At 51.1% G+C, this 140863-nt stretch overlaps 4 protein-coding genes across 8 annotated transcripts in view; all 4 read right to left on the bottom strand.

Annotated features, from left to right (window-relative positions):
* The window catches only part of RAB35 (RAB35, member RAS oncogene family), a 16594-nt gene extending 2834 nt beyond the window's left edge, over positions 1-13760 (bottom strand). The window contains exons 1-5 of one of the 2 annotated variants that reach the window (XM_058691123.1): positions 13528-13738; positions 8079-8129; positions 5282-5405; positions 1026-1150; positions 812-936 (exon numbers count right to left, since the gene is read on the bottom strand). In XM_058691123.1, coding sequence (XP_058547106.1) covers positions 812-936; positions 1026-1150; positions 5282-5405; positions 8079-8129; positions 13528-13579 — 477 coding nt within the window. In that variant the 5' untranslated portion in view covers positions 13580-13738. Of the gene's footprint in view, positions 1-811; positions 937-1025; positions 1151-5281; positions 5406-8078; positions 8130-13527 lie in introns of both variants that reach the window. The other variant, XM_058691124.1, reaches the window with a different exon arrangement.
* A 9229-nt stretch (positions 13761-22989) lies between these two features.
* GCN1 (GCN1 activator of EIF2AK4) lies at positions 22990-80068 on the bottom strand. Its single transcript, XM_058691118.1, has 58 exons — positions 80031-80068; positions 75044-75146; positions 71128-71191; positions 70485-70616; positions 69862-69970; positions 66403-66501; positions 66182-66316; positions 65241-65309; positions 65010-65118; positions 64468-64542; positions 63749-63877; positions 63168-63218; positions 62784-62882; positions 62391-62564; positions 60707-60859; positions 59472-59564; positions 58345-58420; positions 58037-58196; positions 56817-57006; positions 56593-56717; positions 55613-55791; positions 55221-55314; positions 53986-54099; positions 53695-53893; positions 52652-52807; positions 51985-52166; positions 50454-50534; positions 49946-50089; positions 48792-48919; positions 48419-48608; positions 48139-48209; positions 47334-47499; positions 46789-46983; positions 45592-45838; positions 45018-45139; positions 44572-44686; positions 43555-43734; positions 40986-41206; positions 39501-39569; positions 39159-39297; positions 38873-39069; positions 38533-38675; positions 36404-36521; positions 36076-36291; positions 34374-34538; positions 33049-33210; positions 32670-32762; positions 32298-32441; positions 31933-32202; positions 31578-31691; positions 30907-31137; positions 29772-29965; positions 29515-29629; positions 27282-27378; positions 26791-26939; positions 26151-26258; positions 24210-24428; positions 22990-23690 (listed from the first exon to the last, which is right to left on the bottom strand). Exons 1-58 carry the CDS (start codon positions 80046-80048, stop codon positions 23565-23567), a joined length of 8016 nt encoding a protein of 2671 aa, XP_058547101.1. The 5' UTR covers positions 80049-80068; the 3' UTR covers positions 22990-23564.
* A 2461-nt stretch (positions 80069-82529) lies between these two features.
* Positions 82530-86742, bottom strand: RPLP0 (ribosomal protein lateral stalk subunit P0). Its single transcript, XM_058691117.1, has 8 exons — positions 86642-86742; positions 86251-86352; positions 85108-85283; positions 84908-84995; positions 84638-84784; positions 84318-84503; positions 83326-83466; positions 82530-82755 (listed from the first exon to the last, which is right to left on the bottom strand). Exons 2-8 carry the CDS (start codon positions 86302-86304, stop codon positions 82594-82596), a joined length of 954 nt encoding a protein of 317 aa, XP_058547100.1. The 5' UTR covers positions 86305-86352; positions 86642-86742; the 3' UTR covers positions 82530-82593.
* A 3310-nt stretch (positions 86743-90052) lies between these two features.
* On the bottom strand, positions 90053-137995 carry PXN (paxillin). Of its 4 annotated transcripts, XM_058691116.1 has the most exons (15): positions 137829-137995; positions 102012-102238; positions 101600-101715; positions 101111-101247; positions 100803-101004; positions 99810-99945; positions 97419-98330; positions 96016-96291; positions 95408-95719; positions 94673-94771; positions 94232-94402; positions 93940-94113; positions 93287-93368; positions 92977-93125; positions 90053-92209 (listed from the first exon to the last, which is right to left on the bottom strand). In XM_058691116.1, exons 1-15 carry the CDS (start codon positions 137839-137841, stop codon positions 91943-91945), a joined length of 3273 nt encoding a protein of 1090 aa, XP_058547099.1. In that variant the 5' UTR covers positions 137842-137995; the 3' UTR covers positions 90053-91942. The 4 variants fall into 4 exon arrangements, with proteins under 4 accessions (XP_058547099.1, XP_058547096.1, XP_058547097.1 ...); XM_058691113.1 differs by lacking the exons at positions 96016-96291; positions 97419-98330 and having other exon boundaries at positions 137829-137990; XM_058691114.1 differs by lacking the exons at positions 95408-95719; positions 96016-96291; positions 97419-98330.
* Positions 137996-140863: the final 2868 nt, after the last annotated feature.

Raw genomic sequence — 140863 nt, 5'->3', positions numbered from 1 at the left:
ACAGGTTACATCACCGCCCAAGGTCACGCAGAAAGGACCCCATACTATGATCCCAAACCCGACTTTGACGCGCCCAGGCTCCCTGCCACTGTGCGGTCAGTGTCTGGGAAGCAGTGGGGATCCTGGCGTCCCTGGGTCTCCAGACACACACTGTGGGGCGGGACTCACCCGAAGCTACGAGCATGCCTGGCCTGCGCTTGTGGCTAAAGGTCCCACTTTTCTAACACAGACTCCCAACCACTCTCCAGCAGGCCTAGCAGGAGCGAAGCTGCCTCTGGACGGAGGCTCAGCTGCTCTGCGGGGGATGTGCATCCCTGGGAGCCTCTGGGGGGGCTCGCAGCAGGCGCCAACCTGAACTCTGAAGGCCACAGGAAAGCAATTGGGTGTCTGCCGAGAGGCCGAGGCCCCAAGGAAAGCCTTGAGAATAGGAAGAGGTACCGATGGTGGGGCCGGGGAGGGCAGCGAGGCAGACGACTGAGTGGGAACCATGCATGGCTGGGGTGTGGGACTGGTCTTGGCCTCTTACAAGTTGGGGGATATTCCTCAATTTGGAACCTCAGCTTCCTATATAAAATGTGGAAGTAACTTACGTCTGAGGCCTGTTGAGATATGAGCTAACACCACCTGTAAAGGGCCTAGCATAACGCATGCAGCAGGCACACAGTAGGGTACCAACAAACGGCAGTTACTATGATGTTTTCTGTCAGCCACCTGGGACTCTGGGCAGGCTAGAAGCAGAGAGAGGAGGGCTGTGGCGGGACAGAGTTGGGCCCCACTCCCTCCCCCGTTGCCGCCCCGGCCCAGGCCTTACCTCTTCCACATTGACGTTCTCCTTAGCGCTGGTCTCAAACAACTGGATCCCCATCTGCCCCGCGAATTTGTAGGCATCTTCTGTTTCCACCACCTTCCGCTCAGGGTCGTCGTTCTTATTCCCCACTTCAAGGCAAAGCAAAGTCAGCCCGGCCCTGCAGGGCTCCCTGCCGCCCTCCATGCCTCCGTCCCCACCCCAGGGGGTCCAGCCTCACCTAATATCCGGCACACGTCATCACAGTTTTGGTTGATTTCATGAAGCCACCGCTTGACGTTGACAAAGGACTCAGCACTGGTGACATCATAAACCACGATGACCCCGTGGGTCCCCCGATAATACCTGTAGGGTCAGGATCTGTGTCAGAGCTTCAGCCTAGACCAGAACAGTCTCTTCACTAAGACCCGCCCGCCCACACCTGGACAGTGGCCAGGGAAATGGTGACGGAGAAATGCTTTCCTGTAAGACCCCCAGCATCTGCCTTCCATCTGACCTCAGCTGACATCCTGGAACCGTGCCCCAACCGGGACACTCCGCAACACCGGTCCTCCCGCTTGTCCCCAAGGCACCAGTGAGTAGGGAGTGGCCCCGAGGTGGCCAATCAAGTTGTTTGAGTCTGCCACCAGCCTGAAACTTCTTTGAAGTTCTTGTTTTATGTTTAAAATGCAAGTAATCTTTGTGTTTGAGGTCGTATCCTCACCATCCTTGTTTTAACATTCAAAGATTTTCTCTCCTCAAACCTTAGTAAGGTGCCATTCCAAGAAGACACAATTTGTGAAGCCAACATCTCATTCACTCCTCTGGGGGCAGGTGGACCCCTCCCTTCTGCCACTTTGGGCTCATCCCTGCCGGTGGCAGAGAGAGCATGGAAACAAGGCATCTGGGCACAGCTGGGAAGAGGGTGTCCCGGACGTGCCACCATCCAAATGTGCAGACCCCACGGCCTGAGGTCAGCCAGGTCTGAAAGGCAGGCGGACATAAACATTCCCCTCCAGACAGAGCGACCCCATTCATTTACACGGGTCAGATGGACGGAGGACGTTGACCCCATGCGACTCCAGGCCTTATCCGGGCTGAGCACTTGGCCAGGCTGCGGGAGAACAGCTCCTCCCGCGCCACAGCCTTAGGAGGGAGCTGGCCACAGTGCGGGTGCAGCCACGTTCTCGCTACCCGCTCGCCGGCACTCTGACCACCTCTTCACTTTCTAGGCCCTGTCACAGGACAGAGGCTACCCTCGCTCCATCTCTGAAAGGCCGCGGGACCCCGGGAAGGTTACTGCATGCACCTCAGTGTGCCTGTTTCCTCAACTATGAAATGGACGTATCAGTACTCCCTCTTGAGATGGTGTGAGGAATAAAGAAGATAGTTTGTGTTTTCACAAGGGCTGGTCGACAGTCAATGGCCAAGGGATGGTGCCTCTTTACCATCATTACTATTCCTTCGGTGACAAGCTGGGACACCTCAAACAGATGGAAGAAAACCACGGGAACAGCACACAAGGCAGCAGTGAAGGCAGCTTTCCCGAGCCGCGAGCAGAGGCAGGCCGTGTCGTGCTCTGGGGTCCAGACCAGCTCGTGTCCCCTGCCCCGTCTCTCCACCCCTGCCCTGGGAGCCCAGCCAGGCGGACAGGCAAGCCGTGCAGGTGCCACGCCCTCAGACCAGCTCTCAGCAGCCACTGCTGGGAGCATCACCCGACTGGGCAGGAGTGCACACCGGGACCAGGGCGACAGACGACTGTCCCCCGCCAGCAGAGGTAGTGCGAGCAGAGGAACACGTTTCTGAGCGCTCCGTGCTGGACTACTGAAGATGCCAAAAAATGCTGAAAGGGGCTTTATCGGAGAGCGAGAACTAGTCTGAGGATGAGCTCTGACAAGGCGGGCACCAGTGTTTCTGGGCCTCCTGTCATCACTGCCACTGATTAAAAAAAAAAAAAAAAAAAAAGCGCCCCCGCCCCCGCCCCCTCCATTCAGCTCTGTGGCCGGCACAGCACCCAGCACTCTGCATCCACTGCTCTATTCATCTTCGCAGCAACCTGGTAGGACAAACGGGAGGGTCGCCATTTTACCAATGAAGACGTGCGGCTGAGTGGAGTGACCTACTGAAGTCACAGTGTCTGGGTCTGACTCCCAGTCCAAGGCCACAGGTACCAGAGGGGCTTCCCTTCCTGGTCACCTCACCGTCCAACACCTCGCTCCTCACTCCTCCCCAACCTGCGCCCCAGTCGCGCCTCACAGGTTGGCAGACCCTCACTGCCAAGACAGAAGAAACGATGACAACAGGGCTCCTCGCCAGGCGGACAGGATGCAGTTTTAGTTTCTCTTTTCACTCCCTGACTCTGAGAAGGTCACGGCCCCAGTTCCTGAGAACAACTCCTGAACTCTTCCAAGACTCCTCCCTTCTTCACCTGCCACCCTCATCCTCACCAGGTCTTTCTGTGGCCCCTCGGCATGGCCTGCGCCACAGAGGAGGAGACCACAGGATGGAGCTTCCCCAGCTTCCCCAGACGGGCAAGGCGGCCAGCAGGGGCTGAGCCGGTGCCCACCGGCCACCACCATGCAGCGCCGCCCCCTTCTCGAGCACCCCGAAACACACACACACACTGCCCCCGGGCAGCTGGGCAGCTCCAGCGTCCCCAACAGCTCACCCGCTTCCCACCGCGCCCTGGAGGGAGCTGACCTCACGGAGGTCGGGGGCTCCTCTGCACCCCAGCCCACTGCCCTGCCCGAAGCCCTTCTCATGGCCACGGGCCCAGGATTATCAGCCACCCTCAGTTTCCTGAGTGGAGACACCAGATCATCTGCCTCAGCCCCAGTCCCTTGGGGTGGGAGCCGGCAGAGAAACAGGGCCGCGGACTGAACGAGAAGGCGAGAGCTTTGGCATCAAATGGACCTCAATTTAACTCCTGACTAACCAACCAAACTAAATTGCTTTACCTTCTCTGGGCCTCAGCTTTCTTGTCCATAAAATGGACATAATCACAGGACCCTTTATTCGAGATTAAGTGAAATGAACTAGGTAAAATCCCAGCTCAGAGTAAAGACATGTGGGGTCAGTGCGCAGGCCTCCTGACCCACAGAAGAAGTCTCGTGCAGGTCTGGACGGACGCTTGGGCTGCCCGTGACATCCATTCTATCCCAAGGAGCCTTGACCCTGGCTGCCCTCCTTAAGGTCTTGCTGGCAGTTGCTACAACACATGGGGACTCAGGCAGCTCACTAGCAAGTAGTCAGAGAGCTGTACTGGGCAGCCCCAGAACCGGGGACCCGTGGGGTCTGGGGAGTCACAGGCCATGGCACAAAGGTGCTCAACCACAGCTGGCCCAGGGACAGAAGCCCCTCCAGCTCAGGGTCTGCTCAGGCTCCAGCACCTCGAACCAGGGCCACCCACCCACTGGCATAGCCCCCTCTCCCTGCCTAGCCAGCACCCCTGAGAGTCCCCCAACACTCCCTCCCCACTGGAACCTCTGGGGGGAGACAAAGGAGAGGCCTACCAAAGAAGCGATACCACACGCCGGACACGCGCTCCTACTCTGCACAAACCACAGCATGGAGCTCAGGCTCTGTGCTCACTGAGGGCAGGACCCTCTCAGAAGTTCCCTCATCCGTAAAATGGGGAAGATAATGGCACCAACTACAGAAAGCTCAACGGGATCATCCATGTGAAGCCCAAGCACAGAGGACGTGGCACACAGGGATGCAGCATTAAAGCAAATTCTAAGGCGAGACCCTCTGGAAAACTGAAGCACAGAGAGTTTAGGCAACTTGCCCAAGGTCACACAGTAGAACAGAAATATAAATTCTGAACTGTCTTCAAAGCCCTGCTCCTTCCTGGAACCTTTTCTACTAACGGCCTGAGAACCAAGACCCCCTTTATAGGACCCCTGCTGTCTGGCGCTCCAGCTGGGTTCCCCTCGTGTTCACAGCTAAGGACTACAGCAGCAGCAAAGACAGGCAATCCACTGGGGGAGCCAGGTTCCCAGTAATGGCTTTGGGGAGGCAGAGGAGAGGCCTCACAACGGCCTCCTCTGTACCAGTGCCCTTCCAGACTTCTCAATGGAGAGAAGCCTCCTCTAAGAAGTCAAACAGGTGACAGGAGCCTGCACAGCGACCCAGCCTGTCACAGCTGGCACCTAACAAGAGTAACTCACTAAGCATCTGACCACCTAGGAAGCCAGCATCACTGTTATCCCATTTTCCATACAAAGGAACTGAAAGCCAGAGGGTAAGCTGACCAGCTGGTCTCTCCTGCCAGCTCCAGAGCCAGGGCCCAAAGCCACAGGCAGCAGCCGTACCTCATTCCCCACCCACCCACCCCCCACCCCACAACCCAACGCCAGCAACTGCAGCCAGTCCAGAACCCCCTCTGGACAGCTCAAGGGCCCATCTCAGGGACACCTCTATGATTTGGGACACCTGACACTGCATATGAGTGTAGGTGGCCAAGAGTCGGAAGGGGACTGGGCCGGCCTGACTCACGTGGAGGTGATGGTGCGGAAGCGTTCCTGCCCGGCCGTGTCCCAGATCTGCAGCTTCACTTTCTCCCCATTGATCTCCACAGTCCGAATCTTGAAATCCACTCCGATTGTGGTGATGTAGCTGCCTGCACACACATGCACATTAGCAAGGCCCACAGGGTGCCCGTCAGACATGTCTTCACCTGCACGGGTGACTCTGGCCTCCGCAATCCCTCCCTACTCACTCTTTGTGCCCAGCACTTTTGCGGCCCCAGGGACACAGCCCTGAACAAGAAGAAATTCAAGGTCTGGGGGTGCCTGGGTGGCTCAGTCAATTAAGCATCCGACTAGATTTCAGCTCAGGTCATGATCTTACGGTTGGTGAGATCAAGCCCTGTGTCGGGCTCTGGGCAGACAGCACAGAGTCAGCTTGGGATTCTCTCCCTGCCCCTTCCCTGCTTGCCCTCTCTCTCAAAATAAATTAATAAACTTAAAAAAAAACAACAACAAAAAAACACCAAGGTCCACATCCAGATGGAGCCCTCAGTGGAGGTGAGGGCAAGAGACAGGATACAATAAAACAAAGTGATAAGGAAGGCAATTTCAACAGTGATGAGCACCACAAAGGAAGTAAAACCGGGAGGAGACGGGAGGAGACAGGCTCCTTTCGTTAGAGGGGCTGGCGCGGACATGTTAGCAGTGGCCTGAGAGTGGAGGGGCACCCAGGACACACTCCGGGTTTTTTTTCTGTGCCGCTCCAAATGCTGTAAATGACCCACAACATTGACTTCCTAACACACAAGTCATGACCTGTGTTTTGGAAAACACTGCTCTAGGCAAAGGAGATAATCACAAAAATAGCAACAGCAAGGGGGGAGAGGGTGTCACATGAGGTCAAGCACGTGGTGGGAAGCAGGTAGGGGGACGCGAGGCCAGATCTCAGGGCTTTTGTGCCATTTTCGCAAGCTTGGACTTTCTCTTGTGTGTGGCAGGGAGGCACTGAAGGGTTTGAATCAGAGCATGAACCACATTGTAAATAGTTCTCTTTGGGCATCTGTGTGAAAGACTGAGTTGAAGAAAAAAATCTAGCCAACGTCACATTCCCATCCAGGATGATGAAGAGCACACATTCACACTCCGCTTGGGGCTTCCTGTGTAGCGCGGTGCTGCAGACAAGACGCACACACACACACACCTGACAATATGGGGTGTGACAAGTGTATAGGAGGGGTCAAAGTGCAGGGTGGGGTAGAAATCAAGGAAGGCTTTGGAGAGGTAGTCACACTTAGGCCTGGCTTGAAACAACAGGTACAATTTCCAAGGTTGAGAGAAGCTGCGGGGGGGTTATGGGGGGGAGGGGGGAAGGGGGCAGGCAGTGCTCCCAGCACCTAGTGGGCAGAGAGCCCAGGGATGCTGCTTGACATCCTTATGCACAGGACAGCACCTCCCACAAGGAACCACAGGGCCCCGAGATCAATGGTGCCAATGTGGGGAAACGCTGGTAGAAACTGCCCACATGAGAAGGCTGCTGAGGCTTTCAAACACGGGAAAGACCCTGCCAGAGCCACGACGGACTGAGCCATCGGGTATGGGGTGGGCAGAAGCTGCTGTAACACTTTAGACAGAACAACAACGGTCTCAGCTAGGACACTGGTGGTGGAAATAGGAGAGAGACTGCATAGGAGACGAGAGCTGAAAGGGCCTGGGGGGTGGAGCACGAGGCACACAGGAGCAAGAGAGGTGCTCCCAGACATGAGCGAGGGCCCAGCAGTTACTGCTCTGGAACAGAAAATACAGCGACAACCAACCACTGCTACTTCTTGAGTGTTACTTAGTCCAGGCACCAGGACTCGTGACGTCTCGCAATAACCCTCTGTGGGAGGAACGATGAGCAGTCCCATTTTACAGATGAGCAGAGACTCGGTCACACAGGAAGACGGCCCAAGCCATCATCACAGCACCAGGGCTGCTGTCTGGAGAAACCCACCTCTCCACCAGGAGGGAAGTGTCAGCCATGTAATCACTTCCTAATTGTAGCTCGCCACCCAGCCACAGCGTATGGATTCTCAACAACAGAGTCACGTTCAGTCCTTGATCAGAGAGACCAAGCTGAAGCCTCTGCAATGAACCTGACGTATTCAACAAACAAAAACATGTCCAACCTCACCAGTGATCAGGAAAATACAAATTTAAATGATAACACTTTTTGCCTCTTGGCAAAAAGTCAGAATTGACAAGGGGCACTTTTGACCCCTTCAGGGGTACCGTCACTTAGCACTCCTTTGAAAGACAAGTTGGCAGTTTTCAATGCATATACCCCCTGACCTAGTCATTCCACTTCTATACAAGGATAAACACACAGTGCATCCCAGCCAATGCATCACTTAAAATAGAAGCAGCCAGAAAGCATGCACACATCGAGAGCGCTGCTGATGAATGATGAACCAGAGGTCTGCTAGAGATGGGGAAGGATGGTCCTGGATATGCTGAAGGGAAGGCCGGTTGCTGACCCACCACATGTGGAGTTAAAAAAAAGAAAAAAGTCAAAAGACACACACCATGCTGGACAGAGGCTACCAGGGTACCAGAGCAGGGGCACGGGAAGGGATAGCTTTCATTCTTCACCTCACTATTTGAAATTTTACACAGGCACGTGCTAACTCATAGTATTTAACTTTTTTTTCTTTCTTAAATGTTGGGGCACAGAAAGTCTCTGGGTAGAAAAGGGATAGGCCTACAAAAGGATTTTTTGGACAAAACAGACTGGAAAAGGAATCTCAAACCCAATATACCCAGCAGCACCCCAGGGGCACACTCACCTGAGAAAGTGTTGTCTGCAAAACGTAACAGTAAACTGCTCTTGCCCACACCTGCAAGAGAGAACGCAGGAGATGAGAGGGGGCACGGGTCCCTCCCTCTAACCCAGTCAGTCCTTCAGGGAGATGGCACCCAAGTGCTAGGGGCGCCTGCTTGGGTGGCTCTGTCAGTTAAGTGTCCAACTCCGTGATCTCGGCTCAGGTCATGATCTCAGTTCGTGGGATCAAGCCCCAGGTCGGGCTCTGCGCTGACAGCGTGGAGCCTCCTTGGGATTCTCTCCCTCCCTCTCTGCCCCTCCTCCACTTGAGCCTGTGCGGGTTCTCTCAAATAAATAAACTTAAAAAAAAAAGAAAAAAAGGAGCAGTTCAACAGACCCATCTCCCACCACAATCCTGCTTTTATCTCCCAAACCGGCCACACACCAAGAACATCTCTCCCACCCAATCTCTGACCTTTTCCTCTGTGCTGGTGTGAGATAAGCTGTCCCAAATCCCCTGGGGAGAGATGAGAAAGGGGCTCATGCCCAGGCCCTGTGCTGATGAAACCCAGAGGAAGACACCAGAGAACAAAAATAAAGCAGGGGGAAGGTTAGCCAAATGACACTAGCCCCAAAGTATGTCTAAAACACGGTCCCTAGAAACGCGTACAGTGTGTGGGGCTTCAGTCTGTGGACAGCATGAGCCAAGGAATTGTGGTGCTAGAAGGGACCTTTGAGATCATCAGGGCCATTTTGCAGGTGAGAAAACGGAGGCCTAGACAACACAAACCAACTGCCAGCCATCTTCCCCCTGAGGTCACTGCCAGCTGGATGGATGGGGCAGGAGTATCTGCCTTACAGCTGTCAGCCCAACAGCCCACGTGTGCTCAGACCATTTTACTTATTGTGGCATCCCCCGGCATCCTTGTTCCGAGAACAAGCAGAATGCCATAAGCATGGCTTCCCTTTACTTCAGCACACAGCAGCTTTAGCCTGGGCATCTGCTTTGTCTCCCCGTGTCCCATCCCCTACCCCTGCCACCCCTAAGGCCAACGGGGTGAACCGACCACAGAAGGAAAGAATCCATACACACAGAGTTCCATGTCCAGTGGGCACTTTGATGCTGCTGTAATTCCCACTGTGTCTCTTCAGGTAAGGTACCTGAGGCTCTAGGCAGCTAAGCAGCTGGCCTTCAGGGCCTCTGCAGGGAAGGGGGGGGGGGGCTGAGCTGTGAATCCAGGAGGATCACCTCCAGGGCTCTACAGCTCCTTCCAATACATACTGCAAGGGGAGTCTTCCTGAGTCTCTTTCAGGAAGTGGAAATAAAAAGATCCCAAAGGGGTTCGTGCATCTCACTCTTAGATTTGTAGCAGCAGCACTCCCAATGCCAGACATGAGGAGATCTTAAACTAGGGTCTCAGGAGCCCCCAAACTAAGTGCAAATTTGTGGGGAGGAGCCCACAGCATTCATCAGAGGCTGCCTCCGCCCCCATCCCCTGCTGTTTCTCTAAAGCTAACCAACCCCAGACACCCTCTCTGGTATCTCTTCTGGGGACTTCTTCAATGAAGAAGGGAGTTGTCGAGGGATACCCAGAAGAACTTGTTTCATGGAGCAAACCTGGGCCTTGCCTTCCCAAAGACAGGCTGGGGGTGCGGCTCTGAGCAGGCGGGTGCTACACCCACCGTACCTGCTGCCCTGTGCCTGCAGCGCTCTCGCTCAGAGCCACTTCCTCATTGCTGCCTCTGCGAGGCTTCCTGCCGAACCCAAGGAGAGCCCGAGTCCTGGGCTGGGTCCCTCACGGCGCTCTGCCCAGCGCCAACACCCCATCAGCCCTGCTGGCTCCCTGGCTTCCTCCTGGAGCCCTCTGGTCCGCTTACTCAGCTAAAATCTGTGTCTGGGCCACTAGCCGTGAGTTCCTCTAGGAAGGAGATCTTGCCTCCCTCACCCTGGACATTTACAGAGCTGGAAGCTGGGCCCAGCACTTAGTAGACACCAACAAAGCACTGTTTAATGAATTTAGGACTAAACAAATGGCAATCGCACTGACAGCTACGCCATCTAATGCTGTGACTGCAGCATTCACAGATGCCGAAGCAATGTTTTTCAAACTTGGGGCGGGGGGGGGGGGGGGGGGGGCAGCAGAATCCTTTTTCAAACTTGAATTTTATGTGACTCCCGGATACCTACAACAGGGAAGGAGGAGGTTCTCTCTGTAAGAAGCAATGGAGCAGCAACATACCCTCCAGCTTGGCCTCTGTGAGTCCCCTTCACTCACCCCTATGCTCTGCAGAGCTGCTGAAAACCACCAGGCTGCAGAAAGACCACTACAGTCACCACAGTAACTGCTGCTTTGGGCCTGACACCAACCTCCGGCATTGCTCTTCCCTTTGAAAGGAAGAGAAATCCACCCTGAGAAATGACATCTCCTAAATACCCCCAGAAGAAGCCTCATTGGGAAAACACACTACTTCCATTCATCCCACAGCACTGGCTTGAGAGAGGTAGTGACCAGTCTACCTTCACAGGTGAAGTCAAGGGCTTCCCAAGGGCCATACCCAGCATGAAACCCAACCAGCCCAGCCCCATCACCTTCTACACTGCAAAGAGCACAGGCCCCCGCACTCAATGCCTCCTGGAAGCCAGGAGACAGATTTATTTGACAAACACCATAGAGGCCCCTCTCAGTCATCACTGCTCTCCCCTGCTCTCTGCCTCTTGGCCTCCGCAGATGCTCTGGTCCTCAAAAAGCCCCCATAAAAGTCCCGCCTTCAGCCCCACTCTGTCTCAGCTTTAGTTCTGGACTGTTGGAAACCCTTACACCTTCGAGTAACGCATTCACAACTTTAATCCTGGCTCAGCCACCGACTCACTGTACAACCTCAGACAAGTCACTTCCTCTCTCTGAGCCTCAGCTCAGAGCGCCTCTATGAAGTAAAAGGCTTTAACCAGTTCTCTGACAGCCACTCCAGTGTCCAGAGTCTAAGAATAAGGATGGCTGCCCCCAACGATCATGTGAAATGCTGTTACATATCAGACGTGATGTCAGAAGAGCCTAAGAGAAAGCGTAGACCCTTAGCCATAAAGAACTGCTAACTACGAGGAAATGTATTCCAGAAGTGTGTACGATGTAGCAGAGTGAGAAGAATTCTAGATTTATAAGGAAAGAAACGAACATTCATCGAGGGCCCTCATTTGCCAGGCCTGACACCAGCTGCTCACGTACAGCACCAACGTGCATCGACCCCAGCTTTGCCTGTGACGGGCTGTGCGACTTCAGGCAAGTCAGCTCCTCTGAGCCTTAGTTTCCTTATGTGACAGATCACACAGGCAGCGGGTGAGAACCAGATGAGCGTCTGTGACATCATTTGATAAACCTTCAGGAAGCCTCCACATAAGGAGCCAGTCCAGGGCAGTGCCCGACGTCCAGTTCCTCGCTCAGGTGCCAAGCTCAGTCCGAACTTCCATGGCTACCATCTCCCAGGCTCATAAGCGTCCGGCTTTGACTCCCGTACACGACGTAGTTCTACAAGCTCAGACTGAACTAGGAGCCAGCATGTAACTTAGGGAGTCTTCTCCCACACCTGACTTCTGAGTGAAAAATCAATACCCCAGCCAAAACGGACTGTGAGAAAGGGGGCCAGAACCATCCCCCGGCTTTTACAGAGAAAAGCCAACAAGCCGCATCTTCTTGCTGAGCTTATGCTTTTCATTTTTGGATGTCGACACACAAGCCCTAGATGTCTTGCAGAGGGATAGGGACCCCTGACCATGGTAGGCTTACTTTAATTCCAAAAGGGAGAGAAAATCACCCTAGTATCAGTCCCTGGGAACCAAGGCCGGGGCTGAAATCAAATCCTGCTAAGGCTTAGCCTTGGGACCCTGAGGAATGCCAGAGGCTATCTCCAAGAGTGAGTCTACGCAGCTTGTCTGGTTTTCTTTTATTCAAACCACAATGAATCCATCCTCCACCCATCTAACTCCTTCCTTGACCACAGCTACTCTGTGTCTCCCTTCTTGGCTCCTAACTTTTCCCCCTTACCTCTCCCTTCCACCAGTCACCACAGAAACCTCAACCGTCTTTCACCGGATCCAAACCACCAACCACATCCCAATCTAGCTTCACAGTGAGACCAAAACTCCCTCACTTCCATGGCCCAGTGTCACCCAACACTCCTCCCAGGGTCTTACAACTCCTTTGATCGGTCCCCTCTTTCCTGAAAAATCCATGGGCTCCACCACCAACCTGGCATCTGCCTATAACTCCCTTGCCCACACTCAACTCAGGTCTGATCTATAAACTTGGCCTGTTTCCAAGCCTCCTTCCCCATCATAAAATCCCAGCACCTCAGCTATGTTCCCATAAACCTCCCAAGGCCTGCCTCCCTGACCTCTTGGTCACCCCATAAACCTGCTTACCTGCCACACTCCAAACACCTCTAAAACCCTCCACCCTTTCCCAGAAACCAACCTATCTTTTACAAGGATACTTAACATTCATTCATTCATTCATTCATTCAACAAATGTGTATCAGGCGCCTACTGGGTGCAAAGCACTGCACCAGGCCCTGGAGAAGGGGCAGTGCACCGAGCTAGGAGCTCTCCAAGAGTGTATATATGGTCAAAGCCTTTTTGTAATATTGGCTGACCCACCTCCAATATCCATCTAGTAGACAAGTATGTAAAAGCAAACACGTACTGAGCACTCACTACCTACCAGGCACTGTTCCCAACACTATGTGTGCATTATCTCACTGAATACTCCAGTCAGCCCTGTGAGGCAGATCCTACTATTACTCCATTTTACAGATAGGGAAACAGAACCATACAGACAAAATAATTCAACAGGAATGTGCCAGGCCCAGTGCGAGGTAATCCCAAAAGGTAAGTCCTGGGGATATCCCCATTTTTCAGAGGAAGAAACTGAGGCTTACAAAGGGCACTAACAATCACATCAATAGCTACCATCTACCTAGAGCTGACTTTACACCGGGTTGGGCGCTAAGCTCTTTGCCAGCTTTATCTCATCAAATACTCATACCACCCCAGCGAGGCAAGTCCCCACTTCACGGATGAGGGAACTGAGGCTCTCAAAGGCGAAACAACTTGCCCAAGGTCACAGAGTGAGGAAGCTGGGAGTCCCAGAACTCGAACCCCGGTCTCTCCAAGTCCAGACATCGCGCGACTTGACCAAGGTCACACGTGAGACAGGGGAAGGCGCGGCAAGGGGATCCGGCGCCCCAGCCCCGACCCCAGCGCGCCCCGCGCGCCGGGCCCCTCCGGTCCGCAGCCCGGTGCCCCAACCTCACCTCCAGGCCGCCCGTAGCCCCTCGGCGCGCCCCTGGGGCCAGCGGCCGCCGGGCAGCCCCGCCCCGCGCGGGCCGGCACCTCCCCGCCCGCCTGCCCGCCCGCCCCGAGGCCCCCGTGGGCCGCGCCCGGCAGGGCCCACGCCACCTCCGGCCGCCGCGGCCCTCACCGCTGTCGCCGATGATGAGCAGCTTGAAGAGGTGGTCGTAGTCCCGGGCCATGGCGGGCGGGGGAGGAGCGCGCGGGCGGGCGGGGTCGGTGCTGGCCTCGCGATCCGCAGCTCCCTCCGGGCTGCTTCAGCAGCGGCGGATCCACTTCCCGAACAAACAGCCGGAACTGACAGAAACACCTCCCTCCGCTCTCCCCCTCCTCCTCCTCCTCCTCCTCTTCAGCAGCCGCCGCCGCTGCCGCCGCCTCCCTTCTTCCCGCCCCGCCCCGCCAGTGCGCAGGCGCAGCTCCTGGCACCGCCTTTGCGCAGCCGCAGCCGCGGCCAGCCGCGCCCTCTCCGCGCTCCCGCACCGCGCAGGCGCCTTAGTGAGGTCCCGCGGGCGCGGGCTTGCCTTCCTTACGTCTTGTCGGCTAATGTCGCTGCAGCCGCCCGCGGCCCCGGGTGCTTGGAAAGCGGAGGTGCCGTGGAGCCGTGAAGGACGCCGAGAGCGCCGGAGAAGCCCGGCCGTGGCCCGGGACGGACTGACTCCTTCATCTTCAAGAGCCGCAGGCGCTACGGAGACGGAAAGACCGGCACGCAGTGACCTTGGGGGCGGGGCTTACGCCGAGCTCCCGGTTTCTCGGGACCCAGGACCCGGACACTCCGCCCCCTTCCGCACGGACGCCGCCGTTGAGGTGCTGGTCTCTGGCCTGCGGACTGAATTCCCAGGCACCCGGTGGCTGCCCGGTTTTGCAGGACACGAGTCGCCCGCGGAGCGGAGCGTGAGAGGAGTGTGGCTTTTGAATCCCATCCTAGCCCCGTGATCCCTTGGAGCCTGCGTTGCTTCCTTGGTAAAATGGGGAGGGCAGTTCCAGAATCAGAGCCCCGTCCAACTTGACGCTGAGCCGTTGTGAGCTGCATCCGGAGCCCCAAGCGGCAGCTCCCTCGGCTTCGATTTCACACCGCCTACAGAGTCATATCTCAAAATCGTGTGGTTAGGAAGACCTGGGCTGCCAGGAATTAAGCGGGATTGGGTTTATCATCAGCTCCAGTTTTTTCCAGTTTTAGAGTAAGTTCCCACCTGCCCTAAAAGGGAGATGCTCCTACTACCATCCTGCTTAGAGAATTGCAGAGATCCCTAAGCTCCTTATAGCTCTCTGTCCCTTTCCCGTCAGGTATCTGTTGAATATTCCCACTTGTTTTATCACTTACATGTTGACTTTATAAAAAAGTAATGCTCATGGTTAAAAAACAAAATGTACAGAAGCTTACCCAAAAACACAAGTTAGTTTTTCGTTCAGACCCATTCCTCACAGTTAACTCTTGTTAATAAGTTCCTTGGACACCTTAAAGTGCTTAAGAACTATTTGTTGAACTAATAAATGTCTTTCAATGAATTTTCTGTGCCTGTGCAAACACATACATGTATGTACGTTGCCTTTTTAACAATATGCTTGGACGTTCTGTCATTTAATAACCGCGTGGTATGGTACGCTGTCATAGGGTTGTACTTTAACCACTCTGCTATTGATAGGCATTCATGTTGTTTGTAATGTTTTATGTAAACAAGGTTGCAGGGAAGATCCTTGAACAGCTCATGGAGCGTCATACTCGTTTTGAGGGTTCTTTCCAGGAGCTAAGAATCGAGTGTGGTGATGTCAGAAAAACATGGGCTTGGAATCTGAAGGTACTACCTGGGAGAGGAATTACTTCATATGACCATTTAAAAGGGGTCCTTGGGGGCACGTGGGTGGCTCAGTCAGTTGAGCCTCAGTCTCTTGATTTCAGCTCACGTCATGATCTTGGTTCATGGGTTCAAGCCCTGCTGTCAGCACAGAGCCTGCTTGAGATTCTCCCTCTCAAACTTTAAAAAATTATTTTTAAAAAGTGATCTTTCTTGGTCTAGGAGAGGTTAGTGGGATCCCCTTTGATTCAGCAGTTCTAAGAAGTACAAGGGAAGACGAAAGTGTCTGTGTAGCTACCAGGCAAGCACACTCAACCCTGACCAGCCACTGAGGCAGGAGGCCACTCCAGCTCATCTTCTCAACCTGCTCTGGAGTCAGAGGGACTTTGGTTCAAGTGCCACACCCAACATGGGGCTTGAACTCACAACCCTGAGATCAAGAGTCGCATGTTCTGCCAATTGAGCCAGCCAGGTGCCCCCAAATACTAACTTTGAAATCCTGGCTCTGTCCCTTAAAAGCTTTCAGATTTGGGATAAGTCACATCACATCTCGGAGCCCGTTTCCTCACAGAATAGTTGTGAGGATTAGAGAGGTTTGTAGATTACCTGGTACATACAGGCATTCGATAAACAGCAACTGATACCGTTAGCCACGGTCATTTTGCACTGGCTCGTTCATACTTTCAGCTGTTTCCTATTGTAGATACCTGTTGCACACATTTCCAAGGCAGCCTCTTGATACCAGGCTACAGGATACTTTTACTCAAAAGTAGAGCAGAGTTGGCCATTGTGAAGACCAGATTCCTGACTTGCCTGCACGTGTCTTCTGGAAAGGAACAGACATTAATTCATTTAATCAGTAACTAATGAATGCTTACTACTTACTATATGCTACAGGTTATAGAACAGAGCCTTTTTTCTCCAGGAGTTGTCTTATCAGAGGTAAGACATACTCATAAGGAATTAAAAATACAAGACAATGCAATAGATAAAACAGCTGTCAAATAAGCAGTCTAGATTTCAGAGGAACAGAGCTATCACTTTTAGCTAGAATGATGGAGAAGAGATTTCATTATAAAGGTTTCATGATGGAATTGGAACTTACAAGCCTTGAATGATAGGTGTATTTAGACAGCCGCTGTCACCGCCTGTGAGAATCATCAATTTTGGCTTTGAGAGAGAATTCCCTATAGGCCAGGATATGTGCCTGGTGTCCCCAAAATGAGACAGCATTATTTCCTCTACAAATAACGTTTTACATTTATTTAAACTACAGTTCAGCAGGGGCACCTCGGTGGCTCCGTCAGTTAAGCATCCTACATGGTTTTGGCTCAGGTCATGAGGTGGAGCCCCGTTTCGCACTCTGTGCTGGCAGCGCAGAGCCTGCTTGGGATTCTCTCTCCATCTCTGTCTGCCCCTCCTGCTGCTCTCTCTCTCTCCCTCAAAACAAAACGAAACGACACAAAATGCTCCACTACATACAACCCAGCTTTGTTCTGGTAGGGAGCTAGGTAGGTAGAGTTAGGTAGAAAGGGACAGAGAGAAAAAGAAACTATATATGAACACGGATATAAACTGTGGGGACCTGAGGTAGCATCAGTATGCACCGATGAGAAACTGGGTTCCGCTGTTCTGAATAGCCAGTTTACAGATGAGCTTTTGCGAGGCCACCTGTTTTGCACAGTAGTCTGGTGCAAGCATGCACGGTGGATTTCTGCTGCTGAGATTTCAGGGAGGTTACTGCTGAAGCCCAGGTGTGCAGCAACAGCAGGAAGGGACAGATGCAAAGGACAATATACAAACATCAACCAGACAAAGCAGCATTGCAACCAAAAAAAAAAAAAATCTCACAGAACTTACCTGGCAACTGGAGTCAGGTGCTAATTCAGAAAACACCTGCGTGCCTACTAGGTGCCAGGCACTGTGCTGGCACCGAGGACACAACATGAGCCAAACGAGGCCCATCCTCATGGAGCTTACGATACAATAGGGCAAGACAAGTTGTTCCCTCCTTCAGCACATGTCTGAGAGCTTCCCTGTACCAGGCACCGACATAGGGGAAGCAACAGCAATAAATTAAACTTTAAAACCCCTGCTTTCATGGAGGTGACATTTTGGTAGGGAATACAAATATGTATCTGGAGACAAAGGAAGAGTGGGGACAGCAGCAGACAGAGGCTCACGGGAACAGAGTGACACCATGGAGTGGGCAGGTGTGCTCCTTGGTCAAGAGGTTGGGCAGTGAATGAAAAGACGGTGGTGGTGGTGGCGGTGCTGGTGGCGGTGGGAACAGCAGCATTGAGTGAAGTTTTTCAGGGTCACAGAAGCAGAGGATAGGCAGACAGTGAGGCGTGAGGATTGAGTAGTATGGGGTAAACGTGGGCTAAAGGCACTACAGGAGAGGCAGGAAGTGTGTCACCAATGGGAAGGCTGGGAGGATAAGGAAGAGGGGACGTGGAGCCAGAGGCCTTGTGGCAGCCAGCGGTGACCCCAGGGAGCAGCGCGAGAGATGAAGGTCTGTGGGGCAGAGGTCTGGAGGGACCTGGCTGGTCAGCAACGGAATCTAAAGTTGCTGACACAGGTAGTGAGGGAGGCAGACATGTTCCATGGTGTAAATAGGTAGAAGCAGGTGGCAAGTGAGAATTCAGAGCAGGCAGGTGAACTGAACGCCAGGGGCTTTAAAGAAGCCAAGACGGGACACTTCCAACACACTGGTCCCAGGGGGAAGGAATAAAGAGAATTTTGATGGAACTGGAAATCAGCCTCGATTTCTTGCCTACATGCTCGATACCATACTGTGAGACTTCGCAGTGGCCAAGACCAAGTGAACGTTAATTAAGTTCCTTGGTTGCAGGGGTCATCCCGGTGTTCTCCGGGACCTAGCATATGGCAGGCACTGGTGTCTGTGGCATTAAAGTGAAGCCACACAGAGATCTGGCAAATTGGAAACATCAGAAACATCAGAAACAACGTAGCTAGGGGCGCCTGGGTGGCTCAGTTGGTTAGGCGTCCAACTTCGGCCTCGGTCATGATCTCACAGTTTGTGAGTTTGAGCCCTGTGTCGGGCTCTGTGCTGACAGCTCAGAGCCTGGGGCCTGCTTTGGATTCTGTGTCTCCTCTCCCCCCGCCCCCCACCGCCCCGCACTTGTGCTCTGTCTCTATCAAGAATAAATAAATGCAAAAATATATTAAAAAAAAAAAAAAGAAACAATGTAGCTAAACTCTCGTGTTTGCTTTCTGTGGGGTGGGGACCAATTTTGGGGGTCTGTCACCAGCACTACAGGGTCAACCCCCAACACACCCAACCAAACACCAGTAGGATTTCTCTCCCCTCATCGTTTATATTAGATTAGTGGTTTTCTTTCTTTTTTATTTAACGTTTATTTTTGAGAGAGAGAGAGAGAACATGAGCGGGGAAGGGGCAGAGAGATGGAGACAGAGGACGCAGAACATCATGACCTAATCCGAAACCAGGAGTTGATTACTTAACCAACTGAGCCACCCTAATGCCCCCTAGATCAGTGTTGGTTTTGTTTTTTTTTTTTTTAATTTTTAACGTTTATTTGTTTTTGACAGAGAGACAGAGCATGAGCAGGGGAGGGGCAAAGAGAGAGGGAGACACAGAATCCGAAGCAGGCTCCAGGCTCTGAGCTGTGAGCACAGAGCCCAAAGCGGGGCTCGAATTCACAGGCCGTAAGATCATGACCTGAGCTGAAGTCGGACGCTCAACCGACTGAGCCACCCAGGCGCCCAATCGGTGGTTTTTGAAGTGTGGCCTGGGGACCCCCAGGGCTCCCTGAGACCCCTTCAAAGAATCTGCAGTGAAAACATTTTCTCTTAATACCAAGATCTTACTTGCTTTTTCCACTCTCGTTCTTACCCAGTGGAGGTTTCCAGAGAGCCTACGTGACATGTGACATCACAATAGCTTGAATGCAGGAGCAGACATGAAAATCCAGACATTAAAGAGATGTGAAGAATGTAAAACAAAGCTTCTCTCCTCACTAAAATGGCTTTTGTTTTGGAAAACTTAGTTATATTTGTTATGGTTACTTATGGTAACACGTAACGGGTTTACTATTTTTAAACGAGTACAACTTACAAAGTTGACCAGTTTGGATGTGTATGGTGGTAAATATCAATAAGGAAGAGACACATAATCAAGAGTTCTTTGGGGTGTATACTTTCAAAGTGTAAAGAGTTCCTGAGGCCAAGATATTTGAGAAATGCTGGATCAGATACTGCTACACCCCGGCTTCCCACCCCCTTTACGGGAGTCCAAATGGTAAGAAGGCTCAAATCCTGCTTACGACCAGCTTATGCCATCTCAACCAGAGAAACTGGGTCTCAGAAGAGCATCAGAAGGTGACTGGTGTATTGCATGTGGACACACACAGGACTGTCACACAGAAATCCCACAGAGGGAGTAATCCTTGGACCAGTTTTTCCAGTTTCCTGAGCTTCATTAACACCAAGACTATCCTTCCACCAGACAGGCTGCAGGGAACCCTCCTAATACAACTGAGGGGCTGCTGGGAAACACCCAATGAAATAACTGGGCTCCATCTCTTATGAAGAGTAAAACCCAGTCACTCCACAGAACTACATGCCAACAACTTGCCTAGTTTCTTTTGCTGATGGCCCTGGGGCCTGGTGACCCAACTATCAAGAAACATAGGTTTTTCCCAGTTCTGCAGCCAACTGGCCATATGTACCTCCACTTTCCTCCTCATAAAACAAGGACCAGTCCCTTCTGGCCTCCCACGCACCGCTCTAACGACGACAGTAGAGGGCTATCTTGCCCCGGCACCCTGGAGACCCCGTCCCCGTACGGACACGCTCCTCACTCGGCATCTTACTCATCCAAACACAGCGGTCATCGCTTCTCAAAAAGAATCTGATTTTTAAGTTCATAAGCTTTTTAAAACTTCGGGCTCACAAAGTTAACACAGCATCTGCCGATTCCAGCCCCAGCGGGGACTCCTGAACAAGAGCTCAGGACTTGTGACACGCCACTGGGGTAACAGTGCCTATGGCTCAGTCCTTTCCCATTGACATCCCCCATTTCTCTCTCACCCACCAAGCAAGTACCTCCCGTGTGCCTGGCCTCATGGAGCATGCTATCTCGCTCACTGCAGACAAGACTGTGACTGTCCTTGTCACTGTACAGATGAGGACATGTGGGTTCAGGTAAAGCAACGTGCTCTGGGCCACCCAACTTAACATTAAGTGAAGGGTCAAACCTGCCTTGATGAGTTCACACAGCTCAAGAGAACACCATACAGCACGAAAGCACTGCCTGCATTTCCTTGAAAACATTTTAGAACCTAGATGTTTTTTGAGGCTCTTCCTGTTTCTCCCTATTGTTCTCATTCAGAAAGGCTTGAAGCAATTTACCACATGTCCACACACAACCATACTTAGAGAAACATTCCTAACCACCAATCTTGTTTCAGAATCTGTGCTCGGCAAAACGGGGTCTTCAAATCCCTGCAAACAGACGAATCAATCCTGCAGGTCCCTTGCCCCTCTCCCGAGCTGGCATCACAGCAGTGAGCCAGAACTTACCTGTACATTTGGTGCCTAGGTCTGTAAAGGATGTCATTCTCTCCCCACATTTTAAACTAATCTCGATGCCCATGATTCCAGAGGTGCCTGGAATCAGGTGAAGGGGTGAGAGGTTCGATTTAGTTTTCCCTGGGTTAGCTCAGGGCATGTCTTTCAGACACGTGAAGAGAAATATCGGAGTCTCCTCCTTCGAGATCACTGAAAGTCTTAGAAAATAGCTGTCTTTCCTAAAGCAAGTGTCCTGTGAATGGGGTGAGGTACTGACCAGCCAGCAGGGCATCCAGGTAGAGTCCTGGGCCAATCACCCAGAGCCACTCAGCCACTGTTGGCCGTGTGGGCCAAGACGTGAAGGGGCTGAAGGCCCTGCTACAAAGAAGAGAAAATGCTTGTACCTAACTAACCATCACAGAAGAGAGAAGCCAAGAATATCCGCTCTGGGGACAAACTGCCATTTATTAGCCATATGATCCCAGGGGAATGACTTCTCTCCCTAAATTCCTTCCTCCGGAAAACAGTAACCACAAGAGAACCTACTTCATGGGTTGAGGAGATTAAATGAAAAAATGCCAAATGTCATCAGTTATAATCACTATTATAACATTGAGAACAAGAGATTCTTAGAGCTTCTATCCCAAATACCTCATTTTACGGATGAGAAAACTGGCCCAGAGAAGTCCGACGGCTTGCCCAAGGTGAAATGGCTCTACCAACCACCAGGTCAAATAGTTTTGCTTCGCTGCTGCCAACCTCCACTTCCTTCGGGATGTCCAGGGCTGCTGTTTCTAGGATTGCTAAGCCTCCCTCCGGGTCGAGAGGGTCCTCTGTGCCTGCTCCACTGTCCTGTCTGTGACAGCCCTTCGAGGCTCATTTCCCAGGAACCCACGCCCTCCCTGCAGACTCAGGGAATGCAACTCAACATGCTCCGGGAGCCTTTGAGTCATCTCTGTCTGTGAATCAACCTCCATCCATCCATCCTGAACAGAGAGATCTCATCCTCCTCCAGTTTCTGGAACAGAACCTGGTGTTTTTCCTTTGGATTTTGCTTACTGAGTGTCTTCCACCTCTAAGTACATCAGATTTCCCTCCCAGTTTCATACTGGGGGCTGAACGCCTGAGATGGACATAAGCATCTATTCTGAGATCCTGGAGGAAACACTGAAGACTATCCCTCAGGGGCTTACCAGAGCTTTTCCAGCCACACCCCCCTCACACAGAAACTTCATCTGCCTCGCCAGAGCTAACTGGCAGAGGTGACCACATGTGCACACAGCTTGCTGGACATACGCCCCAGGGAACTGAGAGGACACTGCTGACCATCTGAATCCCAGAAGCAGGGAACAGTTCCCATGGCTACCAAAAGCTGCACCCATTGGCTGCTTTGGCTATCGGGACTGACTCAGCCGACCTCTCAAGGTCCCCTGCCGCCCTGGGAGTCTACAATTACATTGAGCCAGCTGAGACCATGCCTGCTACAAGAAAATAGGAAGTCCTATGACATATAAGGCTCAGGCATAGAAAGCAAGGATTTCATCAGAAGTATCTCAGAGGTCACCTTGTCTTATTTATCAGAAGTGCTGAGTCACAGGGCTACTTTCTACCTTTGCTGCATTAATAAGCCAAGCCGTGCTTTTTTTTGATAGAACACTTTAGACTTTTTACAAAATGAGCTCGCTACCACATTTAATCTTCCTTTCTTTTACAGCTCTGACCAGTAATGTCAGTAGAAGTTTATTCCATACTGTGACCAGAAAAACTTGCGTCACTGGGCCCAGAAGGGCGTGCTCCGTCAGACAGGACATGTGGATCACGAGCCTTCTAAGAACCAGGAGGAAGGAAGTCATTCATAAAGGAGACAGATGCTGAACTGCAACTTTTCTTTCCTTCGGCAAGTCCTCTAACTACAGCAATGTGGTTCTTTCTTACTCCGCAGAAGGGATGGACTTCTCTTTAACACTTGACTACCAGAAGCTCCCCCACCTTTCTGAGTCAGGACAGAACAGGCAAGTGGCCAATTCAACCCCTGCCTTCTCTATGCTCAGTGAAATCACGGGACCCAACCTCAGGACAGAGAAGTGCATAAATCTCTACGAGACTTCCAAGAGCAGGAGAGATGCCCAAGAGTCAGAATGCTGCCGGTGCTCACAAGAGCGTTGCAAGTGTCGCCTTATTCCTGATGCACAAAGCTTCATGTTTAATGGATGGAGATTTTTATAAATCTGCTTGTATCGAGATTAAATCAAAGCCTTTATTAAAACATTCCTCCTTCAAACAACCTGCATTTAAACCAATACCCCTCCCCGACTTGTGAATTGCCAGGGCATTGCAAGTATGTCATGTTCACCTGACAGGGGTCAGATCCAATCGGGCCACACAACATGGCAAAGCCACGGCAAGACACAGCACACCAGGCCGACCTCCACGGTTCAGTGCCCCACTCAGGATCTAGGCAAAGGCGAGTAGCACTGGCTCCCGAAGCAGAACTCAAGCACAGGAGAAGAGGATCCAGAAGTCTGACCCCACCTGTTCCAGACCCAGCCACGCTCAGCCGGATGATCAGCTCTTGGCTACCACTTGGTGAGGCTCACACATGTGCTTTTGTCTCTTCTCCAAAGAAAAGGGTGAGAGATGGAGGAGGCAATTTTCAGTTGTGTGTGGGTTTGATTTAAGGCTTTGGCTGTGGTCTGTTGAAATATTAAAATACTTTCTGGGAACGTCATCTCCTAAGCTCCCCATCGGAACAAACGTATTTTCAAAAATGAAAACATTGAACAAAGAGGTGGAGCCCGGGGGGCGGGGCCTGGGCCTATCAGGTCAGGATGGTGTCGTCCACCTGCTCTGTGGAGTCGGCCTGGCTGGCCAGCTTCTTCAGGGACCTTCGGTTGCACTCATTCAGCACCTCCAAACTGGCCACGTCCAGGATCTTGGAGAGGGCCTGTGGGGAAGATGGAAATGAGGAGACGTAATCAGAAAATACAGCTTCAGGTTTCTCCAAGCCAAGGCAAAAATGAACATTAACCTCAGAACTAGCACTGCTGTGGACTCCGGCAAAATAAGGGGGTCCGATGGATCCCTGGGAAGCCAAGAAAACCACACCTCATGCTTTTCATGTGCTGAGGCGGGGAGTGGAAGGGCTTTCAGTGCTCTAAATACGGTGGGGAGAGGAGTGCATGAACAGGGCTCCCTCCTGGGATCCGTTCCACACGTTCAGATGCCAAGTGAGACTTTATTTGGATTTCTCCAAAACAGGGCTCTGTTGCCGAAAGAAGCCTGAACACCACAGGAACAGAGGAATGTTTTCAGGCACTAGACCAGTCACCTGACCACAATCTGCCTCTCAACACTCAGCATATGAGGTGGTGGAGTATGATGCTTAAAGACTACCACGCAGTAGAGCCGTGTGCCGAGCACCCACAGCAGGCCCTGGAGGGACACCCCAGTCCCAGGCTCCCACCTGAAACACCTCTTCGCCCTGCCTCATCTTGAGGAGGTTGACGATCGCCTGGTCACTGTAGGCTCTCACGACAGTGTTTTTATCCTTGGTGTTGTCGAGAAGAGCCTTTAGGATGGGTTTGATGGCCTGGGGGTCCAGGGGAGGCAGCGGGTCCTTGTTGGCCCACCAGATCATCTTCTCGGCCACCAGCCTGATGTCACTGGATGGGTTCTGCAGACACTAAGAAGACCATAAGCTTTTAGTTAGGCACATCCAGTCTGTTTTTCAAGGAAGCCCAAATTTCTGCCCTGACATTCCCTCTTCATCCAGAAACTGACCCCACTGCTCGTTTCCAATGGCTTCCTTTCCCATCTTGGTAGGGGCGGGGGGGGGAGCAGTGACAGGTTCTGACTCAGCCCATCTCCTTCTCCCACCTCATCTCATGCTATTCTCTCCCTTTTTCTCACTACTCTTGGTCCACGCAGGGCTATCACTTCCTCGGGGACACCAAGCTCCTTCCCGCCTTCGGGCCTCCGCCCTGACTGGTCCCACAACCTGGGATGTGCCTGCCTGGGGGTCCTCACATGGTTGGCTCCTTCTCCTCCTACAGGCCTCAGCTCAAGTGTCAGCCCATAGAGGTCTCCCATAACAACCCTCTCTAAATTAGGGCCCTCCTCATCCCCATAGGCTTTTTGTGTACCTCCAACTCTACAGATCTTGTCTGCTCCATGCACCTCTATGCCTTGAGGGTCTAGCCCAGCGAGGTACACAGAGGATCTTCAGTAAACAAACACTGATGAACAGCTGCATGCAAGGTGATGCTGTTACATGGGCTCAATCTAACAGGGGCCCTGAGAACTCTCAGCAGGGCTGCAGGCGTCTGCAGGTTGGGGCAATCCCCCTCTGGAACCTCACTATTCAAATTGAGGTCCACACACCAGCAGCACTGATACCACCCAGGAACTGGTTACAAAGGCAGAGTCTCAGACTTAGCCACACCTCTAAAAATGCAGATTCTCACTCTGATTTGTGTGCACAATTTCTGAAAAGCTTGCTTTATTACACAGGCAGCAGAGGCCCCAGTGTCCAGCTCCCAGGCTTTCCTAATTGACACCTTGCAGCCACCACAATAACAATAATAAGCGCCATGCCAGCTAAAAGGAGGCAGGGAAGAAAAGACTTATTAAGATTTGAACCCAGCACGAATTCGGGCCCTGCGTCAGGCTCTGTGCTGACAGCTCAGAGCCTGGAACCTGCTTCACATCTTGTGTTTCCCTCTCTCTCTGCCCCTCCCCCACTCATACTCTCTCTTCACTCTCAAAAATAAACATTAAAAAAAAAAAAAAAAAAAAGGATGTGAACCCAGGTCTGTCCCAAATTTTACTAAATCCAGATGCCTGGAAGGAATACCTAAGATAGTGGTTCTTAAAGTCTTATGTGCAAAATATATAAACAGCTCTCAAAACTTCAGTATTAGGAAAGAAATGCAAAATCAAGCCCCGAATCAGGCTCCATGCAAGGCACTGAGTCTGCTTAAGATTCTCTCTCTCCCCAGCTCTGCCCCTCCCCTACTCGCACTCAAAAAAAAAATTGTTCTACATCATTAGCCATAAACAAATGCAAACTAAACCACAATATGATACTATAGTACACTTTTGAGAAAGGATAAAATTAAAACAAAAAAAAAAAAGTTTAAAAAAATAAAATAGTGATTCTTAATTTGATTTGGGGTTACAGGTCTACTTGAGAATCTGACAAGTCAGGCACTCTTCCAGAGGAAAAAAGCACACAGAATCACTTTGTGTTCCACTCCCAAGGGTTCAGAGACCTCCCAGAGCTCTCCGCAGAGAACTCCCAGAACAGCACAGTCAGACAGTCAGAACAGTCAGAACAGTCAGACAGCACACTTCCAGTGTTCTTTGGACATGGGTCCTTCTCACAAGCCAGGCTGCCCCTACTCACCTTAATGAACAGGCTGGAGAGTTTGGCTGGCAACTGTCCTCCCCCTGTCTCGATGTGATGCTTCATCAGGAATCCCATGCCCCGGATCCCGCTCACTGCGATGGGGATCTGTGGGGACAGGAAAGAGCTGGATGGCACAGCACCCTGCCCCTTCCTTGGAGCAGCAGGGCCAGGCTCTGTCTCATCCCCAGGAACCTCCAGGACACTGGCCCCTCATATAAGCACCCCTGCTATACACACACACACACACACACACACACACACAACTTAACATCCAAGACTCTTTGACAGCTTTCTTGCAGACAGCTTTCTTTGCTTCCTGGCTATGAAGCAAACAAAGGCTGTGTGCACTGCTTCCCACGAACAGGGTTCAGAGAGCTTCTGACATGGAAGGGACCTCTAGACACTCCTACTTAAACTCCTCATTGTTTACAGATGACAGAACTGAGGACCAGGGAGACCAAGTAGTGGTCCAAGGCCACAGAAAGTTATTGGCAAAGGCAAAATTTGAACCCAGGCCTCTCACCACCCAGTCTGCAGTAGAGCCCCTCCCCCGCCCCTTGTGCAGTGTCAGCAAGGATACAGCTGTGGAATTTGGGCTAGGGAGGGGGAGAGGGGTGTGGCTGCCCCAAAGCCTTACCCTGTCTGCCATGGCATTGCTGAGGATCATGTCCTGAACTTCACTGCTATACCTGCCCGCACAGAGTCTGTTGGGAGCCACGTTCACAGCCACAGACAGTGCCAGGCTCCGTCCATGCCGAACCATCCAGTCAATGCCAGACACATCCGCTGAGTGGAAGGACACAACTGGGTCAACCTGCACTTTACACTATGCCCCTACCAGCCATGCAGCCCCCAGGCCCACCCAACCTAAGCCCAATGGAAATCCCAGTCCACTGCACACGGACCGCCCTGCCCAATGTGGCACGTTATGAAGAGGTCTCTCTCAAGCTGCTTCAGACTCGCAGCCACGTTCCCCGAGCAGAGACGTAAGGGACTATAGGACCACTGGAAACTCCATTTTGTTTTAAGAGCTGGATTCCCCAAGGAGAGACTAGCTGCCAGAAGACCCCCCCGAGGGAAAGGGGAGACAAGGCCCTGCAGGGGGTCCCCAGTGCACAGGAGACCTACCCAGCAAGCACTGCTGAAGGACAGCGCTGAGCTCCTCTTCAGTCAGAAAGGCACACAGCTCGCCCAGGCAGCCGGCCGAGGAGATGCGAGTGTTGTCCTGACAGAGCACAGAAGGGAGCAAAAGGCGGCGTGAGCTGCACCACCAGCTGCAAGGTCAGTGGGGCCAGCAACTGCCCAGGATGGAGGGCAGGGGAGAAGGCAGAACGAGGCGACTCCAGACTCCTGTCCCCACTCCAGGCACGTGCGCTCCTGCTGCCAGAGCGGGACTGCCATTCATGGCAGCCGCCACTGGGCGTGGAGCGAACAACCATACACCCAGCACTTCTCTCAATTATAGAAAACTCCAGTGTGCGTGCATATGGTAATCATCATCACAATGGCAATAATACCCGTATTTACGTAGCACCTCTCTTCTTAGAAAGTCAGAACATTTTCCACGTATTATCTCAATTACTATCAACAGCTCTGGGAGGCAGCGAGGGGCGGCCCCTGCCCACATCACTGGACGTCAGCTAGAGAACCGCTCTGAGCTCCTTTCCTTCCAGCCCCTCTCCCCTGCCAACCTTGTGTGTCATCTTGTGTCCAGAGCGACACCCTGGAATCTCTCTACTGTGTCAGTGCCCTAGCACCACCTCCCTTATTCAGGTTTGTCCTAGGAAGTCAGAATGAAGCCACTAATCAACCTAAGGAGGACAAGCAAAAGCTGAGCATTTTCTGTCAAAATCAAAGCCAGATACACAACCTGCTCCCTGCTGCTCCTCCCTAGCCAACTAATCACGGGATAGCAAGGGAGTGGATTTTTAAGATACATACTATATTATTAATAAGTGCCAATCTGATGTGCACACAGACCACAAACCAACCCACCAACCAAGGACTAACGACCTGCTGAGTGGCTAATGCCAGGCTGGCACCCTGGTTGGCCACCATTGATCCAGGGGAAGCTCTGAGTTGGGGGGAAGATGGTCTGACCACAGTTTGCACCTCTGAGCTCCAGGCAGAAGCCCAGGTGCCAAGCAAGGCTAAAGCTGGCTCTCTCTGACGCCCACTCTCTCCAACAGGATCTATTTTAAGCTCCACTGTGGTGAAATGCAAATTGGCCTAAATACTAACTTTTGCTTGCACTGGGCATAGCCCTGTAAAAACCCTGACAGAGAAGGCGGGGGCTCTAGTCAGGGAGCAGCAGTTGGAATGAGGCCAGACTTCCACAGCCGTGGTAAACCCAGCAGCAACAAGGGCTGGCCCCACTGAGTGCGCTACAAGTGCAAACCATGTGAACCCACAGGCTCAGTCCAGAGATTAACCCCACAACAGAGGGCTGTCAGAGGAGAAAGAGAAAATTCTTATCTAGACTCAGTTGCTGGGCAGCCAACGAGTACTTAACACACGCTTCCAGGCTGGGGAAGGAGGGGCCGTGCTGGAACGGAGACAGCACCGGGGGTCCCAGAGCTCAGACTGTGGCTGACTCCACCTTGCTAGGGCATGGCCCCAGGCAAGTCTCACCCTCTCCAACAGTGCTAAGACCTCCGACCTGGTGTCCCAGACACCAGATGCCAAATTTCCTTTTTATTTTATTTTTTTAAGGTGAGAGAGAGAGAAAGAGAGAGAGAGAGAGAGAGAGAGAGAGAGAGAGAGAGAGAGACAAAAGGCAGGAGAGAGGCAGAGAGAGAGATCATCCCAAGCAGGCTACAAACTGTCAGAGCAGAGCCCGACGCAGGACTTGAACTCACAAACCGTGAGATCATGACCTGAGCCAAATAAAGAGTTGGATGTTTAACCAACTGAGCCACCCAGGCACCCTCCCAGATGCCAAATTTCTTAAGGGCTGTGACCATGCTTGCTTCACCTCTGCGATAGACCCTTTGTCTCAGCAAATGTTTCCTGAACCAATAAACGAATGTCTTCATTTTACACACAGGGAAAGGAAAGGCAGAGAGGGAAAGTGGCTCGTTTAAGATTGCACAGTAAGTTCACAAGAGCTCCTTACTTTCGTTACTGTGAAAACCTTACCTTCCTTATCTGTGAAACAGAACAACCAATACCAACACTACCCGCCCTGTCTCCCTCACAACCAAATGCCTGTTAAACCATAAAGAGTGATAGGAGCATCAGGAATGATTATTACCACTGAGCAGGCAGCAGTTCTTCTAACACAAAACAGACATGTCGACCAAAGCAAAGAGAAGGGGAACCAGTAGAGCCCACCAGCCCTGCCATCCACCTGCAGCCATACCTCGTCGTGTCCCAGCATGCTCAGCAGGAGCGAGACAATGTTTTTCCGGATGACCACGTCCACTTTGGCCCCTGCTCCCTGAATCACAAACCTCAGGGCCTGCAGCATGGTGTCCCTACAGAACCAACGCATCCAACTTAAACCCCTCGCTCTTCTTCACCACTGTTCCCGCCCACACAGGCCCGGCCCGGCCCCAGGAGGCTTCAGCATCCGCCTGGCCTCCTCACAGCCACAGCACTGCCCCAGCAGCACCTCACCTGACACCTGGGTCTTCCATGACACGGATTCCATTCAATAGCTCTGTGAAGAGGGGGTCCACCTTGATGTGGATGGAGATGAGCTTCCCCAGAGCATCAGCAGCCTTCAGGCGTACCCCCCGGTTGGAGTCCTGCAGGGCTTTGGTAAAAGTGGTCTGCAGCTGGGGCAGGAATGGCTTCAGGGCAATCCCGACCTGTTTGAGAAACCCACATAAGAAATTACGGGTGTGGTGGAGTCCAAGGCCACAGTGTGCGACAGATACGAAATCAATCAGAAACCACCATGAGCTCTCGCACACAGGCTAGGAGTAGATACTCCCACAAAGAGGACAGCCAGCACGGACAGGTCCTGCTCAGCCCCGGTATCACCACCTCCAAGGGAGCCACTGGTTGGCTTAAGTGGAGACCAGTCCACACGGACAAGCGACTTGAAACCTCTATCTCCAAATACATGAAAGAGCAGCGCAGGTGACAGCTGTCAGCCCCACCGAAGACCTGTTCCAATGCCAAGACAGGGCAATGGACCAGGTGTATAAGGGCAGGTATCATCTTCTGAGCAATAGATATGCAAGCTGAGCACTGACACTGCTCAGAGAACAATCCTATGAAACAAATGACCTCAGAAAGTCACCCCTCCCAAGAATGAACGTTTACTTCTTCCTAAATGGGAAAAACCAAAGCAGCTGTTTGGAAGTGTGAAAATACTGGGGTCAGGGGCTGCAGGCTGCTGGGAGGCACACCATGGAGTGAAGCTCGTAAACGGGAGGTAGGAACCATCTGGCCACGGATGACATCGACTCATGGCCTATGGGACAAATTCTGGGAGGAAAGGGCTCCGTTACGCTCAGGATGCGTCAGGCACCACCTGACACCACCTTCTCTAGGCCCCACAGCTCTTCATTGGCAGGCGGCAGCAGCACTTCCAAATCACGGGTGAGGGCACAAGCTCAGAGGTTACCATACTTTCCCAAGGTCATTCTGGCGTAGTGTGAGTCTAGCATCTAGCATCTCGACTCCCTCTGCCATGCTGTTTCTCCATAATAAGCTCACCGTGCTGCCACGTGACACCAACCGGCAGACAGATCAGTTCTTGAAGACCCAAATGGACCAAGAGGTGAATGTGTCAGTGGCTCACCTTGGCCAGCAAGAGGCTGAGTGTCTCGAGCAGGGCTGCCTTTACGTTCCAGCTGAACCGGTCCCCCAGGATGCGGATCAGAGGCCCAGTGATGCTGACCACGGAGGGCCTCAGGGCGTCAGCTGAGGTCAGGCGGATCACCAAACCTAAAGCTTTGGCCGCTTCCTCTTTCTGTTCCGGGCTGCCAGTCAGGACGCCCTCCCGCAACACTGGAAGGATGGAGGTTACTCCCTGACGAGAGAACCACACACGACAGTCAAATCTCAAAGGCACTGGGTCCAGGGGTCTCCTATCCAAAGCACGCACCCCTGTCAGCCATCCTCTCTGTGATTCCCTGACAGAGACTGCTTCTGGTGCCAGGGTAACAGCCTGAGAGGGTGCCGGCTGAGAAACAGTCTTGACAGGGCAGTGATGAGAAGGTAACAGCTCTGGTGGGCCTAGCACACATAGGTACACCTGCTGTCTCCTCTGTGACTCACTTGCTCTGGCCGTGGTGGCCTCCACAACTTAAACTGAAGGCAGCACAGACCCTATCCCCATATGGCCACCGTGGGAAAGAAACACGCTTCCGTGAAGGCCCTAAGTCGGCTGCTCTACCACAGACCCGGGACTGCGGGTGGAGGTAGAGGAAGGCCATATGCCCACAGCACCCTCACGAGGCCCTGGCTTACCTTCTTTGGGAGGCAGAACCCTGGCACATGCTCGCCTTTGCTCTCATTCCCTATGAGCCGGATTTCTTTGTGCAGTTCTTCAATTAGTGCCAGCTGGTTGCCAGCATCGAGCTTCTGTGGAAGGCCAGGAAAAAGCAGAGAGGATGTCAGGGTTCTAAGTACAGCCCTCCCAAGATGGCTTCAAAGTAATACCTCAGGGGGAAGAGTGTGGGGGGAGTATAAGTAAGACTGGCCATGGATTGATAGATGCTGAAGTTGGCTGACAGGTACATCATGGCCTATTTTAAGAGTCTAATCTTCCAAGCGTCTGGCATGGTCTATAATCAAAATCTGCTACAGTCAGCAGTCCCCTCACCTTGGTGATGGCATTCAGGGCATCCCAGCTCTCCTCCAGAACCACTGGGCTGGAGTCGTTGAAGAGGCGGATCAGGCCGGACACCAGGCTCCGCAAGTGGCTGGTGTAGTCAGCCTTCGAGCGTGAACAGTAAATGTTGAGGATGATGGCGGCAGCCTGCCTCATGCCCACCTCAGGGCTTCGGGTGGCTTCCAGCAGATCCTCGATGATGATCCGGTGCCCAGTGTCATCCTCTACTGAGAGGATCACAGCCTGACAGTTGGCCATCTCCTGAAACCACAGGGGACACCCAGACTGAGCACAGCCCCCCAGGGGCAGGCCAGGACAGCTGACAGAAAGCTGCCAGGAGTAATCGTGACACTCACCAGCTGCTCGTCCGGAGTCCCAAGTTTCTCCTTCAGGGCCAACATGACTGCCGGGAGGATCACTCCAAGGTGACGGGTCAAGGCGTCGCCAGCCACAGACGAAAGGAAAGCCAGCACCCGGGTGTTGACAGGCGGAGTCGTCAGCTGTAGAATGATGAACAAGGTCAGCTCAATGAATGCCGCTCCATGCTGGCCACCGTGCTAGACTCTAGGAGATCCCATGGCCACTGTTGAGGGCTAAGTGTCTGCTCCAGGGCCCCCTGAACCCACCACCAGCCTTCCCCAACATCTGAGTCCAAAAGGTCTCCATAGCAGGCCTGGAAATAATCATGTAGCCGCGGCCAGGGGGTGTTTGCTGCAGGGTGGGATTACCTTGGGCACGAGGTAGGGAAGCACCACACGACTCTTGATGGCCATAACTTGCTTCAGACCATCCAAGGCAAATTCTGACACTTCCTCATCATCCTGCACAGGAGCACGGAGGGCAATGCTGAGGAGCTGGCTCCTGTCCCCACCTCTGCTGTCTAGACCAGCCACCGCCAACTTCCTTCACCACTTTCCTCCCTTCCTCCTACCACACCCACATTTACTGACTATCGAAGGAGAAGCACAGAGCCAAATCTGAGCCTGCTGCACCCACTCCCTTGGGGGGCCCACACTGCGGCTGCCTTGGCAGAGTGAGCCCCCCTGCATTTTGCTTCTACAGAGACAGTAAAAGCCAAACTGGTAGGTGTGTGGCAGATCCACTCACCAGCTGCTTCAGTAAAAATGGGAGAATGTCCTCCAGAGCCTGGTGGCCGATGGTGGAGTGCAGCTGCTCGAAGGTCTTGGCCGCCGCTTCTCTGACCTCCTCCAGAGGGTCACACAAAGCCTTCCTCGCCGTGGGTACAAGGGACTCAGAGAAATACAGCACCTGCAACAGAATCCGTGCACTGTACCTGATGCAGCAGAGGCAAGGAAGGAGTGGAAGCAAGCAAGGGGAGATGGACGAGGACCTCTGGCCTAGCCAGGCCACCAGCATCCCCTGGCTTGACTCTTAACTTAGTGATTCTCACTGAAAATGAGCAAGCATATGAACGTAGAGAGGATATGCAGTCTCCACCTGAGGAGTCGGATTTTAAGTGAGTTCTCCAGATACTCTCCATCTCCCACGAGAGCTCCTTCCCACGGTGAGGCCCTGCATGGCATGGCCCCCTCTCCCCTGATTCTTTCTTTGGCTCATCCTCTTGGAAAACTCCCAAGTCCTTCAAGACTCAACTCAAAAAATTGCTTCTCTGTGGCATCTCTGGGGCTACTGTGGGGCCAAGGATAGCTCTGCTCCCTCTGGAAACGGTCCCCCCGAAGCAGAGCGCACTACAAACAGAATCGGGGGACTGATTATGTATCAGCCTCACCGCCGGCAAGGTCTCAGCCTTTGAGAGGACTCAGTAACTATTCAATGAATCACAACTCTAGTTGGTGACAGAATTTATTTACATTCTTTGCCAAATGCAAACGTAAACCCCCAGTGAATATAATACTTCTACTGATACACTCAGCAGAAGGTGCCTGTAGATCAGAGAATAAGCAATGGCCACATGCTTAACATTTCTGACTAGCCAGCCACTTCATAACTTTTATGCCAACTGAGAGCCCTATGCCTGCTCAATCTGTTTCCCAGGCGTGTTTTGAGGATCACCCTCAGAAAGGAAAGTGAGTGCAAAGATCGCCAGCCCCCTGAAAGTGGCTGCTATGGGACGGTAACATTGTCGGAAACGACACACTTCCACCCACTGGGAGTGTAACACTCATCTGCTCTGCTCCCTGTAAGAACGTGTGCAGCCCTCCCGCTCCCACAGCACCAGCACACGCACATGCGCACGGCCTCCCTTCCCTGCCAAGGACACTGCACATTTTAACTGTAGTGCAGTAGTGACACAAAAGGGATTAAACTGGAGAAGCCTCAGTAGTGGTGAGACAAAGATCATCACCAATTTCTATGGGCCATTCAGGAGTCCCTAGTGATACGGCTTTTCCTGGAACCTGCCCCCAGCCCTCTGAGTCAGGTCACCCACGAGGCCCTAAGAAGACACTCACAGCGTCTCGGCTGGTGGACTTCATGATCTCGCTCAGTCCGATGCACACACCCTGCCTCTCGTCGCTCTTCTGAGACCTCAGGCCTTCCTCAAGGATGGGGATGATTTCTGGCAGGATTTTCTCCCCTAACTTCCGGACGAGATCGCCCAATGTCCTTGCTGCAATCTGTCAGCAGAGACCAAGCCAGGACATCAATGCCCTACAAACCCCAGGGCACCTGGAAGACAACTCCAGATTGAAGGCCCTGGACTTAACTTCCCCAGATGCCGTTAGCCCTGAAGAACCGCCAGGGTGCTTGCAAAACACTAAAAAATACAATTATTTCTTTGTGTCACACACACCTACACAACCTAAAGCAAGAGCTGGCACCTTCTATATGAATAGGAAACTTATCAGATGCTGCCTGGTCAAGAGTCAATTTCCCTAAATTGATAACTACAGCCTAGAAGTCACCTCACCTTGTGCTCTTGTCCAAGGGGAGCTGAACAGGGCACAAATGTTTTTAAGGAAAAAAAAAAAAAAAAAAAAAAAAACGATCTCCCCTGAGGCCTCACACAAACCCTTCTTTAGCCAAATATGCAGTTTGCTTGCCAGAGATGGGGGTTGGGAGTGGGTCAAAGGGGACTGCCAGAAGCAAACATGAGCCCAGGCTGGGCCCCTCCTCCCAACCAGAGAACATGCCTGACCCAGCCCCTGCCCCAGCCCAGGTCAGCCTCATCTCACATGCTCACCCCTGTTTCTCATTCCAGACCCAGCAGCCCCCGCCCAGCTTCTGTTGGCTCTTGCACATCCTGCCCTTGTATCTAAAGCACTATTCCCCTGGTCTGGAATTGGCTTTCATCACTACCTCACCTGGTGGGTACTTACTCATCTTTTTTATCTTCAAGCATCATTTCTTCTGAGAAGCTTTCCCTGACCCCCCCTCCCCCACTGGTCAAAGGCCCTGTTACACACATTTGCAGCACCACGCAGCATTTGCTATAGCTGTATTTACATCTGTCTGTGTGATTATTTGATTAACGTCCATCTTCTCCACCACAGTGTAGCTCATGAGGAAAAGAATAAGGCTGCTCTTCTTCTCCATTACATCTCCAGATTTTAGGCCCCTGCTTAGCACATAGTGGTGCTTAATAAATATTTGTTGTGTGAACATTAATAAAAGGAAACCTCCTTTAGAATGGAGTCAGGAGGCCAGAAAAGGGCACTCCCACACCCTACCACTCTTCATCAACTACAGACCCAAAAGGAAAAGATAAATGTTACAGACCGAACAGGAAAAAGCATATACTTTACTAGCCCAGCAGGATAAAGGAAGATTTTCCTCCTCCACCGGCCAACAGCCCAGCCACTGAGAGACAGTCACAACTGAGCCAATGAATAGCCACTACACTTCAAATTCCCAGTTTACTCCAAGAGACTTTTTGTTTATAACAGCCCTCCCGACACCCTCCCTTCCCTCTTTTATAGGGTATTCCACTCTTTTGTTCAGTGGACTTGACTATAGTTTTGCCATGGCTTACATGTCCCAAACTGCAATTCTTTGCTATTGCCTGAATAAATCCATCTTGAAGGCAAAATAACTGGCTGTTTTATCTTTAAGAGTAACTGTTAAATGACTAATAAATAAATGTTCTCTTAGATAGGGGGCTCTAGGCACCCTAGCCTCTGATGCTGGGTCAGAAGCAAGGTCCAGTAAACTTACGGTTCTCTTATCTGCACAGGTGCTGGCTAGGAAACCCAGCAGCAGCCCAAAGAGAGTAGGCAGGATCTCGCGCAAGGTGCGGGGGGTATTAGAGACCACAATCTTCCAGACGTGCAGGGACGCCTGCCGCACAACCAGCTGGGTGTCTGAGCGGCCCATGTAGAGCCCTGCCAACACCCGGTTCCGCCGATCTACCCCCAGGGCAGTGATGATAGCCTACAGCAGTGGAAAAGAAGGGAGAACGCAGGGTGGTGAAGCCTCCAGAGCATGAGTACCAGGGCACATCCCTACCATCACTACGGGTGGAAAACCAACTCGAGGCGCGCACCTTATTGGACTGGGCAGTTCCAAAATTATCATCTTCAGAGGCAGTTTCTGTGGTCATCTTCCCGGTGACCCCTGAGATGTGGAACAGGAGATCCCCAAGGAGCTGAACAGAGCTAAACCTGAGGAAGATGCCAATAACAGAGTCACACAGTTGCGAGGGGCAATCTTGGGGGACAACTGAGCACTGGGCAAAAAATATACTGGAAGGAAGTACACCTAAAATATTCATGGTGGCTACAAATGTCCATCGATGGATGAATGGATAAAGAAGATGTGGTATATATATACAACAGAGTATCACTCAGCAATCAAAAAGAATGAAATCTTGCCATTTGCAACTATGTGGATGGCACTAGAGGGTATTATGCTGAGCGAAATTAGAGAAAGACGAGTATCATATGACTTCACTCATGAGGATTTTAAGATGCAAAACAGATGAACGTAAGGAAAGGAAAACAAAAATAATATAAAAACAGCAAGGGGGACAAAACATAAGAGACTCTTAAATATGGAGACAACAGAGGATTACTGGAGGGTTTGTGGGAGGGGGGATGGGCTAAATGGGTAAGGGGCATTAAGGAATCTACTCCTGAAATCATTGTTGTACTATATGCTAACTAATTTGGACATAAATTTAAAAACAATAAATAATAGGGGCTCCTGGGTGGCTCAGTCAGTTAAGCATCTGACTTCGGCTCAGGTCATGATCTCGCGGTTCATGAGTTTGAGCCCCACATCAGGCTCATGGTCCAGTAAACTTATAGCTTGGAGCCTGGAGCCTGCTTTGGATTGTGTCTCCCTCTCTCTCTGCTCCTTTCCTACTTGCACTGTCTCTGTCTCTCTCTCAAAAATAAAAATTTAAAAATTAATTATTAATAAAAATAAATAATAAATAATAAAAAAGTAAAAATATATTCATGGTGGCTATCGTGGAATGAGAGAAGTTATAGACAATTTTTTTTTTTAAATTTTAAGAGAGAGAACGTGTGCATGCACACAGAAGAGGGAGGGTGGGGAGGGAGGGAGAGAGGGAGAGGGGGAGAGGGGGACAGAGGGAGAGAGGGAGAGAGGGAGGGAGGGAGAGAGGGAGAGAGGGAGGGAGGGAGGGAGGGAGAGAGGGAGGGGGAGGGAGGGAGAGAGAGAGAGAGAGAGAGAGAGAGAGTGAGTCAGTCTCAAGCAGGATCCATGCTCATACCAAATCCGATGTGGGGCTCAATCCCACGAGCCTGGGATCATGACCTGAGACAAAATCAAAAGTCGGACATTCAACTGACTGAGCCACCTAGGTGACCCTAGAAGATTTTTGTTTCTTTACACTTTCCCATATTATTTTCTTCCCAAGTTTTCTACTAATGAAGACATATTACTTTAACAATGGGAAAAATCAACATTTTTTAAAAGCATAGGTGAAAGTTTCTGTAATAAAAACTACAACGAAGAGGGAGAGTACAGAAAGAAACATTAACAGAAAATCAGGAATGCTGATCATCAGAAATGATCATCACTAAGAAGAGGCCTAGAAGGATAAACCTTACTTCTCTTCAAATTAAATTAGGTTTATTGTTTTTAATGACTACAAAAATCATAGTCCTATTTGAAGTGAAGATTCAAAAAAACCCATAAAGGGGCTCCTGGGTGGCTCAGTCAGTTAAGTGTCTGATTCTTGATTTTGGCTCAGGTATGATTTCACAGTTCATGAGTTCGAGCCCTGCATCAGGCTCTGCACTGGCATCGCGAGACCTACTTGGTATTCTTTCTCTCTCTCCCTATCTGCCCCTCCCCTGCTTGTGCATGTACATGCACAGATACACACACACACACACACACACACACACACTCTCTCTCTCTCTCTCTCTCTCTCACACACACACACAAAATAATCATTAAAAATATTTTTTAATAAAAAAATAAAATTTTCATACAAACTGAAGAACTGAATAGAGCAAACTTTTCAACAGAGGATCAGAATAGAGACACTGCTACATGAAACTGGAGAGTCACACTGAGTGCTTAAGAGTGAGAGTCTAGAGAAAGTTGAAAAGAGTTCTCAGTAACATTCCTGCTCCTCGTTTCTCAGAGTTCCCAAAACGCAAAGCCGGGGCCACTGGGTCTTTCCACCCGAGTCCTTGCCTTATTCTCCAAAGATCATCAAAGAGGCCTTGCTCCAACTGGGGCAGCAGCAGAGCGATGGCTGTCTCGGCGTACATGGAAATGACCCGCTGGCCTGCACGCAGGGCAGTGTCACGCACAAACTCATTCTCATCAGCAAGAGCCTGTGCAGACAGAGGGTGGGTCAGCCAGGGCTGCTTCCCCCAAGGCACCAGACCCAAAGGAAATGGGACTCCCGGAAGAGCAGGATGAGGATTCTTGCCTCCTAGTCCCAGCTGGTAGGGAGCCTAGACTCCAAAGAGAGCACATGCACCCTGCCCCCCTCAGTAATGGTACCCTCAGCACGGTCCCTGGTGCCTACTTTGAGGATACATGGGATGATGGGCCCCACATAAGGAGTGAACTTGTCCCCAAAGGTGATGGGCAGGTAGTTGAACATCATGATATAGCCATCTCGGACATGGGGTGCAATGTCCACTTTGCTGGCTGTAGCCACGATTTCTGGCATCAGCTTTTCCAACTTCTCCACCCCCAAGCCAGCCATGACCTCGGCCAACCCTGTAACAAAAGGACAGAATGAACTCGCTGGATCGGAAGGACCCTAGACAGCATTCCTGGTCTGGCCCCTGGGCCTGCCCTGGCCTCACCTTGTGCAGCACCTGAGCGATCCACAGAGCTCTGCTCATAGGTCAGCGTCTCCATAAGCCATGGCAGCAAGTCCTCAAAGCACGACTCCCCCATGCCCTTCACCATGGCCCCAAGAGCCTTTGCAGACACTGTCCGCACCTGCCAGGTAACCAAGAACCAGGACGGTAGAGTTGCAGCAGCTCAAAACCAGGTGCCCACACAGGAGCAGGCAGGGGCCCCTACGGTCTGCTTCCCTTTACCAGACAAATGCAAAAGCAGCTTATAGAGAATTCCCAGGAATGAATTTTCTGAGGAGTGGGCTAAAAGAACAAGCTCCTGCCCGCCTCTCCTCCCAGACTCACCTCAGGTACAGGGTCCAAAAGAGAGGCTTTCAGGCCAGGCGTCACGCTTGGCAGGTAAGGAGCTAAGTCCTGCAACAACACAAGAGGTGACTTGGGTGGAGGCCTGGCTCCTGCTTCCTCTGGGCCCCGTTCCGGTGTGGCCACTGACCTCACCATTCTGCTGACAAGGAGAGCGCAGCAGGGCTGCTCCCACAGCCAGCAGGGAAGGACAACTGGCAAGGAACCCCACTAACTGGTACCCCAGACAGTCACCCAGGAAACCTGTGAGGGATCTGAGGCCCACCCTCAATGGGTAGAGAGAGCCCCCAACTAGAGTTCAATGCTCTTCCTCCTCCTGACCTTATCTCAGGACCAAGGCTTGTCCAGCCTCTGGAATCTAGGAAATTATTTCTGGCACTTTCCCTTCAGAACAGTGTTATCATCTTCCCGTTCTTCACCTTAAAAGGTTTATGTCTCTTGGTATAGCATTCAGCTTTAGGGAACAGTTTTAAATATAGAAAAAGCCTTATGTTCGCTGTAGCATCATTTAAAATAGCAGAAAACCTTGGACAGTATAGGACCGACAACAGGATTATATAAGTTATGGTATATAAATGTATCAGAATATTAAAGAACTATTTAAAAACCAGTTTTGTGAATAACTCATTGTAACTTAAAAATCAGCTTATGTTTAGGAATATAATTTTTTTTGACGTAATAAAAAACATTAGCAGTAACCATTTCCATGTTGGAGAACCACAGATACAATTTTTTGTTTCACCAATTTTCCCATTTCCCAAATTCTCTAGGACTAACATGCCTTGTCCACTTTATCTCTTGTGCCCATACCCTCAGCCAGCAAACTATGACTGTGGGAGACAGTGAGCTCACACATGCAGGCCCCTGGGAGCAGGTAAAGTAAACCTCCCAAACTAGGCTAATTTCCTCTAATTTATAGGCTTACAGAAGTAAAAGCTTGTGATGAGAACTGCAAGCAGAGCAGTGGCCACTTTGCCCACATGGGGCCAGGCTGGGCCTTTCTTCCCCCGCAGTCTGTAAAAGAGCCCATGCATGGATGGCCTCATCTGGGGGCTGACCTAATAAGAGCTTAAACCATTGTGCTCTGCAAGATGCCCAGAGAGTCAGGTCACAATCTCACACTCCGTGAGTTTGAGCCCCGCGTCGGGCTCTGTGCTGACAGCTCAGAGCCTGGAGCCTGTTTCAGATTCTGTGTCTCCCCCTCTCTCTGCCCCTCCCCTGCTCATGCTCTGTCTCTGTCTCAAAAATAAATAAAAACATTAAGATTAAAAAAAAAAAAATTGCCCAGAGAGCCTAGATTCCTACCCTCCACCCCAAAATTGTGCATTTCGTCCCCTAAACATAAACAGGGACAAAAGCCCAGACAGCCCTTCTGTGTCTACTGCGGGCAAGGACTCTGTGCCCTAAACCAGCATCTACTGGTCTATCCAGCACCAGCACCAGCACCAGCGCCAGCTGGGCTGCTACCTTCTGGTCCGTCAGGGAGTACATGTTGCCGATAATCTGGGCTGCCATCTTCCGCGTGTCTGTGGAACGGTCCTGGAAGGCTCTCTGGACAATGGGCATGATGAGGGCCAAGGATGGGGCATCGATGAAGTGAACAAACTTGGTATCCAGCAGGGTCTGCAAGCACTTCTGGGTCTTTCTGGAGGGGTCCGTCAGGGCATCCAGCAGGACAGGGGCAATGGCTGCATGTCCAAACAAGAGAGAAGCTGGTCTACACGAGTCTCAGGAGCGGCAAAACTGCCGAGTCCCCAGAACTATATGGGATCAGAAGAGAAAGGAGTCCGGGGCCACCCCTCACTGGAACCCCACGAGTCACCAGCTGTGGAAGCCAGCCTGTTTACAAAGAGCAATCTCTGCTCCGCCAGGAAGAAAGTAGCAGCTGTCACCCCTTTGCACTGAGCAGCTTGATCTAGCAGGACAACTAGAGTCTGCTTTCAGTGGGAGCTGAGCTGCAGCCACAGTGCTCAGCCTCCACGGGAGCGCAGCTCGGGCACCACAGTGCCTGATCGTGGAAGAGGCAGCCCAGAGTGGTTTTGCGAAGAAACTGTTTTGAGATGCCAAATGCCCCAAGTCAGTGGTGGCAATGAAACACACAATGCTCAGAGGAGTTACACCCAGATAAAACAAGCTCTTCATGTGAGCACCATCAGCCTGGCAAAAGAAATGCCAAGAGAAATACCTGGCTTATCTTTTCCAAAGTCTGGGGAATTCATCCACTGTGAAGACCCATGCTGGCCAACAATTGAAAAAAAAAACAAAAACTAACAACCCGATTAAAAAATAGGCAAAAGATTTTAAGAGTTCTCCAAAGGAGATATGCAAATGGCCAAGAAGCCCACGAAAAAGTTTAACATCATTAGTCATTAGGGAAATGTAAATCGAAACCACGATTAGATGCCACTTCACATGCACTAGGGTGGCTATGACCAAAAAAGACAGACAATAACAGCGTAGGCAATGAGAACTCTCACACACTGCTGCCGGGAATGTCAAGTGATCCAGCCACTTTGGAAAACACTCTAGCAGTTCCTGAGAAAAGCAGACAGTTACCATATCATGACCCAGCAATTTCCATTCCTAGGTACCTAAGAGACCTGAACATGTCTAAAAACACCATGTACGCAAATGTTTATAGCAGCATTATTTCAAACAGCCAATAAGCAGAAACAACCCAAACGTCCATCAAAAGATGACTTAATAAACAAAATGTGGTCTATCCACAAGATGGATTATTGGGCCATTAAGAAAGCATTGATGCATGCTACAACATGGATGAACCTTAAAAACATTATGCTAAGCTCAAGACGCTAGACACAAAGGGACAAACGCATATGATCCCACTATACGAAGTGTCTGCAACAGGTAAATGCAAAGAAACAGAAAGCCTATTAGTGGCTATCAGGGCCCAGAGGCAGAAAGGGAATGAAGAGTGAATGCTAACAGGTAGGAGATTTCTTTTTGGGGTGAGGAAAATGTCCTGGAAATAGACAGTGGTGATGCTCGTGTAATTTTGTGAATATACCAAAAACAACACCGAATTATATACATTTTTAAAAAGTGATTTTTAATATTGTGCAAATCATATCTTAATTTAAACACACACACACACACCATGCTGGATTCTCAAAATGAATTCCCTTCCTTTGATAGAGATCAAGACTGTTTCCGAGCCTTAGGAACCTCCAAGGCTGTTGAACATTGTAAAAGACAACAAAACCCAAGTATACCTATTCATCCCTTAAAAAACAAAACCACACAGAAAACATCATCTTCTGAATAAACAAAAGTCTGGTAACGCCTGGCTTAACTACATTGAACAATTACCTATGTTCCACACTAAAGCTTAAAAATTCACCTCGCTCAGCGAGGTGGCTGCTGGGTTTTGTTTCTAGAAATCAACCTCTTGCCATCACTCAATCAAGAACCACACGACAGGGGCGCCTGGATGGCTCAGTCGGTTGAGCATCTCTTGATTTCGGCTCAGGTCATGATCCCAGAGTCATGGCATTGGGCTGAGTGTGGAGCCTGCTTGGGATTCTCTCCCTCTGCCCCTCTCCCCCGCAAGCATGCATTCTCTCTCTGAAGTAAATATATTTTTAAAAAAGAACCACACTACAGAGCACAATTAAGGGGAATAACCCTTCCCTAATCTTCCCCTCTATCACACATCTTCTGCAATGAAACAGAATAGAAAGTTCCCAAAGAATGTATGATACTGATGTGGCCCAGAACACGTCATTTAATTCTGTTGACTTCAGGGCTCAGCTTAATGCACAGGATCTCTCAGAGTCAAGCGCTTCTGAGCCAATGACTCGGTTTCTCCATTTATGCAGTCAACGATGACAGCTCCAGACCAGTGGCAAAACTACTTCCAAACTACTTCCCACTAATTGTTCTAGAAAAAGGGCTTCCCAGAATTTAGAGGTTATTTCAATGTGAGCATATCTGTCCTCAGAGGGCAAAGATCTTTGCTGAATGCCTGTTCCCTGCAGTGTCCGGGGATGGAAGGAGGAGCCAGGAAGAAGCATACCCAGGATCTCCGGGTTCCTGATGACGGAGCCGATCTGCCTGAGCGCCTGCTGTCCAGCCTTCTGCACTTTGACATGGGAGTCAGTGAGCACCTCCGTAAGCTTGGGCACGATGTTGGGCAGGCAGGATGACAGCTGCTTGGGAGCACAGTACGCCATTGCCCCAAGCAGCTCCACCGACCCTGCAGATGGCAGACACAGGCCCAGCATGGAATCACTGAGCACAGGCCAGGGAGCCACTTGTGCCAGCTGCCTGAGCAAGGGACAACCGGCCTGCCCCTCTGCAGACTGTGGCAGACTGCAGACTGTGGCCCCTCAGGCAGTCCCCAGGGGGAGGGGCAAGGAAGTTGGGGGGCGATGTGACTCCAGCAGAGCGAGCACAATGCTCCTGAGTCCTACTGAGCCACAGGATTCTGGGTGTCATGCAAGGCGGTATAGGGAAAAGAGAAGAGACCAGGATGGGGGAAAACCTGGCTGAGTCCTGGTGGTGGTCTAAGGCCGATTCACCGAATCTCTCTGGCCTAGTTTCTTTATTCACATGTGAAGAAACTCATTTAGATCTGTGATTTTTCAAACTGCAGGGCAAAGCCTGAAGGACTGAGGGGAAGGCCAAAAGAGAGGCCAAGTAGGAAGGCCCCAGATCTTGACCCTGCCCAAACCAGAACAGCTCTGCTTGTATCTGCTTTGCATATCTGGATGCCAGATAAGATTCTATTTTTAAAAAGGAACTTAAGGGGGAAAAAACTTTAAAGTCACAGAAAGTAGCCACAGACTAATTTTAAGGCTCTGGGATTTCCTCACTGAGGGCAATGGTTCCCGCCAGGGGCCTGTTCTTTGCGTGAAAGCGGACAAATTATTGAAGGACTGAGACGCATGATGACTCAGAGGATCTTGGCCTTGCCTGTGGGCTGGGGAGCACACATGCACAGGACAAGACCCCCTAGATGGCTTCCTGGATCCCTGCAAGGGCAGTCTTCAGAAAAGGAAGTTGGACAGAGACATAGAAGGAAGCAGCTTACCAGCTTTGGTCCTCCAGGATTCCTCCTCCAGGGCAGCCAGTAAGGAGGGGAGCACCAGCTTTACCCCGTGAGCACTCAGGTTGCTCATCACAGCCTTGGCACAATCATCTGCAGCCTCAAGGGAGAAGAAAAGGCAATCAGGGGCCTCCTTGCCCAAGCAAGGGTCAAGGCCTGACAGCAGACTGAATGTTCCCCCTGGCGACCAACACTTAATCGGGGTCTCCTGTGTCAGACCCTGTGCCTGGGCCTATAGTCACAGCTGAGAAGGAGTTTCTCACCTCACAGAGCTTCAGCACTTTACTGGGAATCAGAAGAGACCAGTGCCCAAGGTATAGGTGGAGAGGTTCTGGAAGCGGGCCCTTCCACCACCTCTGACCCGTGGCTGAAACTCACAGCCAGCGCCAGGCTGGCTGCCAGTGGGTCTCATATGCAGCCTCAGGACTTACCTCACGCACGTACTGGTTCCCATCCCCGAAGCACAGCAGCAGATGGGGCAGCACATGAACCACGTATGGCTCGAAGAGCTTCCCCAGCATGGTGCAGAGCATCTCGAAGGCAAAGAGGGCTCCTGGGGGAAAGGGTGGGACAGCTGGGAACAGACTGTGCTCTGAAGGCAGCCACAAGATAACCTCCCTGCCACTTCCTCACCATTTGGACACAATCAAGGCAGCTGTAGGACTAAAGCGGCTGCCCTGTGAGGGAGCAGCACCCTCTGCCTCCCCCAGAACAGGGATATGGCTGAGCAGAAAGAGGGAGAGAACAAGGGAGTGTCTGTCACTTCTTGGCACTAATGCCAGTAAGGCCAATTCTCTCGTGGCTGATGGTCTCTGAGTAAGAAATAAAGTCTAGGCCACATCAGCAAGGACCAGATGGAACGGGTTACACAATCTGCCTCCTCAACAGCGCACACACAAACACCAACTCTTCAGTGAGGAAGGAAAAGCCCGATAGATTCCTTCCTGTGGCAGCTGTGGGAACCAACTTCCCATATTAGGCAGCCCCAAGCTCAGAGGCACTCACCCTCTCGCCGGCGGAAGTTCTTCTTATCCTGGATGGCATCGGTCAGCGCAGCCATCATTTCCTGCTGTTTGAGTGACAGGATACCCAGGCCCTTCACCAGCCCTGCCAGCCCATAGGCGGCCCCTTTGCGCTCTGCGTACTTGTCTGACTCCAGCAGCTGCTGCATCAGCCTCTGGATCATCCCTCCTGCGTCCTCTTTGATGGCTGGCACGAGAGGCGGCAAGCAGCTGGCCACAGATTCCTGCACCTACAGGAGGGGCCCACCTAGTCAGCGCCACAGCCCAACTACGGCCGGTTCCTGGGAGTTGCCACAGTCCTACACAGCATCTCACCACATGATGTCCCCAAAGCCCACCTCAGCCACTGTCTGTCAGACAACACAGGGCATCAGACAAGCAAACAGTGTTATACGCCCATGGATGATGCGGGCTCCCTCAGGGTGCACAATACATCTGTTAGGCCTGGGCAGGTGAGAGAAACTCCAGGAAGACTAAACCCACTTGCAAAGAATGGTCCAGGGAGAAGTGCATTACGGTGTTCCTTAAAAATGGCCCAAGTTTTCTAACTTGTCAAAGGCACTGGAAATTCAGCTGGGCCTCACAGGGCCAGGCCCAGATTAACTGGTACCAAAAGACAGGATCGATTCTGTCTTCTAGCCATAGCTCAATATGCTGTGCTGTCAGAGGCTCGGGCAGGTGAGCGTCTGAATTTCTTTTACCACAATTTTGCAAAGCTACATTTGACGAGAACATTCTGAGTGCTCCAAAATGTAAGTCACTTGGGGGTAGGGAGGGGAACATGTATTTTCAGAAAAGAAAACAACAATCCTCACACTATGGCTTGGGAGACTACATAAAAAGGCCCCTGAAATGTGTAAGGAACACACAGAAGGTCAGGGAAAGCTCAGCATAAGGAGTGCTGGGTTTACACTAAGTGCAAAAAATGACTGTTAGTAAATGAGTAGGGAAAAAAATGAAAACACCTAGTATGAAGCCTACTGGAACAAAGTAACTCCCTCTCTAAGGGTGTTCTTGACCATAAACCAGGCTGTCCCGAGACAGAGGATGACTCCTCACTGAGAACTGGCCCTTCTGGACCCTGATGCCCAACTCGCCGCTAGCCCACACAGGCACATCTATCTACAGTCAGTCCCAGCTCCCCAGCTGGTTTGTGGGCCCCAAGCCAGGAGGCAGGTACCTGCTGGGAGGGGGTAGAGAGGGCAGCGATGAGTTTGGCAACAATGGGCTTCACTTTGGGGTCGCTCTTGTCCAGGTGCTTGGCCAGAGAGCCCATGAGGACCACCACACTCTGCCGCACGGCATCGTAGCTGGCATCATTGGGCGCATTCTTCAGGAACTCCTCGAACACGGGCAGCAGTGAGTTGACGTTCTCCTGGAAAGCCGAGCCCACCCAGAGCCTCACATTAACCCTACAGGCTGCACCTGGGGATGATGGTCTCTGCCCCAAGGACCAAGACCGAGTCTGGCTCTGGGACCGGCATCCTGACAAGCCAGTCAGCAATGCCAGCAGGTTTCCCAGTTTTCTGGCAGGAATGCAGCGGACTTACAAGAATTTAACTACCTTACAGGGTCTTTTGGGCTCAAAAAAAGAAAAATGAAATCTTGCATGGGGCCAGTGGCCCACCAGGCCTCCTGACACTCAGCCTCCCTGTGTCACCACTGCTTAGCTCTGCCTCCTGCCCTGCCTGCTCCTCACCCCCTCAGCTGGCTGAGATCTTTTACCTTCCCGTGGGTGTTGAGGGTCGCAAGGGCTGCATCCAACATGCACTTCCGGACATCTGGGTTTCGGTCGTTGAGAGCATCAGGGACAAAAAACTGAAAGAGGGGCTTCACCTGAGAGCTATCCAAACACTGGGAGAGCTTGTTTAGGGCCAAAGCCAAGCCACACCTAAGAAATAAGGGGGTAGCGTGTCAGGCGGCGAGGGCCAGCCAGGAGCCTCCTCTGTGGTAGAATCTTCCCCGACCTGCCACAAGAAAAGGGAGCTTACAGCAGCTCCCTCTGGGGTGCAGAGCACAGCATGGAGCCCACTGCCCAGTGCTTACCACCAGTCTAGACAATCGTCTCAACAACCCATTTGTCAAATGGAGACCTCCTGCCATCTGCCCAGAGTTTACTTCCCTCCAGGGCGACCCTGGGCACGAACAAGCTCTGCCTCTGTTTCCCCACCTGTGAGTACAATGCCCACCCTACCTCCAGGACAGGCTGCAAGAGGGGAGAGAGGTAAGAGAATCAGAGGTAAAGGCACTTGGAAGTGAACATAGTATCCTTTTCAGCTATAGAGCAGTGAGAAGGTCCCCAGGGACCTCTGAGGAAACAGAGGCTTGGAGGAAAGGAGAAACATCCCAAAGTCACTCGGCTAGCCCAGGAGGAGCCAGGACTTGAACTGAGGTCTGACTCAGAGGGAGGTCTTGCCCTTTCCTTCCACTGTCCCGTTATTCCACATTGCCTCCTCTTGGCACCCAACTCACCCAACCTGAGATATCTCAGAAAGCTTTGAGTGGAACAAGATGGCAACGGCCATTATACCTGGCTTCCCACTGATCTGGAGGAGATTCAGAGATAACCCGTCCCAAAGCATCCAGCACTGGGGGCGGCCGCTGCAAAAGACAGGCTGATAAATGTACTGCTGTGCGCTCTCCAGTCAAGCCGGGCAGGCCAGCCGTCAGCTGTGAGGTGGGAGATCAGTCACAGCCACCCTGGGTCACAGTGAGCTCCAAGACTCCTATCTGGAGCAGGTCGGAGGCCGAGCAGAGTCCAACCCACTCTCACACAGCCCAGCCCGCAGCAGGGTGCACAGGCCACTCACATAGAGCTTCTCCTGGTAAATCTCCATGAGCCTGCCCATAACCTCTGCCGCCTGCCGCTGGTACCGTGCCACAGCCTGGGAGAGGGCTTCAGCCCCGGCCTGCCTCACAGCTGCCTCGTGATAGATGACATCATCTATCAGCAAGGAGCAGAGGTCCGGCTGCAGATCTAGGCCCATCGTTGACCAGAGCCTGTAGCAGACCAAACAAAGGCGGGGGCTAGTGAGACAAGGGTTTGCAACATCCACTCTGCCAAACACGACCACCCAGCCCTTCTCTTGCTGTTGGCTGAGCTCTCTAGGTCCAGTTATTTCATAAGGGAAGAGAGGACAGAGCAGGAAAAAAAAACCAAAACAATCTTCCAGTGGCTCTCACCTCTCAGCCAGCTTCTGGATCTCTTCCTCCTTGTCAAACTTGACCACCCAGAGCCTCCGCAGAAGGTTCAGGCCATTCTTCTCGTCGGTATCAGGCGCTGGCAATACCATGTGGAGTTCCATCAGTCCCTGAGAGGGGGTGGGATGGGACAGGTGAGGCCCAACCTTTGACCAGAGCCTCTGAGCTGCCTCTTTACCTCCCTCTAAGGCTGTACTATCCAAGACGTAGCCACCAGCCACACATGGGTCTTCAAAGTTAAATCAATTAAAATTAACTCTAAGTTCCTCAAACAGCTTTCCCTTTGTGAAATGACGGGCATGTGGGGATAGAATCTTTTTTACCATAAAATTTTAAAACTCTCAGTGTGCAAGACAAACCTCAGAAAAAAAGACATTCCCTTTGTTTTCTTTGAGAAAAATTTTCCACATGGCTATTGTCTTCCACATCTTGCCAAGAACCAGTGAAAACTCAGTCACAGATCAATAGCAAGAGGCAGCAGACTGGCATCAGGAAGCCCTGTCTCATACTCCAAGGGGAACCTTTAGTCTGCGTTCCAAAAGCACCAAGAAAAGCCCAAGTACAAGGTGATGAGTTGAAAAAACAGGGGCACCTGGGTGGCTCAAGTCAGTTAGACATCCAACTCTTGATTTCGGCTTGGGTCATGATCTCACAGTTTGGTTCATGGGTTCCAGCTCCATGTCAGGCTTCAGGCTGGCAGTGCAGAACCTGCTTGGGATTCTCTGTCTCTCTGCCCCTCCCCTGCGTGTACGTGCATGTGCACACTCTCTCGCTCCCTCTCTCAAAAGTAAATAAAAAACTTAAAAAAAAAAAAAGGGAAAAAGAAAAAACAAACTAATCCACTGAGTTTTATCTGTCTATAAAAGTACCAAGATCCACATTCCGTTTTAAAAATCTGGTCAAGTCTTCCAACGTAAAGAAAAAATGGCCAGTGACACATTGACAGCTGCTTTGTTGCTCCCCTTCCTACAATGACCCTGACCCACCCAATGACCTCTTTTCTTTGCCTCCAGGACACCCTGGTGCAGATGTGAGGCATTTCCCATCATTTGAAAGAATGTCCCTCATGCAACTCAAATACTTGCACTGAGAGACAAGGAATACCCCAGCAACCCCAGAAGGGAGTGGGCACGCACCCGGAGCGCGGTGTCCCGCACACTGGCACAAGGAGACTGTAAGGCACAGAGCAGCACATCCACTTCCTCCTGCTCTGCAAAGGCACAGCCATCCTCGCCACTGCTGCTGGCACACAGGGTAGTCAGGGTGTCTGAAGCCAGAACCTAAGGAAAACATTGATGCGCTGGGCTCAGTCCAGCAAATTACTTACTTCTATGGGAGCAGGCAGGAGGCCAGGTGATGGGCTGAAGGGCCCACAGAGGGATATGAACCGAGGACACCCACCCCAAAGCCCTCGTGGGTCCAAGCCCCCTGCTCTAGGCCAGGCTAATGGCACAGCCCATCCAGAATATTCAGGCTGGCCATAACTAGTTGAGAATATTCAGGCTGGCACTTTAAAATAGCCTTTTAGCTTGAGTCCAAAAGTGAGGAATAACAAAGAGAACCAGGATTCAACCCCAAGCACTGGGAACTGAGCTCAGAGTCACAAAATGAGTTGCAGCAATAGCCAACTGAAAACCATATCACCTGCAGGCGGGGAGAGCCTGTCCCGATCACCCAAGTCAGAAGGCGCAACATGGCCACACGAGGCAGCAGCTCCGGGCCATTCTAGGAGAGAAACGTAGGAAAGTCAGGGTAAGGCTCTGGGGAAGGTCTGCAACCACACCTAGGAACACAAATGGCAGGCAGCATCCTCTCACCCTCAGGGGAACATTCTGGGTCATACGGCCAACTCCACTGTAGAAACACTGTCAGCTTTACCACTAACTCCATGGGAGCCAACCCCAGTCGGCCACCATCCTCAGGGACTCAAAACAAGTACATTCTGAAACATACTTTAAATTCACAGTACATGAAGTACAGATGGCCCACAAACACAGGGATATTTCACTTTACAAGTAGTAAAGAAATGCAGGATGAAATGGGATACTATTCTTTTACCCACCGTTGGCAAGGTGAATTACCACCTGAAGTTGTGTTAGGTACAGAGACAGAACTCTTGGTGAGGGTCTAGCTCAGAGCACACCACATAATCTGGCAACTCCATGCCCAAGAATGTGTCCTATGGAAATGCTTATGTGGCTGCACAAGGGTCATACATATACAAGGCGGCATACTGCAGTGCTGCTCAAAATATGGAAAATATCTATCAACAGGAAGAGTTCATTGAAACATTGGCGCACCTGCAGCACAGAACCCTACACAGCCTGTAAAGCCGCTGGCATTAAAGAAGACTGGAGCATATGGTCATATGAAAGCAGGACAATCAATTTTTGCCTGTGTGGTGCAGTATGTATATATATATATATGTATATATGTGTGTGTGTGTGTATATATATATATACACACATATATATATATATTTTTTTTTTGGCTTCTATGTTCTTGGATTTTTTTTTTTTTTTTTTTTTTTTTTTGCGTTCTTGGAATTTTTAAACACATACATACATTACTTTGGCACATTTTCAGAACATATGTTAAAAAGGAAACCCTTCAGTGAATGAGGTCTAATCTCAAAATCACAAGGAAGTCAAAGGCAGCGTGATCAAAATTATCTTCTGAGTTAGAAAAAAAAACTAACAAAACAGGGGTGCCTAGGTGGCTCTGTCGATTAAGCATCTGACTCTTGATTTCGGCTTGGATCATGATCTTGCAGTTTGTGGGTTTGAGCCCTGCATCGGGCTCTCTGCTGATGGCATGGAGCCTGCATGGGATTCCTTCTCTCTTCCTCTACCTCTGCTGCTTGCCTGCTCGCACGTTCTCAAAGTAAATAAACATTACAAAAAAAAAAAAAAAAAAACACACACACAATAAATTAATAAAAAATCCTTCAACTTCTCCAAGTCAGAAACTCTCAAGAGACCCGTAAGCTTCTTTGAGGCTGTCAGTGCTGCACTAAAGAGAACATTTGGGTTCTCCTCACCAATGGCTGCTGTGGTAGATATATGCACACACTCTACTACCCCACCAGAACCCGTGATAGGCCAGCCAAGTGTGGAGAGCCCCTGCCTCCCTGACCCGCCTCAAGCCAAGGGTAGAGCTGAGCTCCCCTGCCAACCTCATCCACGCGCCCTGGGGGATTGTTAGGTGAGGCCCTCAGTTGGGCATGGACGGTGAGGATCTGAAGAATCTGGGCCATGCGCTCTTCCTCCTCCTCGCTGTGGTGGGGCATCTCAGTCAGCACCATCTTTAGAAACGGGAAGACCAAGGAGAAGGCTGGCGCAGACAGGGGCGCAGCATCTGTGAGAGTAAGCAACAGACACACTCTTGCAGGCATCTGCCAAGCTGCCGCCTCAGTTTCCATTCTCCAGGTGAGCAGGCGGAGGGGTGAAGGAGGCTGGAGGCTCCTTCTGATGCCCAGAAGCACAGGATATGATGACAGGGATGAAAGCTGGTAGCCTGGTTCTGCAGCCCATCATGCTCCTACCCCAAACACTGCCCAGTTCCAGGATGAGAAAGGTAAAACACACAGGTAGATTCCAGTGACAAGAAGTAGGTTCCCAAGGCGGGGAGGGGTCACAGTAGCTCACAGAATACCAGGACTCAGAAATTCTCCATCTGGTCCAACCCCCCATTTTTCAGAGGAGGAAATGAAGGCCAAGAAGGAAAGTGACTCGCCCAAGGCCACAGCTGCAGGAAGCCCTGGGGGACATTGAGGCTCACGAACTTGCTGCATCGGCATATACCACCTCGTGCCCGCTGCCCTTACCTGCCCTGTTCCTCACCTGGCTCACCCTTGCCCACCCTGCTGGTGATGGTGTGGCTATGCAGCAGGGTCACCGCCCTCTTCACGGCCACCGACAGCTCTTCCTGGCACCATGACTTATCCAGGGCACACTCTGGCTTCAGCAGGCGTAAAGTCACATGGCTCACCAAAGTGCCTATGTCCAACAGAAGGGACCCAAAGGGAATGACCGATACAAAGACACAGAATCCGGCCTGGGCACAAACCAGGGCCCCCAGGTAGAGGCACGTTATCCCTTAATCCTAGTTCTGCGGTGCCAAACCTAATTTCTCATTTCATGTTAGCACTGGGCGGGGGGGAGGGGGCATGTAGGCCAGCAGGAGCTGTCCTTCCAACACTAAGAAGTTAAAAGTGTGAGCCCAGAGTTGTTCAGAAAGGGTAAAGCTCTACCCATTTGGAGCTCCCACCTTCCATGTAATAAGCCCAGCCAGCCATTAACAGTTTTGGCAGGCTCCATAAGCACCAACTAACTTTTCCACTCAGAACCGTTCCCAGATTCTAGCCTCACACCCGTAGGAATATACCCTTTAAGCTAGAAAGTCTGCTTAAGGCCATTAACCCACGAGAGTGAGGCCACCATAACACCCAGCCACTACCTGGTCTTTGTATCACCATAGCTAACAAAAAGCTAAGGGTCACAGAGACCTCTCATCACGGACACGTGGCTGCTCAGGAGCTCTGAGCTGCACTGACCAGCCACGTGGCACCAAACCAACCCCATTGCCACTGAATTTCTGACTGATTAGTTTTAAAATTGTTACAGAAAGACCACACTGATTAGTGTTTAGAAGTCTGTACTCAGAGTGAAGGGACCAACAGACATAAAACAGGAGGGAGGACAGAGGAGGGAGCTCCATGTCGATCCCAAGGATATACAGCTTGGGGTTCCAAGGCTGCTTCCCTATGGAAACAGAAGTCGGTAGCCTAGACCACCATGTGCCTCCCCACAGGCGCTCAGGGGCATCTCCCACCCCCTCCCGAGCTGCCGTGGGTCCCACCCACAGCCAGCAAACAAGAACTAACCCAAAGCCTTGAGCCTAGGGGGCATGACGCAGGCAGCCAAGGACAGGAAAGGGTTCTTGATCCTCGGAGCAGCCAGGGGAGATTTCAGCAAGGGCAGGAAAGAGTCGACCAAAACAGGGATATACTGGGTCAGGCCAGATGGGTTCTTGGCGAGGATGGTGTCCAGCAGGCCCAGCACTGCCTCCAGCTCACCGTCCAGCTGCAAGCAGAGTTGGCCGAGGAGGCAGGTCAGCAGGGCCTGCTCCGGACAGCAAGGGGCAGGTCTAGCCTATGGTAGCAGCAGCCACTCACCTCCTGCAGCCGCCTCCGGACCTGTGCCTCCTTGTCCAGCTGGGCCTGCAGCATCTCCTTCTGCTTACTGGTCAGCTGCACCTCCTCTTTTATACCTTTCTTCTTCTTTATCTCCTAAAGGCAACGAGCAAACCAATTCCGTCTCCAGGCAACAGACCTCCCTCCCTACCACAGAGTAGGGAGTGAGATCTGTCCCACAATCAGCACCATGCCAGCCCAAAGTCTGTGACTTGGGCCCCCAAACCTGCCACGTGGCCTCCCCCACCTCCCACAAAGTCCACAGCCACCTGGTTTCCAAAGGATGGAGACAGCAGTAGAGAAGTAATTTCTTATTGCATTCTCTATTGACAAAGGCAAGAAGAGCCTTTAATATGTTAGAAAAATGAAAACTCCCTCAGTGAGCCGGGAAGGGTATCCTACCCATGCAGCTTCAGATTCTAAACCTTAGCCTCCCTCCCACAGATGCTCTCCCCTAGTATAAGTTGGAGCCTAAAAAAGGCCAAGAAATCACTCATTCATTCAACAAGCATTTATTGAGCACCTCCATTGCGCCAGGCACTGCTCTAGATGCTGGGGATACTGCGGGGAAGAAGGCCAAGTCTCTGCCCTCACGGAGCTCACAATCTAGTGGGCGAAGACAAGCAATGAACATGAACAGGGTGACTTGACAGCGGGATGAAGGTTATAAATGAAGAAATGAAATATGCTGCACAGTAAGCGGGAAGAGGGGTGGGGTCTACTCTGGACTGGGTGGGCAGGGTGGTTGCCTGAGAGGGGGACAAGGGAGACAAGGTGTGGTAAAGGGCCCAGTCTGGTAAAGGGACCTGCTCTGCTGTCAGAATCGGCTCGGTTAACAAGCCAAATACACAATTCCCCAAAAGCTACATAGGGCCAGGCCCTATGCATTCTCTCAGGAGGAAAGACGGGTCCCAGCCTCTAGGAGGTGGGGTAACAGGCATGGAATCAAGTCACACCATTTGGTGGGAGGAAGGTAGGAAGTGGCCCTCAGCAGAGAGAGAAATTTGCCTTCCTTGAGTTGAGGGGTAGAAAAAGCTAAAGAAAGCGTTAAGTAAAAAGGGTGGTAGGGGGACCCCGGACTGGTGGAGGGGTCAGAAGAGTGTGCCATGGGCATCAGGATGACCCCAAGGAACGGTATACACAAAGCAGGGAAAGTCACCAGCCTGAGGCCACAAAGCTCAGCAGCCACCTCACGTGTAATGCTTCCATGTACTCACCTCCTTGAGCTCCAGCTCAATGATCTGCTCCTTAAAGGAATAAGCTTTGTTCTCTCGCTTCATGTTGGCCTTCTTTATGCTGTCCTGCTGGGCACTGAAACATCAAAGCAGGTGATCAGCCAGCTTCAACACAGCCACCAGGTCCTCCAGCCTCCCACCAGTAGTGAAACCCCAGCTAGCTTTGAAGTTGTATGCACCAGGAAAGTACCAGAGACTTGAAATGCTCTTGTATCCCAAGCCTAAGCATGTGCCTGGAACAGAGCAGTACTTGTCCAACGAATGGAAAAGTGGTTTAATTGATTCCTTGCAACAACCCTGTAACGGAGGCCTCTCTCTCTTATAGGTAAGAAAACTAAGGCTTGGGGCAACTGAGCCCATGAGTGGGGGCTCACCTCTGGATGATAGACTTGTCATACAGCTCGCCGGCAGGAGTCTGCATAATGGCAAACTCCTCCCGTGTCACTTGGCGCAATGCAGGGTTCTGCACAGAGGCAGTGATGGTGCTGATGAGCTGTGGAAGGACCCGGTCCGGGGACAGGACGGAGAGGGAGCCCATGGCATTCATGGAAGACTGTCAAACACAGACAGGGTCAGGATGCACCAAGACCGGCACTGGACAGGGGTCCTGCCGTGCCTAAACACCCTGGCTACCAGCTCTTCTTCTTCTTGCCACTGCCTGCTCTTTCTGAGCATTGCCCGCCCCCCGGCGTAAACAGTAGGAGTGTGTGCCTGCCTTCCCAGGAAGCATTTCCCGCTTGGTCTGGTACCAGCACCCTGACTGGGTGACACACTTCTCTACTCTCAATCTCTGTGGTGCAAGTGAAGCTGCCCCCACCTTTTCCAGAGGTGGGCATATGACACAGCCCAAAAGGACAGGCTCAGAAACAAGCACAGGCCCCAAATCAGGTCAACAAGGGCAGTGAGACCCCATGCCAGTTTAAATGATTGGAAAACACAAGCTTTTCTCACTTGGGCTGATAGGGACAAGCTATAAGCCTGGAAGTGTGTCAGCTGCCCTGCTACCAGGGAGGAAGAGACTGTTGGGGAATGAAGCCCCCATCATGGAGAGCAGAGATGAGACACAGATGGAAGAGACAGAGAGATGGCAGAGAGTAAGAGAGACACCACCTACAGTGTCCTGAAGATAACATCTGAGTCCCCTTAGCCAGCATCGTGCAGAGCCAGTCATATCCTGTGACTCAGCAGTGAGAAGAGGCAGGAAGCTCCCTCTTGTGCTTAAACCATGTTTGCATTTTCTGTCACTTGCAACCCAAGGGTCCAAGGCCACGTTTCATCACACCTGCACCTCTTTCGTTGAATCCTCCCTCTGACACTCTGACGTGAGGCCAGAACTAGTCCATATGCCAATCACCTGGTTCAGGGGACTCTGCATGGTGATCCTAGGGATGATCTGATCCAAGTGCCTGGTAACGAAGGCTTCGAGGTCAATCTTCATCCTGGCAAGGAGCGCTGGCCAGAGTCCAGACTGCACTGCCACTGAAGGGAAGGGGGAGCAATTTGAGGCCTTCTGCCCAGCCTACCCTCATCCTGCCCAGTGGAGTCCCTGCCCCTCCCACACTCGCCCCAGGCACAGACCTAAGGATGGGTGATGAGAGATGATCAGCATCTCCTGGGCCAGCTGTTCAGTGTTGGTAATGTCACCCTCTAGTCCTGGCACCCCAGAGATGACACAAAGAGCCTCCTGCAGGACCCTCGGAGGTACATAGGCCTTGCCTGCCTCAGTCACCTCCCCAGCATCAGTCACCAGAGCCTCTAAAGGTAGCACCTGCAAGGAAACAATTCATCAGCCCCCACTACTCAGCACCCTGTGCAGGCCTGGCACACAAGAGACAAAGATGCCAGGGGCACGGCTGCCTTTCACACATAGTGTTCTCTGGGGTTCCTGCTGGAGTAGAGATATGCCCAGCTCCCTGCATGGGACTTGCAGGCTGTGAGATGTGCCTGGAAGGAGGAAGCACAACTGACTCTGCACCTAAAAAGCCCATGGGGAAAAAGGTGGCTACAGAAATTGGTCCAGGAGACCCAGCCAGAGAGACCACAAGTCTGTCACTGGCCCACATCCCTCAAGCAGGATTAGGGAGGGAGGGACACGGAGTACAAAGAGCACTGAAAAGGGACCTGGTCTTTGGGGTCTACTCTCACTTCTGTCACCCAGTGGTGGGGGACGCTGGGCAAGTCATTTCAGCTGCTGGAACCCTGGACAATTCATATAAAATAAAGATATTTAGCCTGCCTTTTTTTTTTTTTTTTTTTTTTTTGAGAGTAAGGGAGAGAGAGGGGGAGAATGCATGAGCAGAGGAAAGGGGCAAAGGGAGAGAAAATCTTAAGTAGGCTCCATGCTCAGTGCAGAGCCCAAGGTGGGGCCTGATTCCACAGCCCTGGGATCATGACCTGAGCCGAGATCAAGAGTTGGATGTTAACTGACCGAGCCACCCAAGCGCCCCATAGCCTACCTGCCTTGTAACAGCAGTGTGAAAAAAGCAAAAGAGAGAATGGGTTGCAAATGCTCTAAAAATTATAAAGTGCTTTAAAAAGAAAGTGTTATTCCATTACTCAGTGATAAAAAGATTCAACTACAGGTCACAATTCTGACAAGAAAAGCATCTCTGAAAAGACAAAGAAATTATATGAAATAAGATGTTACCAGAGCTTCAAGGGTAGGGCAGAAGATTCTGGCATCACACAAGTGTCTCAGTGAGAACAGCACAGGAAGAGACCAGCAAACTCCCATGGCATAACTGGGGTGGGCTAAGTGGGTCAGTGAGCCCCAGGTTCTGGACCCCAGCTGCCCTCACCTTGTGAGAACTGAGGACAGCCTTCAGCTCCTCCAGGAGTCCAAATGCCAGCTTAAAGCCCCCAAGAGAGGACAGCAGCTTCCGGACCGTGTGCTGGGCCTGCCTGCGCACACGCCAGGTACGACTCAGGAGCACGGCCACCAGAGCCCGATGGTACTGCCTGCAAGCACAAGGACGTAGCACCCTGGGGAGGGTGGACGTGGGCTCTCCGCAGCCAGCCCTCCCACCCTGCACACACGCTGTTTCTCAGGCTCCTGCCGCGGTCTGCCCCATGTGGCCCGAGGGGAAGGTAAACAGGCCTCACGTACTGAACTTTGTTGCCTGTGAGTCTATGCGGGTGATCAAGGAAAAGTCTCTCTGTCAGATGCAGCACAGTACACAGGGCTAGGAGGGGAGACAAACAGCAGAAGTGTTTTTAAAATACAGAACGCATCCAGAAGGAACTGAAAAGGCCTGGAAAATGAACACCAAAACGTAAATGTGATTATCACTGGATCTGAAGTTCCTTTTTTGCTGACAATGTACACAAGTATTTTGGACTGATTAAAAATATAACGCTTCATTCTAATTAAAAATTACTCTGCAGTTCTAAAAAAGAGGGTGAGGACACTCACATACTGAAGTAGAATGATTGCCAAGTCTACATAGCACAATGTGTATGGCAGGCAGGCTACCATTTGTGTAAAAAAAGTGAAGAACTAACACAAAAAGACATTTGCTGGTATAAAGTGTAAAATATCAAGGATACACAGAAGCTAATATAACTGGTTCTCCATGGCCAGGGACACTGGGTGGCCAGAGATCAAAGCAGGGGTATGATTTTCAACGTAGGCCCTCTTGGATCTTTTATTTTTGAATTATGTGAGTGTATTTCCTATACAAGAACTAATTTTTTTTTTTTAAATCAGGAAGTGACTAACAGTTTCAGCTCGTTTATAATTGGATGTTGTGATTTGTGAATCAAAAGACTTTTCAAATCACTGATTAGCAGCAGACACCCCTAAGGCAACCCAGAATTTTAAACCTACATTTAAAGATCAACTGTTCCTTCTCTGCCGGGAGAGAAACCAGTAGTTTCGTGTCTCCTGGTAACACTCCACCATAGTTTCTCAGCTGCCTTGTAATAACACAAGAAAACCTCCAAGACAGCACCAATTACCCAATCAGCTATAATTAAACCTAATACTGCAGCCTCACAACCATTAGCACTCTGTCTCCACAAACTCCCCCATTCCCCAGCCTTCCAAGCCCCACAGGGGTGCATTCATTCCCACGGCGGCTGACGGCCCAGCTGCTGACCACAGCACTCTGGTCCAGTTTTTGCTTAGCTGACTGGTCAAGGCAATAGGCAGTCAGGGAAGGGTCCTCTCTGAAGACCCGCCAGAGAGACTCGGGCCCAACCTCAAGTTCAAGAAAGTCCAACTAAGTCACTCACCATCCTCTGAAGCCATGAGCAGGAATTTCTCAGAAGTGAAAATCTGTTTCTTCTCATCTACAATCAGCTGCCAGAAACCATTCAGTTTGGCCTCTGCAAGAAACAAAAGGTCACTCCATGACATAGCTCACTCCATCTGCCAGGGTTGGTCCCCTCCATCCTGAAGCTGCTGGGGCCAGCTACGTGGACAGACCCTGCTTTGCAGCAGGCAGCAATGCTCCCCCAGCATGGATGGGTCACCCCTAGCCTCACTGCCCACCCCCTCCCCATTCTGAGAACTAACCAGTCCTTCTGGTGTCAATGCCTACATGAAAACCATCTGCTGCCTACAGAGGCCCAGGCAAACATATCCCACCTGAAGTCCCACCTACTCCAGCTGCCAAGCTGAAACACTTGTTCACACATCGTGCTCTCCCTGGCTGAGGCTGATCTGAACTCACACCCTTCCAGCTGGTGAAATCCTTCCTTCAGGACCCTAGTCCAAAGGCTCCTTTGTGAAGCCTTTCCTGACAGCCAGCACCTAAACCAAAAGGAATCCCTTCTTCAAAACTGCTTTACTGCCACATTTTACCTCAAACAACGGACATACTTTTGCATCTCCTCTCACTAGAGTAAAGCAGCTTAAAATCTGTGGAATCGCGGTCATGTTCATCTCTGCCTTCCTGCCAAGGCAGCACAGAGTTCTGGAATTTACACAGACGGCATCCAATGGTATAGAAGAGCTGAACTCCATTTCTAACCACAGGAATAAGTTCACATGTCTGCAGCCAGAGGAGGACATGCACTAAAGCAAGCATGGAATACCAGGAAGCCACAAAAAGAAAGAGAAAGCTCTTTTGGTTGTGCCAATTTGGAATCTTTTCCAAGGCATATTCAGTATCTTCAGTAGAAGAAGACTGGCTAGGGGGAAGCTTTTCAAGGTACACTCTAAAAAGTCCCACTATACTAAACCCAGGTCAGTCTAGACATTATATACAAACCCTGTCCCAGAGCACTTGAGCAAAAGTGCAAAGGAGGACAGTGACAAGAGTCACTGGCCGTATTCCCATCTCCTGGTGTGACCCTAAGATTCATCCCTGCACACATCCCTAGTGTGACCCTGAGGCATCCCTGTGGCTGCCCAGTGTGGTGGTGACCAAGCTGATCCTGTGAAATCCTAAACATCAAGACACTCCTCCCAAGGACTCTGAATGAGGCATCATCTGCTACCATCCTGGACAAGCTTAGACCCTTACCAGCCTGCGAGTCAGCCACTGAAAGCTTCGAGAGCAGCAAGGCTGCAGCCACCCCTTCAGTGACTGTGGGAACCTGAGTGCTCTGGGAGGCTGCCTTCTCCACTGTCTGGATGAGCAAAGGCAGTAAGTCCAGGGCCTGCAATAGTGTGTCACCTGTGGAGAGAAGACCAGCACTTTACAAAACTCCTTGTCAGGGGCGACAAGATTACTCAAGAAAGGAATTATCCACTGAGGTCTGAAATGCTAAAGCCCTTCAGTTACCCTGTTAAATGCTGTGAAGCAGGGGAACTAGAAGTAAACCCAACAACCACAATGTTAGAGCTAGAAGGATCATTGCAAATCCAATAGTTCAGTTATCCGTTTGATGGGTAAGGAAAGAGACGGAGACAGGTTAAGTAAGTTGCCCAAAGGCACATAGCTGGTCGGAGGAGAGCCAGGGCCTATCGCAAACCTAGCAATTTCTTTCTGGGGCTCTTCCCCTACACCAGACAAGCTCACGACCCAAATTTCAAAACCAGAACCAACCTATTGACCTATTAACTAAACCCACTTCATTAAAATAAAAAAAAAATTTTTTTTAAGTAGAATTGTTAAAAAGTACAGCTAAACCGATGTTTTCTTAACTATTAAAGCGTTATATAAGAACATTCTACAATAAAACACATATTTCATTTGGATGAGGTCATGCATTTGAATCTAAAAAAATGTTTATTTTAATGGCTTCTTTTATATTATGTGTACTTTAAAAGTGGCAAGTAGAAACAGCTCAAGCTGAAGAGACTAGTTTAAACCAAGTCTCTGCTATCTAGAACTCAATCTAAATCAAGATTGGTCAATGCAGCAAAACTGTAAACTGACATAGAGAGTACAGGCCCTGTAGACAAGGGACACCCTTCTGTGGAATCTCCTAGACATTTCTTTAAACACAGCTCATCACAAGCGTAAGCTTTTTTAAAAAACAAATACTAGCCTAGGGGTGCCTGGGTGACTTAGTAGGTTGAGCATCCCACTCCCGATTTTGGCTCAGATCATGATCCCAGGGTCATGGGAGTGAGCCCTGTGTCAGGCTCTGCACTGAGTGGGAAGCCTGCTTAAAATTCTCTCTCTCTCTCCCTCTGCCCCCCTCCCCAGCTCATGTCCTCTCTCTATAAAAATTAAAAAGAAAAAAATTTAAAAGAAGTATAGCCTATACGAGAGGTAGAAATTAACACTAGAGATTTCTACCTTGGAAATCAAGGAGATCACAGATCCTATGCAGATTGGAAAGTTTCCCCCAGCTTTGCCTGGGAAAGAGGGAAATGCCCATGCCCAAATGACAGGTTTGTCAGCCCTGAAGAAAGGGCAGTGCTTGCTTTCCAGTAAGTCCAACGTAAAGTATCCATGAAGTTGGACTTTTTCAATCAGCCAACTCACAATCCCTTGGCCATGATTTCAGATAATATAGTGACAGGTTCTAGTCCTGGGTCTTCTCTGAATGAAGCTTTGTAACTTGAAGGTGTGATATGGGAGAGAAGTCAAAGTCTGCTGTGAAGACTGGGCACTGATCCAGGCTTTGTGGATGATTAAGCCCGAGGCTCCCAGAGGCTCAAAGAAGTGGTGCAAAGTAAGCTGGACTGAATGGGAAAGCTGGGGATGGTGACAATGCCCAGAAGACTCGGTCACCCCTGCAGGGGAGGCATCTCACCTCGGAAGCAGGCCAGCATGCACTGCAGGTAGGCATGCCGCACTGCAGAGGTGGAGGTTTTAAGGCTGAAGGCTTTCTTGAACCATTCGGTGAGCTTCTTGGGCACTTCCGTGGTGAACCGGTTACACCAGAGAGCCAGGACAGAGACAGCGTGCACCAAGGTGCCTTCATGAACTAGGGCAAGAAGCAGAAATCCAGTCAGTTCAACATCTCAGGCCCATGTCCAATCACTGCCACCAGCACCCGAAAGCAAGCAAGGGTACGAGGGGGAGGAAGCCGTGATGCTTCAGGGGAGGTCTGCCTTCAGAAGGGGTTCATGGCAGGCAGCTCTGGCTGTGAAAACCGGAGTCAAGAGGGGATCCAGACTGCATCCTTACCATGCTGCACAGTTACCTTCTTGCTGGAGGAACGGAATGAACAGCTCAGCCACAGTCCCATTCAGGACTTGACTAGAAGGCCCAGACACCACGTGATGACTGACACTCCCGATCCCTGTAAGGCAGGGGATTTCCTGCTCAGCACAAAACCACAAACACAGGAGTCTTCCTGCCACTGCCCACTTCCCTAGCGGCCATGCCTCTCCCCTGGCCATTAGTGCCTTTCCCTCAATCCCCCCTCCAGATGACCTGCCTTTTAGGGAAGCCAGGCCTCCCTCTCGCTAGACCCAAACAAGTCCCACCTGCCACAAAGGCAGGGAGCAGAGTCCTGGAAGCCAGGCTGCGATGTCCAGGATTATCAGAGGAGTCAAGATCCAATGACAGACCTGCCTTACTATACCTGAGAGGACGCTGATCTTCTGGGCTACAATGGTCAGTTTTCCCTCCGAGCCTGAGAGGAGAGACGGCAAAGATTCAAACTCCACGTCTGCCACGTTTCCCATGGGGGTGACTAATGTGGTCATGTGTGTGACACCAAGAGACAGCTTCTGATTCCAGAAATAGACTTTCTATTGTGAAGCTGGGTTTATAACATTTCCTAGACTTTTTCCTGATTAGAACAGTAGTTTTGCTCTTACAGAAAATTTGAGAAACAAAAAATATAAAGGAAAGCATTTAAAACTCACCCACATGCCCACTACCCAAAGACGTTATGAACATTCTGGGGTATTTCCCTCTAGTGTTTCCCTTTATGCATACAATAATGTCTACGCTTAAAAAAAAAAAAAAAAAAAAAAGAGAGAGAGATCGCCCCCATCTACACTGCCCTGTGCATGCTTATGTTCACTTCCCATGTCTCATTCTACTGAGAGCCTTCTCCTGGCCACACGGCCTTGACATAAGCAGACTCAGAGCCCCAAGTCCCAGGCAGGTTCCGGCCCCACAGGTCAGCCATTCTCATGGCCAGGAAGGCTTACTCACCACCAAGGATAGCAAACAGGTGCCTGGTCAGGGCTTCTGTCGCAGAAGAGTCACTGCACTGGCGAGCCAGGTTCCGCAGTGCCAGCACAGCCTCATCCATCAGGCGGGGACTGTTGGACTTCAGCTGACCTGGACACAGAGAGCTGCAGCTCAGAAAGTGCTGAGAGCTGAGGATCCAAGCTTTCATCTTTGTCTTTCCATGTTCCTAATTCTTCCATCCATGAGCTCGGTGTTCTCGTTATAAAGAAGCTCGGGGCACCTGGGTAGCTCAGTGGGTTAAGTGTCCAACTTTGGCTCAGATCACGATCTCACGGTTTGTGAGTTCAAGCCCAACATTGGGCTCTGTGCTGACAGCTTGGAGCCTGGAGCCTGCTTCGGATTCTCTGCCTCCCTCTCTCTCTGCCCCTCCCCTGTTCACATTCTTTCTCTCTCTCTCTCCCTCTCTCAAATAAACAAACATTAAAAGAGTATCAAGAAAGAAATTTTGCAAATGTAATTTCTTTCTTTCTTAAGATTTTAAAGTAATTTCTACACCCAACATGGGTATCAAACTCACAACCCTGACATTAGGAGCTGCACACTCTGAGCCAGCCAGGCGTCCCAAATGTAATTTATTTCTAGACTGAGCTGTCCCTGCCCTTTTTCCTAAAATAATTGGGAAAATACATCCAAAACCCCAGGTGCCATCCCAGGGGCTGGAGAGGGGTCAGGATACTCACTAGCCAGTCCTTTCACGATGTCCAGGGCATACTGGCTGAGATCAAGAGTCACTGACGCCAGCAGACTGGAGATAGCTACGGAGGACAGAAAATACACACCATGTCTATATTAGGTATAAATGTCCACTTCTGCCCTAGTCCCCAGCCAATGCGCCGCACCAAAGCAACCATTCTTCATCTCCATAAAGTCATGTGAGTGGTCACACCTTTGCCCCTATAGTTTCAAGTGCCACCTCCACAACAAGTTCAAACTGTCCAGAGCAGAGGTTCTTCACCTGAATGGTTTCCAGAAGGTTCTTGGACCTCTAAAATCGTTTGCAGTATTCCAGGCCGATATACTTTTGTACGTCCTTTTAGCAAGAGGGCCCATGACTTTCCACATATTCTCAAAAGGGTCCCTGATCTCTCTCCCAAGGTCCCGATGAGGTAAACAGTGAATACATCCTTCACCCCATCCCCACCACTTCTGCGGCCAGGCACCAGAGATGCAGCTCATCAGGCAACCCAGCTCCCTCCCACCATCCTGTCTGGCAGCGACCTACTTTCAATAACATTCTCTGGACTTCTCAGTAAGGACTTCTGTATGGTGGGCAGTATCAGATCCTTAAATTCCGAGTGAGACATGTATCGGAGCAGAGGGGCACAGTTATCCTACAAAGAGAAAGGAGTCAGGCACCCAGACTTCATGGGAACAGACCAAGAATACAGGACAGCTCTGAATAAGAATTTAAATGGGATTTAGCTTGTCCAGGTAAGGTCTACTTCTCACTCACCAATAGATACTTCTGAGGCTTTACTTTGCTCATCAGGATGTTCTTCATATAAAAATCCAATAGGGCACTCTACAGAGTACAAAGACTGGTCAGACCAATATTCTGAGTATCTCATCACTGGCCTAAAAGATCCCTTTTGTGGGAGTGCCTCTAAAAACTACAAATCCATAAAAAATAAAATACATACATGCATACATGAATAAATAAATAAAATACAAATCAGTGCCTAAATTTCAGCATCACATACGGAGGGCTCATTGATCATACCATTCATCATTTTAAAACCTTCCACAGCTTTCCAGAGCTGCTAGGATCCAGTCCAAAGTCCTTGGCCTGGCTCCCAGGCTGCCTGCTGACCTGCGGCTACCACTCACACCTCTCCAACCCCACTCACTTCCTCTGCCTGGCTTTCTCTGCCCAAAATACCCCTCCTCACCTCCTGACCTTGCTAACACCTATTCACCCTTTAAGTTTCTTTAATAGAGCTGTACCCGTGACCCATGCCCTGTCAGGTGCCCCAATATAGAGTATTACTGCTTCCTGGCCCTTTCCTTTGTAGCTCTTATCACAGATATAATCAGATGGCCTATCTGTCTGATGGCAGACTCCTCACACTCAGTTCCCCAGAAGCAGGGATCACACCTCCCTGGATCACTGCTGCAACCCCAACAGCTGGCTCAGTGCTTGGCACATAGCAACTGCTCAGTTGTGGGAGACTAAATCATTACATGAACAGGCAAATTATCATCCCAATAACTATGCCAGGATTCACCCCAAGCCAGAGCTGGAGGGAAAACTTTGCCAGCTCCTCAAACTTCATATATCAGGGAGAAAGGACAGAGTCTCATATGAGAAAACCAACAGGCTTCAGAGAAGGCCAGGGGCTGGGGCCACAAGGACCAGATAAGATCCCCCTCCTCACTTCCAGTGAGTCCACCTGCCTTGTGCCGGTTGACCACATCCATCTCCTTGTGGCTTGTGCAAAACTGCACCAGCAGCCCCAGCATGCCTGCATAGTTCTGGTTGGGTTCCAGGCTGAGAATGGCTGACAAGTACTGCTCCACCAGCCCGGGGTTCTGAAGAGGAAAGTATAAAGCAGGTGTGTCACATGGTGGAGGGTGGCACAGAAGCAGTGTGCACCACCCACTATGCCTCCCATCACCTCTTTCCACAGCTTGCTGAGCTTCTTCACAGCACCATCGACGGCGTGCCTGTGGGAGCCACCCAGCACCTCCAACAGGAGCAGGCACTGCACCTCGACCTGTCAGGGCCGGGACAGGTTCGAGTCAGGACATGAAACGTGAGTGGAGGCCCCCTGACCCTCACCGCCTGCCCAAGACCTTCATCGGGCCCGCTCAACTCCAGCGAGATCCTCTTCCCTCCCCCACCTCCCAAATGGCCCTGTCCCAGAATTACATCTGTTCACTCGAACACGCCATTAATAAGTATTTGTTGAGCACCTAGGAGTCAATGAAAACACACAGAGAAAAGAGACAGACATGGTCCCTATTTTCATGCACTTTAGAGTCCAGAGAGAGAAAAAGATACTACAAAATAAACACACTAGAATATATAATTCCAGTGAGGTAAGTCTCATGCAGGAAAAGGATAAGCATCCTGTTTCATATCTGCCTTGACTTTTCCTTCATTAATTCCACAAATACTTACTGAATACTGACTAAAGGGCAGGCACGATGCTGGGCACTTTGGATATGGAAGTGAAGACCGACAGGATGATCCCAGACTGTGGAGCTCACTGTCCAACCCAGAGTGAAACACATAATAGGTGCTCAACTAAAAAACCTCAGAGACTTTATATGCCACAAACACCCATCACTGGTGAGCAGTCTGAATTACTACCCTAACAAAAAGCATGTGCTTAAGAAGTCGGCTGTACTCCATTTGCACACGCACAAAACAACAGGTGCATGAGGTTCTTCAAAGGCCTACTAATGGTCATTTTTGTTGTTTACTGTCTCTTACTATAAAAAAAACAGTAAACAACAAAAATGGCCACCAACAGAGGATTAGTTATATATACTGCCATACCTCCACTCAGAGGATCAGTAAACAGTCATAAAGAATGAGAAATTCTTGGAGCAACTGAGTGGCTCAGTCAGTTGAGCATCAGACTCTTGATTTCAGCTCAGGTTATATCATGATTCGTGGGTTCAAGCCCCACATCGGGCTCCATGCTGTCAGCACGGAGCCTGCTTGGGATTCTTTCTCTCTCTCTCTCTCTGCCCCTCCCCCACTTATGCGCACACGTGTGCTCTCTCTCAAAGTAAATAAATAAACATTTAAAAAAAGAAAGAGAGGGGCACTGGGGTGGCTGTCGGTTAAGCATCCGACTTCAGCTCAGGTCATGATCTCACGGTTGGTGAGTTCGAGCCCCACGTGAGGATCTGTGCTGACAGCCCAGAGCTTGGAGTTTGCTTTGGATTCTTTGTCTCCCTCTCTCTCTGCCCTTCCCCAGCTTATGCTCTCTCTCCAAAATAAATAAATAAACATTTTTAGAAAATAATAAGTAAACAGAAAAACAAAAAAACCTCTTTATATGCTATGCTGGAACAAATTCTAAATCTGCTTAGAGAAAAAAACAAGGTGAAAGAAAAAAGTATGTTCAGTATGCTACTATATAAGAAACCCTGTTCAGCAGTATATACAGAGAATGTATCTACACACATAAGGAATTAGTAATAGATGGACCCAGGTGGCTAGGGAGGGAAACTGGTGTAGCCTTCTATGTCTGTCCCATTTTGAATTTTTTTTTTTTTTTTTTAATTAGAATAGCTTTTTAAGCTTGCTGACACCACATTCAGAACTATATTGCTGTTCCTCTCCTGAGAATATTCTACCCCCTGATCTGGGCATGATTTGTTCCTTCATATCCTTCAGGTCTCTGCTCATATGATGCCTCCTTTGAAGCCTCCTCCCACTGTCACCCCGCACCACACTCTTTCCTTCTTCCTACCTGCCTTTCTGCTGTGTGACCTTCGTCTTACCATTTCTTAGCAGACCTGTGTGGCATCTACCTCCTCCACAAGAGTGTAAGCTCCATGAGGGCAAGGTCCTCTTTCCTGTTCCCAGCACTTACTGCAGCTCCTAGAGAAACTGAATGAACTACGATCTATGTGTATGGTTGACATCGGCAACGAGTAAAGGAAAAACCCAGATTCGAGACACGGGAAAAATAAACACGGTCTCATGCTCCTGATGCATTCTGTCCCACAAAGACAACACTCCAGAGTTGACCCCTGCCACTCGTTAACACACAAATATACTTACCTACCTGGGATAATAAGAAATCACTGGAGATAAGCCAAGGAGGGAGCCCCTGGTAAAGCATCTTAAAAAGATGATTTTGGTAGCAATGAAACCCACACTCTGAAGGGGGTCCAATTCCACTATCCATTACATATCAGGTTTCAGTGTTCTTACCCTTCAGGCAGTCACTGATGGCCACTCCATAGTCATCCCCAGAGGATTGCTGGGTAAGCTCCCAGGGACGAGCTCATCAATGTGTCTTATTAACAAGCTGCTTCAGGGAGAGGTGCTACAGTTTTCTAATGCCTCTCATTTACCTGCACAGCCCTCTGTAACGTTCCACAGCCCTTTCACACCTCATCTTGAGCCCCTCTTCACGACAACTCATGGAGGTGGATGGGGTAGGTGGCACTTTTCCCCATTTTGCAGAAATGGGAAACAGATTCAGAGGTTACATATATGGCCAAATGTCATGGCCGAGAATCAGAACCATACCTTGGGTTCCTTTTGTTTTTTTTTAAAGTTTATCTATTTTGAGACAGAGAGACAGCACAAGTGGGCGAGCAGCATAAGCAAGGGAGGGGCAGAGAGAGGGAGAAAGAGAATCACAAGCAGGCTCCATGCTGTCAGCACACAGAGCCCAACACAGGGCTTGAACCCACAAACCATGAGATCATGACCTGAACTGAAATTAAGAGTTGGATGCCTAACCAACTGAGCCACCCAGATGGCCCAAGGGCTCCTTTTCAATGAACCATAAGACCATTCCTCTTGCCCTCCATTAAGCATATCTAGATGTTCAAAAGAACCTCCCAATCTGGCCTATTGGGCCACCTGTGGTTAGCAGACATGTTGAAAGGCAAGGCAGAGAAGGTGGAAGAAGCAGGCACAGAACAGGTGGAGAGAATTAAAAGATCAAAACACATGGCAAGAATTCTGTCCCATTAGCCAGTTCGACACTGAAATCCAAACACAGGGAAAGGAATGATTAGCCAGAAAAAAAAAATAATAATAATTTACATTACTGCATTTTCTAATTTACTTGCTTTCTCACTGTCTTCCCTGCTCTGGCCTGTCATGTCCTCCACGTATGCCCTGAAGGCAGGAATTGCCCATCAGTGTATTCCCAGAGCCTAGCACCATGCCTGACAGAGAAGCTCAAACACATGTGATGGACAGACGGATGTTATTATGTTGTACTCACGTCCATCCACCAGCATCACACATTCGTGACAATTCAGCATGCTTGGTCACCAGCACCAAGAAGAGCACTTGGCCAGAGAAGGTGCTTCAACATGTCCCAACTCTGCGCAGAGAGCTGGCTGCCACTACTGCAAAGACCCATGGAACCTACCAGTTTGTTCCAGATGTCTCCTTGACGCTTGGCTCTCGAAGGAAAGGCGATGCGCACCAGTAGGCAGGTCCAGGACAGGGCCAGCAAGGCAGCAGAGCCACTACTCTTACTGCAGGGGGCAGGGAGGCGAAGGATGAGTGCAGAGCAGGAGCCTCCACCTTGGGGACAAATGCTGACCGCGAGGCCCTGCCTGGCATATAGGACCCTCCCTTGACCTACACCTGGAGAGAACTTGAAACTGTTTCCTCATAAATCATCTGTAACAACTCAGGACAAGGAATGCAGAACTCAGCAGCCAAACTCCCACCTCTTAGCACTCAACAACCATAAAAACAAAAAAAGATGCTTTCCCCTATTCAAACAGTGTCCAGTGGGCATTTGGTTTCCCTTCAAAATGGCCTTGCTTCCACTGGTTTCCCAACCCTCTTCCTCAGGAAAGCCATTTGTCCACTGAGCCTAACATCCTGGCTCCTCCCTCCACACAGCAGGCAGACTGCTGGCACCAGACTTTCAGAGAGGAAAGACAGACATGCTCACACCTGCTCCACACAGGTCATCTGCACCAGCTTCTCCCGAATAGGACCCCGCCAAGCCCTGGTAGGCCACACATTTTATCTCTTTACCTGGGGACACCAGCTTTGGAGCCAATGCCTGAAGACTGCAGAGAGTGCAGAAGGTTCTTAGCAGTGGCTTCTGGCTGTGCCTCAGCCAACTGCTGGATGGCAGCCTGCAGGGCCCTGCGGGAGGCTGCATCTCTAGAGGAACGAATGAAGTGGAAAGGTGAACACTGGGCGCAAGGGCAGGGCAGCTTAGGCCAAGCGCTGGTCTTTCTCAGGAAAACTGGATTGTACTATATATTCCAGTGGATCACAGATGATGGGATTAGGAAATAACCAGAGAAATCTACCTCCTCCTGGAATTCTGGAAGCAGCTAACAAGAGCAAATGAGCCATCAGAGCTGTAAGGGCAACACCAACATTTATGGACCACTTACTACGGACCTCAAACCAGGCCAAGTGCTTTTACACGCATGACTGTTTATGGCGTACAGATTCATGACGTGGCAGGCACTGTCCCAGGAGCTTTACACTTACTAATTACCACCTATGTGGTAAACAACAGCACAATCCCCATTCTGCAGATGAAGAAAACGGACGCACAGAGAGGCTAAGGTGACACCTCTCCAAAGCCCAGCCTCTAACCGCTGTCCTGTACCACCTCTCTGCACAAAGGGCTGGAGGCACAGTGTCTTCAGTAGGGACTCACCTGTACCGGTGTAGAGTCAGGCAGAATAATTTGCAGAGCCCTTTCACTGCTCCCTCTGGCAGATCTGAAACCAAAGATCACACACAAATTAATCAGTAGAAACTACTTCATGAGCCCCTGCTTGAGCCAGGCATTCTGCCATACATAATCTCTACTCACTGGGTACTTCCCATAAGTTGGAGATAGAATTCCCTGGAGGAAACAACAGCAAAATCGTACTCCAGAAAAACACCTGGTATAGAAAGGCTGTCCAGCAGACATGTGTTAAAGGAATGAAACTAAGACGATGTTGGTGGCCTCAAAATCTAACATGCTGGCAAGTGACACTTCTGGGGCACTGGGACTATTCTGCTTCTTGACCTGGGTGCTGGTTACACAGGTAGTAAAGTTTGTGAATATTCGGCAGGCTGTTCGCTTATGATACATGGACTCTTCTTTATATAGTTTCTAATAAATAGTTTTTAAAAATAGGACAAAGTATGGGGCACTTGGGTGGCTCAGTCAGTTAAGTGTCCGACTTTGGCTCAGATCATGATCTTGCGGTTCGTGAGTCCAAGCCCCGCATCAGGCTTGTTGCTGTCAGCATGGAGCCTGCTTGGGATTCTCCCCCTCTCTCTCTGCCCCATCCCACCTTAAGTGCACACATGCACTCTCTCTCTCTCTCAAAATAAGTAAATAAACTTTAAAAACTTAAGTAAATAAACAAATAAAAATAGGACAAAAATTAAAGTATTCTGAGGGATCTGAAAAAGGCAGGCAGAGTGGCTTCCAAGTTTCTAAGGATATACAAGCTTGGCCTAATAGATTCGTAGGCTACGCAAAAATGGAAAGAAAGGGATGTACATGCTGAGTGGTGTTAACATGAGCAAAAGTGCAGGGGCAAGAATGCATGAAGCCCATCAGGACACATGAGGAGGAAGAAGAGAAGTAGTAACACCCAGGACTTAATCAGCACTCACAAGGTGCTAGGCCCTGCTCCAAGCACTGACACACAGTAACTCATTTAATCCCTGCAAGATACTTGTATTACTGTGGTCACTTTAAGATAAAGGAATGTTGGGGTGCCTGGGTGGCTCAGTCAGTTAAGCTTCTGACTGTTGATTTCAGCTTAGGTCATGATCCCACGGTTTATGTGATCAAGCCCAGTGGGCTACTTGGGACTCTCTTTCTCTCTCTGCCCCTCCCCTGCTCATGCACATGTGCATGCTCTTTCTCTCTCAAAATAAACTTAAAAAAAAAAAAAAGATAAACATGAGTCAGAGAAAGATAAATACCATATGATTTCACTCATTATGTGGAATTTAAGAAACGAAACAGATGAACATAGAGGAGAAAAAAAAGAGAGAGGTAAACCATAAAACAGACTCTTAACTACAGAGAACAAACTGAGGATTACCAGAGGGGAGGTGGGTGAGGATGGGTAAATGGGTGATGGAGAGTAAGAAGGGCACTTGTAGTGATGAGCACCGGGTTACTGTATGTAAGTGATGAACCACAAAATTCTACATCTGAAACTAGCATTACACTGTATGTTAACTGGAATTTAAATAAAAACTTGCCACTAAAAAACTATATACAGGCCAGCCGAGTGAAAGAGAAACTCTGGTTGTAGCAACAGGGGTCAGTAATGGAAAACCAATCGGTGGCCGGTTCTGCATGCTAGATTGAAGCGTGCAGATGAAAGGGAGAGGGTATGACTGGGGGAATGTAAGCCACAGTGTAAGGCCAACTCCAGCGGGAGACACCAACAGCCAAAGGCTGGCACAGCACTTCATACTTCAGGTACTGAAATGAATGCAGGAGGGGCAGGGACCTCGTCCCCATAGGACCCTAAACACTGTATTGATCCCCTGGACTTGGGGCAATTTCAGTGACCAAAGGAAAGAATGACTAGGGCCAGAAACAGCTTGTGGCTGAGAGCTAACATACACTGGGTGCTTACCAGAGCCAGGCATGGTGTTAAGGACCGTCCACACACGTTCTCATTTACTCCTCGCACTAACCCCGTGAGGAAGGCAATACTGCCATCTCCATACTCAAAGCAAGGAAACGGGTTCAGACAAGTTAAGTAATTTGAACCAGGTCACAGAGACTGAAAGTGAACACAGAGCCCGTCTGACCTGAGCTGAGCCCTTCATCACGGACGGCTGTACTAGAGGTTTGTGACTAGAATGAGCAGGCACAGTAGATACTCCATCAGCGAGTCTCAGGGTGCAAGTACACAGAGGCAGGATTGGGGAAAGCTTCAGAGAGGCCTCAGGGCCCCACGGGCTGAGCCATGCTGACCATCTGCAACCAGCACTAGACAGCTTTGAGAAAGTCCTCAACTCCCAGCCTGGCAGAAAATACCTTTCCCCACCTTTGGTTAACTCACTTGGTTATCTGTTACCCTAACAAGAGGAGAGGCAAGAATGATTATCACTACCCAATAGCTCCTCCTTAGACTTAGAAAATTAAAAAATTGAGAACTAATGATTTCTTGAGGAGTAGACAACTTCCCACCATCAGCTTGCACATCAAAAGTGACTAAACTTCTTATAAGTATCATTCACCCTGAACAGAAGAACTTCAGGGTGGCTGAACAGTAAAACCATCCTGCAAAGGTCCTGAGTAGTTCATGAACTTCACCCAAACATGTCCAACGCTTTACCCCGTCAAATGGGAAAAGGGCAGTACTCAGCAATTACATAGCAGAAGGCTCAGATGCTATGGCTGGGAAGGCATGTACAGCTGGTACCTTGTCACATGGCAGCCTTTTCTAACCATAATCCTGTTGAGAAAAGTTTCCGGGAAGACTTCTGAAGGTGCCATAAAACTCATACATTAGAGTGTTAACTAAGATGAGAATCTCTTAGAAGCTCACAAACAGGAATGTACTTAATTTACACGCAACTTTAATAAGCTTGGGTAGGTCACCAGGCGACCGTAGGTCAGAAGCAGCAAATGAGCACATTGCTGAAGCAGGCTCTTCACTAACAAGAAGTGAAAGCGGAGGGGAAGGGAGACCCAACTCGACACAGCCATGATTCTCAGACTTCAGCGAATCTAAGAATCACCCAAAGGGCTTATTGATACGCAGATGCTGGGCTCCACCTCCCCCACCCCCACCCGGTCTCTGAATCTGAGTTTCTGCGACAGAGCTGAGAATCTGTATGTATCTCAAACAAGTTCTGACATAATGCTGATGCTGCTGGTCCAGGGACCACTTGGGAGAACCAATGCTACACCGTGAAAACACAACAAAAGGTAATTTAAAAGCTAATGAAGATTTATTGGATGAAAGCAAACTTTTTTTTTTAACGTCAGTATAGTTAACATACAGTGTGATATGAAGGCAAACTTGTCTTACACATCCCAGTAGGTTGCAGGGAAAGCCCTCAGTTATGGTACAGAATCAGGATAACTATAGGTGCTCAATATTTCCCAAAATGTGTTCCCCAGACCCTGAACTGGTTTTCGGCAAAAGAGAGGTGCAAGGAAAACACAGGGTTAATGAAAGCTTCATAAAGTTAAAGCCCCTTCCCAGAATATTCTGTGAAACTCCCAGAGGGAAGCAGAAAATGTGGCCAATCACCTGTTACCACCTTGCTGACTTCCACGGAACACACACTGGTGCCCCAAGTCGTAAAGAAAATGTTTTTGCACCTAGTAAATTGCCTAATATTGTCGGTATCTTTTAGAAATATTTCCAATCAAAATGGCTAAAACTGTAACAAATCTCTGGTACCTAAATGGATCAACTCTCCACTAACCCAAATGTTTCAGTGAAGGTTTCAGTGCACAGTACGGCAAGCAAATACGGCAAGTGAAGGCAGAAGGTGCTGCAAGGGAAAGAGGCAGCCATGGTTCTAAACAGAGAGTACAGTTTACTTTGAAATGGAATCATCTCTCAGTCACATGGATGGAAAATAAATACCTTTTCCAGCAACACACTTCCCCAGTTCACCGAGGATTTCTCTCCGTTCCTTCACACTGGCTGTTGTCACCTTCCCCGCAAAACGCTTTAGTGTCTCAGAAACCTGTAAAGACCAAACCCACAGAGAAAATTTCAACAAACTACAAAACAATGAGAGTGTGTGTGTGTGTGTGTGTGTGCGCGCACGTGCGCACATGCGTGCTAGGGAAGCAGGTGCAGAATTCAGTGAAGCTCTAACCAAGGTTTCTCAACCTCCACAATGCTGACATTCAGAGCTGGATAATTCTTTGCTGTGGAGCCATCTTCGTATGCTGTAGGATTCTGAATGGTGTTCTTGACCTCTACCCCCCGAAATGCCAATAACAGCATTCCACTCCTCCTGCCTCAGCTGACAATCCGAATTGTCTCCAGACATTGTCGAATGTCTCCTCGAGGGCAAAATCATTCCCCAGTTGACATGTACTGTTTTAACCCAGTCAACTAGTCAATACTGATATCTTACTTAAATTTAGACAGGGGCGCCTGGGTGGCTCAGTCAGTTAAGCGTCTGACTTTGGCTCAGGTCATGATCTCGCAGTTTATGAACTTGATCTCCACATCGGGCTCTGTGCTGACAGCTCAGAGCACGGAGACTGCTGAGTATCTGTGTCTCCCTCTCTCTATGCCCCTCCCCAACTCATGCATATGTGCAAGCACGCTCTCTCTCTCAAAAATAAATAAACATTAAGAAAATAAATAAATAAAAAGAAAGAAATTTAGACAAAAAAAGGCAAGGCAAAAGGCCAAAACTTCAGGACAGAAAATACCCTTTTACAATTATGTAAATTCTGGTGAGGGCCCACCACATATCAGTGTCTTCCCTTTATATCAGCTCATGTTAACCTCCCACAAGGGGAATGTCAGTATCCTGGCAGGTCATTAGCAGAACATAAGCACAGTGGCTGAAGGGTAGAAGGTAAAGAGGCTGAATCCCAGCTCTGCCTCTTACCAGCTGTGGAAACTCTAGCACCTACCTCGTAGGATTTGTTAGAGGCTAAGGGAGGGAGCCTATGTAGAGCATTTACTCTCCTCTCAGCACAAGGTCAGCTACTACTGCCAACAAGCCTTTGAGGCAGGCATCAGTATCTCCACTTTACAAGTGATGAAGGAGCGGACTCCAAGAGGGGAAGCCATTGCTCAGACAGAGGTTGAGAGCCACAGCACCTGCATTTTTGAAACTAAACCTGAAACCGATAGGTCCATTAACCACTGCTAACCAGTCCTTAGCTTTCAACCACCATCCATGTTAGCACAGCTGCATCCTCTGCACTGGGTGGGGGCAGTTTGCAAATATTCCGGAAAATCTGCTCCTGAGCAATATTCTCCAAACTATAGAATGGACAAGTCATGGATACATGAGCACTAGAAAAGGCCATGGTAAGACCCAAGTAACTGACATACCGGTGCCCCCATCTTTTCCTTCTAAAGCTATTTCAGTGACAGGCCAGGTCTTACAAGTAATGTACATAGAGAAGGGTACATAGAGACCTTAATACATAGAGGCCTTATTAGTAAAATACATAGAAAAGGGTACATAGAGAAACAAAACAATGTTAAGTTTTTCTTATATTTAAACCCCTGATGTAATTCTACTGGCAATGAGTAAACTCATGCCAAGACTCTGTCTTCCACGGTTTTGTGATTGTTCCAAGTGATTGTTTTAATACTGTCTTTTTTTATAGTCATACATACAGATAATTAAAGAGTCAAAGTCATGTCAACCATACCTAAAAAAAAAAAAAAAAAAAAAAAAGGTCAAAGCCAAAGAATTCTGGGAAGTCTGCTAGAAAACCCAGTCCCTTGCCTTCCCTCCCCAAGAGCACCCTCTTTCACCAATTCTGGCTCATAATTTTGGCAGTTATCTCCATAATCTCTAAATAACTTGCTTGTACTACTACTATGGGATTTTTCCCTTTTATTGCCTTTTACAGTAGCTCTTTCTCCAACCTCACCACACACACACTCCCCACTTCCCCAACATAATTCCTCAGTTTCATAATATTGGCCAGCTCAGTTGTCCGTGTTTACATTCAGCCTCCATTTAATATACTATGTTTATTATCCTACACAGCTTTATTAACCCTGGAGTTAATAAATGCCCTTTCCCACCTCACCTCAGTCTGCCTTGTTTTATCTGTCCTAATCGACAATTCAACCCCAAATTTTTTGCCACTTGTCTGCTTCTCACTTGACAAATTGTCTGCCTCTTTGGGCAGATCAGGTATTCTACCCAAGTCTATCTTCCTGAAGAAGTTATCTCTCAGAACTTGATGACCTGCCCCAATTTGGCAGTTGGTCCTCTATACTTGGGATATAGTGTCTCACCCTGAAAATGTACTCTTTCTTGTGTTTAGATGGAGCACATCCCCCATTTTGTGAAATCCTTGCACATCTGAAAATGTTCTAGCTTCACACTTGAATTAAGTTTATTTGGATACAGAATACTAGGTTGAAATCATTTTCCCTCAGGATTCTGAAGACATTCCTCGCTGAGCTCCAGCTTTCAGTGCTGCTATAAAGTCCAATGCCATTCTGATTTTTGATCCTTTGTGTGAAACTTGACTTTTCCCTCTGCAAATTTCTAGGATCTTCTCTTTGTGTCTAAGGTTCTAAAATTTCACACCAATGTTCTTTGTTGTGAGTCTATTTTCATCCACTGTGCTCAGCATTTTTGATCTGGAAACACACCCTCCAGTTCAGGGCAAGTTTCTTGAATTACTCTGTGGATGATTTCCTTGGATACTGAACCTCCTACTCTAGTCCTCACAGTGATCCTGTTTCACACTCTCCAGAGGAAAAAAAAAGGCCAGACTTTTGCCAAGGTTGAGAAAGACAGCTGGGGATCTGACTGCATCTGAGAAAAGCTCTCAACCAATCCTAATTTCACCCCTCCCTCTCACCCTCACTTCCAGAGGTCAGTTAATACCACCAGCTCCCATCTGCCAGAGATTCTGCCATGTGAATCAGGTTGCTTCTTAGCTTTCCCAACTGTCAGTTTGGGATTCATTTTCCCTGGGTCTACTAAATCCTTCCCATCCAGCACTTTAGAGTTTCTAAAAGTTTGCTGCTGTTGTCTGCTCTCCATTCTCCCAATCCTTGTGGGAGTACTTTTTCAAAACCTTTTAATAGTTTAAGGGGCGCCTGGATGGCTCAGTCAGTTGAGCGTCCAACTTCGGCTCAGGTCATGATCTCATGGTTTGTTGAGTTCAAACCCCACATCCAGCTCACTGCTATCAGTGCAGAGCCCGCTTTGAATTCTCTGACGCACACTCTCTCTCTCTCTCTCTTTCCTGGCCCCACCCCTGCTCACACTCTCTCTCTCTCTCTCAAAAATAAACATTTAATAAATAAATAAAACCTTTTACCAGTTTTAGTAAGGGTTGAGGGGACAACAAAAATAGATGCATAAATACAACCCACTCTCTACCTAGAATTCCCACACAGCTGTCTTTCCAGGTTAATATTAAATCCTTGGCTATAGTTTCTCTCACAAATATGAACGAACTTTTTAGGTTCAAAGCTCTTCTTTCTCTAAATCAGAAAATGAATGTTGCCCACTTGATACACCATCAGAAAACTGAAGAAGTGCACACCAAGATATTTCACAGAAGTTTTTTGTTGCTGTGACCAGATGAAAACAGCTGCAAAGTCCACAGGTTTCTCTCGAGTGGCATTGTCCAATATAGAACTTTCTGTGATGATGGAAACAGTTCTTCTGCACTGCCCAACACAGTGGCCACCAGCCACATGTGGCTACCCACACACTGAAACGTGGCTAGTGCAACTGAAGAACTAAATTTTTTATCGCATTTACTTTTAACTAACTTAACTAGCCATTAAATATCCGCATGGCTAGTGGCTACCGTACTGAAGACACAGCTCTAGAGAGATGTTTTTGTACTTGAGCATTAATGCTAAATATTCAGTATGTGTCCCCTAACCTCTTCCAAAATACCGAGGAGACTAAGTTTTTCTTTCCAGGATTCTGTGTAACACAACTCTAAACTAATTACCAGCCCCTTGCACAGGAGATTCTCAATACACAACCTGCCAGTGTTCAGGGTAAGTGCTCTCACTCTCTGGCCTCAGGGCCTCCATATCAAAATCAGTTAGTCTCCTTCCCCTAGAGATTCAAATAAGCCAAGCTGTCCTTTAGACATCTGTTTTTCCTATATTATTGCCTTTTTCACTCTATAACTACCAACAAAGCTAAAAGGAAAGAAAAAGTTTTCCCCAGTCCTTCCCTGAACTACAAGGTACTCACAGGTGAAAAACACACAAGGATGACAAGGCTCTTCCAAGGTAGTAACAGTTCTCTTACTTTCGACCCTGGACCTAATAACAACCAACGTATAAGGTGCCCTACTTTATGTCACTGCATCCTCACAACAAGCCTCTACCATAGGTATGACTTTAGTCCCATTTTACAGACGAAAAGACTGAGACCTGGCGGAGTTAAGTAACTTGCCCAGCGTCTCGTGGTAATCGAGCTGGGACTCAAATTCGGTTCTGTATAAATCCAAAGGCTATGCTCGAAGTCTCTGCACAAAGTTGGTGCTCGAGAAACGTCTGCTGAATGTAAAGTTTAAGGAGTCTGCGCTGGCCGGGGCTCACTGTTGGAGCGCTCCGGGAAATGCGGCAAAGACTAGTAAAGGTGAACTTCTGCAACTCCAGGCTCGGGGAGGGCCCCGCCGGACAACCGCTGCCGAAGCCCAGGCCGGAGCCCCGGACTCCTCCAGCCTGGGGTCGGTCTGCGCCGCGCGGGCCGGGCCGGACCAGGAGCCGCGAGGGGCCGGCCGGAGGCTGCCCCGGGGCCGCGCCCTCCGCAGCCACCGGCCCCCCCCCCACCCCCCGGTACTCCTAGGCTAGTGGCAAGGGCGGTCCGGCCCGGCGGCCGCCGTCCACACCCAGCCGCTGGCCGCGCTGGCCCCGCAGCCTACCGCCTCACCTGCGTGTCCGCCGCCATCCTGCCGGCGCTGACTCCGGAACCGCTTCCGGAGCGCTTCCGGGTCACAGCGCGGGCCCACGCGGCAGGGCGAGGCCAGGCTCCCGTTGGGGCCGGGCCTGGCGCCCCCGGGCGGGAAGGCGGCCGCTGTATCCCTGAAGGGGAAGCGGGGAGCGAGATCCAGAGCCGGTGCCCGTGCCGGGAAGGTCGAGGCCTCTTTCCCGCAGGCCTGCCCCTCAGCCCCGGGGCCTTCTCAGCCTGGCCTCGTGGGAAACTAGGGCCTTTGAGGGTGTGTAAGGCGGTGAGGCCTCCAACCCCCTTCAAGTCGGCAGGTCCTGCCTGGACTCCCCAACGTGGGTCTTTATCCAGTAAAGACCACACTCTTTGAAGAAAGTTTCCTAAATGGCAGAACTGAACTAGGTAAAAGTGAGACAGCGAACTAGTATCCTGAGTTTGTAACCCAGTGGCGGACAATGTAGGAGTTAGTAAACAATGTAGATCTGACTGCCAGGGAAGTATTCAGGAGACGTGAGGCGCCCGGCCAGGGTGAACCTGGTTCCAGGCTGGGAGCCAAAGGAAAGGCCACAAGGTGGGTGGGATACTGAAGGTAGGAACAGGGCCTCATGGTCCACGGGGCGTTTTCTAAATTTTCCGTGTAGATTGGCCAACTCTAATACAGTTTAGTGAATGGGGTCTGCCCAGTTTAGTTGTTGGCCCTCTATTAGCCTATTATCAGTAATGGCTTTCAAACTTTAAAATACGTTTACATCATGATCCAGTACAGATTTGTAAGGAGGATTTGTATGGTAGATTTGTAACCTACCCTTTCAGCAATCATGTTTTATCTCTTTAGACGCTACCTACTCATCATGAATTGGATCGCCACCTAGTTTGAAAAACACTGCCAGTGGGGCACCTGGGTGGCTCAGTTGGGCGACCAACTTCGGCTTAGGTCATGATCTCGCAGTCCATGAGTTCGAGCCCCGCATCGGGCTCTGTGCTGACGGCTCAGAGCCTGGAGCCTGTTTCAGATTCTGTGTCTCCGTCTCTCTCTGACCCTCCCCCGTTCATGCTGTCTCAAAAATAAATAAACATTAAAAAAAAATTTTTTTTTTTTTTAAAAGAAAGAAAAACACTGCCAGTATCTCAACGGACACTACACCTACTGAAAGTTATCTTAGAGGCACCCAGGCTAGTGGCCAGATGGGCATGGAAATAAGGATTCTGGTATAATAAAAATAGTTAGGGGTGCTTGGCTGGCCCTGTTGGTGGAGCGTTAAGACTCCTGATCTCAAGTTGTGACTTTTGAGACCCAAGCTGGGTGTAAAGATTACTTAATAAAATCTTGGAGGGGCACCCGAATGGCTCAGTCACTTGAGTGTCTGACTTGAGCTCAGGTCATGATCTCTCAGTTCACGAGTTCGAGCCCCACATGGGGCTCTCTGGCAGCTGAGCCTGGAGCTTGTTTTGAATGGTGTCTCCCTCTCTGCCCTTACCCCACTCGTGCTCTCCTCAAAAATAAATATTCTTAAAAAATAAAAAGTAAAATAAAACCTTGGGGCACCTGGGTGACTTAGTTAAGTGTCTGACTTCAGCTCAGGCCATGATCTCACAGTTCAGGACTTTGGGCCCCATGTCAGGACTTGGGATTCTCTGCCCCCTCTGTTCATGAGCTCTCTCAAAATAAACTTTATTTAAAAAATAAAATAAAATTGGGAATGCAAGCTGGTGCAGCCACTCTGGAAAACAGTATGGAGGTTCCTCAAAAAACTAAAAATTGTACTACCCTATGACCCAGCAATTGCACAACTAGGTATTTATCCAATGGATACAGGTGTGCTGTTTTGAAGGGACACGTGCACCCCAACGTTTACAGCAGCACTATCAACAATAGCCAAAGTATGGAAGGAGCCCAAGTGTCCATCGATGGATGAATGGATAAAGATGTGAGATATATATATATATATATACACACACACACACATATATATATATATGTGTGTGTATATATACACACACACACACACACATACACACACACAGTGGAGTATTACTCAGCAATCAAAAGAATGAAATCTTGCTATTTGCAACTACATGGATGGAACTGGATGGTATTATGCTAAGTGAAATTAGAGAAAGACATATCACATGACTTCACTCACAGGAAGACTTTAAGAGACAAAACATGAACATAAGGAAAGGGAAACAAAAATAATATAAAAACAGGGAGGGGGACAAAACATGAGACTCATAAATATGGAAACCAAACAGAAGGTTACTGGAGGGGGTGTGGGGGGGGGGATGGGCTAAATGGGTAAGGGGCATCAAGGAATCTACTCCTGAAATCATTGTTGCACTATACACTAATTTGGATGTAAATTAAAAAAATAAAATGTCACCACCTTCAAATAAAGCTCTACTATTTACCATGGCTCTAGTTTCTAGTATACAGCACTGTGAACCTCAAAATGCACAAAATGGAAGAGTCCAGAGACAAATTTTGAGAAGTAAGCCTTTATTTCCTTGTTTCACAAATAAAGCTGGCTGAATTGGTTGCTTTTGGTGATTAGTCAAAGAGACCAAATCCCATATCCTCATCTGATTCCTCCGACTCTTCCTTTGCTTCAACCTTGGCTGGGGCTGCGGCAGCAGCAGGTGCAGCAGTGGTGGCAGCGGCCACGGGGGCAGCAGCCACAAATGCAGATGGATCAGCCAAGAAGGCCTTGACCTGAAGGGGAAAAGTTCATGATCAAAATGGTCATCCACAATCCCTACTACCCACAACCCCTCAGTTCTAGTTAAATGGCCAGTAACTTCTAAGCCATTGAAACGTTCCCTGGAAGTGATCAAGCAAGACAGCTTGGCTATGGCCTGGTGAGTTTAGGCCCAGCCCTTAGCCCTCAACTAACTAGCCCTTCTTTGGGTCTCTAAAGTCAAGGATACACCTCCGCTGCCCCCCAACTTCTTAAGTATACTCTTAAAAAAAAAATGTATCTGCTTTGGGGGTGCCTGGGTGCTCATTCAGTTAAGCATCTGACCTCGGCTTAGGTCATGTTTTGTGAACTCGAGCCCCACACTGAGTGAACTCAAGCCCTGCTTCAGGTGAGCCCCATTTCTCCCTCTCTGCCCCTCGTGAGATTCTCTCCCTCTCTCTCTGCCCTTTGCTCACGTACGCCCTCTCTCTCAAAAAAAAAAAAAAAAAAGTATCTGCTTTCTAAAATACAATTAAAGCACAACTCAGCAGACCATCGTCCATTTACCCTCCATTAGGCCCCCTGTGGTCCTAGTGGGTTTTTACCTTTTCAGCAAGTGGGAAGGTATAATCAGTCTCCACAGACAAAGCCAGGACCCGCTTATATCCATTGATGATAGAATGGGGCACTGATGCAACAGTCGGGTAACCTATCTGCAGACATACACTGGCAACATTGCGAACACCCTATGGAGGGAGAGAAAAATTACATTTCAAGGGAGATATCTTATAGACAAGACCATGAGGTCCAAGCAAAGTTCAACAGCAGACAAAACTTGCTAAGTCAGCATCTTCGCTTCACACAGACACTTCACCTCGTACTAAATGCTTCTGGCAGGGCAATTCAGATCCAGTCACTTACAAATGCTTTTACCCCTATTCCCAACATGAGTATTTCCTATACCATAATGAAGGCATTTACTTAAAAAGTCACCATTTTGTGAAAATCTGAACAGTTAAGACAAGCATTCAACTGTTACAAAAAAATGTTGAGCCAACTCCACCTTAATTTCATCCACTAGTGAGATCTCCAAGCAAACAGATAATGGTATATATAATTCCAATTTTTCATTTGTCCAAAAAAAAAAAAAAAGGAATTCCATCTTCCTTTCACCTTATTCATCAATTAAAAAAATATTTTAATGGCAAAAACTAAGCAAGATGTTTCCACAAAAAGTCAGTCCTTCCCAAACAGGATACTACCAACACGTGTATTACACTGCCCTCATTTTTCTCATTTCTCCTTTGACTCATGACTCTATGCAAAATCTCATGACTTATTGCAGAGCCTAGAATTATGGTCCTCACTCTGCGACCAGTGCTGTTAGATGGCTTTATACTCATTAATTCACCGAATCCTTCAATAATCTTGTATTATTATTGCTGGTCTACAGACGAGGAAACTGAAGTAAACAAAGTATCTGTCTCTGGTTACACAGCCAGTTGCAGCTACATAGCCAGTTTGACAAGAAGCTTCAGACTGCAGCTGAAGCTCTCAACCATTAATGTACCAAGGGCCTGACATGGACAGCATGTACCTCCAGGAAGCGAGAATGCAGGGTCTCCTCTGTGATGTCAAGCACTTCAGGGTTGTAGATGCTGCCATTGTCAAACACCTGCTGGATGATCAGCCCAAAGGAGAAGGGGGAGATGTTCAGCATGTTCAACAGTGTGGCTTCGCTGGCTCCCACTTTGTCTCCAGTCTTAATCAGCTGCACATCACTCTGAAGAACAAGGTAGGATTAGCAGTTAACACCTAGACAACCAGCAGGTCCACAGCAACCAAGCCCCCACTTACTTGCACTAGCAAGCCAAGTGCCACTTGCGCTGCTAGCACTGGCAAGCCAAGCCCACTCACCAGGATTTCAATGGTGCCCCTGGAGATCTTAGTGGTGATGCCTAAAGCCTGGAAGAAGGAAGTCTTCTCGGGCCCCAGACCAGTGTTCTGGGCTGGCACAGTGACTTCACATGGGGCTATGGCACCAGCACGAGCAGCAGCTGGCACCTGAACGAAAACAGTAATGAGAAGTCTTCTCTCCACAAATACAAGTTGACTACGGTCAATTTTGCTTTCAAGGAGCCAAAATTAACGACAAGATCTCTTTAGCCAACCCGATTCTCCCCTTACCTTATTAGCCAGCAGCATGTCCCTGATCTCAGTGAGGTCCTCCTTGGTGAACACAAAGCCCACATTCCCCCGGATATGAGGCAACAATCTGCAAAGAGAAGTTTACAGAAAACCGTCACCTTTCAGCACCATCCTTCTCCAGGGAAAAGGAGAAGGGCACCGAGAAGGGAAGACAAAGATGCCCAAATGAATTAACTGACTTCTCCAGAGCTGGGTTGTTCTCCAGATGCCCTCGGATGGCCTTGCGCATCATGGTGTTCTTGCCCATCAGCACGACAGCCTTCCCGCGGAGGGACATGCGGATCTGCTGCATCTGCTTGGAACCTACGTTGTCTGCTCCCACAATGAAGCATTTTGGATAATCATCCAAAAGTTGCTATGAAAACAAGCCAGAAACGAACGATGTTTAGCAGGAGGAAAAGAGGAAAAATAGCAAGAGAAACCAAATCCCACAATCACTGACTTCCATCTCCCTTCCTTCCTTCTTCCTTTTGAAACGATTCAGAAACTGGGACAATTTCTTCCACCAGGAGCCACCTGAGTTGTAAAACTGACAGATTTGTCAATCTGTACCCTGAATATGTACAGTGAAGATTAGGTCTCTATATTCAATCCCCCAATTTTTTTGTAGCATTCATTTTTAATTTTTCCCCAGTTATGAGGCATGTTTCTATCCATTAAATGGCTGCATCAACAGAAAAAAACATTCCAAATAAGATTAGGCTTGCAGCATTTTAAACAAGACAAAACAAATACAACAAAACGTCACTTGCATAATCTAGGTTGTAGATGTGTGATTCCTAGACAATTCTTTTAAGTTCTCTGTATGTCTGAAAACTTCCAAGATTAACAGGGGAGACTAGATTAAGCTCCACAAGGCAGCCTAATGCACAACAGCATGGTCTGGGTTTCTGGGAAGACCCACCTCAAGAGCACCCAATAGAACACATCTGCAAGATGTTTGGTATCTTGACTGACAAGACCTAAATATGCAACAAGTTGCCACTTTATAATGAGTTATTCATTGCCTCATTCGTTACAAAATGGAGGCAGAAGCGCAAAACCACGATGAGTGCTATTTGTAAGCCAGACAGACCAGAATATGAATGCTGTCATCTTAGGAGCCAATTAACCTGCCTGAACCCGTTTATCCGAAAAGGGGGGGGGGGGGGGGTTGGGGAGGGCGGGTAGATCTCCACAAACTGTGGAAATTGAGACTTTCCTAAAATGGTCATTTAGTAGCTGGCACCAAGGCAGTGCTCAGCACATGACAGCTGATCGTCCCTATTAGTGCCCAAGGCCCAAGCGGCATAATGCGCGATCGCGACCCACCCCGCACTTACGATGATCTTAAGGAAGTAGTTGGACTTCCAGGTCGCCCTGTCTTCCCTGGGCATCACGGCGGTGCGTCAGGGATTGCCACGCAGGGTTTAAAGACGATGTCACTGAGGAAAGAGAGGAGCTCAGGCAACCCTCCGCCCCGACACCCATCCCCATGGCCCTGCCAGACTCCAAACACAAGGCCTACGCAGGGCAGGCCACGCGTGAGCGCCCGCCAGCCCGAGCTGGGGCTGCCGCCGCCATCACCGTCGCCACCCCTCGGGGAGCGCAAGCCACTTCCAAGGCCCCAGCCCGGACAGGCCCGGACCCTGTCCCCCACCAGGATCCTACAAACACCCCCCATCCTTCCTTCCCGCCCCCGGTGGCCGACGCTACCCCAGAACCCATACGAACCTCTCACGAGGACGCCTGGAAAGAGGAGGGGCGTACGCCGGCGCACACCTTTTATATGTGAATGAAGCGGCCAATCAGAGGACGCGGACAACGTCCCCGGCTATTGGCTGGTGCCGCCGCCCGTCTGGTGACGCACAACTAGTGTAGATCGGCATTGGATGATATTGCTGCCACTCCAGCCAAAGGAAAGCCTTCTTTAAATAAAGCGGTTAAGAAAGGCGCTGCTGGGTGTCCGGAGGCGCTCTGTCAAAGCGGCTGCCCTCTGCTGGGCTGGAGCTGCTTGTGTGTGGGAACTAGAGCTTGCAAACTGAGCGTTCAAGTTTTTTCCTGCCACCTAGCCAAATCGCAAACTAAACAGTACGATGTGGAGCTAAGAAATAATTGCATATGCTTTAGAAACAGCATAGTCTCTTGTCTACAGTTTCTTCTTCCCCCTACCAAAACAGAGGAATCTTTTAAAACTTAAGTTAGATCATTTCTCATCTGCTCAAAACTCCTCAAAGCCTTCCCATTTCCCTCAGAGTAAGAGCCTAAAACTTAAAACTCCCTACAAGGTCCTGCATGATCTGCTCTGGACCTACCCTCCTATAATTTATTTTCCTACTGACTCATTCGCTTCCACCAGACAATGCTCTTCCCTGTTTTTCCAGAGCATGCTCCCACTTTATGGTCTTGCAGTAGTAGCTAGTCCCTCTTCTTAGAAGGCTCCTTGCTGGTATCCACAGAAGTAACAACTCCAAGTCTTGGCTCAGATATCATGCACTCAAGGAGGCCTATGCTGATCACCCTATTTAAAATTACCCCCAAAATCCACTACCACCACCCCCACTCCTTCCTTACTCTGTTCTTTTTTTTTTTTTTTTTTTTTTTTTGGTAGCACTTACACCTTTTGTTTGCTTTTTGTTTTGTTTTTTAGCACTTAGACTTTATAACACAGTATGTAACTTACTACGTTGTTAGTTGTCTGTCTCTCCCCACAAGAATGCAGGCCCCACAAAGCAGAGACGTTTATCTTATGTCTGGCACATAGCAAGCATATAATAAATATTTGTTGAATGAATGAATGCAAATTTTGCAGTCAGAAGACCTGGACCCATACCCTTCATCACTTACCCTTACCTTTATCCTTGTTACCCTTACCACTTGCTAACTATGTCATCTTAGGAAGTGATTTCACCTTACTGACCCTGTTTCCCTTTCCTTAGCTGTAAAATGGGGATAATCAAGTATCTACATTCTAGAAAGAGTTGCTATGAGGATTAAATGAGATATGTAACACATATCTTAACAACAATCCCTAGAATGTAGGAGGAAGTCACTAAATACTAGTTTATTTTATTATACATTCATTCAACACTTATTTGAATGTTTATTTATTTATTTTGAGAAAGAGAGAGAGAGAGAGAGAGAGAGAGGGAGCACACGCAGGGGAGGGACAGAGGGTGAGAAAGAGAATCTTAACCAGGCTCCAGCCTCAGCACACAGCCCCATGCTGGGCTCCATCCCATGACCCTGGGATCATGACCTGAGCCGATATCAGGAGTTGGACACTCAGCCGACTTAGCCACCCTGATGCCCTCAACACTTATTTGAACACTTGTGCTATATCCATAGTTTTTTTTGGTTTTTTTTTTGTTTTTTGTAATGATTGAGCTTAGATCCTAGGGCAGAAGCATGTTTCTATCTTCACCCTTTTCACATGGCCAAGTTACAAATTTCTGTATTTTTGTTTCAAAGTTTCCTAGTGCCTCTGATAACCAGCTGTTTAGAGGACTGTTGGAGTCAATGACTGCCAAGCTCTCTTTCTAATGACAATGTATTACTGCATGCTCAGCATTGGGCTAAGTACTTTGTACACATTACTGCTGTGAATCTTTGCAACAATTCCCTGAGGAGGTACAGTATTAGTAATTCTGTTTATTGGTGAGAAAATTCACAGAGGTTAAACAACTTGCCCAAGTCCTTCAACCAGTAAACAATGGCTTGGGGTGTGGGGCGGGGCGCCTGGATGGCTCAGTAGGATTAGCATCCAAATTGGCCTCAGGTCATGATCTCCAGGTTCACAAGTTCGAGCCCCACATCTGGCTTGCTGCTGTCAACAAGGAGCCTGCTTCAGATCGTCTGTCCCTTTCTGCCCCTTCCCCCTCATGTGCAGATACTCCCTCTCTCTCAAAAATAAATAAATATTTAGGAAGAAAAAACACCAAAAAACAAAAAACAAAAAAACAAAACAAAACAAAAAACCCAACAACCCCAATGGCTTTGGAACTGAAATCTAGGAGCAAGTTCAAAGCCCATGGGCCTCATAATGCTATACAGTCCCCTCCAAACCCTGAGGCTGTTTCTCCCTAACCTATACTTTTCCGTGTATATACATACTCATATGGTACCTTTCCAAGGACATCCTGGCTCTGATGATATAAATATCATCTCTAATTGTAGTACATCAATATAATGGAATATCATGAAGCCATTAAAAATGATGCAGATCTATATTTATTGACACGGGAAAATACTCACAAAGTACAGTTGAGTGAAAAAGCAAATCAGTGAGAAAGCAAATTACAGTAAAGTGAGCCATATACATTTCTATAAATAAATCCAGCATGGTCTGGAGGAATAAACCACCATTACCTTTGGGTAACAGTTGAAGGTAATTTCCACTTGAGGTCTCTGTGAAATGGTCAATCAAGATTCCAACTAGAATTCAACATGCTGCTTTTTGGAAACGCATTGGAGAGAACAGGTAAATTCCGAAGCAGCCAGGGGAACAACGCTATCCAGGAAGCTCCTAGGGCCCAGGACTGGAATTCTGGCTCAGACTGGAATTCTGGCTCAGACCAGGAGGAAGCATGCAAGTATGGATATGACCACCGGAGGGCACTAGAGACCCATCCTCAACTGTAAGTCCACCAACTTCTGCTGGGAAGGTTCCCACCCCACTCACTCCGCCCCAGCCAGCAAGTAGGGCGGCGGTGGGGGGTACATCTGGTCAAAGCAGGAACCCAGGCAGAGGCAAGCCCTGGGTTCACATCCTGCCTCTGGGCTCACTCAGAGAATTGTGTTGTGCACGTCAGTTCTCTCTGAACCCCTTCCCTTATCTGTAAATGAGTGTGAGGCCACCCACAGACCCCATGTGAGGATGCCCTTCAGGGAATCTACAGCAAAACTAAGGCAGGGCCTGATCCATGCAGGGCCCAACAGCACTGCTCTCCCTGCTTTTCCTCACCAACTGCTGAGAAAAGAGCCAAGCTCACGCAGGGATCCCATCTGTTCCGGGGGCTTTTTGCCTCAAGTAGGGGAACATCACTGAGTCACTCTCATACTATGGTCTCCATGAATCCGCGGAGGGCTTGGTCTCTTTTCTGGCACTAAATTGTTACCTCACCAAGAAAAGGCACTAGGCATAGGTGAAAATAATGGCAAACTTTATTGGCATAAGTCACAGAAATTGAAATGGGGAAAAGCCAGGTTAAAAGTTTACAGAGAAAAAAAATAAAATAAAATCCTCAAATAACCATTGCCCCAGAAGGTAGACCCCAGAAACCCCAGTACCCCTAAGGGAGGGGCCTGGGGCCAGTCACTGTAAACAGAGCAATAAGGCCTATGGGTGGAAGTGGAGACATCAGACCTTTGGAGGGGCCTGGCTGACCTCCCCAGACTGGGGCTGCTCCTAGCCCTGTCTCAAAGGAGGGGGACCCTCTTCTGAGACCCCGGCACACTCAGTCTTTGCTATGAAGCTAGTGGAGTGGTCTGGATCATCTTCACGTTGGACCCCCGCCGGGACCCCTTCTGCGGACCCGGAACGCCAGGCTTGCCTGTTCCTGTTTCATCCTTGGGGGACAGAGCTCTGAGGGCTTCCTACTGCTTTAGCAGGATCCTGTCCCCTCTGCCCGGAGTCCTATCAGGCCCCCTTGCAAAAATTTTTGGGCCCTTTTCCCCAGACCTCCAGTCTCCAGGGAGGGCAGGGGAAATTTGGGGAAATGCGGGGCCCAGTGGAATCAACAAGACCAATGGTCAAAATCAGATACCAGCTTTCCTGAGAAGGCAGAAGAAAAAGCCAGAGAGAAGCAGTGAGGAGGCCGAGAATGTTCGGCAGGTTCTCTTTGCTGCCAAAAAGTTCACAGGGGAGCAGATGCTCCTGATGGCTTACTCGGACAGGGAGCAGCACCCTCAAAGTGTACTTTCCCCTTCTCCCCCCTCAGGAACAGGACAGATGAGGTTCAGAACTCTAGGCCCCAAAGGGCAAGACACCCTAAGGCCAGTTTCAGTTAAGAGCTTGCTGGCCCAGGTAGTAAGGAAGGGGTTTTAAAATACAGCAGTTTATATAAAACAGTCCTGGTGAGCTGTGAAGTTAAGGAAGGGGAGTCAGAGAGCTGCTCCGAATTCACCTGCTTGTGCTAAGAAAACATAAAATACAAATTGCTTCCCCACCCCAAGCCCTCAGTACAAGGCAAATGCCATGCCACGGCCATTGTCACCAACAGGACAAGTGGCCATGGAGGAGGTGAGTACAAAAGGGGACATCTTTAAAATCTCTTCAAAATTATTTTGTATAGAGAAGTAAAAGCAACTCAAGACGATATGAATTCAAACCTCAGTGTAGAAATCTATCAAAGTCGGTACAGTGTCCAGGCACGGGGCAAAACTCCCCACCTCGCGCCGTCCCAGAGATGGAGGAAGTGACTATAAAACATTATTGCTGAAGAGGCCTCTCTCAGTAGAACCAGAGCAGTTATGGGGGGATGGGGGGAGCAGGGGGCAGTTGCCCAGGCCTGGGGAGACTGGAAAGACAGGAGGAGCACAAGAAACCTTCTGGGTGGCCCCTTGACCACTTCCACCCTTGGATAGATAGATTTATGCTGGCATTGTCTGAAGGGAGCTGGGTGTCCCCCAATACTCTCAGGACAAGGATAATCAGGTCGGGACAGGGTAAGAAGGATAAAAAAAAGACCCCATCAGACCCTGCCTGCCCTTCCCCCTGGCTCCACTGCCAAAACATGAGTAAGAGATGGCTCCAGTGTCGGGTGCTGGCATGGCCAGGCGGGTTGGTGGGGACACACGTCCAGGGAGGATGAAGAGTCAGCAGCCTGGGAGGGGGCTGCAGGAGGAGGAAAGCCCAGAGGCTCTGGCAGGCAAAAGAAGAGTGGGCCCTCTTGCCATCCTGCACCAGCCGAGGACACGGGTTCCAGTTTCGATCAGGTTTGCCCCTTCACCCCTGGGCAAGGCCTCTGGGTCACAGTAGCAGTTGCGGGGGGTGGGGGGTGGCTGGGCCAGGGCAGGGGGGGCCATGAAGGGTGCCTAGCAGAAGAGCTTGAGGAAGCAGTTCTGACAGTAAGGCTTGTCGTTCTGCTCCTTGAAGGTGCCCTTGTTGAGCTGCTTGAGGCAGAAGGCACAGACGAAGTGCTCCGGATGGAACTTCTTGGCCATGGCGGTGATGCAGCGGCCCGTGATGGGCTTCTGGCAGCCAGAGCACAGTGAGCCTCGCCGCTCGTGGTAGTGCACCTCACAGTAGGGCTGCCCATCGTGCTCGAAGAAGCTGCCGTTGACGAAGGGCGTGAAGCACTCCTGCCAGGCAGAAGAGGGGGGTGGGGCACAGGAAAGGGGGCTCAGGCTGGGACATCTGCCACTGGCATGGGCAGAAGTCCGTCAAGGTCATGACTCCCCCTTGCTGAGCGTTTCCTATGTGCCACGTACTGCACCAAACGCTCACTGGATTCTCCCAACAGAAGAGGCAACTGAGACCTAGAAGTTCAGTGACTTGCCTACAGTCACACATCTACTAAGTTGCAGGGCCTGGATTCAAACACAGGTCTTACTGGGCTCCTGGGCAAGTGACTATAACATTGTGCCCAGAAACCTACCTGCACACTTGGGTGTCAAAGGCACTGAGAAGTCTTGCAGTGAGCAGTGTTTTCCAAACTTATCTGGTCTGAAAGCCCTGGCTGGATCTCTAACATCTGTGGACTCCCATTACCTACAGAATGCAGCTTGGAGACCATGGCCCAATATTTCCACTGAGGCTGCTAAATGCTTGATCTCATTTAATTCTCACGTGCCCTTCTACAGAACATGACCAGTGCCAGGGCCGCCTGGCCACCACACAGGACAAGGCTTGGGGACATGTCTACTTTACTCCTCTTGGTTTCTCCCCGCCTCAGTATGAGCTCTGGCCCAGGATCCACTGGACCTGGGAACCGTACCCCCTATCTGCTACCTCTTTAATGACGCCCAAGTTAGATCCAGAGAGCATCACGGGGGGCGGAGGGGTGGCCTTCTCTCCCCACTGCCCGCTCCCAGCTCCCTCCAGACAAGTAGGCCAGGGGGCTCCCTACCCGGCACACAAAGCACTCGGGATGCCAGAGAGTGTTGAGGGCCGAGATGTAGTTCTCCAGGATGGCCCGGGCACAGCCACCACACTTGGGCGCGAACATGTCAAAGTAATCCTTCCGGCAGTAGGCCTTGCCGTCTTTCTCATGGAACCCTGAGGAGCAGGGGTTTGGGGGGGCAGAGTTAGGGCTTCCAAAGGAGGAGCCACCCTGACTCTCACATCAGCAAAGTCTCCTGCCCCTGCCTCCCCAGTGCTGGGGATGGGGGTGGGGGGCAGAAGGAGGGGCAGCAAGGTGGCCTGCCTGCCAGTCGTACCTTCGGGACCAAAGAAGGCTCCACACTGGGCGCAGAAGAAGTGCTCGGGGTGCCACGTCCGGTCCAGGGCTGTCACCACTTTCTGTGAAAGCAAAGCGTGGGCCCAGAGCCCAGTTGCCAACCCACTGGACAGATTCCACAGTGGAAACTCACAGGCAAGACCCTCCCCCCACCACCAGCCCATCCAGAGATGAAGTCTCTCCTCACTGTGCTTGGATTACTACCGGGAATTCCAATTCACTGAAGGAAATGACATGCCCAACACACTCTCTCTCCTGAATCTTCACATGGTAAGGTTAAGGTCACAGGCTGTACTGTGACCCCCATCTTATAAGAAAAGAAACAGTCTCAGAGAGGTTGAGCGTTTCCCTAAACATCACACAGCAGGAGAGTGAGGGCACCAGCATGCCATTCCACTTATCAGGGTGGAGCTCCAAACTCCTGGGAGCTTCCCCAGAGGGAATCTGGGATGGAGGTGGAAGGGAGGCAGAGGGACCCTGCATCCAGCCTGCGCTTAAATCCCAGCCCCACCGTTTCCTGGCTGTGTGAGCTCGCGCATGGGAGTGACCTCTCTGAGCATCAGATGGTACGAACTATAGCGAAGAAGAAATGTGCCAGCACGGCTGCCCTCCCGCCACGTGACAGGGACTCACATCCAGGATGGGACCGTTGCAGTAGTAGCAGCGTGGAGAGAAGAGGTTGTGATAGTCCTTTTCACAGTAGGGCTGCCCGTCCCGCTCAAAGAAGTTCCGGGATCCGATCTCCTCTTGGCAGTGGGTGCAGACAAAGTGCTCCGGGTGCCACGTCTTTCCCATGGCAGTCACAACCTGAGGAAGGAGGCAGAACACGGCTCCGGGCCCTGGCCTGCCACGGAGCACCCTCCCCTGAGGGGCAGAGGTCCGACCACCTGCTGCTCCCTCCCCTCTCCACCTCGACCTTCATCACCTGCCCGGCAATGGGCTTCTTGCAGGCCCCGCAGACCCCTTTGGCAACCGTGGCGACCCCCAGTTTGTTCAGGTCAGACTGCAGGCTCCCCAGCATACTATCCAGCTGGCTTCCAGGCTTTGGAGGCCCCCCAGGGGGAGAGCTGCTCCCTGTCTTCCCCTGGGCCATGAACTGTGGAGACAGGGAGAGAGGTGGTCAGGACTTCCAGGCTTGGGGACGAGGTCTGCAGCACCGCGGCACTGGGGGAGTTTCTCCCTCCTGGACATTTGGGCTGATAGAGGCAAGCAGGGCCACCTCTTCCAGGGCCTTCAGAGTCCAGAGGGTGGGAATGGCATCCACAAGAGATCCTGGTGGTCACAGGGGTTCAAGGCACCCCACCGGCCTGACCAATGTCCAGAAAATGGGCAAGCAGGACCCTAGGCCCCCAGCCTCAGCACTGACCCCTCCCTCGTCCTGCCCTTCGGGACTGCTCTGCCTGCCGTTCGGAGGCCAGCCGGCCGCCCATGCTTCTCCATCCGCAATCTGTTCCAGGCCCTGGATCTTGGGTAGGGGAGGAAACGAGGACAAGAAAATTGTTTTTAATTAAGGAAGAAAGAAAAAGAGATCTTGGAATTGGACCATTTCACAAAAGGGAATCTAAGAGAGATAAGAGATCCCGCCCCCACCCCCCAACTGGAAGTACCAAAATAAGGAGGAAAAGTCTAGAGAAGGATGGCCCAGGCAGATGTGAAGAAGGGGAGAAAGGTGAGCCAGCTAAAGGCACAGACACAGGAAAGGAAGGTGACTGGGGCCAGGAGCAAAGAGGCCTTCCAGATACTGGTCTAGGGGCTGGAGGGAGAGAAGGCTTGCTTTCCCTTCTGGGAATGGCTTCCTCAGAGGAGGGTGGGGCAGGACCAAGGGACATCAGGAAGGAACAGGCAGAGAGAAGCCGCACCGGGAGCAAGAGGACAGATGACATCAAAGGGCTGGGCGAGTGAACGGCAGATTAAGAGAGGGTCCCGGGTCAAAGCGAGGTCTACGGAAGGACTGTGGTACTGTCCTGACGTGTGCACAGGGGCAGGGATGGGGGAGTGTGCCACAGGGTATGTGTGTGTGTGTGTGGGGGGGGGGGGGGGCCTGCAAGTGTGCAGGGGAGGGACAAGGCCCAGGCAGCAAGACGGGGACAGGGAGGCCTGCCTGCATCGGGGGGAAGAGCGGGTCCTCGTCGGTCTGGCAGCCCACGGACCTCCAAGTTTGGGGTACAGGAGGGGGAGGGGGGGGGCTCTTCACACCCTCCTCCTGCAGCCCTGCCACAGCACTTGAGTCCCCAGGGGAACCTCGGGCAAGAGCGGAGGGCCCCAGGGAGGAGGGGCCGGGCAGGCTGGGTGGGGGAGAAGGGCTGCTGGCTGAGGAGTCTTTACGCTGCTGGAGCAAAGGGACAGGAGGAGGAGAAGCCAGAACAGAGAAGGTTCTTCTCAGGGGAACAGGGGAGCCAGGAGGGAAGACGACCTGGGAAGAAGAAAGGAGGGAGAGAGATGAAGCAGAGCAGAGGAGCAGGGTGCGGCTCCATCCCCAGGCTCCCCCTGGGCTTTCCCACCCTGGCACCAAGCATGAGGCCATGAGGCCATGAGGCCATGAGGCCATGAGGCCATGAGGCCAGCCTCACCCGGCCACAGGGTGCAGGACCCCCTTCCCCCAACCTCCCCACACACCCCACATCTCCCCTCCAGCCATCCTGGGGAAGAATCGGGATGCCTACTGCCCTGACCCTGGCCCTGGCCCAGCCCCGGGCACCTCCTCGCTACCTTCTCTACAAGCTGCCCCCCAGCCCGCCTCCCTCGAGGCTGCACAGTGATGATGACGCCCTCAGTCAGCCAGTCCTCAGCAGAGGCCCCCGCTGCCCCCGCTGCCTCCTCTGCCTCCGGCTGGATGCCGAGCCGACCCTGCAGCTCTGCGATGAGCCGCTCCTGGGATGGGGTCCTGCTCAGGGTGGCGGGGTCCAGCCGGCGGCGAGGGGAGGGCTCCCGGGACATGGGGTGCGCGTGGCCCGTCTCCCGGCTCCTCCTGATCACAGAGCGGATCTGAGGGGGGAGGGGGAAGCCGTCACAGTCCCACTCTGGGCTCAGCCGATGCTGCTCAGTCCACACTCAGGTGCCCCAGGGAAGAGGCAGGACAAAACTGCCAGAAAAGAGCCAAGCTGGGGTGAGGTGGAGGCAGGGGGCAGAGCAGACTCCCTCCACCCAGCGCTCACCTCCATGTCGGCAATGACCTTGGGCAAGACACTTCACCTCCAGGGGCCTCAGCTTCTCTATCCTTGAAATGGGGTTAGAGTACTTTCTTGGCTGCCTTACAGGGTTATCACATTATTTGAAAGGATGTTAAGTGGACATTCTTGAAAAGGCATAAGGCTCTTTCTTTTTTTGATCTGAAATAGAAAAACGTGATCTTTCTTCCAATAAATCTTTTAATTTTTTCTTATGTATATTATAACCTGCTCGTTTGTAGTGGTTTTGGCTTTTTTGTTTTTGCTTTACTTTGTTTTGGGAGAGGACATAAAATTTTAATCACGCAAGAAGCACATAAAAACAGTAACATTAGCCGTGGCTTATTGAGGACCACATGCTGTATTCTCAGCACTTCACAGGCATTATCTCATTTAATCCTCTGGACAACCTTGGGGGGAAATGGTCTATTATACCCTCATTTTCTCTCTCTTTTTTTTAAGTAGGCTCCACACACAACGTGGGGCCTGAACCCACGACCCCAAGATCAAGGGTCGCATGCTCTGACGAGCCAGGCAGGTACCCTACTATTACCCCCATTTTAAAGATGAGAAAACTGAGGCTGGTGGGGGGTTGCCCAAGGTCACACAGGGTAGCAAGTACTGGAAGCACAGTTTATATTCAGTACTATCTGGTTCCAGAGCCCATGCTTTTAACCATTTTGCACACATCACATCAGAAAGGAGGAGCCCATCTAAAGGAAAAAGCCTTAAACGAGCAAGAGGCGACTGTCACTAAGAGATCATTCCAGGGCCCAGAGAATTCCACTGCTGAATCCTGGTCATCAGGGTCACAGGCCACGCGATCTTCGGATTTGCTGCCCAAGCAGACATGCAGAGTGGGAGGCTACATGCGGTTAGGCAGGAGGGGCCCACACTTGGGCCGGCAGAGGACCATGCCTAGCAGCCGTGCGAGCTTGCGCCTGCCTGGCCTGAGGTGGAAATCCTCTCAGTGGTGCTGGGCGTGTCCATGACCACGGCAGGTGGAAGCTCCGACTGTTCCCTCCTGGCAGCAGCTTCAGTGACGCCCTCTGGCCACCGGGGGGTCTCAGGTCCCTGGGTTGGCCTGACCAGGCTTCCCTTCATGAGTGTCTGTCCACCTAACTGCTCCTTGCCAACTGGGGCCGGGCCGCTGCTTTCCAGCTCCCCTGGCTCTGGCTTTGCCCTCTGCTTCCGCTGTCCACATTCCTTGGTGAGACTCCAGGTATCTGGGAAGATGGCCTGACGGTCCACGGCCACGACAGCTGGCTCAGTTACTTCCTGGAAGCTGCATGTGGCTCCGTGGGGCGTCTCAGGCCTGAGCGCCTCCAAAGCCCATGGCTGCTCCCGAGTGGCAGCCACGGCCTCCTCTGGGTACAAAGGGTTGGCCAACAGCCCGTGGGGGGCTCCAGGCTCCTGGGGACCTATATACCCAGCTTGGCCGGGTAGCGTGTGGCAGGGGGGGCCCCCGGAAAGCTCACTTATAAGATTCGGTAGATCTTTCCAAACCTGAGTCTGGCTCTCTGCACCTAATGGCCCCAGAGACCCCTCCACAGAGGGAGACCCTGAGTTGGGAGTATCAGGCGTCACCCGGAGGCCAGCCAAATCAAGCCAGTTGGGAGCCACAGGAGGTAGAAGGCCCCGTCCATTATCAGTGTCCTCAGAGCAGAGGACCTCCTGGCTGGGACTGTGGCCTCCAGAGGAGGGTTTGGTAATGGATGGCAAGAATACAGAGGGCCGGGGAGGAGGAGGAGGAGGAGGAGGAGGAGGAGGAGGAGGAGGAGAACGTATGAGGTGTGGGGATGGAGCTGGTTTGGGCAGCAGCTCTGGGGAGCTCAAGGCCACAGCAGAGGAGCTGGTCTGGAGGAGGAGAAAGACAAAAGACAGAAGGGAGAGGAGAGATAGACGGGAGAGGGGAGGGGAGGCGCTCACCACAAGGGATGGGCTTGGGCTGAGGGCTCTGAGAGCCACCATCAACACTGACCTAGACTACGCTGAGGTGGCTATGAAGGTGAAGCATGAGTACTGGCCTGAGAAAAAGACCCCGACCCCAAAAAGGTGTTCCTAGGCTCCACATCCTTGGCTCCCGTCAAAGCCATGCCTGTGGGACCACCCCAGTCAGAGTAGGTACAAGGGAGAAAACGCTATGGAGAAGTGGACCACAGGAGACAGGTGGCCAAGGAGGTTAGCCCAAGCACCGATCGAGAAAGAGTCGGCCGCAGGCAGCTGCCCTGCTCTGCCAAACCTGGCCCAACGTGGCTGTCTCTCCCAGACAACCCTACCCTTCCTATGGCCCCCAAGACCTTGCTCTCAGGGCACAGCTAGAACCAGTGCAGCTTCTTGTAGGACACTACGACCCTGGCTGTCTCAGAAAGCAAAAGGAGCCTAAAGGGAAGGAGGGCAGGGCTCTCCAAGGCCAACACCAGAGTCCAACACCGTAAGAGTCTGACAGTGGCTACTCACCACTTAGAACCGTGAGGGTCACAAGCCCACATAGCTCCCATCCCCCACTGTGAATCCCCAGCTGGAGGGACTCTTGGAGGTACCCTCAGGGCCAAGAGCACTCAGACTGCTTGCTCCCCTTCTCAGATTCCCTGTATCATGCCCCAAAGGTCTCGGGCAGACCCACGTGGAAGGATGAAGTCAGCAACTGTTGGAGATCAGTCAATATCAATCCCCATGGAGGCACTGCATCTTCTAAATAAAACATCTTGGGCCTGGCAGGCCCGGGAAGCCCAGGATGGGAGGGGAAGGGAGGTCTCGTGCAGAACAAGCCCAGTAGCCTGACAGGTTAGGACAGAACCTATGGGGACTCAGAGGCTTGTGGAGAGTTGGGGAGAAGGATAGAGGGAGGCTGATGGCTGGAGGCCTATGGATTCAGGAGCCAGAGGCAGAAAGAAAAAGGACGTGTTGAGGACAGCTAGCCAGCGTGGGAGATGGGACTCCAGGGCAAATGACCTCTCAGGCACAGGATCCCAGTCCCACATGGCCCATCAGAGAATGCCCTCCCCCACTAAGAGCAACCATCAACACAGAGCCCTTTGTCCCAGCCTCCTGATCCCCTTGCCTGGGTGGCTGGGAGCTGGGAGCAACCCGGGAGGAAGGAATGTCCCTGCAAAGTGCTTCTCTGCCTTCACAGGCTGTGAGGCAGCCCAGTCCCCATGAAGCCTGGCCGGACCCTCCCTCTCCCGCATCCCGGCAAGGCCAGAGCATTTCCAGGCCCCCGGCTCAGGGCAAGGCACCCGGACGCTGAGGGACTGAGTTCTGGCTACTCACACTGAGGTACAGGAGGAGAAGAATGAGGGGGCAGGGCGGGGGAGAGGAGGGGTCTTGGGGCACCTTGAAATCCGACAGCGAGGCCATCAGCTCGTCCAGCTCCCTGGTGGCAGAGGAGGCCGACATGCGTGTCTGCTGCTGGCTGGAGGTGGCTCTCTGAGGGCTGCTCACCTCGCCCTGGTTCACAGTGATGGCAGGGCTGCAGGGCAGGCACGGCATCAGCGAGGGCCCCGGGGTCAGCTCCACGTGCCCCCAGAGTGGCCCTCTCCTCTTCAGGGTACCAACATCTCTGCTCTCCCAGCGGGGTCCTCCCGCCCCTGACTCCACAGAAGCCCGCCAGCTCCCGATCTCTCCTGGGGGCCAGAGCGGAGGTGAGCGGCCGGCACAGGAGAAGGGAGGGCAGCTCAGGGGGCACCTTCCCCAGGAAGACACCTCTGGGCCTCCCAACCCGGCTTCAAGCTTGCCTGTTAAACAAGCCCAAATGGGATAAAGGACTTGTTCATCCCTTGCGTATCCCCCACGACACTGGATGTACATGTGAGATTGTTCCAGCAACACAGTAACAGCAAGAAGAGCTAACATTCAGTAAGCCCTTACCACGTGCATCATGTGCTATGAGCCGGAAACCATTCCAAACACTTGACACGTATTATTGGCTCTCATCCCATTGCGGTAGGTGATCTTATCACCATTGTCCTATATCCCTTCATCCCATTTTATAGACAGGAAAACTAAGGCTTGAGAGACGATGCTTAGTAAGGACAGAACGAATATGTGAACCCTTATAGTGTGGCTCCAAAGCCTGTGCAGACAGCCACTAAGCTATGGGCGCCCTTGTCATGCACAATGTCATCTTTTCTGATAGGTGGTGGTACATTGGAGGCAGGGAGGGTGTTCATGGGACTCCACTAACCCCCCAGCGCCAGGTACGGGGCCTGGCAAAAAACAGGCACTCACAGAGGGAATGGGTGACAACTTGGCTAAGTGGACAGACACCGGGGCATGGGCACTGGCTGGGTGAGACCTTCCCTGCCGGGAGAGCCCGGTGATACTCACACTGGGCTGGGCACAGAGCTCTCCAGTTCATCCAAGAGACTCTCCACACTGGGCCGCACGTCCTCCAGACCACGGCCCCCATTCCGCTTGGGCTTCTCTTTGGTCAGGGGCCCAGCTTTGCCCCCCAATGGGCTGTTACTCTCTGGGATGCCACAGTGGGGGCTCAGAGCCCCAGGCAGTGGGGGGCTGGAGTTGGCCTCATCTTGGAAGAGTGAGAGAGAAAGGCTGGTCAGCCCTGACCCCTCTGGGGATCCAGAGGCCAGGTGGATCTGGAGGGGGCAGGAGGGTGTACAGGGATTCAGTCCTACCTGCAGGGAAGCCTGGGGGGTTATGCTGCACAGCGTTCAGTTCCAGCAGCAGGCGGTCAAGTTCAGAAAGGTTGCTGCCCAGGGAGGAGCTCATCACTGTGGGTGAAGGCTCGGCAGACTTCTGCTTGTTGGGGAAACTGAGAGGCAAAGGGGAGGTCACAGTGAGAGGCGTCCCACCCCCGTAGTTTTGGTGGCCTCCAAATTCTCAAGGAGAATAAGGCAGAAGGCGGACAAAGTCTCCCCCCCAGCAAGAGATTAGAGAGGGAGGAAGGGATGTGGTAAAAAGAGAGGAGGAAAAAGTCTTGCCTCAGTTCCTCAAAGACACAAGGTGCTGTGACAACCCAACCCTGCTGCTGCGTGGAGATGGCAATGCTGAGGCCACCGGGCCAGTCCAGAGGCATTAGGAGCTGGCCGGGAGCCTCAGGGCCTTCTGCGGGCTGTTGGAAGCAGGAGGGGAAGGAGACAGGCAGGCAGGTACCGGGGCAGTACCTGTAGACGTGCTCTTCCTCACCGGCGCGGGGACATGGAGGGCCGCCGCCGTCCTGGGGGACGGAAGCACTGGAAGTTTTGGCACTGGAGCCGTACACAGGTGACGGGGACTGAGGCTGCAGGGAAGAGAACGCTCAGAGCCTCCCCCAAGGGGAGGAGAAGGAAGAGCCCGAGTCACCCCCAGGAGGTTCCTGCTCACAGACAGTCTCACCAGGGAATTTCCACTCTGGCTGGGAGACAGGTGATTAACACTTGGTCACTTGCCCCCTCACGTGGCATCTGGGAGACCTGGATATTTCCTGGCCCCTCTCCCTCTCCCTCTCCCTCGACCCCATTCCTCCCCCGGTTCCCCAAACGCCTACAGTCCCGAAGCCTCTGTTCCCTGTCTTCCCAGCCACTGCCCCCACCTTACCTGCTGGTGGATGAATCGGGAGGCACTGGGCTGCCACTGGTCTAAGGGGTCAAGGATCGTGCCATTGAGGGCCTCACTGGATGGGGGTGGAGGGACAGGGGGCGGCACGGCAATCTCCTGGTATGTGTGGTTTCCAGTTGGGTATGAGTAGGGGGTCTCCTCAGACAAGAACACGGGCCGTTTGGAGATGTGGGAGGTGGTGGACTCCAAGTCTGCCAGCAGGGCGTCTGTGGAGAGAACAGGCAGAGAGCCGGTAGGAACCAGGGATCCTGGACCGCACAGTCCAGCGGCAGTGCCTTGCCTGCTTGCTGCACCCAAGAGTTAATGACTTCTGAGCACCTGCCCCACCCCTGGGAGAAATAACCAGCCTCAGGGCAGGAAACTGTCAGCCCAGACCAGTCTGGCTAAGAACCAGCTTCCAAAACTGACCTCTTCTCCCCAGCCCAGGACTGAAGGTGCCATGGAGGCTCCGTGGGCTGCCTTTGGGGCTCTCCTACCTCTGGCAGTCAGGCACCTGTGTTCCCTGCCGACAGGGCTGTGCAGCTGGCTGGCTGGAAGTCAGAAATGCCTGCCTGGCACTCTGACTTCACAGGGCAAGGCGGGGAGAATGGGCGGGAGGGGCCACACGTCACGGGGAGGGGCCCAGGCAGTGCCAGGTCCCACTTAAATTCCAGGAGCTTAGGCTTTCTCAGTGCCCCCCCCCACCCAGCCCCCCACCCCGACTAGAGCAGTCCCGGGGGTGTGGTACCTGCCTTTCTGGCTAGGTAGAAGTAAAACCCCAGGCTCCGAGCTCCTCCTGAGACTTCTGGGCAAGGCTCTGGGCTACTGGGGTGAGGTACGCGAGGAGGTGGGGGCTGGTCGAGGCTGGTGCAGTGTTCCCCACCCCCTCAGCCAAGCAGGGGGCAGGACTGCTCTGTAGGCTGTTTCTGCGGAAGCCTGGCAAGCAGCCTGGCCCCAGAGACTCCAGGGCCCCACTACTCTGCTTTTAACAGCAGCAAGGGAGCCGAATCGAGTACAAGCTTCCATTACTCTGGCACCAGGCAGCCAACAGGGGGGCCCTGGATCTCCCCAGTCCCCAGACGAGGGAACAGCTGGAGGGGCAGGAGTAGGAACTGTGGAAAACCCCCCAACTTCAATCCTCCCCTCCTGGGACCCTCAACAGCCCCACAGCCCAGAGAGCCTGGCCCCAACACCACACCCTCATTCCTACCACGTTCAGGGACTTGCTCACTCTCACTTCCCTGCCGACCTGCTGAGGGTCAGGAATGACGCTCAGTCCCTGTGGGCCTTAGGATATTACACATCAGAAAGCAATGGCTGTGCCTACTGCCATTTACTAGTAACAGGCACAGTGCTAGGCACTGTGTGTACATGGTCTCTCTGTTAATCCTAATCCTGGATAAACCTGGAATTCTGATCCTCCCTTTGCAGATGGGAAAAGGGGCTTCAACAGGTGATGGGGCTTTCCCAGATAACAAAGCCAGTGACAGACAGGACTGTCTGGCTCCTCGGAAGCCCCAAACCCCAAAAATCTGGCCTGCAAGAGTCTGCTGGGATCACGACACGATGCCACATTTAAACAGCACAATCTCCGGAATGTCAGCACCCAGGATCAGAGAGCTACCAGTCTCATTCTTCCTAAGGGCTCTGTCCCCAACCCTACCCCAGCTCAGCAGAGGGAAGCAAGGGGGGCCCACACCTTCCCCCAGGTGCCTGCCCCGTCCTCCCACCCCCAAGGCTGGCCACACCTACCCCTGGCCCCTACCCAGCTGGTCAGAGGGGGAGCTTGTCACAAGGCCCAGGACCCTGGGGCCAGTAGCGCAGCACAAGGGTCTCCTGACTTCCAAGGAAGTTCCTGCAGCCCCCTCCCACTCCGGATCCTCTAGGAGATGTCTGGCTTCCTGTCTCTACCAAATCAGAACTAGAGACAGTCAGTGTGCACCCAGGTAATGACAGAAAAGGACCCAGCGTCCAGGGCCAATCCCAGTGGCCTCTGCACAGCCGCACCTGCTGCCCTGGCTTCACGCAGCATCCCCATTTCTTCTGCGCCCAATCCAGCAGGGGCAACCCCCAGCTGGAAAACCCCAAAGGGCTCCCCAGAGCAGGCAACAAGTGCAATACCAGTGAGACTAAAAGGAGCAGCTGCCATGCTTGACCACCCACCACATGCCAGGAGTTTACCTGTGTTCCTTCCCTTCCTCCTCACAGCAAAACTAGCACGGAGGGGAAAGTGAGGTTCAGAGAGGTAGATAGAGTCACGTCCCCATGCTGCTGAAGCTTGCTGCCATGACACAGCCAGGATCTGAACTTGGCTCTCTCAGGCTCCAAACACTCAGTAGAAGACAAATGGTTAACCCATTCCATCAGACCCTCTGAGTGAGGGCCTCCACTGCCCTCTGCCTCGAATACCCCATCCCCCCTAGTCATGAGCTGACTCTAAGTCTGGTTTATAATTTCACTTGTGTGTTTTTTTTTTAAGTTTATTTACTTATTTTGAGAAGCGGGGTGTGTGTGCGTGGGGAGAGAGAGAGAGAGAGAAAGAAACCAGTGGGGGAGGGGCAGAGAGAGAGGGAGAGAAGATCTGAAGCGGGCCCTGTACTGCCAGCAGCGAGACCAACGTGGCGCACTTAAACTCACAAACCAGGAGATCGGGACCTGGGCCGAAGTCGGACACTTAACCCACTGAACCACCCAGGAGCCCCTCACTTGACTCTTCTGAACACTGATACATCTATTGGTCAAAAGGAGCAGCCCTAGGGGACAGAAACAAAAGATCCCAAGAGTTCAAGTCTCAGTTCCTCTATCTACTATCCACGGCCAAACAGCAAATGCCTTCACTTTCTTGAGCCAGCCTCAGTTGCCTTGGCAAGTGTGATTCCTACCTCACAGCACTGGTGTAAGGTTTATATAAGCCAGCAGATGCTACGCTACATGGGAAGCTACAAACATCAGATCTTATTTGTTTTGTGACATTGTGAAAAACATCTTCCTCTAAGGAGATCAGGATAGGATGCAAAGTACTGACTTCTCCTACATGTTCTATGGGTAGAATCTGGGCAAAACATGACAAGGGCAATCTGGAAGAGAAAAACAAAGTGATGAAGTAACATTCAGAGTGAAACCTGTGTGGATGCCTGGGAGAGAGCACATCAAACTTGCGTCTATCTGAGTGAGAGAGAGAGCACACGCACAAGCCAGCAAGGCACAGGGCCTCTGGTGTAGCTTCCTTCTCTCTCTGCACCGTCTTTGCTCAGTGACTGCACAGGACTTGGCATCACTGTCCCCCCACAGGCTCCCCCAAATGCCTCAAGAAAGGGAGCCAGGAATAGAGGAGGCAGCCAAGGAGGACTCTGGCCTCTACTTTGGATTCCTATAGGTGCAGAAGACTGCTATGTCCCCATGGCCTAGAAAATGGTTACAGGCCAAAGTCTCCTTGCAAAAGCTCGGCAAACTCCTCCCCTGCTGAGTAAACAGAGGCAGCAGGAAGAGGACTGATCAAGGGAGTCCACTTGCAAGCAGCACCACATGGGTGAGTCCCCCAGTTTTCAGCTACAGCTACTGCCTGGTACTTAGCTCTAAACACCCAGGGGCCAGGCTCAGTGTCCTACTCAGATCCCAAAAAAGGGGTCAGAGAAAATGGTGCCCATTGGAACACTTTCCCCCCTCCCACTGTTTGTAGAATACGTTCCAGATACACAGAAGCAGGATCTGAAGCAGTGAGGGCTCCCTCATCCAGGCTAAGGAAAGCTTCAAACTTCCTCAGCATTTCTCCACTAGCTTTCTGGCTCCAAGCCTGAGACCTCCAGAACAAGTCAGAGCCACTAGGAGCACCCAAGCCACTCTGTGGAAGGAGGCTCTCCCTGGGGCTTCCCGTTCCTTTTCTGGAAGAAACCGCCCTACATTCTGCAGGCTTTTTGCCTCTCTGGGCCAGCTGGTGCATGTCCTGCACTTCCATCCAACGTGTGTGTCGGAGGAGGGTTCTCCTCTCTAGGTAGGTGAGGGAAGGGATGGCTGGCTCGGTGCAAAGACTTCCAACCCACCGCGGGCAAAGGACACCCAGCTATGCCCTGGCGAGGAAAGGGTGCGGTCCGTCCGCTGCTTCCCGCCAGAGGGCGCTACTGGCCCGTCAGCTCCCGGCCGCAGGCAGTAACCAAAGGTAAACTCGGCGCAACCACCGAATTTTCGAGCCGGGGAAGACCCGGGAGCCCCTGGTAGGGGTTCCCTGGGGAAGCTTCAATCTCGAGAAAGCTCGGCTGAGCTGGAAGGAAGGAGCAGCTACGGGAGGAGCACGAGGAGGCCTGGGTGCCAAACCTCTCACCCGTGCCTGGGGCACACCATTTGAAGGCGCGACCCAAGAGTGACGCAGCCCCGCGAGGGCCCCGGAGACCCACAGGGACGCACGCCCCTCCGCAGACGCAGCGCCAGCGGGCGCCCCGTCCCCACCCCGCGGCCGTGCCTGGGCCCAAGCAGCCGCTCAGATCAGAAGCGCCTTCGGGTCCAGAGGCCGCTCTGAGGCTGCTTGGGGACAGGCGGCCTGGGTGGCTCGCAGCACCGGGCGGGCAGAAGCGAAGAGGCCCTTCCCGTCAGGCGGCAGGCGGGTCGAGTGGGGAGGGGGGTGGGGGGGAAGCCTCGGGGTCTGCAGCCCCGAGGGGGTTAAGACGCAGGCGTACCGCACGGCTGGCTGCCCAGGGAGGGAGAGGAGGATAGAGGGGCCGGTCTGCCCGCATTCCAAGATGCAAGCTGCAGCTGCGCCCCTCACATTCCCAAACCAGCCCGGGGACGCAGGACAGGGGCAGCCCCGGCCCTCCTCATGCTCCCCGGACTGCAGCTCTGGGGACCCTGGCTGACCCACTGACACACGACACCGTATAATGAGTTAAAGAGAATCAATGAACCCCCTTCAACCTCCACCCCCAATGAAGTATAAAAACAAGTGAGACTCCTTCACAAGCCTGGTTTCCTCCTACCCAAGCCCTGGCCACCTCTGAGTGTGTGATAAAGACTGTCAAGAGCAGAGCTACAGCTGGACAGATGCCAAGAGATAAAGGTCTGTCCACCAGACTCCCTCAGTGTGGGGGTGGGGGGTGGGGGGTGGGGTCAGGGAGGACCCACAACTGTTCTAGTCTCTCCTCCCGGGCTCCAAAGACACTGATGTTAGATCTTGCACAGGGGTACTCTGAGTCACACACTCTGCTCAATGGCCGAGCTGCTCAGCTGGGCTGCTTAAAGGTTCTTGTGCCTCAGTTTCCTTGTCTGTCTGATGGGAATCCTATCATTTTACTCACAGGAGCAAGGATAACATGAGAAAAATGGATACACAGTGCTTGCTTAGCACTGTCCCTGGAGTAGCACATACGGTACATTGCTAAACTTAGGGGAGCCGGCTCCCAGAGAGATGGTTAGCCCTGACGGGGCAAGAGAAAGCACCTCTCCTTCTTATCCCGTGCCTGAGGCAAAGGATGCTGCCATCCTGGATGAGGGTTAGGGGCACCACTCTGTGGAAAACAAAGTCACCCTGCAGAAGCCTCCCCACCTCATCCCCACAGATGGGGCAGGTATATGTGGGGGCATCATCCCTTCCCAGAGCTCACAGGCTCCCCCTGCCAGACGGGCCCCAATGCTGGGCCCCTGGCCACTCCTCTATCGGCAGAGCTAGGCTGAACTAGAGGAGGTGGGGGTCCCCTGGCCACCTCAAAATGCCGTGTATTCTTGAGGCCTGGCCTAGGAGAGCCCCCGGTAAGAATTCAATCTTTTCAAGACTGCTCACCCACCTTCTTTCTGCAGGCCTTAACTCAGCTTTCGTCACCCTGGGCGAGGGCTGGCACAGTTTCCTTAGGAGCTGACAAGCAGAAAGAAGGAGCAGCAGGCACCACCCTGAGAGCTCCGGCACAGGCAGCAAGAGGCTGCCATGGCACAAGGGCCTTCCCGACAGCCCAGGGCCAGCTGTGCATCCCTGCCATTTAACAGGAGATCAGGCTGGCTCAGCAAGCTCTTTTCCCACTGTCTATCCTGCTGGGTTCAGAACTCTGGGCCAGGAAGGTTGCAGCCCCCCTGCTGACCACCTGCTTGGGGCGGCTGGCCTCAAGTGTCAGAGGAGAAGCTGCCCAGCCTTCCGAAGGACGCCCAAGCTCAGGGATCCAAGCAGTGAGCAGGCTCGGCCCTTCCTAAAGAAGTTGCTATGTAAACAGCAGGAACAGCTCCTCAGGGATGGTCTCATCTCAGCCCCTTTGCTGAGACTCTTCCAGATTAGGAAGGAGAGTAGGACAAGAAGGCGGGTCCCCCTTCCCCCAGCCCTGAGCACATGAGCAGTTAGAGCAGAGGTAATCTAATCCACAGCGGGGTACTTTTACATGGTGAGTAACTCCCCAGGAATGGGGAGCTGGGTATATTTATCCTGATAACTGTCCTCCGAGGAAAGACAGATCTGTGACCAGTAAGGGCCAATCCACAATTAGGCTAGATCTGCTCTGCTCCCACCGGGCCCAGGGACCCAGGACCTGGACACTGACTAGGAGGTCAATCTCCTGGAGAGGCCTTCCCTGCCAATTTGGGTTCTTGTCCACTGTCTCCTCTCCAAGAATTAAGCTCTGGAAGCAGGGGCCTGGGCTATCTTGTTTGATGCCTATCCCCAGCAGGCAGAATGAGAGAGCCTATGAGGAGAAGGAAAATGGGGAGCAGAGAAAATGACCAGTGAGAGTAAGAGCCAGGACACAAGGATTCCAGGCCCAGGGTGCCAGTCAGCAGGTCAGACCACCCACATGGGTCATCTTCTCTGTCTATAAAATGGGCAGAACCCAATCTGTCCCCATTCCTGGAAACAAGCTCTAGGGAGGAGATGATATAACTTCAGGTAAGACTTATATAGCACCTTTGAGCTCTTTGGAGTTTGTCTGAATCCAAGGCATTGCTATTATCTGAATCCCAGACAGGAACTGCTCTCCCTAAGGAGATGGATGAGAAACAATCAATACTGTAGTGATATTTAAATATTTAATAGCCGTGCCTGGAGGTTATGAAGACTTAGCCACCATTCTCCTTAGCTGACTCATGCCTCACTCAACAGGAACTGCCATTTTACTCTCCCAGCCCTAACGGAAGTGTGGGCTGGGGGTGACACACAGGAAACCAGGGGAGAAGGCCGAAGTCCTCCAATCTGCTGCGGGGAAAGTTGGGAGGTGGCCCTCTGCAGAAGGAATTTCTTCCCTGGGCTTCCCACATGCCAGAGGAGGGTGGTTTCCTGTCTGCTGAGGAGCCCTTCCTTGAAGAGGCTGAGACAACGTGAGTGTGCCTTGCTGGCTGGGTCACCTTTACTGGGTGCCTGGCTTGCGCCCAAGGTCACAGAACACAGAGTAATCCGAGACTCAAGAGAATAAAGGCAGAAAGGCAATTCCAGAGGTCACCCTGAGCTCCAAGCAAAAGCCCAACGGCCCCATCTGCACCAGGCACCCACACAGGGCCCCCCTGGTCAGGCCCCTGGCTGCTACTGAGGCTTCCCCACGCAGTAGCAAATGGGAGGAGGCGCCCAGATTTACCCTGCACACCTCCCTGTGGGCACAGGGGCAGGTCCAGGCTGGCCAGACCCACAGTCTCTTTTCTATTGTAAGTAACTCATCCCTCTGTCCAGGATCAGTAGGCCCCGCCCTCCTCCAGAGGTCCCAGAACCACCGTGGATGCATTTCATTGGCCAGATTTCCTGCACCTCTTTGGGTCATCCTGAGACTGCACTTTTTAAGGTCAAGCTACGGCCCAACTCCAGGCCCATCCCACAGTTCCTTCAACACGGATTTACATACAAAAAGAGGCTCAAACCCGGGAGGCTCAGGTGCTGGAAATTTTCTCAGCTATTCCACACCCACTCCAATCCACTCCTGCAATCAGGCTCTTCCAGGGAAGTCGGTCTGTTTCTGTTGCAGGGCTGTTGCAGGACTGTTGCAGGGCGGGGCTGCTCCATGGGCCTCTCAGCCCCGCTAATCACCAACAGAGGTTAGGAGGGGCTCAGAAGTGAGTCATCTGCCCTACAGAGACCCGAACAGAAAGTTCAAAAGTTTGCCTGTTCCGAGGATGCGCTGTAGTCTTCCCAATGTTTGTGGATTTCATAGCAGTCATTTCTTTGCCAGCCAAGTTCTGATCAATAAATACAGCCCAGGGGTGCCTGGGTGGATCCATCAGTTAAGTGTCTCCCGATTTCAAATCAGGTCAGGATCTCACAGTTCAGGAGATTGAGCCCCACGTCGGGCCCTGCGCTGACAGTACAGAGACTGCTTGGAATTCATTGTTTCGCTCTCTCTCTCTCTCTCTCTCTCTCTCTCTCTCTCAAATAAATAAATGACAATTACACTCACACACACACACACAGCCCAAGGTAGCCACAGAACAGGCCAGTGCTTCCTGATCTCAGGCAACCATTTCCCTAGTTCAGCTCTCTCGCACCTTTCAGGTTCTCTGACAGAAACCCTAAGAGCCACGGCGGGTGCTTCTCCCTTCACTGGCTTCCTTTCTTTTCAACAGCTTAGACCAGCATCCAAATCCGTGCTCAGTCCCTTTGAAGCTTTGCCTGCATCCCCCTGCCCAGGTCCCCCCCTCCCCCACCCCCTGTGCTCTGACTCTTCCAGCAAACACCAGCAGTGTGAACTTTTGGAACTTCTGTGTGTTGCCTTGCCCACCAGACCACACACCCTATGTTTCTAGGAACTCCCTTCCTCCTCGCCAGATCCACAACATGAATACCCCCAGAAGCCTTTCCTACAGCGAGTGCCTGGGTGCCAAGCAAGGAGTCACAAAGCTCAGCCGCAGGTGGCCCTCTCTGCCTGCAGGAGAAGATCGGAAGCCCTGGGGTTGGCATTCTTGAGCTTCTCAGAATATGGCCTCAACCTAGCCTTTACCTCCTCCTGGAGCACGCGCTGCAACCTGCCTCTGCAGACAAACTGGGCCCCCTCTTCCCTTTCCCCAGCTGTGTGCCTTTATTCACAACATGCCCCTGCCCCTACCATCTTCTACAGGGATATCCATACCCCCAGAGGGCACACGGAGCCAGGGGGCACAGGAACCACCTCAGGATAAACAACCTTCTGAGGATCAAATTTACTCAGGAGAAATTTAAACCACTGCCCTTAAAGAGCAAGGCTACCTTAAGGAACCAAATGCAAAATGCAAATTAATTGTAAGATAAGAAGTGAGGCTTCAAAGAGACTCTTTGCATATGCACTCAGGGACTTTGGTGAACGAGTTTTAAGCAGGACCACAAAGCCACCACTGTCCATACCACAAATTTGGCTGCTCTGGTGGCACTAGGAATGGGGACAGTCACATAGCTCTTTGTACACCCTCTGGCATCCGAAGCCACAGGCCCTCCAGTGAGGCAGAAGGGTTAGAGTCCACCATTCACCAGCCGGGGCGGCAGTTTACTAGATCATTCTGGGCTTTAGTTACTCAGAAAACTCCTAGAACATGTGGTACGTAATCAATGACAAAACATGCAAAAGCCACCTAAGGGGTGGGGAGAAGTTCCTCTGCCCTCCCACTGTGACACAGAGGGACACATCTCCCTTAAGGATGGGGGTGGGGGGAAGTGGAGCCAGGGATAGAGGCCAGGAATGTTGGGAGCTATGACAGGTCCATCCCTAACTCAGGCCTCCTTGCTGATCAAACCACTGACCTCACCCCTCCGTGCCTCGTGCCTCAGGCTCATTCCAAGTCCTCCTTGGCTGAGCCCAGAAGCCTCCCTAGCAAGCCAGAGGCAAGAGAGAAGCTGCAGGATTCCTGCACCCACCACCCCCACACCTTCGGGGAAGTCACAGCCATCAGAGACCCCTGTGGCTTTGAACCTAGAATAGGGACAACAGGAGCTGCCCCAGCTCCAGGGAAGCTCAGCCTCCCAACTCCCAGAGGAGTAACCCCAGGACGGAGCAATCCCTGTTCCTGCCACTGAGGCTCCAAGCCCAGGAGTGCCACACAGGAACCCAAAGACGGAGCCACAGGGCCGGGACGAAGCTCAGGCAGGGGGAGAGGGGGAGGAGTGGTCCTTACTGAGCATCTATCAGGCGCCTGGCCTCACAACCCCACCTTACAGATTAGGACAAAGAGGCTCAGAGATGTCCAATGGGTGCTTCTACCAGCAAGTGGAGTCCCCAGCGAGGGCAGCTCTGCCTGACCTCACTGCTCATCCATGTTCTTTCCATGACATTCCAACAGAGAGGAGTGATGGCTTCCTGTAGCCAACCCTTGTTCTGCCTGTCACCGCTCTCCCATGTCTATAGCGCAGTCTCTGGAGCCCCTGGAGTAACCCAAAAAAGCTGGCCACGGGGGTGCTACCCCACCACTGCTTCCTCCAGGCCTCTTGCCCTGGGTCTCCCCCGTTCTCTACCCCCCACTCCCCACTCCTTCCCCCCTCCTCAGTCTCCAGCAGCAGCGCCCTGGGCCTCTGCTGAGCCCCTGGTGGTAGCATTCAGAACTCAAAACTCAAAGGCTGGAGTGCTGTGGTCTAGGCTAATGCGCTCCTGGGCTGACCGGCCTGAGTGTTTCCCTCCCGTGCCACACTGGCAGCTACCAGATCTGAGTGGCATGATGCAAGATGGGGCTGCCCTGAGCACTGACCTCTGACCTTACCACCAGGCAGCCTTCTCTGGATGAGAGGGAGGGGCCTGGGTCATTTGTTTGGAGGGCACAGACAGATCAGTGGCTACTCAGTGCCCACCAGAAATAGGCAAAGGCAGCATGAGAACCATCAGGAGACAGAGAGCTGCTCTGGGCTCCACTGAAGTCACTAAACAGCCAACTGAGGGACGGACAGACAGCTGGCCTAGACTCTGCAACCCAGAGTCAACCTAGATCTTCCTTCAATAGATAGCCACACATCTCACTCCTCCAAGCAAAAAAATGGCAGCCTCCGGCCTCCTTCCTCTGTAAATGCTGTGCCCACCTACCCCACACTGGAGGGAAGAGGTGCAGGGAAACACAAGCCAGCCTCACACTGGTTCTCACACTGGTCCTCAGCTGCAAGGGGTGCCACCACCGTCCTGGGCTAACACTCATAAACTACTGACATTTGCAACTGATTTGCTCTTAATTTTAGAAAATAAACTGAGGAGCGCCTGGCTGGCTCAGTCGGTTAAACACCCAACTTCGGCTCAGGTCATGATTGTGCAGTTCGTGAGTTCGAGCCCCGCGTCAGGCTCTGTGCTGACAGCTCAGGGCCTGGAGCCTGCTTTGGATTCTGTGTCTCCTTCTCTCTCTGCCCCTCCCCCGCTCACACTCTGTCTCTCAAAATAATAAATATTAAAAATTTTTTTAAAATTTTAAATCTGAAATATTAAGAAAATAAACTGAAGTGGGTTCAAGATTACTCCATGACAGGGGCTCCTGGGTGGCTCAGTCAGCTGACTGCCCAACTTTGGCTCAGATCACAATCTCACAGTTTGTGGAACTGAGCCCCACATTGGGCTTTACGCTGACAGTGCAGAGCCTGCTTGGGATTCTCTCTCTCCCTCTCTCTCTGCATCTCCCTGGCTCATTTTCTCTCTCTCTCTCTCTCAAAAATGAATAATCATTTAAAAAAAAAAAAAAAAAAGGTTACTCTGTGACTGTCCTTCCCCCCCATGTGTGTTCCCATCTGCTTTCTTGAGAGAAAGAGCTGGAAGTATACAGAGCCCAGGCACACCCTCGGGAAGGAAGATGGGCAGCATGTGATCCTTATCTGCCAGAAGTGTCACCTGTGGGGTATGTCCTGGCAAACAAAAATTGGAACCACTCTCTGAGATACTCAAGAGTTCTGAGAAGAGGAGGCAGATAGGAGAGGGGGAGAGAGAGACAGAAAGACAGAGAGACATGGAGCCAGCTGCCCCTGCAACCCTCAGCTGACCTCCAAGGACACTTTCACTTCCCTAGAGGCATCACACCATCCAGCCCTGGTCTTCTCAGTCTCTCAAATTTTGGAAGCCATCTGCTTCATTCTGGGCAAGACAAAGTTCTCCAGAGGCCATCTGGCAGCTGGTGTCACAAGTGACAGTCAGCACATCCTAAGTAAGGAGGTGGATGGTCTAGGGAGGGCCCGTCACACCCACAGAAGCCCCCAAGTCTCATCTTAGTCTCCCCAGAGCTCCCCACACTTGCAGGCGGCAGGCCTTTGGGGGTGGTGTCACTAATCTACGAAGAGGGATACCTCTGGCCATTGTCTTGAGGAGGGCCAGACGAACTTCTCTGAAAGCCCAGATCCCTGCCAACTCTCCACATTAGGAAATCAGCCTCGTCCTGGACAGGGAGGGAGCAGATGGAGGCCGCAGTCCTCACAGCTTTGGCTAACCAGAGTCACACTGGGAAACCACAATAGAAAAGAAGGAGGAAAAGACAGACTTCCCAGAAACAAAAAATGTCCAGGGAGACTTCTGGGCTGTGGGCCTTGCCAGCAAGGCCCACATGTAAGGCCATGAAGGTGTAGAGGAGGAGGACAGGGTGGGAACAGAACCACAATAAGACCCTGTAGTCTGCCTGCAAGAAGTCCACCAACCCCAGAGCTGAGGCAGCAACGAAGCAGACCCCAAGCCTCTGTGCCCCGGGGCTCATGCAGGAGAGAGGGTCCCAGGGCTCCAGCTTGACTTGGCAAGGCTGGCCTCCCTCCACCAGGCCCAGCTGGTTACACCAGGAGATTGATGGGGAGGAGGGGGAAGTGTCCACCTCAGTGCTGATTTGGATTTTATTGCAGGAGACACTCTGAGGCTCCAGGAATCCAACCGACCAGATGGCAACAGCAGTGCCCAGCCATAATGCCCAGAAACATCACACAGGAAACCTCCAATGTACACGTAGAGAATATTCCAAAGGTTTGCTTGGAAGCTGGATTTGAACCAGGGCAATGTCTTCTAACAGAAACAATGCCCTAAGGGGAAGACCTGGGTTCTGTTCTGGTAGACCGTTTATATCACTCCACTGGACACTAGGCTCTGGAGGGTCAGCAGGGAATGCTTTCTGACTCTGAGGGGCCAAGGGGAAGGCCCACCTGGGGCAGGGAGCAGGTCAGCATGAGTCAGGAGCATTGAACCCCATTATTCCTCTCTCACAGGGCCTGCTCTGTGCCTGGCGGTGTGTGTGCCCTGGATGCTCCTGGTCTAAACTTTTCACGGATGGACCAGGCAGGAAATCCTGTGCTCCTGCACCCAAAGAACTGTCTGGAAAACGAGGGAGCCTTGTGGTTAACTTGACAACCTCTGATCTGAACAAGCCTGCCAGTGAGGGCTTCTGCCTATCCTCCAGTCTGCCTCTATGTCCAGAAAGGAAGTGGTCACCAAGCAAGTCGGCGAGCCGATTCAACACCATCCGCTACTGCCCTCTGTCACACCACTGTTTTTCCTTTCCAACAGTGGAAGTCTTAGTTCCCACCCACCCCACCCTGTTGTGCCCCTAACTGCGGCGTCTTCCTCCATGGGCACCGTCCCTTGGTTGGGGTGGGGGTTGCCTGACCCCATTCCATGTTCTTCCCCCACAGCTAGTTGAAGTAGGAAGAGAGATGGTAGGGGTCAAATCTCACTGACTACGAACAATGACTCTAGTTTCTATATGACAGGGACAAATTTTAAAACCCAGGCACAAAGGGTAGCCATAGCACTACCCCCCTGGTGCCCAGGTCTTCTGAGGGAAGAGCTCAGAGGCCATGACACCCTTAAAGCCACGGGCAGCTCAGCGCAGAGTGGCAGACAAGAAGCGCCAGTGGCCTCTAGAGCTGGGGAACAGGCACCCAGGAGTGGCAGGGCCGAGCCCAGACTGCTCTGGCCCAGGAGCCTGACTCTTGAGTGCATACTTCACAGTTCCTCACCCTTCCACACCTCCCTATCTTTTTGGTGAAATAGGCATCATAAATGGCTAAGGGTTGGCCCAAATAATCTTTCAAGATCTCTTTCAGCAATGAACTCTAATTCTTCTCCTTCCAGGATGAGAGGGAAGGGAGGGTGAAGAGAGGCAACAGAGAATACAGCAAAGGTCACCAGCCCAGGGCCTGCAGGCTGCACCCCATTCCTCACATGAATGTGGTTGTACTTTTTCAGAAATCTGAGGTTGTCTTAAGAAATCAAGGGATTTCAGGGGTGCCTGGGTGGCTCAGTCAGTTGAGCGTCCGACTTTGGCTCAGGTCATGATCTCAAGGTTGATGAGTTCGAGCCCTGCATCGCGCTCTGTGCTGACAGCTCACAGCCTGGAGCCTGCTTCGGATTCTGGGTCTCCCTCTCTCTCTGCCCCTCCCCTGCTCATGCTCTGTCTCTCTTTGTCTCAAAAATAAGATAAACATTAAAAAAAATTTTTTTATTAAAGAAATCAAGGGATTTCACTAGAAAGCCAAGATTTCTGGCTTTCTGGGAGCAGTCAGAAGGGCTAGCAATACTGGTCTACTTTCCTGCCGGGCAACCACTGGCTGACACAATAAGATCTAGCTTTCCCCTTTGGCCTCCTTCATCTGTGCACACACAACACCTGCCTGACCTCAGCAGGTATGTGAGTTTGCAATACAACGTAGTGTGGGTTTTGAAGTTGAACAACCTTGGCTCTGCCCCTTGCTAGCACCGCACCTCTGTGAGTTCATGAGTTCGAGCCCCGTGTCAGGCTCTGTGCTAACAGCTCAGAGCCTGGAGCCTGCTTCGGATTCTGTGTCTCCCTCTCTCTCTGCCCCTCCCCACTCACACTCTATCTCTATTTCAGGAAAAAAATAAGATAGATAGATAGATAGATAGATAGATAAATAGATAAATAGATAAAAGAGACACAAAAAAGAAAGCATATCTGGCATATCACAGGCACACAGTCCATACACATCATGCCTACCTCCCTCACCAGGTGACAGCAGGTGACAGACAGGGGCTGAGTGGCTGTCCCACCCACAAAGCTGACATCCCTGACTGCCCCGCCTGAGCAGGTGTGGGAGAGCACCCCGCACTACAATCCATGAGCAACTGCAGAGAAGGCACTCTGAAAGATGTCAGGCGGGCCGCCCAATGCCACCACATGGCCCCCCAGATGCAGCTGTGAATACACAAGGGCCGATCGCTGGTCTGTGCCAACAGACTTTGGCTAAAAAGCTAACACCCTGGTGCAGGACCCAATGAAAACTGTGATCTCTCTCCCTGGCTTCAAAGCCATCCCTGAGTTCAAAGACTTGCCAAGTAGGAACGTCCAGAGTGCCCTGTGCTCAGGGCATGGGGAGTTCAGCGCACAAAGCCCACAAGAGGAAGGGTACTCACCACTGGTCCGGCCCAGGGGGACCGGCCCAAGTCCATCCTCCCAGCCCGACTACCATCTGCTCCCAACAATCCAAGTTCCATGGAAGGAGGCTAGGGATGGGCCAGGGCAGTCCCTGCCACACATGCCCATCTAAGGACTCTAACTTCTAACTGGGCCAGACGGCTCGGCCTTTGGAGCAGCACTGACACGAGCCTGTCCCGGACTTCCTCCCAGGCCCCTGAGTGTCAGGCAGAAAATGCCCTTGCCTGCTCAGGTTGGCCTGCACCTGGCCCCGCCATCCCCCTCCTCTTGCGGACTCAGCTCAGCTCCCCACCTGTGGGGCAAAGGGAGCCTTCATTCCCCCTTCCAAGGCAAGAGAGGCAGGGAGCCCCCACAGCAAGGGAGCTTCACCTGACACCAGAGGACTTCACAGATGACCCTCTAGGGGATGTGCAGACCACATGAAATTATACACAGAACGTCTTGTGCGCATCCCCACAGTATTACTCTCGGGAGACAGTTCATAATATTCACGGTCCAGAGGGGTTGGGGATCCACAGAGGTGAAACGATTGTGGAAAACAAGGGCTGACAGTGGCCACTCTGTACCTTCAACTCACTGGCAGGTCCTTTGAAGACAAGTCCAATTGCCTGGAGCTGAAGCAGCCTCATCTCTGCCTCAATCCCAGGTGACTGGAATTTCTGGAATGAGCCTTGCTGGGCACTGACCCAGGAAGTGCACATACACTCCTCTCCAGCAAAGGCACCACCATTCAGAAAGCACAAAATGGGAAGGGACGGCCCCATCTGGGTATCCAAGGCTAACCTTGAAAATGGGTGAGTTCCACATACCTGTCCCACCTGCCTCCCCCGGCCCCTCCAGCCCTCTCCCTGGGTGCCATCTCGTCTTTACCAGTCGTGTCCCAATAATGTCCATCAACAAGTACTATGCACAGATGCCATGCTGAGCACTGGGGGAACAAAGACACAGTGTCTGTCCCCAGGGAGCGCTAACCAGTCGAAGACCATCATAATCTGGACAGAGGGAGAAGGAAGGAGGGGCTTTCCAGGCCCAGGAAGGAGCACAGGCAGACGTGAGAAACAGCCTGGCAGACAGAGGGGGCTGGAGCCCAGGGTACAAGCCCCAGCTTGGTGGAAGAGGAGCAAGGACCCAAGGCCCGTTGTGGAGTCTGGACTTAGAAGGGCAAGCCATGCAAGGCTGTCGGGAGGGAACAGGGAAGGCAGGACCAGGCTTGCATTCTGGATCACTCAGGCAGTGTATACAGGAGAGAGGGGAAGGAGGGGGGCTTAGTTGGAGGAACGCTCTAGATAAGACTAGGTAAAATCAATGGGACCTGGTAATTGAGCAGCTCGGGAGAAAGAGGGAGGAACAGATGCCTCCCACGTTTGTTTCCTGTGGGAGGACGGAGTGTCCACCAGATGAGACTGCAAGACAGAAGGAGCAGGATGAGGCCAAGGAGGAGCATGGAAGGGTCAGCAACCGAGGACAGGCAGGACACGGGGCCACTGAGCCAGGCCCCAGGGCCTTTCTTTTCCCTTGGCCATGTCACCTATGAATCTCTTAAGGGCCCAGAAGGTACCTGGTTGGGAAATGATACGGTACTGCTACTCCAGTTTGTTCTTCCATTGAAAAACAGTGGTTTGCCCAGCCTGGCCCCCTGCAGGAGCCGTAAACCACAGGCAGTCTGCTTTGGGGTCCTCAGAGTGACCAGTTAATACCATGGGTCCCCTCCCTTGGCCCACTTTTGGTGAAGTCTGTCCTGAAATCCAAACAGAGAGGTAGTTCCATCCCCCAACAGCGCCCCCTCCGGAAGAGGGGCTAGGCCAAGCTTCTTATCACAGGAACCAGGCCTTCCTGCCACATGAGCACACAGGCTCACCGCTGGGGCCAGCGGGCCCAGGACAAAATCTCAGGCCCCAAACTCTCAGGGAAATGCCTTTCTGGACTGGCCCAGGGCCCCAGCTAAGCCCAGGCAGTTTGCGTAGACAGAGCTCAGCATCTGACCTGAGGATGAAAGGAACCCCCAGAGGCTGGCCCCATCTCAGCTGTCATACCAAGGCCACCTCAAAAGATCGTGCCACTGAGGAAGCAAAGGCTGGTGACTGTCCTTGGCTTTCCAGCTCAGGCTGTTCGATTAGTTTGTAAGATCAGTTGGGAGACCACAGGGTGCCAAATCACAGCCAATAAACTTAGCACACATGCACAAAAGCCTCCTCCCTCCCAGTCCTTTGCACATGTTGTTCCCTGTGCCTAGACCACCCTCTTGTCTTCTTTTCCAGGCTAAATCCTTTCTTATACCTGGAGATTCATCACAGTTCAGTTTCCTCTTCTGCAACATGAGGATAAAAAGGATCTCCTTTGGGACACCTGGGTGGCTCAGTGGGTTAAGCATCTGACTGTTGGTTTTGGCTCAGGTCATGATCTCACAGTCTGTGAGTTTAAGCCCTGCATTGGGCTCTGCACTGATGGTGCTGAGCCTGCTTGAGATTCTCTCTCTCCTTTCTCTGCCCCTTCCCCACTTGTGCACTCTCTCTCTCTCTCTCTCTCTCTCAAAATAAAAAAATAAACTTAGGAAAAAAAAAAAGGATCTGCTTTGCCTACCTTTAAAAAAAAAAAAAAAAGGAATGTGTGGTTTTCTATAAGATTCCCAAATCTTATTATGGAATGGCTATCTATTTAAAGGATGAAGGTTTGTGGCTTTTATAAATGTCAACATTCCAATTAAAATAAACACAACAAAGAGTCAGCTTAGGATACCATTTCCTTCAGGAAGCCCTCCATGACCACATTCTTTGCACAGGGTTCAAGGCCCCTCTCCTCTGGGTTCCCAAAGCACCATGCACCTCCCCTCTGAGAGCATGTAAAGCATGTATCCAACTGGTAAGAACCATCTGCCGAAGTGTCTATGTCCCACCAGCCTATGAGAGCTCAGGGAAGGCAGGAAGTGTGTCTTTATCTGTCTTCACCTCCTCACACTGAACAGAGCCCAGAACATAACAGGAGCTCCATGGACAAGTAGTAAACAAATGAATGACCCTGCCAAGCCCATGTGCTGCAGACATCGGCTTCACCACTTCAGTCTGCGCCTCTTCCAGGCCCTTCATGAGCACTCGCTACATGCAAAGCACAGTGAGGGTGAGCAGTGCATGCATACAGGACCGAAACCTCTCTATTCATCTAACCCCGGAAATCTCCCTCTCCAGTGATCTAGTTACCCCCACCCCTCCCCAACCGGCACCATTCTCAACTTTAAAAAACAAAAGGACGGGGAGCCTGGGTGGCTCAGTTCAAGCCCCACATCGGACTCCATGCTGACAGGGTGGAGCCTGCTGGGGATTCTCTTTCTCTCCCTCTCTAAATAAATAAATAAACTTAGGGGCGCCTGGATGGCTCAGTCGGTTAAGCGTCTGACTTTGGCTCAGGTCACGAGTTCACAGTTCATGGGTTCGAGCCCCGAGTCGGGCTCTGTGCTAACATCTCAGAGCCTGGAGCCTCCTTCAGATTCTGTGTCTCTCTCTCTCTCTGTCCTTCCTCTGTTAACGCTGTCTCTCTCTCAAAATAAATAAATAAATAAATAAATAAATAAATAAATAAATAGTCAAATAAATAAATAAACTAAAAAAAAAGGGGGGAGGGAACACTCCACAAGACTTTGTGGCCAGAACACAGCAGCCCCTTGTGGGTACTTAAGGTTTAAACTCACTGTATGCCTTGTCTAGCTTCCTCTGTGGGTGGGGGAGGAGGAGTTGGTGAGGTGGGCTGGCTCCCAGGAGGGAGGCACCTGGGCAACCCAGGCGGAGTCAGGACCTGGGACAAGGTGGCACTTTCACTTGGTGCTGGAGGAAGAGAGGAGGGGCATCAGCAAGCGACAGGGCAAGAAAGAACAGGGAGAATGGCAGCCCTTAGGCCCAGCAGATCTCCCAGCAGATCTTGTGGTGTCACGCCTCTCCCCATGGGGCAGTGGGGGCAGGAGACATATGCTGGGATGTGAAGATTTTCTGAAACGTGTGCCACTGGAATGTGTTAGCGACACCAGTCATGGGCTCTGCAGCCTGGAGTGACTGATAACATCATTGATTATCATGACAGAGCCACAGATGAGCCGAACCACAAAGAATACACAGAAGACAGCAATGCTGGGGGAAGCTCTATGGGCAGGGAAAGACAGCCAGAAAAAAACAAGTTTTTTTGAAAAGGGAGAGGAAAGGGGGGATAAAGGTTTTGCAAACAGTTTTCTTGATATCTTTAAAAGAAATTTTTTTAACGTTTATTTATTTTTGAGACAGAGAGAGACAGAGCATGAAGAAGAGAGGAAGACACAGAATCCGAAGCAGGCTCCAGGCTCTGAGCTGTCAGCACAGAGCCCGACGCGGGGCTTGAACTCACAAATTGCGAGATCAGGACCTGAGCGGAAGTCAGTCACTCAACTGACTGAGCCACCTGAATACCCTCAGTTTTGTTAATTTCTTTAGATTATAAAAGGCCTTTTTTACAAAGGAACAGAGAGTACCAGAAACAGTAAATATGCCTAACAACATAGTGTGAGGTTTATGATATACTATACACCAAAGTAAAATTCAGGACAGTAGTAACACAAAGGACAAGAAGGGGATATGACTCGAAGGTACACTGCGTATGAGTTACACCTGGATACCACACAGCAATCACTAAAAAGGTAAACCGGGGCGCCTGGGTGGCGCAGTCGGTTAAGCATCCGACTTCAGCCAGGTCACGATCTCGCATTCTGTGAGTTCGAGCCCCGCGTCAGGCTCTGGGCTGATGGCTCGGAGCCTGGAGCCTGTTTCCGATTCTGTGTCTCCCTCTCTCTCTGCCCCTCCCCCGTTCATGCTCTGTCTCTCTCTGTCCCAAAAAAATAAATAAAAAACGTTAAAAAAAAAAAAAAAATTAAAAAAAAAAAAAATTAAAAAAAAAAAAAAAAGGTAAACCAATGAAGTATGGCTAAATAAGCCAATAGTGGAGATTAGATGGAATCCTAATATAAAAGAAAGCAGGAAAAGAAGAAAAAATAAAGAACAGAGGGTATAGGGGTGGCTGGCTGGCTCAATTGGTCGAACATCTGACTCTTGATCTTGATCTCAGGGTCATGAGTTCAAGCCCCACACTGGGCATACAGCTTACTTAAAAAAAAAAAAAAAAAAAAAAAAAAAGGGAACAGGGGCACCTGGGTGGCTAAGTTGGTTAAGCATCTGGATCTTGATTTTGGCTGAGTCACGATCTCACAGTTCATGGTATTGAGCCCCATGTCTGGCTCTGCACTGACAGCACGGAGCCTGCTTGGTATTCTCTCTCCCTCTCTCTCTACCCCTCCCCTGCATACACAATTGCTCAATCTCTCTCACTCAAAATAAATAAACTTAAAAAAAAAAAAAAAAAAACGCAGGGGCACCTGGGTGGCTCAGTCGGTTAAGCGTCCGACTTCAGCTCAGGTCACGATCTCACGGTCCGTGAGTTCGAGCCCCGCATCGGGCTCTGGGCTGATGGCTCAGAGCCTGGAGCCTGCTTCTGATTCTGTGTCTCCCTCTCTCTCTGCCCCTCCCCCATTCATGCTCTGTCTCTGTCTCAAAAATAAATAAACGTTAAAAAAAAAAATTAAAAAAAAAAAAAAGGCAGAGATTGTAAGACTGGATAAAAATGCAAGATTCTGTATGTGCTATCTATATGAAACATTTTAATTACAAAGATACAGATAAGCAATTCTTACCAGTTTGATATGCATAAAACAATGGAGAAAAAAAAAAAAAACATATCACACCAACAAGAAAGCTGGATTGGTTCTGTTACTATCACATGTGGTAGGCTCCCAAGCAAGAATATTACCAGAGACAAGGAAGGACATTTCATAATGATAAAAAGGTTAATTCATCATGAATATGTAATAGTCCTAAATGCATATATATCTGGTAACAGAGCTTCAAACTAGATGAAGGAAAAATGGAGAGAATTGAAAGGAAAAAGGGACAAATCCAAAATCGGACACAGAGATTTCAACTCTCTAATTAAGATCAATAACTGGGGCGTCTGGGTGGCTTAGTCAGTTAAGCGTCTGACTCTTGATTTCGGCTCAGCTCGTTATATGCCAGTTCATGGCTTTGAGACCCGTGTCTGGCTTTGCGCTGAGAGCATTGTTCTTGGAATTGAGCCCCACATCAGGCTCTATGCTGACAGCTCAGAGCCTGGAGCCTGGTTCAGATTCTGTGTCTCTCTCTTTCTGCCCCACTCCCACTGGTGCTCTGTCTCTCTCTCTCTATCTCTCTTTCTAAAAAATAAACATTTAAAAAAATTTTTTTAAATAAAAAAAGAAAGAAAGAACCCAAGAACTGGAAAGCAACAAGACACTGGGCCGACAGACTGCTTGCTGTCTGAGGAACACAAGGGACCCCAGACTTTTGTTCACCAAAGCAGAGGAGCTGAGGGGTGGCCACAAAGCAGGAAAGGCTCCCTTCCTTTTGCTGGGCCCACCAACCTCCCCTGGAGGGAGGAAGGCACTTCAGCTCACACCACAGTCCCCAGTGGTTTGCTGGGGATTTTTTTTTTTTAACACATATTTATTTATTTTTGAGAGAGAGAGAATGTGTGCAAGTAAGGGAAGGGCAGAAAGAGAGGAAGAGAAAGAATCCCAAGCAGGCTCTGCACTGTCAGCACAGAACTCGACATGCGGCTCAATCCCAAGAACCATGAGATCATGATCCGAGCTGAAATCAAGAGTTGGACATTTAACCAACTCAGCCACCCAGGCACCCCTAGAAAAATAAACTTTAAAAGCAATGAAGGGGTCCCTGGGTGGCTCAGTCAGTTAAGCACCAGACTTCAGCTCAGGTCATGACCTCACAGTTTGTGGGTTCAAGTCCCATGCCAGGCTCTGTGTTGACAGCTCAGAGCCTGGAGCCTGCTTCAGATTCTGTGTCTCCCTCTCTCTCCCTCTCTCTCTCTGCCCCTTCTTGGCTCACACTCTGTCTCTCCCTCTCTCTCAAAAATAAATAAACACTAAAAAAAAAAAAAAAAAAAAAAAAGTCAATGAAGAGGGCGCCTGGGTGGCGTACTCAGTTAAGCGTCAGACTCTTGATCTCGGCCCAGGTCATAATCTCACAGTTCGTGAGTTCAAGCCCTACATCAGGCTCTGCGCTGATGGTGCAGAGCCTGCTTGGGATTCTGTTTCTCCCTTTCTCTGACCCTCCCCTGCTTGTGCTCTCTCTCTCTTCAAAATAAATAAATAAACTTAATAAAAAAAATTTTTTTTAAAAAAGCAATGAAGAGACATAAACTAAAAAGAACTGAAAATAGGTATGCAAATAAAAACTTGAACACAAAGGTTCACACAAGCACAATAGCAAAAAGGTGGAAACTACCCAAATGTCCATCAACTGATGAATGAATAAACAAAATGCAGTATATATCCATACAACATAATTATTATTCAGCCATAAAAAGGAATGAAATATTGATTCATGCTACCAACATGCATGAACCTCAAAACCATTACACTGAATGAAAGAAGCCAATCACAAAAGGCCACATTTTGTAAGATTCCACTTATATGAAACATCCAGAACAGGCAAATCCATAGAGACAGAAAGCAGATTAGTGTTTGCCAGGAGCTGGGGGAGGGGGGAAGGGGGGAAAGACTGCTGAATGGTTACAGGGACTCCTTTGGGGGTGATGAAAATGTGCTGGGCTAGACAGAGGGGATGACTGCACAGACTGTGGATGTACTAAATGCCACAGAATTGTACACTTTATTTTTTTAATGTTTACTTATTTTTTGACAGAGAGACAGACTCCAAGCAGGAGAGGGGCAGAGAGAGAGGGAGACACAGAATCCGAAGCAGGCTCCAGGCTCTGAGCTGACAGCAGAGAGCCCCAGGTGAGGCTCAAACTCATGGACCTTGATATCATGACCCGAGCTGAAGTCAGATGCTTAACCGACTGAGCCACCTAGGCGCCCCTGAATTGTACACTTTAAAATGGTTAGTTGTATGTTATGTGAATTTCATCTTAATTTAAAAAAAACACAACACAGTGAAGGGTATGTGAATCATATGTATGCTTACATATTTATAAATGTACAGAAAATGGCTGGGAAAGATACACACCAAACTATTAACAATAGTTACTAGTTACCCCTGGTGGGAAAAGGACAAAGGACTTTCACTCCTGTATCTTTTTTTTTATATATATGTATATATAATAAGCATGTATCTTTTCGACATAAAAACTCTTACAAAAGGAAGTAACAGTATCAGATACAAAATGGCTTGAGAAGGGTCCCTAGAGAAAAGAAAGCTTAGGGGTACACTGTGGCAAGGTGTGTAGTTCTAGAAATGAGGAAAACTAGGACCCCACATATTCCCCAAAAAGGGCAAGAAAGGAAAAAGCACGGGTCTGCTCTGCCTCTAAGTGTCCTGGACAAATGCTTTCTCCTCAGAGGACCTAAGTTTGTCCACCTATAAAACACATGGATTGAACCTTATAAACGACTTTCCAATGTTTTTACACTGTTATTTTCAATTTTTTAAAAAGCTGGGGTGCCTGGGTGGCTTAGTAAGTTCAGCATCTGACTCTTGGTTTCAGTTCAGGTCACCATCCCACGGTTCGTGAGTTTGAGCCCCAAACTGGGCTCTGCACGGACAGTGTGAAGCCTGCTTGGGATTCCCTGTCTCCCTCTCTACCCCTCCCTCTCTCTCTCTCTCTCTCAAAAATAAATAAATAAACTTTTCTTTTTTAAGCCACAAAACTCCTTGTGCAATTGCAGTCTTTGATAAAAGTCCACTATATAAACTGATAAAAAGTGAGTCACTCTCACTGAGGAAGTTGATGGGCTGAAGATGCCCTGCACACACCCAGAGGGGATACCCTAAGACTCTTTCCAGTTCCGGAAGCGTCGGGAAGGGTCTATGGAAGACGGGATCAGTCCAGAGCCACAGAAAGGCGAGCACTGACCGATCACACCCAACAGAACACTCAGAGGACAAATCTCACAGGCAGAAGGAGCAGGGAGAGGAGGAAGGGCAGGGCAGAGGTGACGTCTAAGCTAGAGACACCAAAAGGCACTGCTACCAGCCAACAAACCAGCAAACCAAGGGTCCCTGGGGACAGGTGGACTAGGACACCCCCGGCCCCCAAGCCTGTGCATGAAGCTAGGCAGAGAACAGCTGTCTCCAGGTCAGTGTTCCTGCTGCTCTTGGGGCACAAACAGGATGTTTGGAAGCAGATGACCACAAGTAACCACAGGAAGCTGTGACAACCACCTCCAGGTGACACTTCTCTTCTTTCCCCAGCTTGTTTCCCACGTGACTGCCTCAGGCAGGCAAAAAGACTTCAAGTGCCGACTTCCCAAGAGTGAGAAGGGGCAGGAATCCTTGGAAAGTTCAGGATAGAGGAGAGGAGGCCATCTGAGGTGGTGAGGCAGAGAGGAAATGAGGCCACCCCACTATCCCTGCAGCTCACCCCACGGGTGCAGCTAGGCTGACACTACTAAGAAATGGTAAGGAAACCACATATCCACTCATGGGGCCAAAACAGGCAGCCTGTGACCAAGCAAGAACTTTCCAAGAAGGGTAGCATGTGACCAAGCAAGCCCAGGAAGGTAGCCACGTCAGGTCTGTGAGGCGCGAGTGTAGTTTTCCAGAAGCCATGGCCTCTCCTTCAAGCCCACCCCAGAGGGGCCAGCCTGACTTGGCTGTCCTGGAGCTTAGCAGTGATGAGAACCCATCCCAGTGGGTCAGCCAGGCCAGGAGTTCAGGGGTGGGGGATGGTAAATCCAGAGGAAACCAAGAGCAGCCCGTGGGACACTCCCATTTCCACCTAAGCAAGAGGAATGTTCCTGGAAACAGAGAGCAAGGAAAAGCCTGGCCGGGACTCTCTGAACCATTTCTACCTCCTAACGGGGCCCAGGGCTGACCTAACAGATCAACTGCCCCTAGAAAGGCACAGAGGCAGGCAGGGCAGCCCAACCAGTGAGCCAGCTTCTTGCTATTAGCTGGGCTCATTCAACTGACAAAAACCTCAGTTCATGGTCCAAAAAACCAAACTCTCCCTTTCTCTACTGCTCATAGGAGCCTCAGTGGCCTAGACCCATCCTTCGAGGCTTTGTAGGTGTCACGGAGCATCTTTCACTGGCTCTCTGTGACACCTCTCAAACATTAGTGTTAGATAAGCAATTAGTATAAACCAAGCCACGGAATGACCTCCTTCCCCAGCCACTTCCGCCCCAAAGCCACCAAAGAGGCTCTGGGGAAATGAAATGTCATTTAACCAAAACCCAACTTGACACCCCCAGCACTAGGGAACAGCCATTCCGTCCGCAGAGCTGCGCTCCCGGGCTTCTACCCCACGGGGCCAGGAAGAGTCCCAAATCACAACCTCCCAGGAGATAACCCATGTGAGATTCCTCCCTCAGACCAAGCTGAATGGTCAACCCGGCTCATGTGCACTAAATGTTCACCACCAAGGCCACAGCAAGCACAGGCAGCAGACTGGTGAAGTGGAGGGGTGACAGAGAAAGCCAAGGCCCCAAAGCAATATCTAGATTTGTCCAAGGAGGAATCATAATAACAATCGTTACTATTTATTAAGTGCTTTAAGGCATCTCAAGAAATGTGTCTGTTTCACCAAGGCTATGGGTGTAAGGTGACGGGCCACAGTCACACAGTTAGCAAGTGGCAGTAATGATTCAGACCCTGGAGTGGCTGATGTCAGAGCCTGCCTTCTGCCCATGGCACTAGACTGCCTCCCCACCAACCCAGAACCCAGAGGGTCTCTGGCTCAGATTCTCCAGCAGAAGAGGCGTGCTGGAGGTCTGGCATCACAGTGGGTGTCTGCAGTTCATACCCATTTAATCATCAACCACCATCAAATATTAAGCAACTGCAGACAGCGTAGCTGTCCTTGGCACTTAGCACCCAAGATCCCTCTCTTGAAGGGGCCTACCAGGCAGAGGGGAGACCAAAGAAGCCCCGTTTACATAGATTTGTTACACTGCCATGGGTGAGTCAAGGGGTTGGCTGGTCTGAACCAGAACAAAGCCGTCTCAAGGTGGCAGCTGCAGAGACCTTCCAGGAGGAGGAAGAGGGGAGATTGGTGAGGAGGAAGGGAGACAGGTGAGGAGGCAATTTTCTGCAACCTGGACAAAGATCCAGACTCTGTGTGGAGCTAAGTGCTTGGAAGTGGTCAGAAGTCACATCTAACTCAAGAATGCAGTTTGAGAAAGCCCTTAGATGGGGCGCCTGGCTGGCTCAGGCAGTGGAGCACGGGACTCTTAGTCTCAAGGTTGCGAGTTCAAGCCTCACAAGGGGGTAGAGATGACTTTTAAATAAATAAATAAATAAATAAATAAATAAATAAATAAATAAAGTCTCAAAAAAGTTAAAAAAGGAAACCACTGAGACTTTGCAACTCCGTGTTTGCTATAAACCCAGGGCAGAAAGACAGAATTGTTTTTTTTTTTTTTAATGTTTATTTATTTGGGGGGTGAGGTGCAGAGAGAGGGGGACAGAACATCCGAAGCAGGCTGCAAGCTGAGAGCAGGGGGCCCGATGTGGGGCCTGAACTCACGAACCATGAGGTCATGACCTGAGCCGAAGTCAGCTACTTAAGCAACTGAGCCATCCACAAGCCCCTGTACTGTATTTATATATTAAAAAAAAAAAAAAAAAAAAAAAAAAGCCATGTATAAGTTGACCCACACATTCAAGACTGTGTTGTTTAAGGGACAACTGTAATTTGGAATAATTTTTTAAGATTTTTTTAAAAGTTTATTTATTTTATGGGGCGCCTGGGTGGCTCAGTCGGTTAAGCGTCCGACTTCAGCTCAGGTCAGGATCTCGCGGTCCGTGAGTTCGAGCCCCGCGTCAGGCTCTCTGCTGACTGCTCAGAGCCTGGAGCCTGCTTCAGATTCTGTGCCTCTCTCTCTCTGACCCTCCCCCGTTCATGCTCTGTCTCTCTCTGTCTCAAAAATAAATAAACATTAAAAAAAATAAAATAAATTTTTTTTAAAGTTTATTTATTTATTTTGAAAGAGACAGAGACAGTGTGAGTGAGGGGAGGGGCAGAGAGAGAGGGAGAGAGAGAATCCCAAGCAGGCTCCTCGCTGCCAAGGCAAAGCCCCACGAGGGGCTCCAACTCAGGAAACCATAAGATCGTGACCTGAGCCAAAACCAAGAGTCCTACACTTAACTGACTGAGCCACCCAGGAGCCCCTAGGACATTTTTAAATACTACCAAGGCCAAGCAGGCCAAAATCCAACCTGTGATTCCAGTATGAAGAACCAAAAAGAGAATGGGTTTGGTGCCAGAAGATCTAAGGTCAGGCTCTAAGGTCAAGCTCTTGCATCAGGATTTGTGGTGATACTGGGTGTGTCTGCTTCCTCTGAGTCCCTTGAGCGGCAGTTACAGCTTCCTCCTCTGTAACAGGGAAAACTATCTCTCACTCCAAAGGGTTTTTGTCAGAATAGTATCAAAAATGAGGAAGCACGTGAAAATGTTGCCTAAATCTCAAAGTGTTGCACAAAGGCCCATGATTTCACACAGGCCCAGAGAAGAGAGGGGACAGTAACAGAGAAAGTAGACAATGGATGAGGCCAAGAAGAGAGAGTGAGAAGGAAATGAGCTGGGTCTTTGCTGGCGTGCAGGCCGGAAGAATCTGCACAATAGAATCCACGTCAGGGGTGGAAATGTAAATTTAGGAGTCGCCAACACACAAGTGAAAAAAGAGGTCACGCAAGCAGATAAACTGACCTAGGTACCTAGGAGAAAAACAGGGAGCCAGCAGAAGCCTCTGGAATAACACAGAGGTGCACCCCCACAAAGGGATCAGAGAAGGAATCTGGGGGGTGGAGGGGTCTGTAGAGAAGTGGATCTCAAGGGAGGGAGGGGGAAATATGGCCACTAAAGGATAGGATGTAGGGGCACCTGGGTGGCTCAGTCAGTTAAGCATTTGCCTTCGGCTCAGGTCCTGATCTCATGGTTTGTGAGTTCGAGCCCCACATCGGGCTCTCTGCTGTCCACAAAGAGCCCACTTCAGATCCTCTGTCCCCTTTTCTCTCTGCCCTTCCCCAACTCGTTTTCTCTCTCTCTCTCTCTCTCTCAAAAAAAAAAAAAAAAAAAAAAATGGGATGCACTCTTAGCAAAAGAGAAAACATGAAAGAATGGTTCAAGCTGTGTTAAAAACAGAAAAGGAGCAAAGAAGGGATGAGGAAGTTGGAAGAGCAGGCAGGTAAAGAGAGGGAACCAGAAGAAAAAGGGACCCACAGATGGCTACATGGGGTCTACCCTGAAGGGGTGTATGGGGGGAGAGAGGCACCGGAGGTCATAACAGGTGTTGGGGTGGAAAGAGATGTGTGGGGCAAATGAACAGACAGCCAGGGAGGGTGTCCCTGCTGTGTGCCACACACTCCCGCATCCCTGGTCTCCCGTGGACTCAGGAGGCAGGAGGCAGGAGGCAGGAGGCAGGAGGCAGGAGGCAGCCACCTTCCAACAGGACTTTTCTGTTGTCGGGAGACCCAGGTCTCCATAGCTCATTCGAAAGGATACACAGACTGCTGTCCAGAGGAGTCTCGGCAGTCTGAGGATCCGTGAGCTAAACCGAAAAGAGCCCCCCAGAGGCTTCCACCCACCTCCGAACTCACCCAGGGTTCCACTATTCAAAACAGCTGGAAATGTGCGCCCCCCTCTCCCCGAGAAGAAAACAGAACAGAACATGGCTGTCTCTGCCAAGTGAGTTCTGAATAAGCTGCATTCCATTTCATTAAAACAATTACCTGAGTCCCAGCCAAGAATTACATACAGCTTCCTCACAGCACCACCCCTCCCCCCCCATAAAACACACATCGTGCTGCGTTTCAAACAGGCAGAGAAAGGCCATGACGCACCACTCTGAGACCTCACTAGGAAGATCCCTCGATCCCTACCAAGTGGCCAGCCTGTGCATCCTTGCATGCCGGCAGACGGACACGAGTCTCAAAGAAGACCCTAGAGTGAAGTGCTCCCCTTACAAGAGTCTGCCCAAAATGTTTCTAGTGGGCACCAGGGCCTCAAAGCCAAGGGGGCTGCTGGCACCGGAATCCAGCTCTTTCTCCCAAACACATGGGAGGCCCAAGTGGCCCAGCCTTGAGTCAGCACAGAACAAGAGGGACCTGGGAGTGGGGATTCCAGGAGTGGGAACCTGAAGTCTGGAGAACTGGACGGCTAGATCTGGGCTGCAAGCAAGAGCCCAGGGCCACTCTGGCCCATGCTGCCCACAGGCTGGTGGTGTCCTTTTGGCCACAGATAAGAGGTTCATGATGTGAAGCAAATGGCATTTCACCCCCTCCCCCAGGCTCCAGCTGCCCAGAGGCTCTTCTTCTGTAAAGGCCTTGCTCTGCATCCCACCCAGGCAACCCTCTCCAAACTCCAAAGCAGAGCCCAGCATCCCCCTCGCCCTGACCCTGGTCTCATTAATGTCACCACACCCAAAATAACCCCGGAGGCTGCCTCCACACTGTGGAAGCTGTCTGCCTCTGGCTGGCCCTGTCCTTTTTTCTGCACAGGTCGCCATGGCTATGTGCCCCCACCGGAGCTGAGAGTTAGTTACCAGTCATTCTCATCCCAGGCCCCCTTGGCTCCTGTCTACCCACGCAGTCACCGCCTGCACAGAGTCATGGGAGGCCAAGAGTCACAGGTAGACACTTATGAACACCCCTGGCTGAATAACCCTGAGCCCACTAAGGAAAAAAGCAGTGTCTTCTTACTTTTTCCAACTTTTTTTCATGAAAGTGTCTAAACATACAGAGAAGTTGAAAGACCAATACAATGAGCACCCATATGCCCCCTACCTAGTTTCAGTCATTAATGTTTTGCCATTCTGGGGGCACCTGGGCGGCTCAGTTAAGTGCCCAACTCTCGATCTCGGCTCAGTCCATGATCTCGAGGTTTGTGAGATGGAGCCTCACGTTAGGCTCTGCACTGACAGTGAGGAGCCTGCTTGGGATTCTCTCCTGCTCTCTCTGCCCCTCTCCTGCTCGTTCTCTCCCTCCCTCTCTCCCTCTCTCTCTCAAAAATAAATAAAAGCATTAAAAAATTAAAAAAAAAATTTTGCCATTTTATATAAACACACATACATGTGCTTAGGAGCTCTCTCTGTATATACATATGTATACATCCACTTTTTTTATTCCACCATTTAAAACTGAGTTGCAGACATCATGACATTTTACTCCCAAATACTTTTAACATGCACCTAACAATGACAATATTCTCCCATAAAACCACAATACCACAATCACACAAGAAATAAGCATTAAAAGGCTGTCTTTAAGGGAAAACTTGGCCACCGGGGGCTCTGCGGGGCCTGGCCAACCACACATTCAGCCTGCCACTGGCCCAGCATCCACGGCCTCCCTGGAGAGGCCATCCCTCAGCCCCACTGGTTAGGCAATCAATTTGTTAGTTGGAAGACTCATCAGGACGTGAATGCACATTTCAGGCCAGATGTGAGACTCCCAACAAGACCCCAACTGAAGAGGAAAAGTGGACGTCAGGGCTGAGGAGGTTCTGGGCCTATCCTGAGTGAGGAGATACCCCTTTTCATCAGGTGCTTTGTCAAGGTTTCTGGGAAACCTCAGCCCCCTAATTCTTTCTCTCTGTCTCTCCCTTCCAGAGTACATCTTCAATTCTCCTCCTTAAAAGTTTTCAGCAACTTTCTGCTCTGGAAAAGCATTGGTGCAGCAAAGGACAAACACCTGAATGAAGACAGGAGCAAATCTGTATGGAGCAGGGGCACAGAGAGCTTGATTCCAACCAGAGAAGCCACAGGGAACAGGAAGGAAGAAGACAGATGTGGGACACCGAACAGAGGATGAGGCGTGTGGGGAGGAGCCAGGAAAGATGTTTAGCATCTAGAAATGTAACACAATCAAACCAACAGGCAACCAAGATCCGATCCAGTATCACGAGCAGAGGTGTAAAAATGGTTACAAGTCTGACTCTGCATTTATTTTTTTTTAATTTTTTTTTTTAAGTTTATTTATTTTTGAGACAGAGAGAGACAGAGCATGAATGGAGGAGGGGCAGAGAGAGAGGGAGACACAGAATCGGAAGCAGGCTACAGGCTCCGAGCCATCAGCCCAGAGCCCGACGCGGGGCTCGAACCCACGGACCACGAGATTGTGACCTGAGCCGAAGTCGGACGCCCAACCAACTGAGCCACCCAGGCGCCCCTCGACTCTGCATTTAAACCCCAGCCCTGCTATTCTCTAGTTAACAGAACTTGGGCAAGGGGGCTAACCCTCTCTGTGCCTCAGTTTCCCCATCTGTAAAATGGGTAGTAGTAGTAGTACTAAGAACAGAACCTGTGCCTCCTGTGGCCAGCATGAGTCAATGAAACAATGTGTGTAAAGTGCCCAGCACAGTGCCTGCACATAAGTGCTCATTAAACATTTAAACATTATGAGAAAGAGTTCTGCAGATGTTTGTTATTATTAGTGAAGGTGCTGAGACCAGGACAACACAGGGAAGAGCTGGAACGAGTGTGAAGGTAGGAGGAAGTCTTTCAACTCTCTGGCCTCGGAGCAAGGTAACAGGCCCTTGCCGGGTCAGCACACTCCATGCAAAACGTGAACATGGCGGAGAGGCGCTGCATGAGTGCCTCAGCGGTAATTCTGGCTTTTCGTAGGCCTCTCCTGCCAAGGATCCCCCCAGCCTCCCAATGCAGGGCCATCACTGGGGAAGCTGGAGGCAGTGCTTCGATGTTCTCTTGGAAGACCTCCAACCCACAATGGCAGAGCAGCCCAAACCTCTCCACACTGTGCTGAGGCTGTCCAGACAGCAGACAGCTAAGCACAACAGAAAGGGCACCTGCTTAGGACTCAAACACACCAGGGTCTGGAGCCCAGCTCTGCACCTCACTGGTGCATTGCCCAGAAGATCTGGTGTTGACGAAGAACACAACATCACTCCACAGCTGCCCCTGCCACAGGCCCAGCAGCTGGATGCCCTGACCCAACACACAGAGACACCACAGACAGACAAGCCTGAAGTCCAGACTTTCCATGGAAACAGGGAGGCTCCGTAGTCCGGAATGCCCCAAGCAACTCCCCTGCCCCCCTAACACTCCCCCTAAGGACAATGAGGCACTGTTTTTCAGAGGGTCCAGACTGCTGAGAAGCTGAAGGAAGACATGTCCAGATTCTAGAAGCAACTGGGCATTGCCAACAGCTGGCTGTCCCCCCTAGAAGAGATGGGAAGGCAAAGCTATCAAGGTCTGAATTGGACCCACCCTTTGCCACAGAGGCCATTTCCTTGGGATGGCTCCCAGCACACAAATTTCAAAGGTAACTAGCAATTACTCAGCAGGCTCAAGGCTCATCCTCTGGTTAGTCACCTCACTGAGCATTTAACCTTATTATGATTTTGATGACCAGATCAGGAATTGGATCAGTCTGGGTTCCAATCCCAGCTCCCCCCAGTGAACCTCCCAGAGCTCAGGTTTCCACATCTGTACAGTGGAGATAAAACATCTCTATCTCTCTCTCTCTCTCTCTCTCTCTCTCTCTCTCTCTCTCTCTCTCTCTCTCTCTCTCGGAATGGCGGTGATCATACCCATAAAGTGCTGAGTCTGATGCCTGTCTCCCATCAAGTACACGTGACTATTACTGGACCGCAGCTGTGGTCACAGCCCCCCAAGTGCACTAAAGAACATGAACGAGGGAGAGTGAGGAGTTGGGTCGGAAACGGTAATCAGAGTGCATCTCAGTGTTGTGGGAGCTCTGTCCAGGAAACTCCAGCCAGAACTCAACAGGGCGAACTCCGGGCCAAACCAGCGTCTAAACAGTAATGGGAAAAGCCACCAGCAGCCACCCCGCAGCACAAAGCAGAGAGAACACACAGGCAAGGGCAGTGTTGATGTTTTTCTGCCCAAAGAGCTATAAATTCATAACTTATTAAACAGCACGTGGTGAGTCTGTCACCAGCAGCTAAGGGGAGGGAAGAGTTCCCCAATTTTTGTTTTGAGACCCAAAAAAACAAAGTCACAGCAGAGTCTCTGCCCCCTCTAGCCTTGCCACAGGACAGACCATAAACTCTCCCATTTCAGGGACCAGGAGGCTCACAGCTGAGAGCACTCTCAGGAGAAAAATCAAAATAAGCAGGCTGGCCTTTGTGTCCACCCAAACTAAGGAAAACAGCTGACAGGCAGTGTGTTGAGCAGCCATCCAGACAGCTGATGGGGCCTGAGCACAGAGGCAAATTCCTCTCCCCTTCCTGCTCGCCCCATTGCTCCCACCCCGGGGCTCTGGGACTCCAGGGCAGCCAGGCATGGCTGGCCTCCCGGGAGCTGAGGCCCAGGAAGTCCGGCAGCCCGGAAACAACTGCAGAGTCTGTGCTGGAAGGCGGCAGAAGTTACAGGTGGCAGCCGTCACCCCCTGAGACTCCTCCTTCACATGCTGCCTACCCCCCTCCTCAGGAAGAAAGGCCTCTTGGTCCATGAGAGCTGCGGGACCGGGCTTCTCTCTAGTCATGGTTTTGTCATTCTGTGGCTGTGCAGCCTTGGACAAGTGAATCACCCTCTCTGACTCCCAGTTTTTCCCATTCATAAAAGGCAGGCAGTGATGACAGCAGTGGCCCTAAGGGGCTCTTATGAAGGGCTGCTGTGAGAGCGGGACATGCTGAGGTACGGGGAAGCCCTCCATAAACTGCAAATTTCAATTCCTGTCACCCCCTATACCACTCTCCTCTCTTTCCCTGAGACTAGCTCAGTCTCCTGGCCCCAAATGGAAGACCATCAGGGGACAGGAATTCTGGACTCCAACAGCAAACTCTACAAAACCTTCTCGGACCTTCAAACAGCACTGTGTGGAAGGGACTGCACAGAAGCAACAGAACCACATCAGCATTTTAGAAACTGTAACTCTGCTCCCCAGTTCCTGATGGGAAAGCATCGAGACTTTCAAATCCTGATTCAAAACCTATCCCCCCCAGCCTCCTTTCAGCTTATCTTTTATGTGGGGGGGAAAAAAAAAACCTGCCTGCAAGGCATGCCAACCTGGTGTTGGAAAAATGGGTGCCAAGCCTGACCCGAAGGCAGAGAACTATGCTTGGCAGGCATCGCACTCCACAAAACAGGCAGGACTGGACACCGTCCCCAGCACCGGGATCTCTCAGCAGCGCCCTGATCTTTTTCAAAAGGAAGCTGGCGGTCTTCCTCCCTGTCCGCTTGGAAGTCCAGTACCTACAAATAGCCAGTCTTAACTTAGTGCCCTGTGCGCTTGGGGGAGGCCCGTCAGTGCTGTCTGATGAATCTGCTCCTCAGAGCCTGGGACAGAGAAAAGCATCAATGGTCACACAAGCCACCCACAGTCCAGAGAGGGAAGACAAGGCTCCTACAGAGAAGAAACCCACCCCCCCGCCCCTCACCTCCCCAGCTCGGAGGCCCTCCAGCTACAGGCATGAAGGGGAGGGACAGACAGTGAAGAAGTGAATCCTCTCACCATAGGGTTCAGGCCACTCAAGGCATTCCTGGAACCCTGGCCTCAACCCCCTCGGGTTTCGTGTCTGGTTTCAGGAGATACTTTCCCCTGCCCTAACACCAGGTCTACACAGCACTGAAAAGGGTAGTTCTGGAGCTCCGATAACAAGAAAACAGTAAAACTCTGTTCTGGGCATCCTGTCCTCTTTACCTGCGTGGCCTCCAGCAAGGTTTGATGCTAGGGGGTGGGGGGAACTCTGCCAGCCCCGGACGAGTCCAGAGATGGCCATACCTCGGGGCCCACTTCCCACCGCATTCCCCTGGCACTGCACCAGAATCTGGGAGTGGGGGAAGAATCATGTCTCCCCAGCTTACTCTTCTAGGATTAGGCTGATCTGTGATAGGAAAGGGGAGGGGCTGGCCCACAGAGTGGACAGGACAGTCAGCGAAATGGAGTGAGCAGCCCATGAAACAGGGTGCCCAGACCTGGGGTGGGGGGGTGGTTAGTGGGGACAGATGAGAAACTTGTCTTTGTGGGGGTGTGGTCATCGGAGGCTCATCTCTAACTTGTGAAATGAAAAGGGTGGGCTTGGAGGGGCTATCCCTGAAGTGGGGGTGCCAGTCTGTGAAGTGGGGGTCCTCAAAGGGGTGAGAGCAGGTCCTGGAAATGAGGGACCAACCAGGAGTTCAGGCAGCTGTTCCCCGAGTTGGGCGGCCGATCAGTGAGGTGGGGGGTGAGGGAGCGGTCTGTGAAGGGAGGGTCCCACAGCGGGGGGGAGGTGGTGCTGTGCCGGCAGCGGGGGTCCGTCCCTGGGGCGGACGGGGCGGGTCCCCGAGGCGCAAGCTGGCCCCTGAGGCTGGTCTGGGAGATGGGGGTGGGTCCCCGAGGTCCCGAGTCCGGAGGTGGAGCCGTCCCCGAGGCGGGGGGTGGCGGCTGTGAGGACCGCGGCGGGGCCGGCCTGGCAAAGGACTCAGGCCGGGCCCGGGATCCCGGCCCAGCGGAGCTCCATCAGGCAGCGAGCAGAGCCAGGACCCGGGCCGCCGGAGGAGGGATCCCGCAGCCCCCGCCGCCAGCTCGCTCCCGCCCGGCCCGAGGCCGCGCGCCCCTCGCACCCTCCTTCCTCGACCTCCCGCTCACTCACCGAGGTCGTCCATGGCGGGACCGCGGGCGCCGGGAGCCGGCTTGGCGTCGCGCTCGCTGCCCGTCCCGGGGCCGCTCCTCTCCGCCCCGCAACTTTTCCGCCGCGAGCCTCGGCCCGGAACGGAACGAGCCGCCGCCGCGCGCCCCCGCGCCCGCCGCGTGCCCCGCCCCCGCGAGCACGCGCGCCCCGCCCCCCACCCGCGGTCGCCCCCGCGAGCAAGTTGGCCCCGCCCCGTGCGCACGCTAGCCCCGCCCCGCCGCAGGCCCGCGAGCGCGCGCCCAGCCGGCGGCGGGCCACGCCGGGCGGGGAGGCGGCGCCCCCTTGCGGCCCAGCTGGCGGACGGCGGCCCCCACCCCCCTCACCCCGCCCAGGCCTTCCGGCCCTGCTGTCAGCCTTTCTGTCCGTCTCAAAGTCACAAGCCTGACCGTCCGGCTGACAGATCCATCTCCTGTCTTGACATCTCAGTCTGATCTGTGTCTGTCCATCCATCGGTCACTCAATCATCACATATCAATCCACTGGAGAGTCAGATTTGTCCACCTGTCTGTCTACCTGTCTACCAGTAGGTCATCTCCCAGGAGGACCATAAATCAGTACCAGGCAAAGCAGGGAACCTTTGGAGGACCTTTCTTGGGGTTGCCCTCTGGACCGATGGCAGTGCAGCTTGCAATCCAGCCTTTGGGGCCAGATCCAATACTTTCTTTTTTCTTTTTACATTTGTTTATTTTTGAGAGACAGAGAACAAGTGGGGGAGGGGCAGAAAGAGAATGAGACACAGAATCCAAAGCAGTCTCCAGGTTCTGAGCTATCAGCACAGAGCCCAGAGCCCCACGTGGGGCTCAAACTCACAAACCTCGAGATCATGACCTGAGCCAAAGTTGGTCGCCTAACCGACTGAGCCACCCAGGACCCCCTGGATTCAATACTTTCAAAGTTATATATCCTTTAATCTTCCACCTGTCTACCCTCCCTAGAGGGAGACCTTTCCAAAACTCTGCAAGGAGCAGAGGGGACCCCACCTTAGATATAAAGGGGAAGACTTCGGGGCACCTGGGTGGCTCAGTCGGTTGGGCGGCCGACTTCAGCTCAGGTCATGATCTTGCGGTCCGTGAGTTCGAGCCCCGCGTCGGGCTCTGTGCTGACAGCTAGGAGCCTGGGGCCTGCTTCGGATTCTGTGTCTCCTTCTCTCTGACCCTCCCCCGTTCATGCTCTGTCTCTCTCTGTCTCAGAAATAAATAAACGTTAAAAAAAATTTTTAAATTAAAAAATTAAAATAAATAAATAAATAAAGGGGAAGACTTCAAGGAGATAATACCCAGTGCCAGGCACAGTTTCCTGAAACACCCACTCACTCAGAGATCAGGTAATAATAACAGCTGCGGTTCATGGAGTGCCAGATACTATACAGCTATTATCTAAGTTAATTCTCATAGAGGCAGTTATTACTATCAGCCCTTCCCCATTCTTTGCAAAGGGCAATGGTAGTTTGTTGATTCTATATAAAAATACCCTGAAAGCAACACTTCAAGTTCCCCTGCCCACAAGAATCCAGCCCCCAAGCCCCTCTGGGTCAAGTCAGATCCTCCAGGAAGCAGATGTTGAAATGGAGTTGGTGGCCGGCGGGGGTGGGGGTCGGCGGCGGTAACGCCCTTGAAGGAGAAAGAGGAAGAAGCAGAATTGGACAAGGGTTCATCTGTCAAAGATAGACAACCTATCAGGGAGCACCAGAACAAAAACTCGTTAGAGGATCTCCACTGGGCAGAAGTGTTCAAGCCCCAGGACCCCCAGCATGTTCAGCCATTGGCTGGGGATGCCCTGGAAGAGTGTAGCCTCTTCTCGATCTGAGTGACAAGTTCTTTCTTAAAGGAAGAACCAGGCAGCTCACTTTTGGCTACCAGGTCCTCCTATGTTAAAATTCAAGAGCCAAGGCTGCCCTTCCAACACCTGTAATGTACCTGTTTTGTAAGCACTACTCACTACTGCAATTTACATTTAGTGGTGGGATTCTTGGATCAATGTCTCGCACATGAGGACAGGAACCATGTCCATTTCAGCTCACCACATAGCCTTTAGCATGTGCATGGTTTATAGGAGGTGCTGCTCAATATATATTTTCTGAACGACTAGTGGGCACCATACCTGACACTTGGAACAAAGCAAACCACATAGTCCCTTTCCTCAGAAAGTTCACAGTTTAACTGAAGAAACAGAAAATAAGTAGTGAGGTCATTCATTAACCACTCAAAGGTGAGACATTTAACGGTGCCTGCACTGTACCAGGAGCTGTGCTCAGGGTGGGGATACAGCGATGAATAAATCTGATATGGTACCTGCCTTCTTCAGGTTTATAGTCCAAAAGGGCAGGCAGAAAAGCAAACAGGCCTGTATGAAGGATGGCTAGTCTCACATCATTCCCCACTGCTTAGAACAGCATATGCAAATGTCTGTGGGCAAGACAGTGGCCAAGGTGCATTGAACTAGAAGGAATTCGCAGCATGAAATATGAGGCAGGGAGTGATAATAGGAAGATAGACTGGTCACCAGGGACATATTTTTTTATGTTGCTTACAGGTTGATACAGTTACATTTAGGATATAGTGGATTAGATAAAACATTAATTTACTTGTTTCTTTTTATCTTTTTTAATATGGCTACTAGAAAACTGTAAATTACATATATGGTTTGCATTTTGTTTCCACTGGATATGTCTGAGTTAGAGAATGCTTAGTGGGCCATTATAAGTATGCTTCCTAAAGATTAACATGCATTGACAGACAGTGCTGAATTCAAGGTCCCCAGGGTGAGGAAACAGCCCCGGAGAAAGCAGATCCTCCAGGGTCATTCCATCGCCAAATGAGCAGAGGCCCATCTAGTCTGTGGATTATCTCTGTGCTGCTCCTTCTGCCCTGATGGCTATGGATGTCCCAGCACAGTGGTGCTTGTATTCAGTAGCATGGGGTAAAGGTTAAGTGCGTATTGGTCAGGCAGAGGGACTCCACCTAGGTTCAAACCTCAGCTATGCCATTTGCTGGTGG

The sequence above is a fragment of the Neofelis nebulosa genome, chromosome 11, assembly GCF_028018385.1.
Source record: "Neofelis nebulosa isolate mNeoNeb1 chromosome 11, mNeoNeb1.pri, whole genome shotgun sequence".
In the NCBI taxonomy this organism is placed as follows: domain Eukaryota; kingdom Metazoa; phylum Chordata; class Mammalia; order Carnivora; family Felidae; genus Neofelis; species Neofelis nebulosa.
Note: the sequence above shows the minus strand (reverse complement) of the source record. Positions and strands in the feature narration are given on the sequence as shown.

Excerpts from the sequence above, each read along its gene's own strand:
- GCN1 (XM_058691118.1), bottom strand. Across the intron at positions 70,617-71,127 it reads CTGACTCTACACCGGTACAG|AGATGCAGCCTCCCGCAGGG; the intron begins GTGAGTCCCTAC and ends TCGTTCCTCTAG. Across the intron at positions 26,259-26,790 it reads GCAATGCCATGGCAGACAGG|ATCCCCATCGCAGTGAGCGG; the intron begins GTAAGGCTTTGG and ends CTGTCCCCACAG.
- RPLP0 (XM_058691117.1), bottom strand. The coding sequence starts at position 86,304 with ATGCCCAGGGAAGACAGGGCGACCTGGAAGTCCAACTACTTCCTTAAG. Across the intron at positions 83,467-84,317 it reads TGCATTCTCGCTTCCTGGAG|GGTGTTCGCAATGTTGCCAG; the intron begins GTACATGCTGTC and ends CTCCCTCCATAG. Across the intron at positions 82,756-83,325 it reads CCTTCCCACTTGCTGAAAAG|GTCAAGGCCTTCTTGGCTGA; the intron begins GTAAAAACCCAC and ends TTTCCCCTTCAG.
- PXN (XM_058691116.1), bottom strand. Across the intron at positions 101,005-101,110 it reads CCCCCCAGGCTTCCCTGCAG|ATGAGGCCAACTCCAGCCCC; the intron begins GTAGGACTGAAT and ends CACTCTTCCAAG. Across the intron at positions 94,114-94,231 it reads AGAAGCCCATTGCCGGGCAG|GTTGTGACTGCCATGGGAAA; the intron begins GTGATGAAGGTC and ends CTCCTTCCTCAG.